The sequence below is a fragment of the Phyllobates terribilis genome, unplaced genomic scaffold (genome assembly GCF_046119375.1).
Source record: "Phyllobates terribilis strain yellow unplaced genomic scaffold, ASM4611937v1 Scaffold_1__5_contigs__length_1240528914, whole genome shotgun sequence".
NCBI classification, from domain to species: Eukaryota; Metazoa; Chordata; class Amphibia; order Anura; family Dendrobatidae; genus Phyllobates; species Phyllobates terribilis.
Genome location: NW_027362761.1, coordinates 714,813,561 through 714,957,739, shown reverse-complemented (window position 1 = coordinate 714,957,739; position 144,179 = coordinate 714,813,561). Strand labels below are relative to the sequence as shown.

At 45.2% G+C, this 144,179-nt stretch overlaps 1 protein-coding gene across 3 annotated transcripts; it reads right to left on the bottom strand.

Moving 5' to 3' along the window:
• Nucleotides 1-41,919: 41,919 nt before the first annotated feature.
• On the bottom strand, nucleotides 41,920-115,129 carry ACSBG2 (acyl-CoA synthetase bubblegum family member 2). Of its 3 annotated transcripts, none has more exons than XM_073686277.1 (15): nucleotides 115,004-115,129; nucleotides 65,539-65,650; nucleotides 59,002-59,114; nucleotides 55,239-55,492; nucleotides 54,918-55,006; nucleotides 51,988-52,108; nucleotides 51,595-51,675; nucleotides 50,450-50,599; nucleotides 49,718-49,894; nucleotides 49,427-49,608; nucleotides 48,985-49,218; nucleotides 46,700-46,917; nucleotides 45,293-45,432; nucleotides 44,204-44,450; nucleotides 41,920-43,541 (listed from the first exon to the last, which is right to left on the bottom strand). In XM_073686277.1, the coding sequence occupies exons 2-15, from the start codon at nucleotides 65,625-65,627 to the stop codon at nucleotides 43,429-43,431; spliced, it is 2,208 nt and encodes a 735-aa protein (XP_073542378.1). In that variant the 5' UTR covers nucleotides 65,628-65,650; nucleotides 115,004-115,129; the 3' UTR covers nucleotides 41,920-43,428. The 3 variants fall into 3 exon arrangements, with proteins under 3 accessions (XP_073542378.1, XP_073542379.1, XP_073542377.1); XM_073686278.1 differs by lacking the exon at nucleotides 115,004-115,129 and adding an exon at nucleotides 114,813-114,937; XM_073686276.1 differs by lacking the exon at nucleotides 115,004-115,129 and adding an exon at nucleotides 68,513-68,705.
• Between the last annotated feature and the right edge of the window lie 29,050 nt (nucleotides 115,130-144,179).

The window sequence follows — 144,179 nt, the reverse complement described above, 5'->3', positions numbered from 1 at the left end:
CTGTGAAAGTCACAAAGCCTATTTTACAAGGTTATCAAGTGGCCCTTACTATTGTTACAGGGCCATCAGCCAACTATGCTTTGTTATTCTCATTATTAAGAAGTGGGTCTTCTATACTGTTATTGTGTATGCAGTGACTGCAAGGGCTGCCAAAAAATAGGATGCATTCCAATACCAATTTGAAGAGATGTAGTGGAGAGCCTCAGTTAAAAATATATTTTCTATTATTAAGGAGGGGTCTCCAATACTGTTATTGCAATGGCTGCCAAAAATTAAGATGCACTCCAATAACCCTTTGATGAGACATAGAAGAGGGTCTCATTAAAAAAAATGTTCCCATTATAAAGGAGTGAGTCTCCTATACTGTTATAGCCTATGCAGCAAGGTCAAGGGCTGCCAAAAATTAGGACTCACTCCAATATCCCTTTGAAGAAACATAAAGGAGGGCCTCATTAAAAAAAATGTACCCATTATTAAAGAGTGGGACTCATATAGTGGTAATGTCCATGCAGTGACTGCAAGAGCTGACAAAATTTGGACACACTCCAATACCTCTTTGAACAGATGTAGAGGAGGGCCTTATTCAAAAAATTGTTCCCATTATTAAGGAGTGGGTCTCCTATAGTGGCAATTGCCATGCAGTGAATCCAAGGGTTGCCAAAAATTTTGACGAACTCCAAAACCCCTTTGAAGAGACGTAGAGGAGGGGCTTATTCAAAAAATTGTTCCCATTATTAAGGAGTGGGTCTCCTATACTGGTAATGCCCATGCAGTGACTGCAAGGGCTGCCAAAAATTTGGATGCACTCTAATACCCCTTTGAAGAGACGTAGAGGAGGTCCTCATAAAAAAAAAATTGTTCCCATTATTAAGGAGTGGGTCTCCTATACTGGTAATGCCCATGCACTAAGTACATAGGCTGAAAATCATTTTCCCCTGGGGGGTATACATGAAAATACTGTATAACATACAGAATGTTAGAGATAGGCCTCTAACAATATTACCTACGGGCATCATAAACACCCTTAAAAAGATTATGTGGGTGTTGCATCAAGGTCACCTTGGTGATATGGTGGTGGAGGATGAGGAGAATAAGAAGGAAGAAGACATCATAAAATAGACGAAATCTTGAAGCGTAAACCCCTGTCTGGGTGTGAAGAGGTGCATGGGAAAAGACCTCCCCAAAAAACCCCACTGGATTTGACTTTATGTTCCGCTGCTATCATCCGGTGGTGTTGAGAAGTCTGGCCCAATCCAGCCCTTGATAATTCTGATAAGAGTCACCATTTCCGGTGACTACCTCTTGAAGCTCATCAAGAGAATGCCAAGAGTGTGCAAAGCAGTCATCAAAGCAAAAGGTGGCTACTTTGAAGAACCTAGAGTATAAGACATATTTTCAGTTGTTTCACACTTTTTTGTTAAGTATATAATTCCACATGTGTTAATTCATAGTTTTGATGCCTTCAGTGTGAATGTACAATTTTCATAGTCATGAAAATACAGAAAAATCTTTAAATGAGTAGGTGTGTCCAAACTTTTGGTCGGTACTGTATATTATATAGAGTCATTACAAACAGTGATCTATTTCAAGTGTTTATTTCTGTTAATGTTGAAGATTATGGATAACAGCCAATGAAAACACTAAAGTCATTATCTCAGCAAATTAAAATAATTAAAAAACACCTGCAAAGGCTTCCTAAGCTTTTAAAAAAAGTCCCTTAGTCTGTTTCAGTAGGCTCCACAATCATGAGGAAGACTGCTGACTTGACAGTCATTGACACACTCCACAAGGTCCCAGAGCTCCAATTTTCATTTGGAAATCAAGGGAGCGTCTTACCTGGGCCAAGGAGAAAAAGACCTGGACTGTTGCTCAGTGGTCCAAGGTGTTGTTTTTAGATGAAAGTAAATTTTGCATTTCATTTGGAAATCAAGGTCCCAGAGTCTGGAGGAAGAGTGGAGAGGCACACAATCCAAGCTGCTTGAGGTCTAGTGTGAAGTTTCCACAATCCGTGATGGTTTGGGGAGCCATGTCATCTGTTGGTGTAGGTCCACTATGTTTTATCAAGACCAAAGTCAGCGCAGCCGTCTACCCGGAAATTTTAGAGCACGTCATGCTTCCCTCTGCCGACAAGCTTTTTGGAGATGGAAATGTCATTCTCCAGCAGGACTTGGCACCTGTCCACACTGCCAAAAGTACCAATACCTGGTTTAAAAACAACAGTATCACTGTGCTTGATTGGCCAGCAAACTCGACTGACCTTAACCCTATAATCTATGGGGTATTGTCAAGAGGAAGATGAGAGACACCAGACACAACAATGCAGACGAGCTGAAGGCTGCTATCAAAGCAACCTGGGCTTCCATAACACCTCAGCAGTGCCACGGGCTGATTGCCTCCATGCCATGCCACAGTGATGCAGTAATTGATGCAAAAGGAGCCCCGACCAAGTATTGAGTGCATTTACTGAACATACTGTACATTTCAGTAGGCCAACATTTCAGATTTTAAAAACATTTTTCAAGCTGGTATAAAGTATTCTAATTTACTGAGATAATGACTTTTGTGTTTTCATTGGTTGTAAACCATAATCATTAACAGAAATAAACACTTGAAATAGATCACTCTGGTTTGTAATGACTCTATATAATATATGAGTTTCACTTTTTGTATTGAAGAACAGAAATGAATTAACTTTTTGGTGATATTCTAATTTAGTGAGATGCACCTGTATCATTTATAGCCAGTCTCTTGGAGTGCGTAATCTTTAATATAATTGGTTAGCTGTAATTATTGCCTTTTATGTTCAGAAGCAGAATATAAAGTAAGTTCCTTAAAAAGTCATATGCCATAGGTGCGGTGCAGGAAACAATCGCCATTGTGAGTATCTTCATATAGTATTGACATCCATAACAGTCTTCCCTTGGAGATATGCAAAATCTATCCTTATAAATGGCCTACCCAACCTCTGTCCACTGGGAAAGGGGAAATGGAGTACTCCACCGGGTTAAGACGAATTCTCCCTTGTGGAGAACCCCCCTTTGTAACCGGACTTATGCTTCAGGAGGCTGGGTTACTGCTTTCTCTTTCCCTAATTGGTGTGTTCAAGTTCAGCATACTCCTCAGGTGGGGGAAACGATCGTTGCAATGTCTTTAGAGGTACATATTGGCTTTCATCATTTGGATCCCCGAAATCTGCATGCATTGTTGGCACGGTATTCTCCACAGTTTGGCTCATCATCTTCTTCACACATGGGACTACGCAACATAAGAGTAAGGCTAGTATGAATAGAACACATAGGATAACCATTACCACTTTAACCAGTGTTCTTTGCCATCCATCCCACCACCCAAACCAGGTATCCCATATACTCTTTACACCTGCGTTCTGGGCAAGTTCCTCTGATAAATCAGTGAGTCCTTTCAAAGCTATAATGATGCTCCCATCAGGGGCTGTGTTGTTGGGTATGTATGTGCAGCAGCTAGTCCCTATCATCTTGCAGACACCTCCTTTCTCTGCCAGGATCTTGTCTAGTGCCATTCTGTTCTGGAAGGCCATAATGAATGTGGGACCTAATTGATCAACAACTCCTTTTAGGGCATCTCTGGTATAGTTCACAAATGTTTGTTGATTATAATACAGGTAGTTTATCCAAGCTACATTCTTGCTGGCTGTAACAATGGGAAAAAAAGATTCTAATGCAGCTGATACTTGGTCTCTAGCTTTGAATTCATCAGGCACTCCATGAGGAACTCCAAGGGAGTCTATGTAAATGTGGGAATCAAAAGACCCTTTTAGTTCTCTCTTTTCTCCGTTTGGCGACTGGTTATCTGTGAGTGATGGCCTTTACTGGGAAAGTAAAAGATGTGAAAGGGCATCATGATTTTACAAAGGGCACACTGACCTGTCCACGTGATTTCCAACCTTGGCCTAATTTTCAAATCACCACATACCCAAAGTATGTCTGCTATTTGTTCAGTGTGATTGGTGGTGATGTTATCAGTGTCTGGACTTAAGAATGTAATGTTTTTACAGTAACCAGGAGGGAAACTTTCCAAAATCCCTTCCTGTGCTATTTCTCTGTATACACTTGCAAGTTCCTGGATATACTACGATGCCAGGATGTAAAGGTGTTGCTTCTTTGAGAATTGGATATTTCTGTTGCCATTTCTCGCACTTCTCATCTTGGTTTGGTGTTTTGGTAAACATAGTCAATAGGCAATTCAGACTCTCAGTATCTACTATCAGTGGTACTGTTCCTAAGTGTGGTCGAGCAGCTGCGCATGTCAGGCAGTCAGATTTACCTGTCTGTTCTGCTGTATATTTTACCCATTCCATCCACACATTAGTTTCTGCATACCCAGTCTCTATTGCCAGTTTATCCTCATATGTGAAGTAAGTGGACTGGTGCATGATTTTCAGGACCTCTTCAAAGGGAGTGTCTTTTCCCAAGTCTGGTCTTTGTGTACTATCTACGAGGTCTAGGCACCCCATGTGTCCAGCTGCTGACCCACTGATCCATCTGCCTAGTACATAACGGCCTAGATCTGTCAACTGTGGGTTTTCTAGAGTGAGTATGAGTGGTGTGCATTCTTTCTTTGTCCATGTGCAACCATTGTATAGACCTTTATTGGTGTGTTTCCCCACCTTTACTAAGTGCATTCCAGACTTGAGACTTTTCCCTTGTGCGTCTTTACTGTTCAGACTCTCAGGTGGTTTATACCCCCAGTCATCCCGTGTTCCATCCCACGTTAGACCATGATGAGCATCGGTCATCTCCTTTCCTTGTGACACATATGTAGTACTCAACTGACTTTGTGAGGTCTACAAACTGAGATCTGTCTCGTTCACACTGGACTACTTGACAGAAATCAAACTTTATGCTGACTACTGGCATGGTCATGTTTATCCAGAATATGGTGGGTGAGCCTTGTTTGTCCATTCCTGCCCCATAGGGTACATTTGCATTTCTTATTACATCTGTCTCTGCCCCTCGGGTCAGGCAAAAGATATACATCAGATAGATGAAGTGTGGCAGCCGCCACTGGCCTCTGGATCTGGCACCTTCTAGTAGTGGGAAGTGTGAATCCATTTGGGTTTTCCTTCAACTTTTGACAGGTGGCTGTTAACAGGACCTTGAATGGAGGCAAAAACTTGAGAATGTATTTTAGTTAGGTGCTTAGCGAACACAATAACAAACTTAGTCAGCGTGTCAGATTACACAGAAAACTGTTGTTTGAAAGTACAATTCTAATATGGGAACACTTTCAGAATTATGATTTGACAGGGGGTTAAGTTTAGTTTAGATCAGGGGTACGTCTGACACTATCACTCTCTATAGACTCTGGGAGTTCATTGGGAAGAGGGTCCTTGGAAGGCACAATTTTCCCTCTTGTAGTATCAGGTGTTTTCCTTCTGGCCTGGCTCCATTCTGGATCCACTTCTTCTTTTCCTTTCTTCGGAAGCTTGCTTCTGTAGGGCTAGTACCATATTCTCCCAAGAGTGTTCATCTGGCTCATCTTCTCCTGCTTCAGGGTCCATTGGAGAAGAACATAGATGAGATGATTCTGTGCCAAGTGATAGTCCTGCTGTTTCAATCCTGCTGCTTCTTTTGCTGCTTGCCCACTTCTTCACTCGAGTTCTCCCAATGTGTGCCTCAACCTTTATCCCCGCAACTCTTCCTGGCCTTCAGAGATTCCATCAGTTCTTGCATGGCCTTATGGTGTCTTCCGGGTGTCCCATTAGCCGTAATGAAGTCTCTTGCCTTTCAGATTGATCCATAATCTTCATAGGCTTCAGTCCAGGCGATCAGTTCTGCCTCCTGTGCAGACAAGGATACAGGCAGTGACTGTGCTGGCAGCACAGTGTCTTCTGCGGCCACTGCTATGGCTGCATGCAAGCGGCCTCCTCGGTCTGCGCCTTCCAAAGGCACATCGGTGACAGAGTCGAATCCGGAGGTTTCTTGCCTCGCTGTTTCAGGCAAACGTGCTGGGCCATTTCAGAGTCGACTACCTCTTCCATTAAAGCGTCAGAGATGGGATCCTCCTCCCCCCTTGGCAGAGGTAGGAGGCTAACTGGGTTAAGGACATCACATCTGGAGATGGTAACATGGTTCTGGAAGCAGAGGTGGGCTTTGCAAACGTAGATGTCGGGCAGCAGATAGGTGTCTTCAGAAGTCTTGTCCAGCAGCAGATGGGTTGTAAGAACAGTTCTCACTCAGGTTGGTGTTCCATGGGTAACTGGGTCTGGTCTTGCAGGGTAGTACCCCAGTGAACATTGTCTTCATGAGCTTGCTGAAGATTCCAGTTGCATGTCTTTGCTTCTTGCATTATAATCAGAATGTTTAAGCTGAAGCTGCTATAGCTTTCTTCATTAATCTTCTTTCTGCATTGGTATCCACCAGAAGGGGTCAAAGAATTTGGTTGCCTGTGATGGAACCAGCTTGTCAATGTCCTATTGTGCTCCTGGATCCTTTGGCTTCTTGGGTGATTGTCCCTGTTGTCCAGGTTCCTTCCTTCGAGGAGCTAACCTGCAGTGTCTTTTAATGTGCTCCACCACAGTGAAAACAGGTGATAGCTTTCTGCTTTTGTGTGTGTGCTGTATCACACAGAAGACACCAGGTGGGACTGTACGAGGGGGTCTAAGCGCTTGATCCATTCCTGCCCATCTTGCCACCTGGAGAATAGCACCCATTTCCAGGCTTCGGTTTTTCGGTATTCTGGTCTCGCACTCTTCACCAGCTTCCGTATGGGCTTTCTGAGACCTTGCACAAAAACTTGTACCAGGATCCAGTGATAGGACTTCTCTTTCTGTTTGAATCCGAGATCAGTGAACATTGAGTTCAGCCGGTCATAGAATCTCTCCACTGTTTCTCTTTTTTCTTGTATTACATCGTGTAGGGATATGGCTTGATCAGCTAGGCGGTCCCTCGCCCAAGTGTAAAGTTTCAATCAGTATTTGATTCCTGAGTTGCTGGTATCGTACCACTTGTCTTCTCTCCCAACATCTGATTCCAAGGCTGGTTGCATCACTGACCAGAAAGAGTCTCCTGCCTTAACCTGAGTGAGTCCATTAAGCTGACGCCATGAGGCAGAATACGTCTCCTGTAAAATGACATGGGATGCGTATCTGGGTACGGCAAGCTTTTCCCTAAAGCAGTGAGTTCTTGGGGGCTCCACTTGGTATAACTGAAGATGTGCAGAGGGCGACACGGTCTAGGAGAGGATGATGTATCCTACAACTGTGACAATTGAAAGTAAAATTTGTATCTCTGGGCTCCATTTCTCAGTGCAGCCGCTTCCTGGCTATGCGGTGGCATACCGCTACAGCTTGGTTCTTCACGGTATCATCCAGATGGGCTGCTGATTCCGTTTGTCCCCGCTCTCCTTCTTCTCCCTCTGTATCAGCTACGGGTATGAGGGCTTCATCAGTTTCTGGGACTGAGATGGCTGCCGGGAAAGGAGTGACTGGGGCTAAAATGGCCGCTGAAGAGGAAGTGACAGTATCACTCCCTAAAATGGCCGCTGGAGTGGAAGTGACAGTATCACTCCCTAAAATGGCCGCTGGAGAGGAATTGATAGTATCACTCCCTAAAATGGCCGCTGGAGAGGACGTGTCAGTACCATTTCCTAAACTGGCTTCTGGGGGTGGGGGAAGGAGAGTGGTATGGCTTAATATGGCCACTGGAGAGGAAGTGGCATAGGGTGTGTGATCTATCCAAAGGACGGGGTGTAGAGGAACATGGTTGGCAGGGTATCGGGAGAAAGGTGTGCTGCAGTCAGAACAAGTGTCACACCAATTTGGATTCAGCGTTTGATAGACACAGCATGTTCAGCCTTCCGGGGGACATGCAGGAGGTACAAATTGTACGGGCGCGGCTGCTGCAGCCTCCTCCATTTCTTCGGGCAATAGTTGGTAAGTAGAACATTCATTTTCATCAACATATCTCACTCTCTCTCTGTCTTCTCACTTCCCTCTTCCTTCTACGCAATGCTTCAGTGTCTTCTGGGGCTTGGTGTTCCCCAGAGCACTCTCTCTCTTCTATTTGCACATTCTTTAATTCCTTCTTATCCAATCTTCTCTCTGGGGCTAATGTCCCGGACATGTCAGGGAGATTTTCACATGCTTTTTTCCTTCTTTCTCCACCACTATCTCTTCTGGGGTGAATTCTACACGTGTTGATTATTTCCAGCATGTTATACTTTTACTTTGAGCACTTCCGCTTTTGCTAGGGCGGTGGCAGCTTCCAGACTGCTATGGTTCTTATGGTACCTAAACGGCGGAGGATATAAGGGATTATGTAATTTCTTGTCCTCTATCTCTTGTAATAATGTTCCAACCTGGTTTGGGGCAGCAATTCTAGCGTGAATGTTTAATTTAAATACTTTTGACTCTTGGAACGTAGGTGAGAAAAAAGGAGTATATCCTGTTTGATGTCTAGAGAAGGGTTTCTCAATTACTCTCAAGGCCTCTGAAATAGTTAGTACGAGGCCTTGCACACAACGAGAACAAGTCATGAAAGATGTTATATCACTATTAACATCTTTTTCCTTCTATCTATCTATCTTTTTTATATACACTGCTCAAAAAAATAAAGGGAACACTCAAATAACACATCCTAGATCTGAATGAATGAAATATTCTCATTGAATACTTTGTTCTGTACAAAGTTGAATGCGCTGACAACAAAATCACACAAAAATCATCAATGGAAATCAAATTTATTAACCAATGGAGGCCTGGATTTGGAGTCACCCCCAAAATTAAAGTGGAAAAACACACTACAGGCTGATCTAACTTTGATGTAATGTCCGTAAAACAAGTCAAAATGAAGCTCAGTATTGTGTGTGGCCTCCACGTGCCTGTATGACCTCCCTACAACGCCTGGGCATGCTCCTGATCAGGTTGCGGATGGTCTCCTGTGGGATCTCCTCCCAGACCTGGACTAAAGCATCCGCCAACTCCTGGACAGTCTGTGGTGCAACGTGACGTTGGTGGATGGAGCGAGACATGATGTCCCAGATGTGCTCAATCGGATTCAGGTCTGGGGAACAGGCGGGCCAGTCCATAGCTTCAATGCCTTCATCTTGCAGGAACTGCTGACACACTCCAGCCACATGAGGTCTGGCATTGTCCTGCATTAGGAGGAACTCAGGGCCAACCGCACCAGCATATGGTCTCACAAGGGTTCTCAGGATCTCATCTCGGTACCTAATGGCAGTCAGGCTACCTCTGGTCCCCACCTGCAGAACCACTCCTTTATTGAGTGTGTCCTAATAATTGCCAATAATTTCCATCTATTGTCTATTCCATTTGCACAACAGCATGTGAAATTGATTGTCAATCAGTGTTGCTTCCTAAGTGGACAGTTTGATTTCACAGAAGTTTGATTACTTGGAGTTATATTCTGTTGTTTAAGTGTTCCGTTTATTTTTTTGAGCAGTGTATATATATATATACATATACATACATATACAGTACAGACCAAAAGTTTGGACACACCTTCTCATTAAAAGATTTTTCTGTATTTTCATGACTATGAAAATTGTACATTCACACTGAAGGCATCAAAACTATGAATTAACACATGTGGAATTATATACTTAACAAAAAAGTGTGAAACAACTGAAAATATGTCTTATATTCTAGGTTCTTCAAAGTAGCCACCTTTTGCTTTGATGACTGCTTTGCACACTCTTGGCATTCTCTTGATGAGCTTCAAGAGGTAGTCACCGGAAATGGTCTTCCAACAATCTTGAAGGAGTTCCCAGAGATGCTTAGCACTTGTTGGCCCTTTTGCCTATACTCTGTGGTCCAGCTCACCCCCCCCCCCACACACACACACACCTGATTTATCACGTGACATGTCACATGATCCCCTGTGATAGATCATGTGATAGTTCACGTGAAATTAATTTGGCACAATATTAATTATAATATTTTTTTTTAGGCTGTGTGCCCACTATGCGTTTTTTAAGCATTTCTGCAGCGGCAATTCCGCTGCAGAAACGCTTAAAAAACGCTTGGTAGAAGGTCTGCCATGTTCCCCAATGATAATCCGCATGTGCTGTGTACATGCTGCGGAAATTTCCGCTGCGGATTATCATTGCGGAAAAATCCGCAGCATTACCAATTATTTTGCGGAAGCGCGGCGTTTTCGCCGCCATTGACTTGCATTAGAACGCATGGAATCCGCATCCCTGCATCTGTAGATGCAGAATCCATGCGTTTCAATGTGCGGATGGTACTCGGGTATGGAGGACAGGAGACTCTCCTCCGGACCCAGGAACCATAGAACCTGTAAAAAAAGAATAAAATAAAAAATAAATATTATACTTACCTTCTGATGGCCCCCGGTGTCTTTATACGATGCGTCCTGGCTTGCCGGCAGCTCGCGATGGTCTGAAAAGGACCTGCCGTGACGTCATTTAGTCATGTGACGGGTCACGCGACCGCTGACGTCGGCAAGCCATCAGAAGGTAAGTATATATTTTTTATTTTTTACCATTCTGGTTGCATGGATTTATATAGTGTAACCAAGTTGTCAAGCACTTTCCAAGTGATGCTAAAATCGCTTGGAAAGAGCTTGTCAACCTGCATGCGGAAATGCAAGTGAAGAACGCTTCACATCCGCATGTCCCTGGCAGGAAAACGCATGTACAATCCGTATGTAAAATCCGCATGTACAATCCGCATGCGGTTTTTCTGCCAGGGAGATGCAGAAACGCTCAAAAAAAATCCAGAACATTTCTGTATTGTGGGCACATAGCCTTACATTAATTGTATGACTCAATATTGAGCACACGTAGCCATCTATACACAGCGGGAGGCTGCACGGTGCCATCTATACACAGCGGGAGGCTGCACGTAGCCATCTATACACAGCGGGAGGTCGCACATAGCCATCTATACACAACGGGAGGCCGCACGTAGCCATCTACACACAGCGGGAGGCCGCACGGCGCCATCTATACACAGCAGGAGGCCGCACGGCGCCATTTATACACAGCGGGAGGCCGCACGGCGCCCCCCCAGAGACAGCAGGAGGCCGCACGGCGCCATCTATACTCAGCAGGAGGCCGCATGTAGCCATCTATACATAGCAGGAGGCCGCACGTAGCCATCTATACACAGCAGGAGGCCGCACGGCGCCATCTATGCACAGCAGGAGGCCGCACAGCACCATCTATACACAGCACCATCTATACACAGCAGGAGGCCGCACGGCGCCATCTATACTCAGCAGGAGGCCGCACGCAGTTACGCATGCAGTCACGCACACACACAAACATATACAGACATATACATACACGCATAAACACATTTGAAACACAAAAATACATATAAACAGACATCACACAATGATATCTGCCTGTACACACACACACACACACACACTCACCATCCCCTGGCTCCATTCCTCCTGCCTGCTCTGACTTCTCCGTTGAAGCAGTGCAGGCCGGGCGCGCACTGCGTGACGTCACAGCTGGGAGACACGGCCGCGCACAGGGCCGTGTCTCCTAGCAGTGACGCGGCCGGGCAGGGAAGTTAACTGCTGCAGTGCTGGCCCGGCCGATGAAGAAGTAGCGGCCGTGCGCCGCTGCTGGGGGAGCGGTCCGGGGCCCCCCCTCCCGCCACTGCTACCGGTATGTGCCGCGGAGGCCAGCACATATAATGAGGGCAATCCGGCATTAGACACCCCGCCCGGAGCCGCGGGCCCCCTGCAGGCTCGGGGCCCCGGGCGGTTGCCCGGATTGCCCTCATTATAATCCGCCTATGGTCGCATTGCCATGGTCTGGTCGCGGACTGTGGGGCCGGAGTGGCGGAGGGTGGTGTTTGGGTCCTATTTCCTTGGGGGTGTCTGTGGCCGGTGGATATGGTTCACTTCATTGTGAATACTATATACACTACTATCTTATTGACTTGCCATATACACACTATGTGAGCATTACATACTAATACTTGATTTATTGGCCAAGCCATCATTAAGTGTCTACCTACATATTTTTCTATTCATATGTGATTGCCCTTTAAGAATGAACACATATCATACGATTGTGAATAGTATACATGATTATTATTTATGTACTGTGAATATTATATATTACCATATATTGACTTGCCATAATGTAACCATATGAGGACTATATATTAGATTTGATGTATTGGTTGGCCATTTCAGGTATCTACACATATCTCAGTATTTTATTCTGATGAGACTGGTCCTCATAGATTATCATGTACTATGTTGATTGAGAACATTGTATTTATTGTTGCCCTATATATTTTTCTATAGTGTTATTTGTGATCATCATGTATTTGACTTATGATTATGCCACCAGTAAGTGTTAATAATGTCTATATATATATATATATATATATATATATATATATATATATATATATATATATATATATATATATATATATATATATATATATATAAAACGGGGCATATTTCATTCATTGGTAATTTGTGAGGCATACAGGACCCGCACGCATGCGCACCACGGCCCTGATGTGCGTCCTGCGACTTTCGGCGTCTCAATGTAAGGACCTGCGTGGTCACATGGGCCCATGTGACCGTCACGTGATCCATTGCATGACACCGACGTCGCGGGTCGACCCGGCAACCGTGACACTACATGCGTCATCACTGGTCCGCTCTCGCATATTTTGATTGGATGACACATTATTTAAATAGACACACCTCTCTACATGATTCACGCCCCCTGAAGAAGGCAGCGCCGAAATGCGCGTTGGGGTGGACGCATGGTCCGCCAATGAGCCCTGGTATCCTGTGTTCCTGTGCCTTGGTATGGAGCTATTCATTTACTTACATACATACAAATGAACGCATTGTTATTTAAGGACTACTAGCATACACCTTGCATCATTATTAGCTGCCATACTTTTGACACACAAACTTTAAAGTTCTTTATCAGTGACCGCAGGGTGCATCTGTTGTGTACTCAGTGTTTAGTACATACGGCTACATAGCCTTATATGGTTCTCACAGAATGGGTCTTGCATGTCCCATATCGTGATGTATTTTTATATATTGTATATCGTTTGCACCATCTGTGCACCAATTATCTGTATTCGAATTTTTACACACGGATCTAATAAAATTATTTTTATGTAGTAAAAAATTTGGGCTTTGGATCGTGGTTGTTTTGTTTGAATAATATTACAAGCTGTACAATACACACACGTCATAAAACAGGGAGATACAAAAGATAAAACAGCAAATCACAGGTCGCTGCAACCACCTGTGACACTAACAGACAATAATTACAATCCCGCGACCAGCAACACCGGACAGAACGTGACTGGAACCGGGTTAGTAGTCCTCTAGTTACTCAGTCTATATGTCAGCTATAAGAGAGAGTAGCACGAACCACCCTCCTGAAGCTGAACCTTCAGACTCCTGAAGCCGAGGGAGCTTTGTACCTACCCTCAAGAACAAGAAACCAGTAAACCACAAAAGAAAATGCAATACAGGAAAATAAGAAAAGCAATACAAGCTGAGGGTGACAACAACCTACCCCCAATCAAAAACACTCAAATACTACCAGCAGCCTTGGCCAGAGGCTGGTCAAACTCAGGAATTGCCACTCTTCCTGCTGTTTGATTCAAGGATTGTGCTATACTATAACACTATGACAGAATATCTCCCAGACTTCTACTTTAACAATTAAACAATTTTTGAGGTTGGTGGGGCCAGCTAAAACAACAACATTTAACGTTCACGTGAACAAACGAATACAAATAACAGAAAAAGCAGGCAATTAAGGCAACTATGACCGGGTTCAAAAAGGGTTTAGGACGTTGTCAATTTCGGTCAATTATGTCCGAGTAATGACAGTCAAAGGGTCTCTATCCCTGGACGGAGATACAAGAGGTAGGCAAGATAAAAATGATTTTCTTATCTCTTTGGAGCTGCAGACTCCTTTGCTCAGGTGATTTCCATCCTGGAACAGAGATGGGTTGCACAACTGCCACTCCTTAGACGGTCCCAGCCCCACGTTGGGCGTCAATTGATTTTATTGCTTTGACCTCGATGGGTACATGCAAATCCTTCTTAATTGCCGCTGCCAAATTAATTATCAAATGTATATGCATGCATAGAGAATAACAGACACTTGAATCTAGCTAGATCAAATGCAGAAGTTGTTCTAATTTATTGAGCAAGGACATATCATTTATAGCAAGTCTCTTGGAGTATTTCCAAGAGTGCGTAACCTTTAATATAACTAGTTAGCTGCAATTATTGCCTTTTATGCTCAGAAGCAGAATATAAAGTAAGTTCCTTAAAAGTCATATGCCATAGGTGCGGTGCAGGAAACCATCACCATTTTGAATATCTTCATATAGTATTGACATCCATAACACGACATAGTGGTGACGGCGGACAGGTGAGATATACGGTTGTATTTTATTTATTTTTTTACAGAAGATTGAGGGCTTCGGGGACAGAGCGTGAAATAATATTTTTTTTTTTAAAACAGTGTGTCAATTTATTTTCTTAAAATACTTTTCTCTGGCAGTGTCTTTTATTGAAAAAAGCAGCGAAAACTTTACTACGCGGTTAGTAATGGGGGCGCCTTATAGACGCCCTTCATTACTAACCTGGGCTTCACATCAGCCGCCAATACAAGGCTGACATGAACCCCAACCCCACTCACACCGCTACAGGGCAGTGGGAAAAGTGGAGGCTAAGCGCCAGATATGGCGCATCTTATGGATGTGCCATTTCTGGGACTGCTGAGGGGTGATATTATTAGCTGCAGAGGGGGCTAGCATCCTTGGCCCCTTCCCTGGCTATTAATATCAGCCCGCAGCTGTCTGTTTAGTCATTTAGTCTTTTCTGGTTAGATTTTACAGGGGGACCTTACATAAATTTTGTTCTGGGGTCCCCCTGTAATCTAGCCAGTAAAGGCTAAGCAAACAGCTGTGGGCGGTTATTAGCTAGGGAACATTTTTGGCTAATGGCCCCTTCCCCGGCTACTAATATCAGCCCCCAGTGGTTGGCTTTCCCTCTGCGGATTATGAAAATTATGTGGGAGCCCACGCCATTTCTTTTTTTTTTTTTTTTTTACGTTTTTTAGGCTATAAGCCCACGATCTGGACGTAACAGCGCTTTGGATACATCATATTTTTGCTGCATCCAAAACGTTGCATTCTATGGAACGCAGTTAAATCCACGTGTTCACTGAACCATGTGGATTTACCGCATTCAATACATTCTAGCAGTCAAATTTCTGTTGCAGAGACTAACGACTCTGCAAGGAAATTTGACATGCTGTGGTCCTGAAAGACGCACCGCATGTCAGTGTCCATGGGTGATCTGCGACCTCAGATGCATGCATAGGGGACATGGGATTTCCAGAAATACCATCCACTATGTTGTAACATCTGCACGCTGCGGGTTTGACGCTGTATAAACACGCAGCGGCTCCTGATCGTGGCCATATACCAAAACTCACCCGCAGCATGCCAATTTCTGTAGTGGACACTTCAGTCTCCGCTGCCGATTTTGACTGGTTGAAGTGTGATTATATGAGGTGGATTCACATTTACCGACATCAAAAGTGCGGCATTATAACATAGAAAAATACGCTGCGTCCAAAGCGCTGCTTGTTGCTGTTCGTGGGGACGTAGCGGCTAACGAAACAGCTGTGAGCTGTTAATAGCCATGGACCATGTTTGACTAATGGGACCTTCCTAGGCTAAAATTAGCAGCTCACAGCTGCCCAAGAAATTACATGAATGGAAATGCTAATGAAGATTGGTTGAATGGGATTAGCTGACACCTAGCTCTTTTGTTTGGTGATGACAAGGTGTCAGACCCTTTCATCAGCAAACCTAATATTAAAGTAAAGAGTTAAATAAACAGAGACAATGAGTAAACACTTTATTTGAAATACAACAGACACATTCTTAAATTAACCAATATACTCATCCCAGTTCTGACGTTAATCCAAAGGTTAAAGCAATGTCCCACGTTCCTTTTTAAATAACTTTATTTATTTAGCGCCAAAAAGCATTCATTGATGTACAAAAACACATTAAAAACGCTTCAAATCGCCATAGGTTTACGGTTATTGCCTACCATGGTGTGTTTGACTTACTGTTAAAAGTGGTATTATCATTTTGAACACTAGGCATTTTCTATGATTTTCTATGTTTCTATATATTATTTTTCATATAATATACTACTTGTTTGTAAAAGGTTTAATAACACAGACTGAACATAAAAAATGCTTCAAAAAATGCGTCAAACATGCAAGTGTGCATCGACAGATGCAGAGCGAGAGGCATCTTCACCTGCGCCATGGACAGGGGGATTGGCGTGAATGCACAACAGCGGAACAGGCATTGGTGTCACCCGCAGACACAGTTTCTGGACCATGGCGTTCGGCCCAACTAGTCGGGTGCTTTGCTGTCATGTGCCTGAGCATGCTGGTGGTGGTCAGGCTGGCAGTTTTGCTGCCCCTGCTGATGCTGGTACGGCAGATGTTGCAAATGGCCTTTTTGGAGTTAATTTGACAGTCTTTACAAAAGAGCCAGACTCTGGCAGACCTAACAGTGGGAAAGGCAACTTCCCTCGTGTTGGTGTTCTGGGGAACAATGCCCACCTTGTGTCTGTGGCTACCCCACTGCTTGTTTGTGCCTGTTGTGGTGCTACGCCTCCCTCCCTTCTCTGTCTTGCTGTCCATATCACCTTGTCAGGTTGGGTCAGTGACTACATCGTCCATCACCTCGTCTTCCACATACGCACCCTGGGTCTCCTCCTGACTTGCTGGCAATTGTGTCTCATCCTCATCCACCTCTTGTGACAGTAATTGCACCTTCCCATCGTCACCTTCGTGTGACCATGGCTGCTCAAATATTTGGACATCGCTACATGCGATCTCCTCTTGCGCCGCTTGAAGTGGGCCAGGCGAGAGGCCCGAATCTATAAATGGAAAAGTGAACAGCTCTTCGGAATGTCCAAATGTGGGATCACTTGTCTCTGGGCACTCGGCATCGTGGGAGGAAGGAGGATCAGTGTGAGAAATATGTGATCCAGACTCACGGCTACTGAGACTGGACCGTCGCGGTGGCAGCAAACTGACTGGAATCATTATCTGCTATCTAACCAACAACCTTTTCATACTGCTCTAGCTTCAATAGTGGTGTTCCTCGGCCCCCTACAAAGTGGGACAGGAAGGTTGGGCTCCATGATGTGGGTGCTTGTTGTGCTCCCTCAGCAGGCACAATTTCAGCTTGTCCACAGCCTCGGCGTGCACCATCACATCCACTTTCCAGTCCCTTGCCACGCGCCTTACCCATTTTAAATGGAGTATAATATTTGGCATGCTCCCAAAATCCTGATTTTGGTAAGAACTTAGCGAAGGAAGGAAGGGAGACACAGATTCTCTACTTCGTGGGTAGGCGGAGCCCCATAGGATAGTCACCTCAGATTGGAAAAAGACGTCCGGCCCCTCCAGTATATAGGCTCCTCCTACTCCCATGTTCATCAGTCCGTACACAAGCTAAGGAAGAGCAGACCAACCAGTAGAACAACATATCCCCTTCTGAAATTTCAGAAATTAGAGAAAACAGGTTATGTAATAGAAACACACAGTCTTAGGCATACCCCATTGGACCTGACAACTGTGTAGAGCTGGCGAAACTGGAAGGAGAGCCGTAGAGCTCTAAACCCAGTCCAGAAGATCGACATCAGGAAGGAGACGCGCTGCATCTAGAAACACAAAAAAACACTTCTGCCCTGGGAGGGTGCTGTGTCTCCCTTCCTTCCTTCGCTGAAAAGGATTTTACAGGTAAGTTCTTACCAAAATCCGGCTTTCAGCAGCAGAAGGGAAGGAAGGGAGACACAGATTCTCTACTTCGTGGGACGTCCTAAAGCAGTACCTACTTAAGGGTGGGAAATAGAGGCAGAAGCTTCCATACCCCAAAACTTAGGCAAGAGCGCAAACCGCGCTTAAATAACGGAAAACTAAGTAAAGGGATAACTTAAATTACCGCCGCCTGCAGGACCCTGCGTCCCAGGGCCGCATCGGCTGAAGCACTTACGTCCACCTTATAAAACTTAGTAAAGGTGTGAACGGAGCGCCAGGTGGCCGCCCGGCAGAGCTGCGCTGCCGAGGCCCCCTGACGAAAAGCCCACGATGAGCTGGTTCTCGTGGAATGAGCTTTAACTTTAACCGGACAAGGCTCGCCCTTGAGCCGGTACGCTTCCAGGATAGCTGAACGGATCCACCGAGCTATCGTGTCTTTGGAAGCACGTTGACCACGCCGACGACCTGCCGGAATTATAAAAAGAGAGTCCGACTTCCGAAAACCTTGGGTGATCGTAAGATAGAACTTCAATGCCCGCACTAAGTCCAACGAGTGCAAGGCCCGCTCCCTTGGATTCTTAGGTCCTGGACAAAGAGAAGGCAACACAATGTCCTGATTAATGTGGAATTGTGACACTACCTTAGGCAAAAAATCTTCACAAGTACGAAGCACCACGCGATCCGGAAAAAATTCCAGAAAAGGAGGTGAGCAAGAAAGTGCTGTCAATTCCGATACCCTTCTCAAAGAGGTGACTGCCACCAAGAAGGCCACCTTCCAAGAAAGTAGTGAAAGTTTAGCAGAATCCATAGGCTCAAAAGGCCTATGCTGAAGGGCTTCCAGGACTAGATTAAGCCGCCATGGAGCCACAACTGCCCTCCGTGGCGGAAACTGACGTGCGACTCCGCGAAAAAAAGAGCGCACATCCCTACGAGAGGCAATAGCCTTCCTAAAAAGTGCGGAAAGAGCAGATACCTGTCCCCGCACCGTACTAACTGCCAAACCCCTGGCCAGACTAGATTGCAGAAAGGCCAAGAAGTTGGGGATGGAAAAAACCCTCGGGTTTCTTGAGGATCCAGAACACCATGAATAGAAAGACTCCCAAGTTCTGTGATAAATCCTGGACGTAGCTGGACTCCGGGCCGCCCGCAAGGTAGCAATGACCTCGGGCGAAAAACCACGACGGGTCAAGATCTCGGTCTCAAGAGCCACGCCGTCAAACGAAGGGACCTCAGGTCCGGATGACGAATGGGCCCCTGAGTGAACAAGTCCGGGCGAAGGGGCAGCGGAAACGGAGGTGCCGCCTGAAGAGACACCAGCGTCGAATACCATGTCCTCCGCGGCCAGTCTGGTGCTATCAGAATTATTGATACCCTTTCGAGTTTGATCCGTCGGATCACCAGAGGTAGTAAGGATATCGGCGGAAACGCATAGATCAGCTTGAACTGACCCCACGGGGCCACTAGAGCATCCACCGCCACCGCCTCCGGGTCCATGTACCTGGACATGAACGTCGGAACCCTGGCGTTCAGCCTGGATGCCATCAAGTCCACCTGAGGAGTCCCCCCAACGGGAACAAAGCAGAGAAAACACTTCTGGATGGAGACTCCATTCCCCAGGGTCCACTTGCTCGCGACTGAGGAAGTCCGCCGAGATATTCAACACCCCTGGAATGTGAATTGCAGAGATTGCTGGAACTTTGGACTCGCGCCAGACCAGGATCCGAGAGACCTCCGACATGAGACTGGAACTCCTCGTCCCGCCTTGGTGGTTGATGTACGCGACAGCCGTAGCGTTGTCCGACTGGATCCGGACCGGTAGACCGCTCAATAAGACCGCCCAATGTTGGAGGCAGAGAAATATTGCTCTCAACTCCAAAATGTTGATCGGGAGAAACGACTCCTTTGGCGACCAGACTCCCTGAATCCAGAGGTTGTTCCAAACTCCCCCCCAGCCTGTCCGGCTGGCATCGGTTGTCACCACCGACCATCTCGGAGGAAGGAAGGATTTCCCCACGGATAGAGTCTCCGGACGTAACCACCATCCAAGAGATTCTCGCACCCTGCGGGAGATAATGACCGAGTGATCCAGAGAAGTTAGCGATCGATCCCAATGGGTCAGAATAAGGCTCTGGAGATCCCGGGAATGAAATTGTGCAAATGGTACTGCTTCCATAGTTGCCACCATTTGACCCAGAAGGCGCATGCATTCCCGAAGGGACATTGACAGCGCCGACCTCATAGCCTGGACCAGAAGACGAAGGTTCGTCTGTTTAACAGGAGGCAGGGACACAACTGCCCGAACAGTATCGAACTGCATCCCCAGGAAAAGAATGGACTGTGCTGGCTCCAATGACGATTTCTTCCAATTGATCAGCCACCCGAAGTCCATCAGGTACTGAAGGGAGAGTTCGCGAGCCGCTATTGCCTCCTCCGCTGTGGGTGACACTATGAACAGGTCGTCCAGGTAGGGGAGGATCGTAACCCCCTGTCTTCGAAGAAGCGCCATGAGATGAGCCAGAATTTTTGTAAAAACCCTGGGAGCTGAGGCCAACCCGAAAGGCAGGGCCACAAACTGGTAATGGGTTTGACCTATAGCGAAACGCAAGAAACGCTGGTGAGCCCTGCCGATAGGGATATGCAAATAGGCGTCGCGCATGTCTATGGACACCAAGAAATCGTACTGCGACAGGGTCGCTATCACCGATCGGAGAGACTCCATGCGGAACTTCCGCGTCCGGACGTAAATATTCAAATCCCTGAGATCCAGCACTGGACGAAACTTGTCCTCCTTTTTGGGGACCACAAAAAGTTGGAATAAAAACCCTTTCCCTGGTCTTCCGGAGGAACCTGAACCACCACACCCTGCTGTAGGAGAGAGTCGACCTCCTGAAACAGTGCGGCAGCCAGTCTTGGCACGGACGGAACGCCCGTCAGACGAAACCTGTCTGGAGGCAGCGAATGAAACTCTATGAAATAGCCTGCCGACATAACCCGTGTTACCCAGGCGTCTGCTATGTGGGATGCCCAGATCGACCCGAATTGTAGCAGACGACCTCCCACCCGAGAGCCCTCGGGGGGATCCCTGGCGTCAGTCAGCCTTAGCGGACTTTTTATCAACCTCCCGTCTGTCCTGACGGGACCGTTGCTTCCAAGGAGTACAAGATTTCTGGGCGGATCTGCCGGAGGATGAGGGACGACCCAATCTCCAAGAAGGCTGACTGAATCGTCCCCTGGCCTGAAAGGACCGAAGACCTCTGCCGGGCCCTGTCCTGCTGGCTGTGGATGCCACTGCCTTTTTCCCAGGCAGAGTAACATCCTTAGCTTTGGCAATTAGTTCCGAAAGATCTGAACCAAAGAGCTGACCGCCCTTATATGCCAGACTAAGCAATCCCTGTTTGGATACTGCATCCCCGGTCCACTGTTTAAGCCACAGAGCTTTTCTAATCGTGACTGCCGAAGCCTGAGCCCTGGACAGAATTGAAGCAGTGTTCAGTACTGCATCTCTGCCATAACACATAGCTTCTTCCATTCGCTGAAAAAGCTTTTCCACTTCTGAACGCGAAGTCCCATCCTGCCACGCCACACGCAGCTGATCCAACCACCGCAGAGAAGCCTCACCGGCCCACATGGTCCCCAAGGCCACTCGGAAACCATGACCCGCGGCTTCATAGATGGATTTCGCCGCTGACTCCGATCTTCTGTCCAAAGGATCCTGAAGATTGGCTCTCCCTTTAACAGGAAGCAGGGAAGACTTGGTCAGCTGAGACAGAGATATATCCACCTCAGGAGAGGGAACCCAATTAGTAACCATTTCCTTGGCACAGGGATATAGGGCATCAAAAAAACGCGTTCCTCTGAAGCGTTTATCCGAACACTGACGCTCCTTCGCCACCACTTCGTTAAGTTCCTCATGCGCAGGTAATGTAGAACGAACACGGCGTGTCTTCTGATACAGACGGCCCGACCTAGACGGTCTTGTCGGCTCTTCAGGCAGCTCTAATACTTCCCGCATGTCCTTAATAAGCCCATCTACGCGACCAGAAAGAGAAACAGAGCGATCCTGTTGATCCTCCTCTTCGGACTCAGAAATTTCATCAACCGAATCTGTTGGTGAATCCGAAGCCTCTGATGCGCTCTGCGAGGGAGACAACGCCACCATAGTCTTGCGGCGCTTTTTACCTCGTGGCATTGGGTGTGATCTAGCTGACACCCACTGTCCCAGGAGACTAGAGAGACTATCAATGGAGCGAGTGAGCGCCTCCACCTTAACATCACTGTGCGTTGAACTTGATGTAGTAGAAGGCCAGAGTGTATCAGAGGCGTGCGACTGAACCTGAAACGGATCAGGAGACCGATCCGCACTCCCAGGCCCCTGATCCGACATGCCACCCACACCAGATGCCAGGATGTACAACAACGATGGCAAAAAAGTGTGAAAGCTGCACAGCCTGTTTTCAAAACTTACTTTTTTTTTTTTTTTTTTATATATATATATATATATTTTTTTTTTTATTTATTTTTAAAAGTCACCCTTAGAAAAGAGCTACCCCAGAGATGCCGAGCAAAAAATCAAAAGGGGGAAACTCCCTTAAACACCATGTGTTTCCCCTAAAGTTCCACTTTTTCAGAAGGGGTTAACATCACAGCAACTAGAATACTACACAGCCTAAAAGGTCAGTGAAGTAAATAGCTTTAGGAGAGAAAGCGGCAGTGCTCCTGAGTAGTGTTGAGCCACCCCCGTAGTGTTCGAGTTCGGTTCGGTTCGTCGAACACCCGTGTGTTCGCCGAACTGTTCGTCGAACTGTTCGTCGAACACCTTCGAACACCGTTAAAACCAATGGCAGGCAAACAAAAACACATAGAAACACATAGAAAACACCTTCAAAGGTGTCCAAAAGCTGACAAACTGCTCAGAAGACACAACTAACACATGGAAAAGTGACAAGTACATATAGTCATGCGAAAAGAAAAGAGGTGGAGGAGTAAAAGTGAGAAGCCGACATGTTCAGTCCGCTTCTGCCCGTGCCACCTCCGTGTCGCCGGGTTTGTGCCAGAGCAGCGGTGAACCCTGACGGCCAGCCCCCCTCTCCCAATACTGGTGCCTGTCCGCTGGTGGGTCGAGCGAGCCCCCCTGTGGTGGAGGCAGCTCTAAGCTTTTTAATTTAAATTGTCTCTCTAATTTGAATGAATACACTTTAAATCCATTTACAAGGATCTATTGGAGGGCAAGTCTCATGCCAGCAGCCGCGTAATTCCAGCTCCAGTAGCGTCCACTAAAGCTGATGCAGTTAAAAAGCTTTTATAAGGATCGAGCTCGGCTGTCCACCGCAAGGCATCCTACTGCCAGTCCCAGCCCCTATGCCTTGGGGTGCCTCCTGATGCTCTTCACTGAGTATCCCGTGGTCCCGAAGCATTTCCTTTGAAAAAATTAAGTGTCCAAACTACAGGTGGTGTAGCTTGCTTAACAGCCGGGATAATCCGCTGACTAGCAGACACTGCTACTAGGCACAAAGTATTTCCTGGGCTAGATGCAGTTAAAAATTTGTAATTAGATACTCTCGTTGGATGCTGAGAAAGCATTCCATAGAGTCTCCTGGCACGCCATATATGATTCTCTTAAAAAGCTTGGGGTAGGGGTCTAGGGGACCCTTTTATAGCCAAAATCACGGCCCTGTATCACAATACGTCACCTAGGCTGAAGATAAATGGAACTGTAGCACCCTGAGGGCTCGGTTGCTACAGAGGTATTGCACCTCACCCAGAGGTGTGATATCTCACTCTCAGGTAAGGATGGAGTGTGGATCAGGACCCGACACCTGCATGCATTACACCACATTGCCGTGGGGCAGGGCGACCAATATGCCTCTGAGATGGGCACGACAGTCCCTGTCCCTGGCTGGAGTGGGGGGAGGGAACACTGAGGAAGGGGAACCCTGTAGTGCAGGAGCAGGGAGGAAGCAGTTCCTGGGTGCATTGAGAAGGGAGTATAAAAGGTGGGCACCATCTTAGTTCAGTGCAGAGAAGTCTGAGCAGAAGTGGCAGGGAGCAGGGGCTCTGCATGAGCTCTGCTCCGGAGGCGGGCCTAGTAACAGAGGCCCAGGCCTGGAAGAGGGAGAAGGAAGGAAGAGGAGCGGAGAAGGCTCCAGGAACGAGGAATGAAGGGATCCCAGGGGTGCGGACGGGCGAGTCGCCACCGCACGCCCGAATCCACCTGCGTGGAGGGGTCAGGCCAAAGGGGGAGACCGGTCCCCGAAACTAGTGGAGGCAGGAAACGACCCTCAGCTAGAAACCGGAGGCTCTGACATTTTATGTGGCGCAGCCCCTCGCTACACCCGCTAGGAAGGCACCACATAGGGTCAGGGAAACTGGCGCCAAGTTTACCAAGAGGAGGCCCGAGGCAGCCGGACAGAAGGGTTGGTAAGAAAGGCCAGACAAAGGACACACAAAGGGGGTCCTGTGAAGCGCTCCAAAGTTATCTGGGAGTTGTCTGAGCCCCTCACCTGGTGAGCACAGTACGACGTGGACAGCCGTTACCTGCAGACGTGGTCTGGATAATAAGAACTGTGAGTAAAGGCCCTGGACTGCATCACTGACTCCGTGTCGTTACTGCTGCTGCCCTGCACCATCACCCCCATCCTCCGCATACACTGCCCTGAGGCTATACTCCTCCCGTGGGGAGTTATGCTACGCTCTGCTGCACCCACAACACCAGCCTCAGCGGTCTGCCCTGCAGCGGCGGTTCACTCTGACCGCAATCCACGGGTGGCGTAGTCGGACATTTAAACATCAAATCCACATAAATAGTTCCGCCACTGGTTTGACCACCCTGAGCCACGGAACCGGGTCGCCGCCACGAAGACTACAACCACCAGCATCCACCAAAAAGGGTCCGGCTCCGGGTGTCCCAAGGCCCAGGGGGTGCATCAGAACATTTTCATCACCTTTCACAATCACCAATGGGACAAGGCAGGGATATCCTCTGTCCCCTCTCTTATACATCCTAGTGACGGAGCACCTGCTCTCATCAATTCGCCATAACCCCAATATTAGGTGGATTGAGGTGGGAGGCACCGAGTACAAGTGCTCTCTATTTGCTGATGATGTCCTAGTATATATCACTCAATCACATATATCCATCCATGCTGTTATGGCTGAAATAGATCACTTTGTTACATGGTCAAATTTTAAAATCAATGCAGCGAAGTCTGAGGCCCTCGATGTCTCCCTCCCCAAATCCATATAGGATTCCATCCAGTCCAACTTTCCCTTTGCCTGGCCCTCACAGGGTATCAAATACTTAGGAATTCCTATTCATAGAGACCTCTCCCATCTATGTTATCTTAATTTTGGGCCCTTTATTGAACAACTCCATACAGACCACGGTTGGCAAGTTAGAACTGTAAGATTCACTATGTGAACCACTGGTGTTTTGTGGAAAAGCACATGTACACTGTGTTCCAAATTATTATGCAAAAAGTGTTTAGGAGTGATAAGGGAAGAATTTGTTTGTTTGTCAGTTAAACTCATTGATGGTGATGTGTGTCAGGGCTCTTTATATCACTGTAAGCAATTGCAGACACCTGTGCTAATTAGTTTGGCAGGTGTGTCCAATGAAAGGCAAGACTACTTAAGAAGGCTCTCTCACATTATTAAGCAGCCTACATTTTCTGCCAAAATGGGAAAGAAAAAGGATGTGTCGGCTGCTGAGAAGCAACAAATTGTGGAGTGTTTAGGTCAAGGCATGACTACAATCAACATTGTGCGATGATCAGGATGAAGTGTCTTGGCAATCAAGAAGTATGTAGCTGATTCACAGTACACACGTGTGCGTGCTGATAAGGGCAAATTGAGGACTCTTTCCTACAGGCAATTACGTCAGGTTAAAAGAGCAGCGGCAAAAAAGCCTTGTCATAGCAGCAGACAAGTTTTTGAAGCTGCTGGTGCCTCCAACGTCCCCCGAACAACAAGATGCAGGGTCCTTCAGAGGTTTGCAGCTGTGCATACGCCATCCTGTCGACCTCCTCTATCCACTTCACACAAGCAGAAACGGCTCCAGTGGGCTAAACATTACATGAAGACTGATTTCAAAACTGTTTTGTTCATGGATGAGTGCCGTGCAGCGCTCGATGGTCCAGATGGATGGAGTGGAGGATGGCTGGTTGATGGACACCCCACGCAAACACGGCTACAGCGCCAACAAGGAGGAGGTGGAGTAATGTTTTGGGCTGGAATCATGGGGAGAGAGATTGTCGGCCCCTTTAGGATCCCTGAAGGCGCTAAAGATGAACTCCATAATGTATGTGGATTTTCTCAAACAGCACTTCCTGCCATGGTTCAAGAAGAAGAACCGTGTATTTCACAGCAAGATCATTTTTTTGCATGATAATGCACCATCTCATGCTGCACATAAAACATCTGCATCTCTGGCTGATATGGGCATAAAAGGGGACAAACTTATGGTGTGACCCCCATGCTCCCCTGACCTCTACCCCATTCAGAACCTCTGGAGCATCATCAAAAGGAGTGTCTATGATGGCGGGAGGCAGTTCACATCTAAGCAACACCTCTGGGAGGGTATTCTGTCCTCATGCAAAACAATTGAAGCAGAAACCATCCAAAACCTGACAAATTCAATGGACGAGAGAGTTCAGAAGCTCCTTTCGAACAAGGGGTCCTATGTGAAAATGTAACATCACCTAAAATAAAGTTTTGAGTTGAAAACTGTTTGATTTCAGTTTCTAATAACCTGCTAATGCTTATAATTTCAAAAATGACCATTTTTTTTGGTCTTTATTAAAATGAAAAGGTTGATCGAAAAGTTTGGGGGATCTAAGAGTGTGGCAACCCAGTAGTCATGATTACTTCGAATTCTGACAGTATGAGGGTCATGTTGCAGGTAGTGCAGCAAGAAGGCACTTATGTGTCTTGCGCATCTCGGAGCCCCAAAATTATTTTCCGGGCTAGATGCAGCTAAAAATTATTATTAATTTTAAATCTGGTGGAGCTTAGTATAGATGGCCTAATAGGATCAGTGCTGCACACTGCTACAAAGCCCAAATTATTTTCCAGCCAAGATACAGATAAACATGATTAGTAATTTTAAATCTGGTGGAGCTTATTATAGATGGCCTAATAGAATCAGTGCTGCACACTGCTACAAAGCCCAAATTATTTTCCAGCCAAGATACAGATAAACATGATTAGTAATTTGAAAGCTTAAAACGGTTGGTAGGGTGATTTTAACCAATCATCAAGCTTTTACTCTCCCCAGGATGACACAGGGGTAGAAAAGTCGTTTCGGATCCATGATTTGTTCATCTTTATGAACGTGAGTCTGTCTACATTATCAGTGGAGAGCCGCGTGCGCTTGTCTGTCAGTACACCACCAGCAGCGCTGAACACACGTTCAGACAGAACGCTGGCTGCGGGGCATGACAAGATCTCCAAGGCGTAAGTGGCTAGCTCCGGCCATTTATCCAGATTGGAAGCCCAAAAAGAGCAAGGGTCCAGTGACACAGTCATGGCTTTAATGTTTACTTGGAGATACTCCTGTACCATCGTCTCTAGGCGTTGACTATGTGTCAGACTTCTTGTCTCCTGTGGCCTTGCAAAGGATGGGCTAAAAAAGTGGTGAAATGATTCCGCAAAATTGATGTTACCAGCAGATACTGTGGTTCTGTTACGGTTTGAGTGCTGAACACTTGACGGTCCCACGGTTGGCAAGTTGGAACTGTGAGATTCACTACGTGCACCACTGGTGTTTTGTGGAAAAGCACATGTAAGATTCTGCAACAGTCTCTGCTGATACTCCTGCATGCGTGCATCCCTTTCTATGGCAGGAATAATTTCGGCAAATTTACTTTTGTACCGGGGATCTAACAGTGTGGCAACCCAGTAGTCAGGATTATTTCTAATTCTCACAATTCGAGGGTCATGTTGCAGGTAGTGCAGCAAGAAGGCACTCATGTGTGTTGCGCATCCAGGAGCACCAAGTCCCTGTTGTGTTGGTGGCGAGGTAACAATCATGCTTCCTTCCTCTGTCCTCTCCCCCCAACCTCGCACAACAGAAATGTGATCAAGGTCTCCCTCATCTGATGAGTCTTCCATCAGTTCGTCCTCCACTTCTTCCTGGGCTCCTGCACCTTCCTCACTAGTTTGGCTGCTACCATGCGCCCTGGTAAAACCATCTCCCCCACCCTCACATGCCTGCCGCCTTGGTGCTGCCGACCGTCTGGACCTTGCAGATGTTAGCCCTTCCGCATACAACTCCTCCTCCTCTACTTCCTCCACCTCCTCTTGTGCCACCACCTGACTCCGAATTCTGTTTAACATGTGCTCCAGCATGTAAATCACCGGAATAGTCATGCTGATAATGGCATCGTCAGCACTAAACATCTTCGTCGCCATTTCAAAACTGTGCAGAAGGGTGCATAGGTCCCTGATCTGAGACCACTCCTCCAGCGTGATTTGCCCCACCTCTGGATCTCGTTGGCCCAGGCTATACGTCAGAACGTATTGCACCAGGGCTTGTCGGTGCTGCCACAGTCGCTGCAACATGTGCAGAGTTGAATTCCACCGGGTAGGCACATCGCATTTTAGCCGGTGAAGTGGCAGGCCCAACGACTTCTGTAGAGATGTAAGTCGCTGAGCTGCGGGATGCGAACGGCGGAAGTGAGCACACAGCGACCGTGCCCTCTGCAGAAGGCCATCTAGTCTGGGATAGTGGGCTAAAAATTGCTGGACAACCAGGTTCAACACGTGAGCCATACAAGGCACGTGTGTGACATTGCCCCGGCGAAGGGCCGCACCCAGGTTTGCAGCATTGTCGCACACGGCCTTCCCTGGTTTCAGGTCCAGTGGAGACAACCATTCATGAAATTGGTTCTCCAGAGCTGACCACAACTCCTCAGCTGTGTGACTCACATTTCCCAGACATTTCAATGTAAAAACCGCCTGATGACGTTGAGCCCTACTGCCAGCATAGTAAGGAGGTGTGCAGGATCCCTTCTGCACAGTTAGAAAGCTTGTGGCATGACCAGACAGGCTTTGGGTGCAGGTGGAAGACCGAGAGGAGGTTGAGGAGGCAGAAGCAGTGGAGGAACTTTGACATAAAGAGGATTGACGCACAACTCGTGGGGACGGCAAGACTTGGACAGCAGCCCCTTGTCCTGCTGTCACCATAGTTACCCAGTGCCCAGTCAGCAACATGTAACGCCCCTGTCCATGCCTACTCGTCCAAGTGTCTGTGGTGAAATGCACCCTGTCACACACAGAGTTTCTCAAAGAAGCGGTGATGTTGTGTGCGACATGCTGGTGGAGCGCAGGCACACCTTTCTTTGAGAAGTAGTGCCGACTGGGCATCTGGTACTGGGGCACTGCGACGGACATAAGGTCTCGAAAATCCTCTGTGTCCACCAGGCGGAAAGGCAGCATTTCTGTAGCCAAGAGCTTGCAGATGGTGAAATTCAACCTCTTAGCTTTCTCATGGCTAGGAGGAAATGGTCTTTTACTTGTCCACATCTGAGGGACCGAGGGCTGGCTATTGTGCTTAGACGGGGTTGATAAGGGTGTCCCCGGCAAACTGCCGGTCTGTGAGGAAGATGCAGGCGGACATGTTAGGTTGCCTTGATCCAAAGGTGGTGCTATCGATGTCGGACAGCGCTCAACACCAGCTGGTGTTACCAACTCCAAAGAAAATGATGACCTGCCAATCACGCTGGCTGTTGCGGGTAAAGAGGTGGCAGGTCTGCGCCCCAAAACAGGTGTGACTGCTGTCCCCCCAGTCACAGAGGATGAAGAGGCCGCGGATGCACAAGATATGGCAGACGGTGGTTGGCCCGGCCGGCTAGGCCGCATTGTAGCACACTGAGCTTCCCACTGCAACTTATGCTTCATGTCCATGTGCCGGTTCATGCATGAAGTACTCAAACTATGTATTTTTTGGCCTCTACTTAGCTTTTGCTGACAAATGTTACAGATAACACGAGTTGGGTCATCTTTATCGATCTGAAAAAATGCCCAGGCTATGCAAGGCTTAGCACCCATGCGACCTGAAGAGCCACCACGACTTGTGGTGAGAGGCAGAGTTGTGTTTGAGGATGCAGTTGTTGACGTGCTTCCAGTACTACGTCTCTGTCCAGGAAGGCGCAACCTGACCTCGTCGTCACTAGCATCTTCCTCCACCTCCTCTGCTGACCTCATCTCTTGGCTGACTGTGGGTTGACAGTAAGTGGGATCTCCAACCTCATCATCATCACCCTGTGCGTTATCACACCCGTCGTCCTCAGAGCCAACCTGTTCCTGCCCTGACAAAAAACTAAAGTTGTCGCTCCAATCAGGTATTTGAGTCTCATCATCGTCTTCCTCATTGTCTCCACCAACAGGAGTTACAGTTTGGGAATGAGGGTCTACATTATGGTCAGAACCTTCTGCGTCTGGTCCTGGATCCGACTCATAAAGATTCTGGGCATCAGTGCAGATCATTTCCTCGTCTGGATTCACAGAAGCGCTGGAGTCGACCTCTGATTCCCAGGCTATAGTATGAGTAAACAGCTCTGCAGACTCAACCATCTGTTCTACCTCATACTCAGACGAGCAGCTGGAGATTTGGGAGCTGTGAGGAAGCAAGTGCGATTGGGGCAACACCTTTGAGGACTGGAGTATTTGTGATGTTGAAGTTGATGTGGAGGAGAGCCCACTTAAAGGAGCACTTGATATCCGTTGAAGCACCTGCTGTTTTTGTGCCTCATCTGGAATTTGTAGCGATTGGCGTGGCCGTAAGAAAGGGATCTTATCACATTGTCCGCTAAAAGAAGTAGACATTTTAGTTTGGCTGGAAGATGGTCTTTCTTCTGCAGATGTTACTGTTGCTTTAACACCTATCCCACAGACACAACCTTTTTTCCCCTTCCCAACACGCCTATTCCCCTTTCCACCAGCAGCAGGCCTTTTTCCACTCATTTTGGTGGTTAACTAATTCACAACTCTGGAGTTGTTTGCACAAAAAATAACAATGGATGGGAACCGAGCAGAGCTGAGTGGCCAAACTGTGGTATTAGGCCAAAACTATTAGCTGGGTTAGATGGAGAAAAAAATTATATTCGATTTGCAACCTGATGGAGGTCAGTATAGATGGACTAATAGAGAAAGTCCCACACACTGCTAGAAGGCCAAATATTTTTTCAGAGCTAGATGCAGAAAAAAATTATATTCAGTTTGCAACCTGATGGAGGTCAGTATAGATGGACTAATAGAGAAAGTCCCACACACTGCTAGAAGGCCAAATATTTTTTCAGAGCTAGATGCAGAAAAAAATTATATTCAGTTTGCAACCTGATGGAGGTCAGTATAGATGGGCTAATAGAATGATGCTATGCCCAAAAGATTTTACTTCACTAGGTGCAGTAAAAAAAATTGGTATTCTATACACAGGTGGTATATCTTGCAACACAGATAGGCTACTCCACTGACTAACACTCTGCAATAGGCCAAAAAGGATTAGCTTTGCTAGATTCAGCCAAATGCTGTGAAAAAAACTTGCACAGCACTGGCACAGACCTGCCTGGCAAAAACTGATAGGAACTGATGTAACCTAGTCCTGAAAAGGACTGCAATTACAATTAGTCTTTACTCCCACAATCTATCTATTTAAGAGCACAGACCTGCCTGATAAAAGTCGTAGGAAATGCTGTAACCTAGTCCTTAAAAGGACTGCAATCACAACTATTCCCTACTCCGAAACTATCTGTAGATTTGTGCGAAAATTGGCTTGAAATTAACAAGGTATAGCGCACACAGCAACAGCGGTGCCGTCTAACATGCAGCTGCAGCAGTGAGAAAATGGTGGCGACGGGGAAAATGGCTTGGTCTTATAGGGCAAGGACATGTGACATACACTGCCAATGACACATGCCCTTGCTTGTGTGAAAAACAGCAGTTCGCTCCGTGTGTGCGCTGCTGATAGGCTGACAGACTGCACCTCCCCACTGCAAATGCGGGAAAGAGAAAAAAAAAATGGAGATCTTCATTATTCCTGCAGAGATCCATCCCCTGCCCCTCCCCCCACCCCGCTGTACACTCAAACTGCGTATTAACATTAATTTTCATCATTACTGAGAAAAAATCCAGTTATGATTTTGGTGCACGAACAGTTATCGAACATAACCTCGAACAGCCGAATTTTTCTCAAATCGTTCGTGTTCGCCGAACGGCTCGAACACCGCCCAAAACAGCTCGAATTTGAGATTGGCGAACAGTTCGAGTAGAACAACGCTCATCTCTACTCCTGAGGACTCCTAATAGGTAGCCTGGAGAGACAGCACTGACAAAGAACCCCTGCCAGAGGCAGAGGGGACTCACCGGTACTGCGGCGACCGCTCCTCCTAAGTGTGTGGATGGACGCAGAGCAGAGAGCAGGAGGCGCCGCTGAACGCCGGAGGGAGAAGCAGGGACCGCCAGCGCACGCTCAACCAAGCACTTCCTGCCTAAGTAATGACGGCAGGAAGCCAGGAGACGCTAAGCCACACCCCCGCTAGGCCACTCTATGAAGGCAGGAAGCAAGTCAATAAAAGCAAGAAAACGCGTGCCAATACAGGGAGCTTCCTGCCTCAATGAAGGCAGGAAGCAAAAACGAAAAAGCATGCGCAAATAAAAAATAAAGTTACTGGCCTCCGTCTCTGCTCCCCAGTCAAGGCAGCGTCTGAAATAGACAAGAAACACACAGGCAGTACACTTGCCGTAGCCGTCAAAGATACTCTTTAGACCAAAGAGCACTTACCCGGCTGAACGCCACAGGGATCCTCAGGGATGTGTGGCGCCATGGCCCTTTGCTCCCCCCCTATGGCGGAGCACGCAGGGACCCTCTCAGATGTGTGGTGTGCGCCTCCGCCAGGGAGCGCCCTGTATCCCCCGGGGCCGGCAGGCATAAGTGGGAACCTCCTCAAGGGGTACACAGAGCTGCCAGGGGAGGGTCAGGGGTCTCAGCAGCGCCGAGACCCCCAGAGACCTCCCTCTAGACCAGGGTTCCCCAACTCCAGTCCTCAAGGCCCACCAACAGGTCATGTTTTCAGGATTTCCTTAGTATTACACAGGTGATAATTGCATCACCTGCACAGGCAATAATTCCATCACCTGTGCAATACTAAGGAAATCCTGAAAACATGACCTGTTGGTGGGCCTTGAGGACTGGAGTTGGGGAACACTGCTCTAGACCACGGGGGTTCCAGGACTCGCTGGATATAAAATAACAACTCTTCTGAGCTGCCGAAGCAGCGACTATCCTCTGAGACCTCAGATAAAAAGACTGATGAACATGGGAGTAGGAGGAGCCTATATACTGGAGGGGCCAATCGTCTTTTTCCAATCTGAGGTGACTATCCTATGGGGCTCCGCCTACCCACGAAGTAGAGAATCTGTGTCTCCCTTCCTTCCCTTCTGCTGCTGAAAATGTCACGATTATTACCGCAGTAATATCAGATCACCTGAGATGATGCACAAGTTTCTGTGCTTCCACAACACAGCAATGCTATAAAAATCAACCAAATTTGGCTCTATGCTGCTAACAAGCAAATGGAGCAGTAAAAACTGTATTATATTGCTTTTCAAGCAAATAATCAGGATTAAAGAGCAAAAAGAATATTAGCCCTGATATCTAGGGCTATGGATATCAGTAACAGCAGCAGACAGAACGTGCAATGGAATTTGCGCAGATTGAGATTTTCGCACTGAGATCTTGTCTCCCAAGATCTCGGGGCCGAGAGCTCAATCTGTGCAAGGCCCTCATCTGGCGGCCATTTTCCCACCACATAAAGAGAATGGTTGTGAACTTTCACAAAATATCGGTGGAGCCCATGCACTGCCGAGGACCATCATACACCCCCCCTCTTACCACCCTGGGACACGCAGCATCGCACTTCCAGGACATCCCCTCCTCCAAGTGCAGGACCCGCAACATCGCCCGACTCTGCCCCCTGCCCCCAGTAAACCACATATGGTCTATAAGATGCACTTGGGGGGGGGGGGGGGGGGGTGCATCTTGTAGTCTGAAAAATACAGTATGTGAATGTGTGTGAGCATAATACCATTTGGGGAGCTGTGTGTGAGATCATACTGTATATATGGGGGGGGGGGGGACACAATGTTTTCAGTGTATAGAGATGTTTAGGATCATACAGTAGGTAGGGGGCTATGAGCATCATACCTTGTTTGAGGGGCTATGAGCACTGTCATACAGTTTGTGAGGAGGGCTGTGGTGACATACTGTCTGTGAGGAGCTGTTGATTAAGGTACAAGTGCTAACAGGAGCATATGATTTACAGGGAATTTGGCAGCAGGTTTTTGCTACCTCATCTGAGAGCAGGATAATGTAGGGATAAAGAAGCTGAATCCAATGAGGCTTCACTTAGAACGGCTGCATCCAGTAAACCGGACACACATCTTTTAGATGTAGAAGGCAGCAGAGCGGAGAAAGCTAACCCTCCCCCCTACACCAGGCTCTCCCTGTACAATGGCTTTTAACAGTGAGCTGCTTAGCACAGGGGGAAACGGTCAGACTAGTGTAATCCGGGCAATGACAGCACAAGGTAATAAATGATACATTGTTCAACTCTATGTCTCAGTCTCTATCTCCTGCTGTCTTCAGATTACATAGCAAATACCTGATGACAAATTACCTTTAATAAAAATCAGTAAAGTACATGGCTTTGATTAGCAGCTCCAGGTTAAGAACACATGTTGTTCCAATAAGCTCTATTGTTACGTGTATTAACAGTAGCAGAAAGTCACCAGACTTAACTCTGCTCAATATTAAATATACAATAGAACATTAATGATAATATTGAGAAGAATTAATTTCAGCCTATTAGCTCAGCCCTCCACAACAGTCACAGACTCTCACGTGGCTCCTCTGGAAAATTGCCCACCCCCGGTAAAGAGCTGGAGAGATAAGAATCGGGCGAATTAATGCCCAAGGTTATGTATGTATCTATGCAGAAATTTCCTGAGCATTTTTTCCTCGCCCTGGCAGAAAAGACATGCGGTTTTACATGCTTTTTTTTTTTAAGTGTTTTTTGAGCATCCTATGAATGATTTTTGGAGCCAAATAAAGTTGGTGGGACATTGCTTAAACACTTTGATTACCCAAGAGTTGGAGTGAGTATATTGGTTAATTTAAATGAATAAAGAATGTCTATTGTATTTCAAATAAAGTGTTTACACTGTGTCTGTGTCGTTTCTTTACTGTGTTTGGTCATGAAGAGGTCTGATTGACACCAAACAAAAGAGCTGAATGTCAGCTAGTCCCACTCACCCAGTCTTCATTCATGTAATTTATGTGACTGCTGGGAAACAGGTTTTTTTTTTTTTAGGCTGGGAATGTGCCACTAGGCAAACATTTCTCTGACCATAATTAACATCTCACAGCTGGTTCGTTAGCAACTACATCCCTCCCACCCGCCGATCAGCACTCAGCAGCGCTTTAGACACAACATATTTATGTTGTATCCAAAACGCAGTGTTTTAATACCGCACTTTTGTTGTCAGTACATGTGTATCCACCGCATATAATCAACATTCAATTGGTCAAAATCTGCAGCGGAGACTAACGTGTCCGCTACAGAAATTGATACACTGCGGGTGAGTTTGAGTACGTGGCCACGATCAGGAGCTGCTGCAGGGTTGACGCTGTGTATATACAGCATCCAAACCGCACCGTCCAGATGTTACGTTATAGTGGATGGGATCTCTAGAAATCCCACGTCCAAGATGCATGCATCAGAGGCTGCGAATCACCCGTAGACACTGACATGCAGTTAGTCTTTCAGGACCGCAGCATGCCAATTTCTCTTGTGGCATTGATAGTGTCCACAACATAAGTTTGACCACTAGAAAAGTATTGAATGCGGTAAATCAGCATGGTTCAGTGAACAGATGTGGATTTACCTGCATTCAATAGAATGCAAAGTTTTGGATGCAGAAAAAAACTTGCACCCAAAGTGGTACTACCTCTGAGTTATGGGCACTAAGATTATTTATATATATTTATTTTTTTATTAGCTTATCTATAGCGCCTGGGCTCCTGTGTCATTTTTATAACCAGCAGAGGGAAAGCCAACTGCTGGGGGCTGATATTAATAGCCATGGAAGGGGCCATTAGCCAACAGTGTTCTATGGTTATTAATATCAGCTTGCAGCTGTTTGTTTAGCCTTTACTGGCTAGATTACAGCTGGACCCCTGAAAAAAAATTGATGTGAGGTCCCCTACAAAATCTAGCCAGCAAAGGCTAAACTAGACAGCTGCGGGCTAACATTAATAGCCATGGAAGGGGCCATGAATACTAGCCCCCTCTGTGGCTATTAATATCACCTCTCAGCGTTCCCAGAAATGGCTCATCCAGAAGACGCCCCAGTTATGGCGCTTAGCCTCACTCTTCCACGCTGCCGTGTAGCAGTTGCAGGGAGTAATGGTGTTGGGGTTCACGTCAGCCTTGAATTGGCGGCTGACGTGAAGCCCAGGTTAGTAATGGAGGTCATCTATAAGACTCCCCCAGTACTAACCGCGAGGTAAAGTGAATGACATTTTTTTTTTTTTTTGAAAGACTGCCAGAATAAACTTTAATGAAATAAGACAGACACGGTTCTACAATTTATTACTCGCCTCTGTGAAGCCCTCAATCGCCTGCAAAAAAAACAACCAACCATATCCCGCACCTGTCCGCCATCAATGATGTAATCCATCAGCGGTGATGTCACAGCTGTAGAATACAGCACTGTATACTGAAGGGTATAAATTCACCCCTATCAGTATACAGTGCTGGAGGGAGGGGGTCACTGGAGTTCATCAGCTGATTAGGTCTGGTGAGCTAGAGAGCGTGGGAAAATTCTTGTAAAATTTTCCCACGCTGAGCATTACAGACTTCAGCAATCAGCTGATGGTCACGTGACCATCAGTGACATCACCACAATTCCTGTAAGCACACTGCGGGGTGCGAGCTCACACCCCGCAGTGTACGCTGGACTCCGAAGGGACATCAGCGCCCAGGAGGACCCCAGAGAGGCGAGTATGAAGATTTTTATTTTATACTTTATTTCTTTAACTAGCACTGGCACGCAGGCTGGAAGAAGCAGGCTGCGGCTTCTCCCATCCATGCTGATCTCACTGCTAGCCAGAGCAGCAGTCAGATGAGAGGAGTAGAAGTCTCTTCTTCCGACCTGGGCACCATCTGCGCATTGAACCGCAGCAAATCCAAATGTATAGATATTATACATGCGGGTTTGCTGCGGTTCAATGCAAGTCAATCGGTGAAATTTTGTCGTGAAATACCGCCGCAGAAACGCATTAAAACTGAATCGTGGGCACACAGCCTAAACCTTTAGCTCTAAAAGAAGGATAAGCAAATCACTTGAGGTGATGGGCAACAGCCATTCCTCTATTGATATCTCAGGAACCCTCAGGAAATCTGAGCATTCCTGTGTATGGGGGAAGCTGGGAGAGAGCTGTTGTCCAAACAAGCCTCTGACCAACACCTTATGTTTATGACCACCTTTGTTCTACAAAAACAAGGAAGCTTCTTAACCCCTTAGTGACTGAGCTAATTATGTTCGTATATTTAGCTCGATTTTTTTTCTTATGTTCACAAATGCAAAACAGAATTTTGAAAAATTTGCAATTTTTAGATCAATTACCCCTTCTTGACCGATGACTTATAAATAAGCCCCGATGCTGAGCCTGCATCTTTCCCTGCACATGACAGCTGAGCGATCCACCCATGGCTGTTACGTTAAATGCCAATCTTTGACAGTAGCGTTCAACACTCGCTGAGTGGAAGCACGTCACAAGACCGGTCCATCGGTGCCACAGTCACATGCTCACGGGGCACCGATGAGTTGTCATGACCCCCGTGCCTGTCATTGTAAATCGCACTTGGAATCTTTATCTTGTTTTCCAGTACACTATAATGGTAAAATCAATGGTGTACTTTTGAATGACAACTTCTCCCGCCAAAAAAAAAAAAAAGCCCTCATATGGCTATAAGGACAGGAGAATAAAAAAATTATGACTTTTGGAAGAGGAAAAAAAAAGGAAAAGAAAAAAAAAATAAATCACCTGGGGTGAGTAGGTGAAACCAGTTATTCATGCTGTTATTTTGTACATTTCTCATAGGTCTATACTTTAAAATTGTTTGAAAAAAGATGCAGATGTATTTTGTTAGGATGTTAGAAGGGATAAAAGTTGAGCAGCAATTTACAAACCTTTTCTTTACGGACCTATTCAGATTTAAATGGACTTTGAGAGGCCCATTTATTGGAAACTCCCCAAAAGTTATACCATCTTAAAAACTGCACCTCTCAAAACTGTTTGAAGAACTGCTTAAGGAATTCATCTAAAAGGTGAGTATTTTGAACCCACAGAATTTTTTAACATTGGGATGTGGTAATATAACATTTTAGTGGTAAAATGTAATTGTTTTATTTGCTGCAAATTTGTCAGTTACACAGTAATAAATAAGTGAAACAGGACCCTACAATTTATTGCGCAATTTTTCCTGAAAGCAGTGATGCCCCATATGTCCTCAAACTACTGTTTGGCCACACATCAGGGCTCAGAAGGAAGGAGCATTATCTGGCTTTTGAATCACAAATTTTTCTAGAATAGTTTGAGGGTGACATTTTTGGATCCCCTAAAGGAGACAGAAAAGCAGAAAAAAAGCCAAAATTATCCTATTGTAGAAATTGCACCACTCAATCTATGCTGGAGTGACTGTTCTGTAGCATACACACCATGCTTTATTCTGAAGAATTGCAAATCTGCCAGTTTAGTGTCCATGCATTGTGCCCCCATGCATTGTGCTTCTGGCAACATCCTGTAATTTGTTAATTGGGCTCTCCCCACTACAGTAATGCCAAACGTTGCCGCTTACTGTGGTTTAGCCACAGTGGGGCTCAGAAGGAGCAGAAGGAGGGTGTGGGGGGAGTAGTTTGCATTTGGGAGTGCAGCTTTCACTGGATTTTATTTCAGGGAGTGGGAGCCATATCGCTTTTCCAGAGTCTGTTCTACCAGTAATGTGAGAACCCCTTTAATTTCCAGTGACAGATGACAGACTTGAGTGGGGGCTGGTTTGTGCAGGATAAACTAGGACTTTTATTGGTAACATTTCAGGATATTGAATTTTTTTTGATCGCTTCCAGAATAAAGCCTGTGACCACATTCTTGTGTTCTACGTGAAAGTAAGTCAGGGGTTTCCATGTACATACCACAAAATGTGATTCAGGTGAAACCCCCTGATGGAACCACAATAGTGTATAGCATCCGACACAAAATGCCAACACTCCGCTCCAGCTCTGCTGCGAGCATGAACCGAGTGTCCGTGCACTGTGCTCCGATTCTCTCTCAGAGAATCAGAGCACAGGTGTGGAGGAGACAAAGTATTTTCTCCATCTCCTCCATTGCATATATCGGACTGCACTGGGATGAATTCCAAGTCTGCAATACACTAATACTGCAATGCAACAGACCAGAGATCAGTCAGTGTCTCACTAAATCAGCCTGTCAGTCAGTGAGACCACCGTACCATCAGTTCATCAGATGACCTCAGGGTACCATGGCAAAAATCAGGGGGTGGTCAATCCTTTTAAAGGGGGTCTTTTAACTACTTAGCAGTATTTAAGTGGTTAAATCTGCCCTGATCAGTTCCAAAACCAGCCAGGGTCGATATCATAGGGTGTCCTCTGCCATCTGGGGAAATTTCGCCCTTGAGGCAGTGACATTTACTTATTCCCAATAACCGTTTTAAAACGCAGATGAGGGAATAAGGCCCCTTAACGACCGCTGATACGCATTAAAAGGGCAGTTTTTAAGACTGGCGTTTTGTACTAGTCTTAAATCTTTAGACCACTGGATTCATGAGTCTCAATAAAAGGTAGATGAATCAAATTTAAAGTTTGTGTATCTTTGGACAGTGTGCACTAGAAAATGAAGTCTACACCCACCACAAGCGGTTATAGATTGTAGGATTTCTGCTACAATCCACACCAGTTTTTAGCTGTACAAAATAAATCTGCTGCGCAATGGTAGATCACATCTCCTTGTGCTACACCCCACTTAGTCAAAAGTGTGTCAGAAATGCAGCTTCCTTCCAAAAATCTGACTTTGCCATCAGTTTTTTTACATAGAGAAACTAAATTCCCCCTTACAGAAATGTGTTTGCTGGCCATATCAAAATTTAAGACCAGTAGCAATCTTATTTATTCAGATAGAAACAGGGCATATGGGAGACTCCTGACAAACATTTCTAGCCAAGCAGACGCCCTTGATAAGATGCGCCAAATTCATTAAGTAGCGTATACGAAAGTCTTCAAGTGAGGACTTCATTAGCAATGATTTCATTGTGTAAAATGCATGTTATGTGCAATCAAGCCTATTGAGTGGTTTTAATAAAAGAGGCTGCAACCTCCAAGCAGCTTACCCATCCATCCTTCTCAAACACTATGCTGCAATCTCAGCATTTTCTCACACACTCGTTTCCACACCACACTAGACCGTAAGGAACATGGGCTCAAAAGACCAGGAACAGAGATCAGAGCAGTGAAATCTCTTGGCAGTTTTAACCAAACATGCAGAATTTACATTAATTTTTGTACAGACAAGCCCTTTGCTACAGGCTTTTTTTTTTTGCACACTGGGCAGCCAGTATTTACCATGATCCGGCAAAGGCCACTGTCTTCTATATACACCAGAAGGAAGTAGTCACCCTTCAAAGAGGCAGTAGGACCCCTGGAAGCTGAGATTAGCAGCCATGGACCAGTGACAAAGCACAGCTTTGTTGCTGCTCTAACTGGTGACTACTTATGGTGTAAGGTTACAGTCCCACCATCAGTATTTGGTCAGTATTTTCCCTCAGTATTTGTAAGCCAAAACCAGGAGTGTCAAAAATGCAGAATTCGTGCACTTGTTTCCATTATACCTTTTCGTTGATTTTCCTCAGTATATACAAGCCAAAACTAGGTGAGGAACAAATACTGATAGTGGGGCCATAGTCTAAGCACAGACAACAGTGATTTGCACTGTGGATCATGGTACATAAGAGGCGGATACATGTGTCTATTCCAATGCATGCTCAGTTATCTTTAACTTCTGCTAGTTCGCTCTCCCGCCTTTCAATGTAATAGGGAATTGTAAGGCAGTGTAAATATATAAATTTCATATTAAAAAGCTGAGACATTTGAGCTACTTTTTTGGCCTTGGACAACCCTTTTAAACAGGATGAGGTAGTGCAGGTTAATACATAATAGTTTACTTTTCTTCCTCTAAGGAATAAATTAAAGTTTATAATGCAAAATGTGTTCATGTAAGCTTATGGCCCTGGAAAGTCTATGAACATTGCATTTCTTTGCACTTGAATTGTTGTAGAGTGAACCTGACCGGTAGTTAAAGGGGCTGTGTCACCATAAAGACTACAGTTAACCAACCAGGATGTAATGGAATAACGCCACAGAGCAGAATTCAAAATAAAAGCTTGGCATCTTTTGAATGAAGCATCATTTTGAATCCCTATAAATTACAAAACTATTTATTTCCACCTTTCCTGGTTGGTTAACTGTATTCTTTATGGTGACAACACCTTTAAAGGGAATCTGTCAGCACTATTTTGCCATGTAATCTGAAGACCGCATGCTGTAGTGGTTAACACAGATTTCGGGGATGCCTCCATTATCAAGCTCAGTGGTTTTGCTTGCAATGATTGTTTTCGCAACAGGAGCTCATCATTGCTTGGCCACAGCAGTGATGTACCTCCTGGTCTGAATCAACCCACTTCTGTCATCAGCAGCACACCATCAACAATGTGTATAGAGAGCCTGGTGTGGGCAGAGTTTGCTTTCAGCTCTGCTTCATGCCAAACCTAAAAATGGTGTCAAAACTGTTGCACCCAGTAAACTAAGTGACCCATAACTGGATTCACGGTCTCTGCCTATATCAGGCTGCTCTCAGATGAGGTAGCAAAACCTTCTGACATGTTTTATTTAACAATGTTAGACAGAATTATCTTCTGGTTTAAAGAGACATAGAATCAGACAGGAGGCTATGGATGTAAAGCAGATCTTTATTCAGTAAATAAGTACAATTAACCAAGCTCCATGGATCAAAACATCAGTATTGCATACCTGTCGTAAGCTGGTCACAGAGCTTCATACTGTGTGACTAGTGCATCAGTTAATAAATATGTAAAAAAACACACACATATTGGAATGGCATCTCCCTCTAAAGGACCTTTTGTTGGATCAGAAGTTTTTCTACAGCTTCATTCTTTGCTAGTGCATACATAGTGCAGACAATGAATCCAACCACCACCAGAACTATTAAAAAGATATTTTATACATTTATGGCATATACACAGGATAAGCAAAACCATCTACTTAGGTCCTCATCACATGCTACTGTCAATTGGGAGTGGCTGAATTTTCAATACAGATGAATGGGAATCCCAACCACTTCTCCAGGGAGACGCGTGTTCTATTGGTGGGACCTGCATCTACAATATAGTAATGTCAGTACCTGTGTGTATTCCATACATGTACAATCCGTGACAACCTTTTTAAACAAGTTGTGCAACCACTTCAGTGTGACAAATATGAAAAGGGAATTATCCTACATGAGTACAAGTATTAAATATAGAAGAAGTGTTATGCATTGAAGATATAACTGCAGATATTCTATTCCATCTGGTTTTAGGGGATAAGTACAATTAACATCCCTTTACTACAGAGTGGACATTAAACTGTCATAAGCCACTAGTCTGTAAAGAGTATTACATTTAAAAAGCAGTGGGCATTTACGTGTCTGCACGCCACAGTGGTCTCCAACCAATGGCTCTCCAGCTGCTGCAAAACCCAGCATATCCTCACAGCAGATAGTGTGCAGAAGCTGGGAAGCCACATGTTTGACACCACTAGCATACAGATTTTAGAAAGGGGGAAAAGGGAAGAGGAGAGAAAAAAAAAAACCACAAGCCACCCATCCACACAACATGCCATGGACAGGACACCTCAGAGCAAACATGAACTTCTATATAAAGATTATGTAATCATTTTGTTTCACAGTCAATAAAATTTACAAAAATATGAGAAAAAGTTAAATAAATTACTTCATTTTATACATCAACCATAATATACTCTGCTTTATGATCCAAAGTTTCCATTCAGCTCCGCACTCCTGGCAAATTTTCCTTCATATTCACAGGCCCTCCAGGTTTTGCAATACGCTGACAAATTATAGTATTTTATGCATACCTGCCACAATTGTGTAAGGCTCTAAAACTGTATGGACATAAAATGCTTACAAATCACTGCGAGACCAGAAGACTAATGTGATTCAGGGAGATATTCAGCAGCACTTGGGAGGCACTTATGCAAAACAGATTACGTCCTTCCAAAAAGAAAAAAAAAAATTTTTTTAATAGTCTCCACTGAATGGTCACCAAGAATGTATAATTCACATGACACCAGACATAGAAAATAACAAAATGTTTTTCTAAACACCTTCTGATGTTCAAAAAAGAAAAAAAATTCTGGTTACACGGAACTGAAAAAGCACTAGTTTGATGAGAGCACGTTATCAGTTGGCGTCACAGCATCCAGATAAAAATTGTCTATTTGGTCTTTGTACATTTTGGAAACTACCGGTCGCTTCAGTTTCATGGTGGGACCTTAAGCATGAAAGAAAATAAAGGTCAGTGCGTGGCTAGCAATAAGTTCTACACCAAAATTTAATAAAGGAAGCACACCCCCATTCCTCTTGTACAAAATTAGCGAACACAGGTACCCTCGGCCAGCAGCCATCCATGATCGTTACAAATCCCTCTGGGGTGGCCTATCTGCCAAAGAACAAGAGCATTGGGCTGCTTGACGTTTGATGTGCAGGCCAAGGTCTCCACAGACTGGTGGCCGATTTTACAACTATTGGTGGGTTTGGCTGACTTTAATGGGCAAGGGGCCCTTTAGGCTGTGAATACACTGCATATGATGCTGCATAGCCACAAGTCGCACTGTAATTAATGTGAATGTGTTTGCACAGCATCTTCAAAGTTCTTTATCACAACACACCTAGATTTTAATATGACCATTCAACAATACTGCGATTTTGGCAGTGCTACTTTGCAATCTTTTGTAGTTCTAGTCGTACAGGACTGGTTTTAAGCCACTTAAAAAAGGAGCAATGTTGAACTGACAGCCTCATCAAAATTCCAATTTTATATTAGGGGATGCTCAGAATTTAATTTCCTTGAAGGGCCTCCAAAAACAGGATTATATAAAAAGGTCAAGAACTACTGATAATTTGAAACAGATTGAGCTTCTACGCAACACTTACCCAGTTCTCCTCCAGCTACAGAAAAGTCCTTGTCAAGTATGATCCACTTCTGAATCTTTTGTGCATTTGATGTGGACTGGTCATTCATTACGTTTACACCTTCCTGAATGGCAGCATACACCAACTTGTCTTTGTGTCCAACTATATCAGAGACTTTGCTAGCTTTACTACCAATTTTCTGGCAAAATTCTAGGGCTTCAGTAGTCAGTTCATCTTCTGGTTCTCCAGTGTCAAAGTTAACATTACACTATTTGAGGGAACAGAAAAACATATCAAAGTTTACCTAGAAAAATGCATACTTATTAGGATTACAAACAACTAAGGATATCTGCAGCCATATAACGTGGCTTTGTTTTATAACAGTCAGTAGGTACCCTCTATAAGTAGATTAATGCCTGGCTGGAGTATCATTTCTGGTAGTGGTGCACAGCAGTTGAAGGGCACCAAATTATTAAGAGCTGCATGCCTCTTCATCAGCTGTGCACTGCAGCAAGATGCACCAAATTCAGTGAATGACATACAAAACTCCAGTCTTGACGAATTGGCCCAATATCTCCACAAAAGAGGGAAAGAAATTAAAAAAAAAAAAAAAAAAAAAAAAAAATGCGAAAGTGGCTGAAGAGCTGAATAAATCAGCTAGGTCATGATAAAGTGGTGACAGATCTTTAAGAAAAAAAACTGAGCAGCCTAGATTGGTGATTTAGTGATTTTAATAAAACACGTCTCAAAAATGCACACAAGTGTTCCTAATACCAGCATGATGGTAGCAAAAGTTGGGTCTCAACTTCCAGGCTGTGTAAACCCAACATGCAGTGTGGGATTCCACAACCCTCACCCCTGCTTTGTGAAAGCCTTATTGGAAGATCTTATGCGAATGCATCCTTTATTAATCAGTGACTACTTAGATCTAGTTTAGTTCAGTCACATTAATTACTAAGAGCGAGCTCTCATGCAGTTAGTGTAGGTGCCAATGGAATCCCACAATCTAGATGTTCAGACCAAGCTTTTGCTAGAACTTGGCATTAGGGACATTAGGGATTTCACAGTAAAAATATTATCCATCACATGTGGCTTTTTTCTTTAAGTTACCTTCAAGGTTAGTAGCATGGAAAGATATTTTCTCTTGTCGCCAATTACCATGACATTACTAATTATTGGTATGCGTTCCTTAATGGCATCCTCAATGGGCACAGGAGGAATATTCTCACCACCTGCGGTAATAATGAGCTCTGAAATAGAACACAAATATCCTTTAACCCCTTAGTGAGAAGCCAATTTTGGCTTTAGTGACATGCCAGATTTTTAAATATGGACTTCGTTATTATGTGGCAAAAACTCTGAAATGCTTTAACATTCCCCACCAAGTCTGTTTGTTTTTCCTTAATACATTGTACTTTAAGTTAGCGGTAAAAGTTGATGTTTTTCTACATATATAGAAAAGAAAAAATTGTTAAAAATTTACCTACTCCTCAGCAGAGTAAGGGTATGTGCACACGATGCAGAAATGCTCAGAATTTTTTCCTGAGCGTTTCTGCATCTCTCTGGCAGGAAAAAACGCATGCGGATTGTACATGCGGTTTCCTGCCAGGGACATGCGGAAATGAAGCGGTCTTCACTTTCATTTCCGCATGCGGGTTGACAAGCGCTTCCCAAGCGATTTTAGCATCACTTGGAAAGTGCTTGTCAACTTCACACTATATAAATCCATGCAGCCGGCATGGATTTATATAGTGTGAATGTCAAAAAATAAAAAATAAATATATACTTTACCCTCTGATGGCCCCCGGAGTCCTGCTTCGCTCGGTCCCGGCTGCCGGCAGTGAAGACTTTAGGACCTTCCGACGTCAGCGTCACGTGATCCGTCACATGACTCTGACGTCAGAGAAGGTCCTTCTTCATTCAACCGCGAAGTGCGGGGAATCAAGCAGGAGCGCTGCGCAGGCCATCAGAAGGTGAGAATATATATATTTTTTATTTTATTCTTTTTTTTTTTAATGGTACCTGGGTCTGGATGAGAGTCCTCTCCTCCACACCCGGGTACCATCCGCACATTAGACCGCATGAAAAGCGCATCAACATATACAGTGATGCGGATTCCATGCGGTCTAATGCAAGTCAATGGCGGCAAAAGAGCAGCGTTTCCGCAAAATTAATTGACATGCTGCGGAATTTGACCGCAGCGTAAAGGAAAAATCCGCATCATGGGCACAGCACATGCGGATTTCAATTGGGGAACATTGCTGCCCTTCTACCATGCGTTTCCGCGGCGTTTACGCAACTGCAAAAACGCCGCGGAAACGCATGAATAACGCATCGTGTGAACTCAGCCTAAAAGGGGTATTTGTAGTTAAAGGTGTTAATGTGAGTTATACATAATGTACAATCTGCACCTTATATGTAACAGAAACTGTTTACACAATAGATTTTTAAATAATTTTCCTTTAAAAAAACAATTATGCCCACAAAAAGGTTAAAACAATTAAAATCTAAAATTACCTTTAATTCTACCGGTAATGAACAAAAATCCTTTGTCATCATGTTTTCCAATGTCTCCAGAATGCAGCCAGCCCTTCTCATCTATGGACTCCTTTGTTTTGTCCTCCATATTTAGGTAACCCATAAAGACATGTCGACCCCAGAATAATATTTCTCCACTTCCATCACCATCTGGCTGGTAGATATTTGTTTTGCAACCAGATATCACTTTTCCACAACTATAAAAAAAAAACAAAGTTTACTACTTGTGTTAAGATAATTTTAAAATTAAAATAGATGTTTGTCCACCTTTGGTGACAATTTTAATGCTTATTCAAATTGGATATATTTCCACCTAAAAATACACTGCTCAAAAGAATTAAGGAAACACTCAAACACCACATCCTAGATCTGAATGAATGAAATATTCTTATTGAATACTTTGTTCTGTACAAAGTTGAATGTGCTGACAAAATCACACAAAAATCATCAATGAAAATCAAATTTATTAACCAATGGAGGCCTGGATTTGGAGTCACCCCCAAAATGAAAGTGGAAAAACACACTACAGGCTGATCCAACTTTGATGTAATGTCCTTAAAACAAGTCAAAATGAGGCACAGTATTGTGTGTGGCCTCCACGTGCCTGTATGACCTCCTTACAATGCCTGGGCATGCTCCTGATGAGGTTGCGGATGCTCTCCTGTGGGATCTCCTCCCAGACCTGGACTAAAGCATCCGCCAACTCCTGGACAGTCTGTGGTGCAACGTGACATTGGTGGATGGAGCAAGACATGTCCCAGATGTGCTCAAATCGGATTCAGGTCTGGGGAACCTGCGGGCCAGTCCATAGCTTCAATGCATTCATCTTGCAGGAACTGCTGACACTCCAGCCACATGAGGTCTGGCATTGTCCTGCATTAGGAGGAACCCAGGGCCAACCGCACCAGCATATGGTCTCACAAGGGGTCTGAGGATCGCATCTCGGTACCTAATAGCAGTCAGGCTACCTCTGGCAAGCACATGCAGGGCTGTGCCGCCCTCCAAAGAAATGCCGCCCCACACCATTACTGACCCACTGCCAAACCAGTCATGCTGAAGGATGTTGCAGGCAGCAGATTGCTCTCCATCACGTCTCTAGATTGTCACATGTGCTCAGTGTGAACCTGCTTTCATCTGAAGAGCACAGGGCGCCAGTGGCGACTTTGCCAATCCTGGTGTTCAGTGGCAAATGCCAAGCGTCCTGCACAGTGTTGGGCTGTGAGCACAACCCCCATCTGTGGACGTCGGGCCCTCATACCACCCTCATGGAGTCTGTTTCTAACAGTTTTTACAGAAACATGCACATTTGTGGCCTGCTGGAGGTCATTTTGCAGGGCTCTGACAGTGCTCCTCCTGTTCCTCCTTGCACAAAGGCAGAGGTAGCTGTCCTGCTGCTGGGTTGTTGCCCTCCTATGGCCCCCTCCATCAGGGACATCATGTCTCACTCCATCCACCAACGTCACGTTGCACCACAGACTGTCCAGGAGTTGGCGGATGCTTTAGTCCAGGTCTGGGAGCAGATCCCACAGGAGACCATCCGCAACCTCATCAGGAGCATGCCCAGGCATTGTAGGGAGGTCATACAAGCACGTGGAGGCCACGCACAATACTGAGCCTCATTTTGACTTGTTTTAAGGACATTACATCAAAGTTGGATCAGTCTGTAGTGTGTTTTTCCACTTTAATTTTGGGGGTGACTCCAAATCCAGGCCTCCATTGGTTAATAAATTTGATTTCCATTGATTATTTTTGTGTGATTTTGTTGTCAGCACATTCAACTTTGTACAGAACAAAGTATTCAATGAGAATATTTCATTCATTCAGATCTAGGATGTGTTATTTGAGTGTTCCCTTTATTTTTTTGAGCAGTGTATATTTTTTGCAATGGTGTTTAAAAAATTTTTGCAGCTTGCCTCCTATAGCCTCTTGCACTGTATATTACTGGGAAATGAGTTAACTAGGAAGCTGTCAGTCAGCCTGCGATGATGGTCTTACATAGTTTGTATTTGTCTTTCTGAGCTAGTCTCAGCTGACATATGACCACATGAAAGTTGAATGTGCAGGGACAGTAAAAACAATTTTTCATTACACCTTATTACAAAGAGGTTCAGCCTTAAACACGTGCATTTAAGAAAAAAATGCTACCACAAGTTTCACAAAGTCATATCTTGTAAAGATGATTTCTAATAAATAGTTCCAAGACAACAGAATGCAGTCAAAGTATTTGTTACCAGAGGACCTATGGCCGCACAAATAGAGCATACCTGGTAATTTTGAAGGCATCTGGAAGAGAAACTGTGTGTGGGCCAGAGCTTTCACTCATTCCATAGAGCTCATACACAGGAATATTCAGGCTGAGGAAAAATTCTAGAGTATCTTTTGTAATGGGAGCAGCTCCAGTATAACATTTTGTACAGCGGTCCAAGCCAAGAGCTTTGCGTACTTTCTTAAACACCAATTTTTTAGCCACATGATACTTCATTGGTTGGGGGGAGGATCTGTAGAAGCAAATACAAGTTAGTGATCAATCCCTGTTAAATCATTTATCTCTTGAGGTATTTCAAAACATTTTCTCGGCTGCAAGAAGAATACCAAGTCCTAAGACACTTCGTAAAAGAATCACCCCTAGATATTGGGAATAGGTTAATCTAGCTTTTTTTAACTAGAGAATGTACCAGAATTTTTTTTTTTTTTTTAAAGTCTTACCCATTCATTCTCTTCAAATTTGTTTCTAAGCCTACACCTTTTGCCCAAGAAGCCACCTTGCGTTTGATTGATGAAGATTTAGCTCCAACAGACTTCATTTTCTCTTGCATTTTTTCCCACACCCTTGGGACACCCATAAACGCAGTTGGTCTGACTTCTTTTAAGGTGTTTCCTAATGATCCCTGAGAAACAGAAAAAAACATGTTTAAAATTAATAGATTATCCATATAGTTTTTTCTTCTGTAATTCTGTGAAATTATGTGATTCAGTAAATAGTATAGGAAGAGTTACCTTCAAAGCATCGGGTTGAGCAAAATAAGTGGCTCCACCATACTTCATAGTCAACCAGATGTCTATCATCTGCGCTGCAATGTGGCTAAGTGGCAAATAACTGACCACTACCTCTTGTTGGTCAGTAGCCTCTTGGAGAGAGACTGTCCTTCCAGCTGCTGTGGCCGTCCAAGTGATCTGGAATTAAAGAATCTCATTAATTTCAAACAGAATAATTAGGGTTGGGTCTATACAGGACAACCCATCTATATGCTTTATTAAAGCATACATCCACTTAAAAGGGAATCTGCCACCAGGGCTTTGATATCCCAGAGCAGCATGATGTAAAGGACAGATCGCAATTAGCACGACATATCCTACTGGGAGCTACAATTCTGATAGTTTTTTTTTGTTCGGCTGCAGATCTAGCAGTTCTCTGAATGCGGTGCTTTGTATAACCCAGCCAACACCACTTATTGGCAGCTTTCTGCTTATGCACAGTGAACACAGAAAACTGGTGGTGGTGGGCTTATACAGAACTCAGGAATATAAAGGACTACATGGCAGCAGGTTTACTTAGTCTTCTATTGATAAATTACTGTTATGCGCAGATTATTAAAACTACAACAAGCAGCCTAGTAAGCTACTTTGCTGGACTCGGGGTGTCCATCTCTACACGATACTGCTCTCAGATTATGTGGCTAAAACCTGGTGACAGATTCCCTTTAATGTAATCACAACAAGCATACTTACATTGTCATGGCTCAACATAACTCCCTTCGGCTGCCCTGTGGTTCCTGATGTGTAAATCAGTGTGCAGCACTGGTTAGGCTTCTGGGAAGAAATTATTTGGTCCAGCTGAACATCTGGGACACACTTTCCCAGCTCCATGAATTCTGCCCACTGCAGAGATAAAAGACATTGAGCATCTTGGCCACTGCCCTTCCATATAAATGGAGAGAGGAGGAGAAGAAAAAAACAAAACAAAAACACAACACCCCCAATGACCCTTCACTAGTATTAAATCAAAATAAAAGATGGGACAATATTGCAGGAAAGGTTGTTTTTTTTCCATTTTTCAAAAGTGTAGGTAGGGATATGGGTGGCATCAAGAGTCTTCTCAGCTTTAACTTTGTGAGACTAAATTTATTTTTTTCCCCCACTTTTAAAGATATGGTCATGGAACCCCCATGAATTGGAAGAGGTTGGGAGACTATCCCCCATTGCTAAGACTGGGCTTTTAAAGGGTTACTCCATTCTTCTAATGCCCATGCACTTTAAAACTATAAAGATATAGTGTTTCCCATCCTCAGTCAGTGCATTTCAGTGTGACGCTGGAGCTGCTCCCCTCCCTTCTGAGATGTCATGTCAAACATCAGGGGTGTGGCCTGCTCCCAGATGCCACCCCCCTAATAACTCTGCTTCCGTTTAGTCCGAGAGCAGGGTGAGGAGCCTCCTTACAAATTAGAAACTATCAGCTAATTCAAGAAACAAAAATTTTCATTAACTGAAGGATCATTTTATGCTGAATAGATCAGGCTGTCCTTGTGCCGAGGATCAAGTTAGTATAGTCCTTGAACAAATTTAGTCTTACATGGGAAAGCCTGAATGATCAGACAGAACAACTGCATCCTGGGTCACTTACAAAATATGGAAGAGAAATGTACAAAGTAGTATACACAAATATAATATAGTAATAAATTGATCACGCTGCAGTGATGAATCAATGATTGTGTCTCCATTTGACCTCATCAGTTGCGACTAAAGCAGCCATTGAATATTTTGCAGTATAAACCTCCACTATCAAACAGCTAATGTGCACAGATTTGAACAATAACTTATATGTAGATCAAGGTTGAGCACTGTCCTTATATCACAAGTAAGGTTTGCACACATACCGTGTATAGGTTTGGTCTCTTCTCCTTTAGCTCATCTTTGTACTGTATAATGGCTTTCAAATGTGGCAACTGGTCCTGAACCTGAAAGTCACAACAACTTGTAAGATGCAACTTTTGTGCATTCGTTACATGGCAAATTGCAGAATGGGCACTTCAATTTTTAGTACTAAAATTGTAAGGTTAGCCAGGTTCCTTGGATGAAGAATAAAGTATTTCTATTGCTACAGCGGCATATACTGAGCTAAAACTATTTTAAAATGTGTAATGGAATCCAAGAAACTCTTACCAGCTGATGCCGCTGTCCAAGTTATCTGAATGTAAAGCACATCGATATTCAGAAAGCTATATAGTCTCTACATACAGCAGCAATTGGAGACTCCAGTCACAACTTACCTGTAATATTTTTTGCAGTTGCTTATGATTTTCTACCACCAGTATGTTAGCCTCACAGTTTTCTGCCACATAATGGCAGGCTTCTGCAGAATTCGTGGTGTAGATGCCCACAGCAAATCCTCTAGAACCAAAGGATGCAATAAACTGATCAGTACCAAAAGCACTAGTTTTACCAGCAACCCCATAGCTTTTCAAACATATACAGCACCGAGAATCCATCAAAATATGGGATAATCCCCCTTAGTCTGGCCTTGAGATAAGGAAAAATAAAGTACTTCTAGCTTATTGTTGCCATTTATAAATTGAAGTATACATGGAGTAAACCATGTGACATTAAGGGTAGAGTTATGCAAACATGGACAAGAATTAACTTCTATCAACTGAACAAGGGAAACAAATATTATATTTTCACTTCTACCCATGGTCACTTCAGATGAACAATAAAGTCTAAATATAGCCAAAGCATAATGTTTATCTGTGTGGTATACTTTATGTACACATTATTGAATACATTGACTGCTCCTTGGACTGTGGGAAACCTTATCAAAGTCATGACCAAAAGAAGAGTTTGTCCATTAAAGTCTGGACACAACAGCATACTGCATACATGGCGATCCACTGAGCAAATGCTGTGAATAATCCACCAACATAAACCCCAAGCTGCGTGACAAGTTATCCAACACTGCGGACTTTACATTCGCTGAATGTGAATTTACCACTTAGCCTTTACTGCAGCATGTGGAAACGTTTTTGAAATCTCATCCACAATATTGGCATTGTAAAACCACAGACAGGAATTTCTGCTGCAATTAGATCCCATGTGAACAAGCCTTTGAAGCAATATCTTACACTGGGTCCACAATTATCACAGGTCTAATAGCACGGGTCTTTTCTTATAGGTCAAATAGAGCTTTTGGACCCCCTAGACTTCATGGGCTAGGTGCAAATACCATCACTAAAGTTACACATTTCACAAGAGCTCATACTTACAACAAAACTAAAGTAGTTGCCAATTGGTATCATTACAGCACCAAATCAAGAGTTTTGTTTATTACATTGTTTGCACCATTGCAGTGCTGCAAGATACCTGCACCCAATAGTATAGTCACCCACGGTCTTAAACTCTTCTCAGCGCCTCACAGGTCCCACGCTGCCATCTTGTCACTGCAACTTCTGACTGATTGGAAGTCAGAGATAGAGGTCACTAGCTCTCAGTACAAGGCTTTCATAGACTTCCATTGAAAAATGACCTCCGGCTCGCCAAGCAAACACTGGAGCAGCCAGCAGGTCAAACCGCTGGAGACCAACCAGAGGAACGTGGATAAAAGCAGAAGGCGGTGGATGGCAAGTACAAGTTAAATAATGCAAGTGCAGGGGCTTACATTAGTGGCACCACTCCAGTACTGCAATATTTAAAATAGAGTTTTCGCCTTTCTTTCATAACATTTTTTTGGTCCTCAGACATAGGAGTATTTTTTTTTTTTTGCAGGAAGAGTTCTACTTTTGAATGACACCATTCATTCTACCACAGTTTAATAAAAAAAACAGAATTTTTCTTCAAAAAAAAAAAAAAGTTTCTTCTTCTGGGTATGAGCCTACTTCAGACTTGCGCTGTACACGAATAGCAAGTGTCGTGAAGGGGTTAAGTATTTGCAGCAGAAATTTCTGCAAACACTGCTGTTTACAGTATTAGCAAAATGAATGAGATTTGTGAAATCAAGCACATACTGCTTATTGTTTCCTAGCAGATTTGAAGCAGTTTACAAAAAACACACACACAAAAAAAAAAAGTTACATTTCAAGTGTCAGTTTTTCTCCCATTCAAAACAATGGTGAAAAAAATTCATTAGAAACCCATGTATGCAAAAAAAAAAAAAAAGGTCCAAAACCAAGTTTATTTTACACAGTCTCTTCCTGTCTAGAGGCTCATTTGGTTCAGAAGTTTCTGCTGCAAATACTAGTGGGCACATACCTTTTACAGATCGGCAAATAATACACCTGTGCTAGTGTAGTTCAAAGTGAGATATTGTTATAACAAGCTAGATCTCACTTTCAGTGGAGTGGGCTGTGGAGTCTAGTGAGAATCCACAACACAAGTTTAGCCTGACATTAGGGAGTGTTATGGGCAAGGTATGCAGGTAGGTATGCAGGGTTGTCCACTACTAGGACAACCTCTTAAAATGTTTGGCCCCGATAAAGCCTATACTCCCTCTCGTGCCAGCGGTGCAGGCACTTACGCCTGGCACCCAATCAGCACTGGAGTCACTGTCCCTGCCTTCGGATGTTTTGAAGAGCAAGTCATATCAGCTGCAGGCAGGACTTCCTCTTCATGTTCAATTTGTACAAAGGTGGGGACAGGAAACCAGAACTGATTGGGCACCAGGCTCACGTGTCACAACAACCTCACGAGAGCCTCGAGACGGGAGTATAGGCTTTATATTATCAGGCCAAACATTTAGATCAAGGAGTTGTCCTAGTAGCGGACAACTCTTAAGTTTTTATTTAAGGCTCAAGTCAGGCAAGCAATTTTTTTTTCTTGCAACCAGCAGTGGTGTATCAGTTTTATCTTTAGGCTTTTCTTCTTTTAGATATACTTAGTCTTAGCAAAAAAAAAAAAAAAACGTTTCCACCTTTTTCACTGTAAAATATAAAGAAAAATTCATACCTGAAGGGGTATTCCTAGCTCAAAGATCCTATCTCAATATGTAGTAACAAATACCATACCTCCAATTAAAAATTTAGTGTAGTTCTTCCGAGTCAGTGTTGCTTACTCCATGTGCAGTGCATTGCAGTAGCTTAGATATCCATGGTTACAACCAAACAGTATCTGAGGGGTCGTAACCATGGATACTTAAGCTACTGCTTTCAATACTACATATTGGGCTAGGATCTTGGAGATTGGCATACCATAAATTAGCATCTGAACTTACCCAGCAAGTATAGCTCCTATATCCGCTATGAACCACTCCGCAGAGTTGAATCCCAGAATGCCAACTCCATGGTATTGCTCCAAACCCAACTAGAAAAAAAAAGGGGGGAAAAAAAATAAAAAATAGAAGCTCTGAACAACTTAACACTAAGGATTTAAGGACACAGACTTGGCCTTGTGGACACATTACAGAGTGACATGTCGGTTTTAAGAAAAAAAAAAAAAAAAAAAAGCATCTAGTGAATAAACACCCACAACTGGTGCTAGCGTCGATAATGCTCTGCTGCAACGGCAGTTATCTGTAAAACATTTTGCTACTTACCTTAATGAAGCCTTTAGCAGCTAGCCTGCACTGCTCGTAATATTGCTTATATGTGAGTTTAGTCCATTGTTCTCCCTCCTTGGATGCGAGGGCAACATAATCACCATATTTTTGAACTGTTTCTTCAAACAACTGGTGAACTGTTATTGGGGTCAGACTGGCCACACCAGATTCTTCCACACGCAGCTGCACAGCACTGTCCCTTAGTGTTGTCCACAGCTTCAGGTCTGAAGTGGAAGTATTCGAAGAGCCACCTTTACATATAAAAGAAAAAAAAAATTACAATTTAAAATTAGTCATCCAATTGTTTTGGAAAGCTATGGATTCATGCTGCTCAGGGTAACAAAATGTGTTCAGCTACCGGGAGGAAGTTAAATTTATTCCTCCAGGCAGCCTACAGCTTCTTTGCCAGAGGTGAACATGCACAGCTTCAGTCACTGCTCAGTACACAACTAGCTATGGCTAACTACGCCCCTGGCAGTGACCGACAGCTGGCTCTACAGTGCATCAGTGCTGGGGCACAGTTAGAGCCGCCGATCTTTATGTAGTGATTTGACTTTTTTTCACTTTTCCACTTTTTACTTCAGTCCCCGGGAGACTTGAAACCACGATCATCTGATCACCTGTGCTACACATAGCAGTGCTTTAGGGCTGCTATGTGTAGCGCCCCGAGGGTTCGGCCGCTACAGGGGTATTGCACCTCTGCCAGAGGTGTGATATCCCACTCCCGGGTAAGGATGGAGTATGGACCAGGGCTCAGTTAGCTGCATACAGCACACACACCCCATTTCCGAGGGACAGCTCAACGGTGCTCCCACTAGACAGAAGTGCAGGCACGACCGACTGTCCCTGTCTGGAGTGGGGAGGGGGGGGTTGAACACCCAGTGCTGTAGGGGCAGATAGGGGTTGGTTCCTGAGCGTAGGTAGGAGCCCATTGGTTGCTGGTCACCTGGGCTCATATTTCTAGAGGGAGGTATAAAAGGTGGGCACCATCTTAGTTCTGGGTCAGTTCAAGCAGGAGGAGAGAGAGGAGTTCGGCCAGAGAGGGCTGACAGGGAGCTGTGGCTCAGTCTGGGCCCAGCTCCATGAGGCAGGCCTGAGGAGTGGGCCAGGAACAGAAAGGAACAAGAACAGAAAGGAACAGAAACAGAAAGGAACAGCAAAGAAAGAGGAAGAAACAGAAGGGCTCAGGAACAAGAAGGTGGAAGGGACCCTAAGAACCCACGAGAATCCAGGGTGCAGGGTCAGGCAGATTAAGGGTACCGGATCCAAGTTGGTGGAGGAGAAACAACCCTCAGCCAAAGACCGGAGGTCGTGATAATTTATTGGTGCGACACCTCATCAAACCTGCTAGGAAGGCACCATATAGGACAGCGGAGGACGGGGCCCACGTTCAACCGCACAAGTCCGCGGCAGCTGGACAAAAGTGGGTCACTGGTGAGGCAGGCCAGAGAAAGGACAAAAGGGGGTCTTGAGCCATACTCCTGAGCTGTCTGGGAGTTGACCGAGCCCCTCACCTGGTGGACGCAGCACGGCTCGGGCGGTCATTCCCTGCAGAAGTGACTTTGATATTAACCATGAGTAAAGACCCTGGACTGTAGTACGTTGTCTGTGTGCTTTTTCGCTCCTCCGGCACTACCGGTACTGGGACTCTCACCACCATCACACCCACCATCCACTACACTGCTCTGGGGACGCACTCTTCCCGTAGGGAGTCACACCATCCCAGCTGCACACATCGGCCCCAGCGGTCTGCCCTGCAGCGGCGGTTCCTAATAACCGCAATCCACAGGTGGCGTAGTCGGACATTATCTAAAACATCTAAAAGACTGCCACCGGTCTGACCACCCTGAGCCACGGGACCGGGTCGCCACTACTACCCCCATCGTCTCCCTATTGCCCGGTTCTGTGTGCCCCATGGCTCAGGGGGCGAGTCATATGTATAGCAGAAATCAATCTATAAATACCGGCCATGAACCAGTGTTCCCAGGAGTATTGCAATGATAGACACCGGGGTCTTCTGCAAACCCCTGGCTTTCATGACAACCCACGATCGTGTGACAGAGGCATTGATGGGTGGAATTTATAACACGATTCCGACCAGCACATGTTACAATGTTACATGCCACTGTCAAATTGACAGTGGGATTTAACTGGTTAACAGCCGTGGGTGGGTGGAGCTCCAATCCACTCACAGCTGTTCGGAAAGATGTGGGCTCAGTGTGTGAGCCGCATTAAAGGCAGGGACATGACATATGACGTAAATATACGTCATATGACACGAAGGTGTTAAAAGACTAGATCACTAAAAACACTTCAGCAGCAGAGACACATGGAAGTTAACTTCTGCATTTAAAGTAAGGGAATGTTCCTACAGAAGACAAATGTAGCATACATATGCCCTGCAGAAAAAAAAAAAAAAAAAAAAAAGATCCTCATATACAAACTTCTACATAGAGCCTATATATATCAAATCATAAATCATTTTGGGTTGCAGAGATTTGCCAAAGTGCATAATGCCACACAATTTACAATGCCTTTGTCCACCTCCCTTGGAACTGGCATGGCATCAACCTCACCTAGTCCCCAGGCAATCTCCTGTGAGGACTTCCTGTTCAGTTTCTTATGCGGCCGCTGTAGTCATCGCATTATTGCAAGAGGCTGGGTTGTACAGAGACCAGGAGGGACCCAGTCTAGTGTTACAGGAAAGGGGTCCTCTACCCTCACCTGAATTGCATCACTTCAAATTAAGAAACTCAGGAATAGGGTTTGAGAGTTGCTTTTAGCAAATCAGTGAATGGACAAAACTAATCAGTTTGCTTAATTCTGGGCAGATTTGTGCAAAAAACTCCATAATGGCATTAAGTTGTATAGAATTGTTGGGACCCACCTCAGTTAACTCCCCCAGATATGCAAAAAAACAAACATTAGGATAGCACTCTTCTATTAAACACTCGTTTGAGTGAGCCCTACTGAGAGTAATCCACTTTTGCAAATTAACTCCACGCCTCTATATTTAACACACATTAAAGTAAACAAATTCAGTTTGTGTAGTCCTCTTTAAAAGGGATCCTGGCAGAAACCTAACCTCGCCCCTTCTAGACAAACTATTAATATGACAAGTTTGCATAAAAAGGTGCAGATATATTTAATCTTTTGGCTTGCATCAATTAAGGGGATTTTCAGGGACAGAAAGGCTGCAGTGACTTTGGGTCACACTTTGCAGTGTGCCATGTACATATCTCCTCAAGAACAGTGAAAGAGACAGAATCTAGTAAGCCTGTGACCATATGCAAACTGAATAGCTGTGGTCATGCATACAACAACCCACTCAGGGAATTGAGAGTGCCTTGCAGTGTGTTAAGTCTGGGGACTGCTGAATCTTATCAGCCTTAACTACCCCTTTAATAGATGTGGCTTTTTGCTCTTGAATGCCTGTTATAGCTTAAAAAGAACCTGTCGACAGGTCAAACGTAACTAGTTTTTGCTCTCATTTTATTATCATTGCTGAATAATCTTTTTTGTTGTTTTAGTGCTCCATATGGTTCCACAGATATGGGTCTTTTATTTAGGACTACATTTTCATTGTCTTTATTAAGGAGGCATGGCTCACAGGATTCTCTGAGGTCATGACTTTAGGTTGTTCTGTATTATTGCCCAGTGAATCACATTTTTTTAAAGATCAGAAATTTGCACAAAATAAAAGTCGTCCCACTTCTGTGGAACAAAAAAAAAGTCAAAATAAGAACATAGGGGTGCATACCATCGCACTGAGCAGTTTCTGCTTTAATCTGTGTTTCATCTCCAAGTCGATCCATTTTGTTGACATCAGAAGGTTCAGGATTAATTTTGGTGTGTTCCTGCACAATTTCTTTGCTGTTATTTTAAAGACAAAAAATATTACACATTGTACAGGTTTTGACGCACCATCCTACCCAAGGCAGCCATGAAAGAATTCAAGCCAGGCAGGAAACCCAACTGCACTGTTGTAAATGTGCTAAAGCCTTTCTGTATTGTCGCATATACTGCAACTAACTAGTGCATGAACAAAGTGATTATCACTATATACTAGAGTATGTATTTTATTTTAAATCAACTTTACTGAAAAGATTACTGGAAAGGACGTGATCAGTATAAAGTACATACATTTTTGAGTAACAAGTAGACACCTCCATTGTTCTCTAGATACTAAATGAGATGAGAATCTTGCCTCACACAGCAGTCAGAGCTGTGAGCCCTAATCAGGTTGAGATGCTGTTCTGCAAAACTGTTACAGTGAGGAGGAATGATTACAGCCATTCTCACTGTGTGGCAAGCAGAGACTAACCCTTCTCTGCACAGCCACAATGACTGGAAGAAAGTGGCTACAAGGAAGACAAATTCAACTTCTTCCTGTACCCTCTGTTCCAGTAAGGCAGGATTGTAATGTTAGTTACCTGCCGAGTAACTATTTGAAGGTAATTTTTTTTTGAAGGGGTGGACAGGACAGGTTTTCTTTAACTACTTACTCTTCGTAGTCAAAATTACTTGACTTCCTATTTGGGTCCTTGCTCTCAGATAAATGCGCTTCTTCAAACATTTGCCATCGCAACTCAAGAGACATGGCGCTTACTCTCAACTGTTTGGGTACAGAAGTGTTGCCAAATTCTGATTATTCTGTCTCCTCCCACTTTCTACTTTGTGTTTTAAATGCATGCTAACGCACAAGAACATTTATGGATTAACCGGGAATTCTATACAGAAAGGACTAGCGACTCAAAGATCTGAATTTCTAGTCTCAAGACGCCCCAGTTCTTGTAGTTCGCTTTGAGGAGGAGGAGATACAGGTGCTTCTCACAAAATTACAGTGTTTTTCAGACCATAAGACGCACTTTTTTCCTCCAAAATTTTGGTGGAAAATGGGGGGTGCGTCTTATGGTCCAAATGTTGGGGAGGGGGTGTATATTTATGTGTGGTGGGGGGGTGGGGAGCAGTATGGGTGGAGGAGCGGGGCACAGGAGGCAGCAGCCGCCTGCTGCAGCCTACACTGTCCCCGCTGCTAAAGAAAATGAATATTATGGGGCGTGGGGAGCACTGAATATTCATGCTCCTTAATATCGGTATAAAGTGTAGCCGCGCTGCGACGACTGCTGCTGCCGGCTATCTCCGGTGCCCGCTGTTAAAGGGCATGAATATTCAACCTCTCTCCACTCCCATGTGCGTGGGGAGGGGGTGAATATTCATGCCCTTTAATGAGCGGGCACAGGAGATAGCAGCAGCAGCGCGGCTCCACTGTGTGCCGGCTATGAAGGAGAGTGAAGTCACTGCTCCCCGCACACACAGACCCGGCGTGGGGAGCAGTGACTTCCGGCAGCTGATCTCTCCTTGTGAGCCGTGCATGGCAGTGACATCATGCGCGGCTCACATGGAGAGATCAGTGCAGGCAGACCGGACGCAGCGCTGGAGGAGAGAAGAAAGGTGAGTAGCAGTGTATTTTTTTTAATGTGCAGCCGGACGGGGATGAGGGGTGCCATGCATGCCAGGACGGGGATGAGGGGTGCCATGCATGCCAGGACGGGGATGAGGGGTGCCATGCATGCCAGGACAGGGATGAGGGGTGCCATGCATGCCAGGACGGGGATGAGGGGTGCCATGCATGCCAGGACGGGGATGAGGGGTGCCATGCATGCCAGGACGGGGATGAGGGGTGCCATGCATGCCAGGACGGGGATGAGGGGTGCCATGCATGCCAGGACGGGGATGAGGGGTGCCATGCATGCCAGGACGGGGATGAGGGGTGCCATGCATGCCAGGACGGGGATGAGGGGTGCCATGCATGCCAGGACAGGGATGAGGGGTGCCATGCATGCCAGGACAGGGACCACGGGTGCCATGCATGCCAGGATAGGGACCACGTATAAAAGAAAGGGGGGCGGCAATAATATACCAGGATGGGGGATATTTTCAGAATTGGGGGACATTACCCCTATACCAGTGTCAGCAGAAGACCCCCTCCCCCTTAAAAGTGCATCATGACCACATTTTTTGCTTACATTTTTATTTTTTTATTTTCCTCCTCTAAAACCTAGGTGCATCTTATGGTCCGAAAAATACGGTAGATCAAAAAGTTAATTTCAGTTCTTCAATACAAAAAGTGAAACTCATATAGTCATTACAAACAGTGATCTATTTCAAGTGTTTATTTCTGTTAATGTTGATTATGGCTTTCAGCCAATGAAAACACAAAAGTCATTATCTCAGTAAATTATAATTAACAAAAAAAAAACACCTGCAAAGACTTCCTAAGCGTTTAAAGGTCCCTTAGTCTGTTTCAGCAGGTTCCTCAATCATGGGGAAGACTGCTGACTTGACAGATGTCCAGAAGGCAGTTATTGGCACACTCCACAAGGAGGGCAAGCCTCAAAAAGTCATTGCTTAAGAAGCTGGCTGTTCACAGAGTGCTGTATCCAAGCATATTAATGGAAAGTTGAGTGAAAGGAAAGTGGTAGAAAAAAGGTGTACAAGCAACAGGCATAACCGCAGCCTTGAAAAGGATTGTTAAGAAAAGGCCATTCAAAAATTTGGGGGAGATTCACAATTAGTGGACTGCTGCTGAAGTCATTGCTTGAAGAGCCACCACAAAGACGTATCGAGGACAGGCTACAAGTGTTGCATTCCTTGTGGTCATGAGTGGCTTGACAAACACCAGAAGCGTCTTACCTGGTCCAAGGAGAAAGACCTGGACTGTTGTTCAGTGGTCCAAGGTGTTTTTAGATGAAAGTAAATTTTGCATTTCATTTGGGAATCAAGGTCCCAGAGTCTGGAGGAAGAGTGGAGAGACACACAATCCAAGCTGCTTGAGGTCTAGTGTGAAGTTTCCACAATCAGTGATGGTGTGGGGAGCCATGTCATCTGCTGGTGTAGGTCCACTGTGTTTCATCAACACCAAAGTCAGCACAGCCGTCTACCAGGAAATTTTAGAGCACTTCATGCTTCCCTCTGCCAACAAGCTTTTTAGAGATGGAAATTTCATTCTCCATCAGGACTTGGCACCTGTCCACACTGCCAAAAGTACCAATACCTGGTTTAAAAACAGTATCACTGTGCTTGATTGGCCTGCAAACTCGACTGAACTTAACCCCATAATCTATGGGGAATCATCAAGAGGAAGGCAAGACACCAGACCCAACAATGCAGACAAGTTGAAGGCTGCTATCAAAGCAACCTTTGCTCCCATAGCACTTCAGCTATGCCACAGGCTAATCGCCTCCATGCCGCGCCTCATTGATGCAGTAATTGATGCAAAAGGAGCCCTGACTAAGTATTGAGGGCATTTACTGAACATATATTTCAGTAGGCCAACATTTCAGATTTTAAAAACATTTTTCAAGCTGCTGTTATGAAGTATTCTAATTTACTGAGATAATGACTTGTATTTTCGTTGGCTGTAAGCCATAATCATCAACATTAACAGAAATAAACACTTGAAATAGATCACTGTTTGTAATGACTATATAATGAGTTTCACTTTGTATTGAACTGAAATTACCTTTGATATTCTACTTTTGTGAGAAGCACCTGTATGAGTGGGAGACACTACATGTGCAGTTGGAAAGGTATGAGGAGATTTAGAAGAAGGCAAGGGAAGAGGACTTGTAGTAAGAGGGACTGGTTGACTGCATAGAAGACAGAGGACAGCTTTAGAAGGATGAGGAGTATTGAGAATTGTCTGTTAGCTTTAACTTTAACAAGTCACTCAAACTTGCTAGTGAGCCCAAAAAAAAACACAAAAAAAAACACCCACACAGCGGTAAGGTGAACATAGGACAGACATCTAGACCAGTGAGGAAGCGCCAGAATGAACATCAGCTATCACAGTGATTAAGACACTAAGGATAAAAGTGGAAACATCAGAAAGATATAGCTTAATCGGCAGAGATAGAAAGTGAAAGGCAATTTTGTGACAACCCTGTAATCAAATTATTTTTTTGGCAAGTAAACATCAGGTCTTTAAGTTACGGTGGCAAATAATGGAGAAAGCGTATTTATCTGCTTTAATGCAAATTTAAAAAAACAAAACATTTTTTCTTTTAGAAATCAGTTTTGCCGTTTTAGAGAAATCCATAGTTGAAATGGTATGCAGTGAGTGGTCAGTGCAGCGGTGACCTGTCAGTCACTGACAAGAGGCAGGGAAAGGGAGAGCTGTGAGTGCAATGTCTCACCCTGCTGCATTTGTAATTAATTAGCATATAGATTTGTACAAGAAAGGTAATGATTTAATCAGTATTAATACCCCTTTACATACATGTCATCAGGATTTTATACCCCAAACCGATGGCAGGATCCTTTATAAGTGGTTATGCAATTGGAGGAAAAACATTAAAGTAACATTTGGAAATATTTGTTAACAGTTTTGGAAATTGCCATTTAAGCAGTTGATGATAAAAATAAAATACAGCCTTAAAGTGTGCCTGGGACTGCACAATGTTACTTAACAGATTTTATATTCTGAACAGTGTGTATTGTTTAGGAAGCCACCATTTAAGCTGTTATGCGAGCAATATATGGGAGGGCTACATAATTTATAAGAGCAGCCTGTGCCCTTGCCATCACACTTATGGAGGGGGGCATATACCCCCAAAATGGTGTGCGTCACCCTGGCCTGGATGCCACAAAATGTAATAAAGCTGTGTCTGAGAGCAAGGGGGAGGTGCTCTAGTCAGGGGAACATTAGCATGCAGTACCTCCTGTCTCAGGCCAGTAGGGGGAGCAGGCTGCCCCTATAAAAGCTGGTGCTGGGGGCAGGGTTAGAGAGAGCTGGACGACCTGTCTCAGGATTCAGGTCCCAGAGCAGAGAGGGACAGTTGTATTGCACCCTAAGAGGAAGTGTGGCAGGAGGAGAGCCACAAGCCAGAGACAAGAGGCGAAGTGAGCCTGTCTTGGCAGATAGAGGACTTAATCTACCAGACTTTGGTGTCTGAGGCTGGGAGGATTCCACATTCTCCAGCAGATAACCAGTCCACAGGGGACTGTATGTTCCTTGGCCTAAGAAACCTGGAGGCTCTGCCACAACAGAAGGGACCAGCAGAGCCGTACAAGGCTGGGAGCAGAAAGGAACCCACGTCGCAGGCCATACAGGCGAGAGTACACAGAAAGCTCGGAAATGTGGGCTGTTACCCTATAAGGAGGAGATAGCCAGAAGGAGCACAGAAAGCACGGTAGGCCTACACCCTCACCCTGACCAGGGCCAATTTCCCCATTGCTCTCAGACATCCAGGTCCCCTCCTAGCCGGGACTGTTTGTGGGTCAGTTTACCTGTTCTAGTAAAGACCCTGGACTGCAACCTGTTGTCTGCGTGCTCCTTGCTCCTCCAGCACTATCAGCACTGGGACTCTCACCACCATCACTCCCACCATCCACTACACTGCCCTGGGGCCGCACTCATCCCGTGGGGAGTCACACCATCCCAGCTGCATACATCAGCCCCAGCGGTCTGCCTTGCAGTGGCGGTTCCTAAGGACCGCAAATCCACGGGTGGCGTAGTCGGACAATCAACAGCACATAACGGACTACCACTGGCCTAACCACCCTGAGCCACGGAACCGGGTTGCCACTACTACTCCCATCGTTCCCCTACTGCCCGGATCAGAGTGCCCCACGGCCCAGGGGGCGAGTCAGGTGCAGCACATCAGTGATACCACTGTTTTATAGTCATCGGCTATAAAAGGAAAATAAATGGAGGAAAAAGTCCAGTAATTTGACGACCAAGAGCAAGTAGTTAAAGGGGTATTCCAATCTCCAAGATCCTATCCCAATATGTAGTAGGTGTAATAAAATTAGCAAATATCTACAATTAGAAATTTAGTCTAGTATTTTTAATTCGCTAGGTCTTTCCTCATGTGCAGGCATTGCAGGACCTTAGGTATCCATGGTTACGACCACTGATTAAGTGATAGTTAGCTAGATGTTAGTGGTCGTAACCGTGGATACCTAAGGTCCTGCGATGCCTGCACATGAGGTAAGTGGCATAGTGAATCAAAAATACTAGACTACATTTCTAATTGTTTTCATTTATTATTGTTTTTATTATTATTCCTACTACATATTGGGATAGGCTCTTGGAGATGGGAATAGCCCTTTAATATTCCGGATGCCTAAACTGTTTTGTGGAGGACTATGTACACAATTACATGTAGTTGTTGAAAATACAATTATGTTACAGGAAAATACCAAGTTGTGTAATGACAGCATCTCCACCCAATTGCTGCAGATTGACAATGAAACAAAAATGCACTACACCTTACTTTAAGAAGGAACTTACTTTTGTGAGGAAGTTACAAATATATCATTCAAGCACACATCTTGTTCTGTGGTCTCATGTGGCTTTACACGTACTTCCATAGCAGACATGTCCGAATCACACTCCAGTGTCACTAAAAAGACGGGGAAAAAAACAAACCCAAAACATTATTAGTCTAAGTATAATACATATGATGACATCCCCATACACTCAAGTATTCAAAATATTTAAATATACGACTTAAGTATCCTACTATAGTCCAGCACCAGTCAGCTTTCCTAGCTTGAGCTCTACAGACTGAGTAATCACAGGACAACCCTGGTATCTGTCACTGCCAAAACCTTATACATCACGAATCATCTGTGTACGAGGAATTACATGTGGTTCCTTAAAGGGGTTGTCCAGTTAATATAACCTATCCACAGGTGATACTTACTGATCAGTGGAAGGCTGATGAACTCACATCAACTTGTAGCACAGGGAATTTTGATCCCTAAAGGGAAACTTATTCCAGTCACAAAATGGAGCGGCAGGTCAGATATCTGACCGCAGATCCATTCACTCTTTACAGGGCTGTTAGGAAGTAGAGTACAGTGCTCAGCAAACTCATATGGAATGAACGGTGGCATTTGAGAATGTGTTGTGTTTCCATTCTACCATGGATAGAAGTGCCCAGTTCTGCCGATTGGTGAGTATCCCAGTGGTCAGACCCCCACCAAAACAAGTTATCCACCGAAAACGTTAAAACACATCAGTGTCTTCAGTTGTTACACATTTAATTTAAAAAAACTAAGCAAACAGACAAATTACAGATTGTTGCATGTGCATCCAGGATTAACAAACATGCATATGGAGAAACTACCCAAATGTCCACAATCTGCACTTAAGAGCAGAGTTTGGACTGATCAGTGGGGAAGGGGGGTGGGTTTCCAACCTGTACTTAACCAATCAGCAATATGCAAGGTCTGTAATTTATATAAATCTTTAACAAAGTTACACAAATAAGTTAGCCCATGAGCAACACATTGCCTAGACATAAGATAAGTGACATGTATGAATAGTTGTTAGGTCTGAACGATCTCATGTCACATGTGCACTACCTCTACATTGGATGAGACCGCAAAGTGTTGCACAGATTTACAAAAACAGGTGACAGGGCACTTCAGTTTTCGAGATCAATGCGGTCTGGAAGGGATGTAGCCAAGTCACCTCCAGTAACCAGATATTTATAATCTATCCTGAGATTAGATTAGAAAACTTTGTAGGACTAACCACCAAGTGTTTACTGGGTAAGTCCGTAATTGCAAGGCATCATGAATGCAGGACTAAACAAAATTCTACAGTATTTTAAGTGTACACTGCAACATTGGTTTCATTTCCTGAATGCATGAATGACCATTATCATCACTAATTAGAGAAATGTATGACAGTTTTTCCATGGGAAAGACATTTGATAACCTGTTAAGACAGAATGTTGTACATGTACACACAAAGTCCTGAGTGGGTTCTAGCACATCAAGTATGGTATTCTGAGACAGGAGCCCAAGAACAAAACAATTTGCCTTCTCTATTGTAGGTCACAATTTTAAAATGGAACCCCTAAAGGGAACCATGGGCAGCACGAACTGGACACCCCCTGCATTATTGCAGCAGTGTTGATCCTACTGTGACATGCTGCAGCGTTTCAGAGAACACCTTGAAAAACCATCCGGGTACAATGCATCTCAGATGAGCTGTCCAAGGCTGGTCCCTGGCAGCTACTCTTCACCCTGATCCCCAGGATGTACAAATCTCTCTATGCATACATATTGAGATACCCATCAGCCATGCACAGCAGGGATGGGAGCAGAAGCCAAGGACTAGGCATCTGAGACATTTCCTGGCCAGCATTTCAAATTATGCCTACTCTGAAATGCATCAGAGTAAAACCTACTCTGCTACAACACAACAGGGAGTGTCTCATTCATTCTCCACATGGCTCAGGCAGCATGAATCTTCTGTCAGGTTCCCTTTATCTTAATTAATCGCTAGGAGCCTTCTCCATCAATGCACAGATGCGCAATTCCAGTAGACACCGTATAAAAAAAAAAAAATGTAACTACAACTATGTAAAAGGAACCTGTCACCAGGTTTTTGCTACATCAGCATAATGTAGCTAAAGACCCTGATCCAGTGAAGTATCACTCAGTTTACTGGATGCAGTAGTTGTGATACAAATCAGTTTTTAGATGCAGCAGAGCCCAGAAAGCCAACCATGCCCACACCCCTGATTAGCAGCTTTATGTACATTGTCAACAAGCTTCTAATCAGTGACAAGGGCAGAGTAGGACCAGGTTACATGCCAGCAGCTAGTCCTGTAGTTGATGATCTCCTGCTGACAAAACACCCATTGTACTGAAACAGCACACAGCCTACTAAGCGAAACATCCCCAAAATCAGTGTCTCAACTGTTAAGTCACGCTGCCCTCAGATTAAATAGCAAAAACCTGCAGATTCCTTTAAGTATCTCAAAACTATCAACACAACTGCGTTACCATAACCCAGATCGTGCGTTTTTTGGATCAGATTTTTGGTGATTTGGTCTAGTATTGGATAAATGAAATTCTCTCGAAATTATAGAATTCATTTTATTATTTTTTTTTTTTTTATAAAGAATGTGACAAAAAATTTTAAAAAAAATCCCATGTATAAAATTGCTAAACGTTATCTGGTCAATACAGACCAAAGCACTCTGTTCTTTAAAAGGGGTAAACAAAATCACCCATAGGTATAAAATGGATGGTGATTGCATACGATTCTTTATTTCAAATATAGATTTCATTAAAATAAATGATATATTTTACACACAATAGTACTATACTAAATGACATCTAGTTACTGCAAGATACATGAACGATGAGAAAGCTATTAACTACTGGTTTGCGTGTTCTGCTTAATTTCATATATGAATAAAGCACCTATTTAGTAGCAGTTTGGGTGTGTTCACAATACTTACATAGCATTTTGCCAGCCAAATGTTCCCTGCTGCAATGTGTACTGGTCAACCGTGCATCCACCTTGCTCCACGCTAGTAGATCTGACTGTTAAAAGCAAAATGCCTAGTAGTGGTGTGACATCACCCGGCTGCCTCTCTGTAATTGGAAGGCAACCATCAGCCCACAACACCATCTGCTAGTATGGCTACACGTCAGGGATGTGCAGATAGCCCTCCCCCAGCACTACGACACTGTGCTGCATCACAAGTTTCCCTGAGGATGTGCAGATCATTTCCTTTTCTACTAGTACACAGCTGAGGTTACTCTCGGTCAGATGAGAATAGAGATATAGAAATAAAAACGCCCAGCTGAAAGAAATGGCACAGGTGGCTGGAACAAGCTGGTAGCTAAAGCAGGATATTCTTATCAGGATAAAGAATAAACCCGACAAAACAAAGGACTTAAGCTAAACAAAAAACACATGACATTCAATACAAAATGCACACTTTTCATGACTGCAACTAATTACGTGTTAAAGCAGATCACCATAACTAGTTAGCCTACCTAAGGGGTTGCTTACTTTCAGAAAATACCATAAAATAACTAAAAACAAAGTCAGTAGGTGCTCATCCTTCCTGGGTCCAGCGCTGTCTCCCTGACACTGCTCCAGTCTACAGCAGTGGATTCACGTCAACAGTACACATCTCCGCTGTAGTCAGTCCCCAAGCTCTGTGACATGCTGGCTATGGCAGTAACACATGCTGTTGACAGGACACCACCACTGTAGTCTCACTTACCAAAGCAGCAGTGGGGAGCTTTTACTGTCATTTACAGTTTGAGGCACACTTTCCTGAAAGTGGACAACCCCTTTAAGGATTTATACAGTAGATTAAAAGATGGCTTATCCTTAAGATGGGCTTCAACTTGTGGCACCAACAGATCAGCTATTCAAGGGGTCTATTGCACTAGTCCAGCTCATTATTTTAGCAGCAGCTGTGTCAAATGTAGTTGCACTTGTCCCATTCAAGTAAACCAGCATTGAATTTTATTACCAGACAACCAATACTTTACCTATAACATCTGTGCCTTGTGATTAACAAAAGGAGATTTTGTTTCAGTGTTGCAAGCCCTTTAGGGTATGTGCCCACGGTCCAATGCGGCGGAATAGCCGCGCAGCTTCCGCATAATAAAAATAAATAAATATCTCCCACATGCGGAGCTTCCTCAGATGTTTAGTGTATGGGGAAAGTCCACATGTAGACCCGCAAGAGAAATAGACATGCTGAAGGTCTGAAAGACGCGCCGCATATCAATTTCTATGGGTGAGCTGCAGGTGCACAGAGACGCACAGTGAACATGGGATTTCCAGAAATCCCATCCACTATGCTGTTACATTTGGCCGCTGTGGGTTTGACACTGCAACACGCAGTGGCTTCTGATCATGTGCACACTCTTAAAAGGGACTCTAAACAGTCATTCTGCGCAGACAAATTAAGGCCTGCTGCTCAGTGCTTCACAGCGGGGCCAATGATTTAAAAACACCTTCTCACCCGCTTGTTTTCTCTCAATCTCCCCCCTCTGACAGCCATGGCTTCACAGGGCCAGAGAAGGGTGGAGATAGATTAACAACAAGCAGATGTGAAGGAGTATGTAAAAGACTGACTGTTTCGACCAAGTACAGGCGCTCTGCATCACGGCGGGGCCATTCTGTGCCAACAGTCCCTTTAAAGGACTTGCAACACCCTGGAACAAAATCTCCTTTAAACACCTTATTGACAGGGTTAATGCGAATTTGAGTGTAACGGATCTAGATCCAACACAGCTGTAGTCAAATCACAGTTCACTGGCTTGTGCCATCTACATTAGCAGCAGCCACTGAGCTCAGAGTGGCTGAAGCCGTGATGTGACATCAGTGCTGCAGGGAGATTACTACTACTACCTGGCTTTATCATTTTACATTACTGGAATAATATGGCATCAACTTATTCATGTGGCTTATAAAGTGCCTATATATTCTGATTTGCTTTACAGACATTTCCATCCCTATCCACATTGTGACTAGCAATCTGCATTCCCTGCATTCAAATAAGTCTTTAGAGTGTAGCAGGAAACCAGAGGTTACCCTGAGGAAATTCAAGCAGACATTGGGAGGAAAACATACAGGACCCGATTCACTCCTCTTAAATGAATCAGAAGAAGTGTCTGACCAGTGGTGGTGCGCCTCGCCACAAATCTTTTGCCAAAGACTTGAGGTATGTGTACACGGTGAGCAAACACTGCAGAATTGATGCAGCACAGTTGCGTGCAATCCACAGCGGCCAGATGTTACAGCATAGTGGACAGGATTTATACAAATCCCATGCCCACTATGCGTCTCCGTGCTTCTGCTGATCACCCACGGACACAGACAAGCGGTGCGTCTTTACAGACCGCAGCATATCAGAATTTCTCTTGTGGAGTCGCTGGTCTCCGCAAGAGAAATTCTATCAGTGAGATGTATAGGATGCGGTGAATCCGCATGCTTCAATGAACACATGCGGATTCACCTGCGTGCAGCGCTTTGGACGCAGCATTAAGTATGCTGCGCTCAAAGAGATGCCAATACCGACCGTGTGCACATAACCCCTTTACAACCCAAGGTGGTTGGCACGTTAATGACCAGGCCAATTTTTACAATTCTGACCACTGTCACTTTGAGGTAATTACTCTGGAACACTTCAACGATCCCCCTGATTCTGAGATTGGTAACATTTCATCGATATCACTTGCATTTGTGAAAAAAAACGGAAATTTGGCAAAAATTTTGAATTTTCAAAATTTGAATTTTTATGCCCTTAAATCAGAGATGTCACAAAATAGTTCATAAATAACATTTCCCACATGTCTACTTTACATCAGCACAATTTTGGAACCAAAATTTTTTTGTTAGGGAGCTATAAGGGTTAAAAGTTGACCAGCGATCTCATTTTTCCAACAAAATTTACAAAACCATTTTTTTTTAGGGACCACATCACATTTGAAGTCACTTTGAGGGGGTCTTTATGACAGAAAATACCCAAAAGTGATACCATTCTAAAAACTGCACCCCTCAAGGTGCTCAAAACCACATTCAAGAACTTTATTAACCCTTCAGGTGCTTCACAGGAATTTTTGTAATGTGGAAGAAAAAAAATGAACATTTAACTTTCACAAAAATTTTACTTTAGACCCAATTTTTTTTATTTTTTCGCAGGGGTAACAGGAAAAAATGGACCCCAAAATTTGTTGTGCAATTTCCCCTGGGCACGCAGATACCCCATATGTGGGGAAAAAACACTGGGCGCACGGCAGGGTTCGAAAGGGAAGGAGCGCCATTTGACTTTTTAAACGTAAAATTTGCTTGAGTAATTAGCGGACGCCATGTTGCATTTGGGGAGCCCCTGATGTGCCTAAACAGTGGAAACCCCCCACAAGTGACACCATTTTGGAAACTATACCCCTCAGGGAACTTATCTAGATGTGTGGTGAGCACCTTGAACCCCCAAGTCCTTTACAGAAGTTTATAATATGGAGCCGTGAAAACAAAAATGATGTTTTAGCCCCAATTTTTTTTATTTTCACAAGGGTAAGATGAGAAAATGGACCCCAAAAATTTTTGTGCAATTTCTCCTGAGTACACCAATACCCCATATGTGGGGAAAATACAGTGTTTGGGCGACGGCAGAGTTCAGAAGGGAAGGAGCATTGTGTGACTTTTTGAACGCAAAAGCGTCTGGAATCGAGAGCGGACGCCATGTCGCGTTTGGAGAGCCCCTGATGTGACTAAATAGTGGAAACCCCCCACAAGTGACCCCATTTTGGAAACTACACCCCTCTAGGATTTTATCAAGGGGTATAGTGAACATTTTGAACCCAGAGGCACGACACAGAATTTGATAACATTAGGTCATCATATTGAATAAGTTGTCATTCGTCTTAAGCGCAAGTGCTCACTACTTGAGTTTGCATCGGTACTCCGGTATGCACCATGTACCACGGGTGCTCAAGTGAAATACTCGAGTCCCCGCCTGCATGTTTCACGGTTATTAGACACCCCCAAAAAAAACATGCATGGATCGCTCGTGCATGGCAGGCAATCCCCGCGAGGTTTTTTTGCCCACAAAGCGTATGGGGCGGAGACTCGGGCACCCGCAATACTCCATGCATACCCGAGCACCCGATGAACGCAAGTGCTTGCTATTTGAGTTTGCAACACTAGTTGCCATATTTTTTTCTTCAAAAGTAAAAAAATAAACAAAAACCCTAACACCAACCCCAACCCTAACATTAGCACAACCCTAACGTTTATTTTTTACGCCGTTCCTAGTGCGGTATAAGTGATTAGACGACCTTATTCTTCGGGTCGGAGCGGCTACAGAGATACCAGAATCATATATGGGTTTTTATGATTGACAGCTGTCACACACTAAAAGACATTTTGTAAAGTCTAGTTTTTGCATCGTCATATTTTGAGAGCTATAATTTTTCCATATTTTGGCAGACAGTCATGTGACTGCTTGTTTTTTTGCAGGATGAGTTGACGTTTTTATTGGTGCCATTTTCAGGCATGTGACATTTTTTGATCGCTTTCTATTGCAGCTTTTTGGAGGCAGAATAAACAAACCAACAGTTCAGGAATGGTTTCTTTTTTACATTTTTTTATTCTACTCCGCGTGTGGTAAAATTGATAAGGTAGCTTTATTCTTCGGGTCAGTACATTTACAGCGTTACCACATTTATATCGTTTTTCTATGTTTTGGCGCTTTTACACAAAAGCTATTTTATAGAAAAAAATTTGCATCGCTTTATTCTGAGCTATAACTTTTTGATTTTTCAGATGATGGAGCTGTATGGTGGCTTGTTTTTTTGCGCGACAAGATGACGTTTTCAGCGGTATCATTTTTATTTATATTAGTCTTTTTGATCGCATGTTATTCCATTTTTTGTTTGGCGGTATGATAAAGCATTGTTTTTTGCTTCTTTTTTTTTTACCGTGTTCACTGAAGGGGTTAACTAGTGGGACAATTTTATAGGTAAGGTCATTCTGGACGCGGCGATACCAAATGTGTACTTTGTTTTTTTTTCATAATATTTATTGATTGGTACATTATATTTTTATTTTTGGTGGATTTTTTTTTATTTAATATTTTTACAATTTTTTTTTAAAAATGTTTTCACAGTTTTTTATTTGTTTACTTTGTCCCACTATGGGACTTTCACTTTTTTTATTCTGATCACCTGCATAGCATAGGGATGGAGCACCATCCCTGTGCCATGCAGGCTGTCAGCGCTGCACAGGGAATAGATTGTTTGGTCATGTACTGCACATGACCAAAAAAATCTTCCTGCTGTCTGGTGACCCGGATGTTGTCATGACGACATCGGGTCATCATGGCAACATCCGGGAAGCCGCGGCAGACCGCGCTGGAGGCCGGAAGAGGTGGTGAGTATCCCGATCACCTCCCCTTAGACACCGCAATGCTGCGATAGACTTCGATCGCAGCATTGCGGGGGTTAATGTGCTGGGAGCGGTGCAGGACTGCTCCCTGCACATAGTACCGGGTGTCAGCTGTGACAATCAGCTGACACCCGGCAGTGATCGCGCCCGCACAGCCTGTGTGCGCGCGCAATCACCATGACGTACTAATACGGGTCAGGCTCTTAAAGCCAGGGCACTGACGCGTATTAGTACATCATAGGCTTTAAAGGGGTTAAGGGTTTCCCGCGAACAAAAGTTCATTTTTATTATTAATCGCTGTGTTGACTGTATGGAACATGGTCTGATCATACCACATCTCCTGGGCAGGGAGGAAGTAAGAGTATACAGACATTACAACACAGGATAACAGCTGATTCTTTTTGGGAGGTAAAACATTTGCCTGCCTGTTTTTAAACAATGTTTTACTTCAAAGAATCAGCTGCGATCCTGTGCTGTAATGTCTGTATACTCTTACTTCCTCCCTGCCCAGGAGCTGTGGTATGATCAGACCATGTTCCTGCATGGTCTGACAGTCATTGATTAAAATTAACTTTTGTTCATGGGAAACCGTTGTGGTGTAAGGAACAACAGTCATGAATTTGAGGAGTGAAGGTTACAATCTGTCCACTTTATCAGAGCTGGGTGAAAATGGCATAACAAGTCAAATTTTAGCACAGCTTCGCATGGTGCCAAAATTTTGCAACTTTCCACTAAAATTCTGGCGTTAATCTTTTTTTTTTAACTAGGCCCACAAACTTCAAGAAGTGTAAACCTTTTCTAAAGCAACAGGTCTGCTGTACTTTAGAAGAGTTGAACACTCATGTGTTTGTAAAGCTTTCCATTTAAACTACAAAGCAGTAATCCTCACAGTAACTGCTGACAGTCATGTGACAAGACCAGTTCATCAACTCCAATAGAAAAGAAGCTTTCCTGTGAGTTTTACAACTGGATGAGGCTGAATGACTGGTCTGGTCACATGACCCTCCAGTTATTGACAAAAGCTGCACTAACAAAAGTAGCCAACATCTTAGGGTATACCACCAAGTTGAGGATTCCTGTCAGAGCTACTTCAAGGGCAGAGGAATAGTAAGGATCTAGTCAAACATTGGCGTGAAAACACTGCCACAAAGCATTCACAATCTGCAATGATTTTGTAGGTTACAGCAAATCATGGCAATCATAGCACATGACTAAATCCTAAAACAACAATGTCACCATTAGACATCTTCACCAATGGAGTTGAGGTACTTGCTCATGCAGTAACGTTAACCTCTTTGGATTCTATTCCAAATCTTAAGGGTGCACAATGTTAAAGGGCTGTCCAGAATTAGAAAAACATGGCTACTTCATCCAGAAGCAGCGCCACTCCTTAAGGTGTTCTCAGAGATGTAATACAATACTTATATTTAATGTGTTTATTATATTATACACACATTATATTATATATTACACACGGTGGTCCAAAAGCAGGTGGACAGAAAACATTTATTTTGATTTATATATAAAGTTATATTTACTAACACAAACATAACATTGACCATTAAATTTTATTCTGAATAATACAAAAGCCCTTAAATTTTATCAACACAGTTGCTCAAACTGTTTTCCATTACAATTTGCACAGCTTTGAAGTCTGCCTCTTACGCTTCGACAAACTTTTTTGCACAAGTCTCTTTGGGTATTAATTTCTTGAAATGCATCTCTTATGTAATTTTTCAAATCACTGACACTTTTTGGTTTTCGACTATAAGCTTTGTCCTTGAGTACTCCCCAAAAGAAAAAATCCATTGGGGTCAAGTCTGGTGAAAGTGCCGGCCAATCAAGTGGGCCTCTTCGGGCCAATCCATTTATTAGGAAATGTTTCATCAAGATACTCACGGACTACTCTTGAATAATGTGGAGGGGCCCCATCTTGTTGGAAATAAAGGTCATTTGAATTAGGCTGTTGCTGTAACTGGGGAACAATTTGATTCATTAGAATTTCGAGATACTTATCTCCTGTGACTGTTCCATCAGAAAATATTGGTCCTAAAACACCAAAACTAGAAATACCACCCCAAACATTGACACCAGGCTCATTTAGTTGTTGCTCTAATGTTAAATGCATGTTCTCATTATACCAGTAAATACAATTAGGTCTTATTATGGCCGGATAATTTGAAAGAAGCTTCAATCACTCCACATAATGTTATCTAAAATTACTGGATTTTCTTCAATTTCGTTAAGCATAATCTCACTAAATTGCAGCCGCCTGTCTGGATCATCCTCCAATAAACCATGAATTAGATGTGGACGATAAACTTTCCACCCAATAGATTTCAGGATTCGCATGATAGAAGCTCGTGAAATTCCCAATTCCAAAGAGGCTCTTCTGGTGGACTTTTTTGGACTCTGAACAAATGTTTCAGAAACAAGTTGTTTATTATCTTCCGTACAGACTGTTTTGGGTCGACCAGTTTTTGGAGCATTAAGGATTGAGCCAGTGGCATTGAATTTGTCACGAATGCGGTAAATGGTTTGTCTCTTTGGGGCTTGAGTACCAAATGTTTCAACCCAATTTGCTCTAACGGTTTCAGCATTTTGAGGTTTTTAATTATTTGCCATTATGTGTTATCTGAATTATCTGAAAAGAAAACAGATTTGGGGGAGATCCATCTGTGAAAACTAGATCTGTGAAACTGGCTCAGTTGCCCTTCGCAACCAGATTAAACCTTTCATTTTCCAAAGAGTATGTGAGGAATGAAAAGTGGAATCTGATTGGGTGCTAAGGGCAACAGCCAGTTTCACTTTACACCATGTTTGATAAATCTCCCCCTTCATAACCTTATTACACTTTGTCCACCTACTGTTGGACTACACACACTTGTTTTCTCTTTTAAAGCAAAAAATGTATGCTTTATGTAGGGCACTGTCAGAATTTTAAAGATGGCAGCTTTCATCTAGCCATTTTAGTGCATGGAGGACTTACTCCATGCACAAACTGTCAGGCTGAGAGAAATGGATGTTTTCTCTGTCAGCTTTTATCTTCTCCTTTAGTCCCGCTCCGCTCATTCCTCTGTTCAGTCAACCTGACAGGACAGTGTTCATGATGCTGACCTGACATCTGTCTTCAGCAGATGTTCTTTATGCAGCCTAGTCCACTGAGGATAGTCAAGATTTTAAAAGATGACAGCTGGCTAAAAATCGGTGCGCATCGGTCCTAGAATTCTGACAGTTCACAAGATACTTAGTGGTAATTGGATTTTCCTGATCCACAATGGCCCCATGGAGAGAGAAGATCCACCCCCAAGGACAGTACACCTATAGAATTAAAAAGGTAGAGCCTCTATAGGCTTCAGTGGTTTACAGAAAATGAGAGGTACTCCATTTAGTTAAATAGACACTAGCGATGAGCATGCTCATATATAGTGTTATCCGAGTATGCTCGGGGGTTATCTGAGCATCTTGGGCATGCTCGAGTCCCCACAACTGCATGTTTCATGGCTGTTACAAAGCTGCAAACGGGACTCAAACATATTACTTGAGCATGCACGGATAACACTATCGAAGCATACTCGCTCATCACTAACCAAATATATACATGTTCGGTAATATCGATATATTCGTAAAAAAATATATAATCCCCAACCCCCTTTTTTGTAACACCACCACAGAAGAAAAAAAAAGGAAGAGTAAGAAGGTAAGGGAAGATTAAACTGGTGCCATCGTTTGTTGGAAAATCCAATTACCAGTAAATAATCATTTTTCCCTTTCACACGACAGCACCATGGAAAAGTTAGTGAAATCCCTTAGGGAGGGACCACTGCTTGCAGGACTTTCCTCCCTAAAGAAAAGTCATTAGAGCCCAAGTCCAACCTACAGTACGAAAAAAGGTGGAAGGTGAAGATCACATAGCTGCCTTAAAAATCTGCTCGTGAGGGACATTAGCCTTCACTGCCCAAGATGTGGATACAGCCCAGGTGGACTGTGTTTTCAAAGTTTGTAGGGGGGGCGGGGGGGATCCAGACCCCCTGATGTGCATGCCAGTGAAATATCCGTTTTGACCCATCTGGCTAAACTCTTGACGCCACCTGGCCCCTGAAAGAGTAAAAAGGGAGGCTGAATTCCTGAAACTTCCCGTTGATGCTATATATTGTAGAAGCCACCCAACATCCAGAGAGTGAAGTTTATTTTCCTTTTCATTCTTGGGGTTATTGCAGAATTAAGGTAGTACCTTGTTTTGGGTCCTATGAAATACTGAGGCCACTTTAGGGAGGAAGGCCGGGTCAGGTCCAAGTATGACTAACTGCAAGGAAACTAGTAAACTGTTGGTTTGCCAACAGCCTGCAATTCTGCAATCCTTCTGGCTGATGATATAAGGGCCACTAAAAAGGACAGTCTTAGTATCCTAATTGTTTGAATGGGGGCTCTGGCTTTCAGGAATAGGTAGCGATTGCAAGTCATTCTGTGCTAGAAAGGTGCAATTAGCATTACATCCACCTTATCTGTCTGAATCTTCCTCAGCACTGTTGGCCACTTTTGAAGGAGGTTATCTGACATGAATGCCTGTTGTCCAGCAACACTTATGAGGTGGCCCCTTAATCCCAGCAGAGCTTGTAATAGAGCAAGTTTAATGGCCCTAGATCTTTCAGGTTTGATGAATTTTCCTAATTTGGCAACCACTTCCCTCAGAGAACCTTACCCTCTGTGTAGGCCCCCATCCAAAAGAGCTTGCATATGTAGCAATGATTTGTTTATTTATTTTATTTATTTCTATTTCCCCCAGAAGTTCTTTTTGTAGAGCCATCAGCTTAGGGATTTGTGTGTGTATGTCGAGATGGCAATTCTTCCATCCAGGTTCCCTTTGATTTCTTCTCCCTTTAAGTCAATAGCTTCCATGTTCAAATTTTTCCATTAAAAATGTATTCAAATTTTTTAGCTTTATAACCGTCTTGAATGATGGGTCTGGTTTCCTTCTTAAAAAGCAGACTAAAAACCCTTTTCCTATGTCTACTTCTGGGACCAAGGGGAGTATTCCCTTCCCTATTACCACCAAGACTTCCCATTCTAGGGCCTGTATCTTTGAGCGCTGGTCTTCCGGGACCATGAATCCTTCTGGGTAAAGGGTACCAACCTCTAGTTTTAACCCTTCGCTTATTGTGTCCAAGACCAACCGACTTATAAAGTAATTCCTCCTGCCTGGGAAAATATACTGCTCAAAAAAAATAAAGGGAACAAACAGAATATAACACAAAGTAAGTCAAACTTTTGTGAAATCAAACTGTCCACTTAGGAAGCAACACTGATTGACAGTCAATTTCACATGCTGTTGTGCAAATGGAATAGACAATAGATGGAAATTATTGGCAATTATCAAGACACCCTCAATAAAGGAGTGGTTCTGCAGGTGGGGACCACAGACTACATCTCAGTACCAATGCTTTCTGGCTGATGTTTTGGTCACTTGAATGTTGGTTGTGCTTTCACACTCGTGGTAGTGCAGCTCATCCAGGATGGCAGGATTGCGAGCTGTGGCAACAAGGTTTGCTGTGTCTCAGCGTAGTGTCCAGAGGCGCTACCAGGAGACAGGCCAGTACACCAGGAGACGTGGAGGGGGCCGTAGGAGGGTAACAACCCAGCAGCAGGACCGCTACCTCTGCCTTTGTGCAAGGAGGAACAGGAGGAACACTGCCAGAGCCCTGCAAAATGACCTCCAGTAGGCCACAAATGTGCATGTGTCTGCACAAAAGGTTAGAAACCGACTCCATGAGGGTGGTAGGAGGGCCCGACGTCCAGATGGGGGTTGTACTCACTGCCCAACACCGTGCAGGACGCTTGGCATTTGCCACAGAACACCAGGATTGGCAAAGTCACCACTGGCACCCTGTGCTCTTCACAGATGAAAGCAGGTTCACACTGAGCACATGTGACAGACGTGACAGTCTGGAGACGTCGTGGAGAGCGATCTGCTGCCTGCAACATCCTTCAGCATGACCGGTTTGGTAGTGGGTCAGGAATGGTGTGGGGTGGCATATCTTTGGAGGGCCACACAGCCCTCCATGTGCTCACCAGAGGTAGCCTGACTGCCATTAGGTACAGAGATGAGATCCTCAGACCCCTTGTGAGACCATATGCTGGTGCGGTTGGCCCTGGGTTCATTCTAATGCAGTACAATGCCAGACCTCATGTGGCTGGAGTGTCAGCAGTTCCTGCAAGGTGAAGGCATTGAAGCTATGGACTGGCGCGCCCGTTCCCCAGACCTAAATCCAATTGAGCACATCTGGGACATCATGTCTCGCGCCATCCACCAACGTCACGTTGCACCACAGACTGTCCAGGAGTTGGCGGCTGCTTTAGTCCAGGTCTGGGAGGAGATCCCACAGGAGACTATCCGCAACCTCATCAGGAGCATGCCCAGGCATTGTAGGGAGGTCATACAGGCACGTTGAGGCCACACACAATACTGAGCCTCATTTTGACTTGTTTTAAGGACATTACATCAAAGTTGGATCAGCCTGTAGTGTTTTTTTTCAAGTTTAATTTGGGGGGGGGGGGGGGGGGTGACTCCAAACCCAGGCCTCCATTGGTTAATAAATTTGATTTCCATAGATTTTTGTGTGATTTTGTGGTCAGCACATTCAACTTTGTACAGAACAAAGTATTCAATGAGAATATTTCATTCATTCATTCATTCAGATCTAGGGTGTGTTATTTGAGTGTTCCCTTTATTTTTTTGAGCAGTGTATATTTTTCTTCCACCTACCTGGGTTCTGGCATCATTGTCTCCTGGAACAAACAAACAAACAAACAAACAAACAAACAAACAAACAAACAAACAAACAAACAAACAAACAAACAAACAAACAAACATAGTTGGTGGCCCTTGAGGACTGGAGTTGTTGCACCCCTGCCCTATTGAGTTCTTACCTCTTTCTGGACTCCTTCCATTTTGGGTCCATTTGTCTCGGGGACATGACTTATCTGTTCTCGCTCGATGGCTGAAGGGTTTTTTTTTGAACTTTGGAATGCTGGTTAGTGCTAACCCATTTTTTTGAAGTCTTGTCCAAGATTTCATCCAGGGTTGAATCAAAGAGGAACGCGTCCTCACATGGTATCCAGAGTCTGGATTTAGAATGAAAATCCCCCATCCAGTTCTTAAGCCAAAGAGCCCTTCTGGCAGAGTTCAAAAATGAGCATTTGCAAGCCATAAGCTTAACAGCGTCCACAGACGTGTCTACCAGGAAATCCGTTGCCTTCACAATAGTTGGGAGGCTTGCAAGTAATTTGTCCCTCGGACACTTATTCCTAATTTGGGATTGCAGTTGATTAAAGGGGTTGTGCGGTACTTTATATTACCCCCATGTATCCCCCCAGGTCCCCAAGACTTTGTAAATACCTTCTGCTGTTGATAATGCCTGTGAGCGGCGCTATCGGTGGCCGCTCACAGGCATCACGTGACCCCCGGGGTTATCCAGTACTTTATATCACACCCCCCCAATGTATCCTCCCAGGGCCCCTAAGAATTTTTGTTATTACCTTACGTTGCAGATACTGCCTGTGAGCGGCGCTATCACTGGCCACTCACAGGCATCATGTGACCCCTGGCTGCAGCCGGCTCTGACATCCGCTGATGTCACGACAAGTGCTGGCAGCAGCCAGGGGGGGGGGGGGGGGGGGGCACGATCTTCCTGGTTCCAGGTGGATGCCAGGCTGTGGCTGGGGTTACACCCCCCCCACACCCACAGAAAGTGTGCAGTGGATGCAGGGTGTGACGCGGGGCAAGCCCACCCACAACCCACCGCAGGGACCCCAGCACTGAGTAACACCTCACTTGTCATGACATCAGCGCGCAGTCACCGATAGCGCCGCTCACAGGCATTATCAACAGCAGAAGGTATTTACAAAAGCCTTAGGGACCTGGGGGAATACATGGGAGGGGGGGGGGGGGGCGGGGGAGTAATCTAAAGTAGTGCACAACCCCTTTAAGCCACACACACAGTAAGATATTGCTGTGAAAGTGGCCACTATGTTGAGTTTAAAGGCTGCTGCCCGAGCCCCTGATTCCCAGGCCTTCTTTAGAAAACTTCCTGCTTTCCTATCTAATGGGTCCTTCAACAAACCTGCATCATGTAATAATTTTACTGTATGCAGATAACATTTTCTTTTTACATAGTGCACATTCCTTATGTTTTGGCCTCTGCCTTCATACGCCTGTCCTATAATACATACAAGTAAAAATACAGGCATTTGGATGATCTGTGCAGGAGAGCCCCTAGAGACGCACAAACCTGATGCGGGAACTACCAATGTCGGCAGTGGTGGTTCTTCCATAGGCTCTCCTGGCTGGTTGCTGTTATGCATTTTGGAATAGTCCTCCAGCTAGGATGATTTTGCCATGAGGAGTTTAATTTCTTCTCCTGCCAAAATTAAGTCACCTTGACCCCGGAAGTGATCTCCACACTTCTTGTCCCAGCTTTTCATAAAGGGCTGCAGGGAGCGCCACCACATGTCAGGCTTCCCCCACTGGTTGGCCACCAGGGATATTACTCCCCCGGAGAGACACTGCCCCAAACCAGGCCATGATCCCCTTACTGGGGCAAAGTTGCAATGTCAGAACAACTCATAGTTGGGTGTAGTGCCAGTTATGAAAGAAAGTCCAATTCTGATCAACCCCTGTAATATTTGGCTTTGTGCAATATTTAGTTTACACATTTCACTGGCAATAGGAATTTGTCTAGCCAGGCTAAGTTGAGCACAACCAGAGACCATACCATTTCACAACTGAGGGCAATTGAGACACTTTGTCCTTCTGAACTTTGACATGCAGACAATTCAAATTTAGAAATATGCTGACTTTACATTACTACTTCACTTGCAGACAAAAAGTAAACAGCGAAACAGTAATTAACAAAAGGTTAAAGTTAATTTCCACTGACTTTAAAGATTAGGCTATTACACAAAAATAAAAATGACAATTCTTATGTCCATTCAGTGTCAGAATAGGGTGCCAGGAGCCAACAAATAACATGGATACTGAGGGCCCAGAGTAAAGCTACATGCAAAATCTGATTATTATATAAATGCATAGGTGAATTTGTGAACAAACTGGGTAGTTTATTAAATGAATGATGAGATGCTGCTGCATGTTTAACTACTGCATTAAAAGAAGTTGTTGACTACTGAGGGCATCAATGCTTGATCGGCCAGGGGCCTGCAACCGGCACCACCAAGCAGCTGTTATCGGAGTCGGGGGTACCCGCCGGCCGCAAGTACTTACTTACGGTGCTTAGCCGTCAAGCTGTAGTGGCCGCTGTAGGTACTGCACAGCCACGTCCCAAAGAATTGAATAGGAGGTGGATGTGCAGTACCCTGCGGTGGTCACTACAGCTAGACGGCCAAGCACAAGTAATCCTGGCCGGCGGCCGCCGTCATGGATAACAGCTAATCAGCGGGGGTGCCGGGTGTGGGAACCCAGCCGATCAAACACTGGGCATCAATGAAATAAAGAAGTTGTACACCAAGTGTACTGTGCCAAGCAGAGTCTGGAGGGGCAGGGTATGCCCAAGGGCACAGTGATTGCTGTTGCAGAGGGTACGACCGGACTAATACATTTTCAGCTGGATGTGAGTCTGAGGATGCACATTCAGCTTAAATGCATTGTGGTGCAGAGATCCACCCTAATCCCAGCATCGCATTACACATCAGCCAGAGGCCAGCAGCTGATTTCTGCGTGAAAGTTACTGGCAGCACATGGAAGTGACGTCATGAGCTGCCCATCATTTGCAGTATGAAGTCAGCTGCTGGCTACAGAAGAGGAAGGTCCGGTGAGTAGAATTTAAAATTTTTGGATACATTAAATAGCAGCAGAACAGGGGACAATGAAACACGCATGTCCTTGTAGGGTTTAGAACACAAGGGCCCATATATCAAGCCAACATGCTTTGGCAGGTCCAAATATTGCATCAGGGTCCATAAGACTAGTTACTTCACTGGGTATGCCCAACTCCTGCACAGGCACCCAAAGGGGGATTCACCTATTCCCCTATGGGCCAGTCTAAGTGAGAAAAAAAAAAAGGAGCCGACTCCTAGCTCACTGAAGGGTTCAGAGGCCAATTGAGTATTATAGGAGGGTCTGCTACCTTCATTTTCAAAATATCACCTGTAAATTACTAAAGTAAAACTGACTGCAACAACTCAGAAGACAGCTTGCTAATTGAAATATTTGATACTACTACAATGACTTATGAATTAATCTATAAAGGCTGTATGATACAGAAAGGAATTTGAGGGGAAAAAAACAAAAAAAAAAAACTAAGAAAATGTTACTTTGCAGTAACTAGCTAGAGTTGCACTCTAACAATAATTACCATAGACCACAATCTAGCAGAGAGCCACCTCTTTCAATAAGTGGTGTCATTGTTTTAACTTGTTGAATAGGGACTAGCAGACCACATTTTTACCAGAGCGGTAAACATACTATAAAAACAGGTGCAGAATATTTAGAAAGTTTAACATCCATGGTTTTTACAAATCAGCTAAAGGGCCTAGACAAACAGCAGATCCAATATATAAACCTATAAAAGATAACACTTAAAGTGGAATCAATCCCAAATTCAATAGAATAACGAGAGGAAAAAGATTCTCTGTTACATGTACCTCAGCTAGTATATAAAGATATATTATTGTAGCATTTTATTGGAGGCAAACAGAAGATAAAAAAAAAACTGGGGGAGCAGTTTTATGAAAGAGTAATAAATTTTATTCAATATCATAAAAACACATGAGACAAAAAGGATCATATAAAAGGTAGGGTGAGAAACACTGCAAGGACACTATGGTAAAAGATGTAAAAGTCTACCATAGTGAAGGAAAAGGGGAGACAAGGTCCCAAGCAATTTGCAAGTTTATGGAGTATCCTAGTAGTTACACTAAACAATAGAGTGCATTCACCAGTGTTTATTGGTCTGTATTGAGACGGCTAAATATATACCGAATCCATCATTGAATGGGTGCAAACTAGTCCTATCTAGGACTCAAATCCGCAATAAAATTTTTTTGAATTACCTTGTGACATGTTTTTCAAAATGAAGCGGAATACGGTTTGGGACTGGGCAATAAACAAACAGCAGATCCAATATTCTTCTCCATTTAAAAAGGAATCTGTCAGTTCATTTTTAATGGACCCTACAAATAGTATCCTGAAATAGGCAGCCCTTTCAGAACATGTAACTGATTGCTATACGTTGCCCTGTTATGGTTATTGAATTTTCCACAACTTGCTAGTTGCGCGCTGGCTAGTCAAGTGTATGTAAATGTAAAGTGAATATTCATGCCCACCCCTCTCTGTGCCAGCATCAGTGATTGGGTGCAGTCAGACTGCTGTATTACTTGTTGCTGGAGATGAGTGACAGGTCTCTCCCCATGTACAAGTGAGTGAAAGATCTGGCAATAAACTAGTCGCTCTGAAGAGTCAGCAGGCAGCAGAGCCAGACTAGTCTCTGGTCCTGGATTTTTAAAGTATTTTCTCGATAATGCTCGGGCATTTCAGAGATCACAGTATATCTGGATTCATGCTGGCTGCATGATTGTAGTGCCTCTTGACAAGTTCTTTTTTAGGGCAGCAGATCATAACAGGTCTGCTAAACTACATCATGGGACAGCACCGCGATCTTGAGTATGAGTTTGATTGCAAAGAAAGTCTTTACTTACCGGTAATGGGATTTTTCAGAGACCATGACAGCACCACGAGAGAGGGGATCCACCCACCAAGACAGGAAACCTACAGGCTTAAAAGGGGTAGCCCTCTCTTCTCACCTCAGTTTGTATTACAGAGCATTGAGAGGACCACCAGATTAATAGACATAGCAAAACAGTTCTATAAGGCTATGTGCCCACGATGCAGAAATGCTCAGGATTTTTCCTGAGCGTTTCTGCATCTCCCTGGCAGAAAAAACACATGCGGATTGTACATGCGTTTACCTGCCAGGGACATGCAGATGTGAAGCGTTCTTCACATGCATTTCCGCATGCGGGTTGACAAGCGCTTTCCAAGCGATTTTAGCATCATTTGGAAAGTGCTTGTCAACTTGGTCACACTAAATAAATCCATGCAAACGGCATGGATTTATATAGTGTGACCCCAGAGAATGTAAAAAAATAAAAAATAAATCTATACTTGCCTTCCGACGGCCCCCGGTGTCTTGCTTCACTCTGTGCTGACTGCCGGCAGATCACGGTACACTGCACTGAAGGACCTGCCGACGTCAGCGTCGCGTGACCCGTCACATGACTATGACGTCAGCGCAGGTCCTTCAGTCCATCACGATTTGCCATTATGAGGGGAGGAGTGCACCGGGGGCCGCCAGAAGGCAAGTCATTTATTTTTTATTTTATTCTTTTTTTCACAGTTTCTATGGTACCTGGGTCTGGATGAGAGTCTCCTCTAGACCCAGGTACCATCCGCACATTGGAACGCGTGGATTGCGCATCTACATATACAGTGATGCGTAATCCATGCGTTCTAATGCAAGTCAATGGCGGCGAAAACACAGCACTTACGCAAAATTGGTAGTGCTGCGTTTTTCCCGCAATGATAATCCGCAATGGAAATTTCAACAGCATGTGCACAGCACATACGGATTATCATTGGGGAACATGGCAGGCCTTCTACCATGTGTTTAAGAGTTTCTGCAGCAAAGCTTAAAAAAAAAACACATCGTGGTCACACAGCCTTAGTCACCAACTTAAGAGTGAAAATTAATAAACAAGGAGTGCTCCCACCAATGTGAAGGGAGGTAATACAAGGGTGCTGCCATGGTCTCCGAAAAATCCTGTTACCGGTAAGTAACTTATGACTATCGGTCGACCATGACAGTACCACGAGAGAACAGATGAAGACGTTTAGGGAGAGACTACAGCTTGGAGCACCCTTCTCCCGAAAGGGAGATCAGACAAGACACCCGAATGCAGTATATAGTGCCTATAGAAGGTAGACAGAAGACCAGGTAGCAGCCTTACATATGTCTATCGAGACACCAGTCTTCTCCGCCCAGGAGGTAGTCACTGCCCGGGTGGAGTGAGCCTTCAATTCTTGTGGCATTTCCTCACCGCTGGATGTATAAGCTAGGGAAATAGCCTCCCTGATCCATCTAGCTATGGTGGACTTTGTGACCTTAAAGCCTTTCCTAATACCTTGGTAGGATATAAATAAACTGTCTTCTCTAAACTCTTTGGTGACCAAGAGGTACCCAATTACACATCTCCTTAAGTCTAGTGTATGAAACGCTTTCCAGTTACCTGGATTAGGGCAGAAGGAGGGTATGAGTACTTCTTGGAGTCTAAAAACAGGTAGCTACTTTAGGGAGATAGGCGGGATCAGGTTTAAGAATAATTTTATCATCCAGGATCTGGGTGAAAGGCAAGGCTGAAGACAGGGCATGAAAATCAATAACTCTCCTAGCAGATGTTTAAGCTATCAGAAGCGCTGTTTTAAGGGAGAGGGACTTAAGAGTGGCTAACTATTGGCTCAAAGGGTGGACCAGTTAAGGCTTTAAGAACCAAATTTAGATCCCAGGGTACCAATTTGCTTTTGACAATGGGCCTGGACCTAAAGGCAGCTTTAATGAAACGAGTAATTATTGGATTTCTCACCAGATCACAGCTATGTAAGGCGCCTAAGGCAGACACCTGAACCTTCAGGGTGCTAGTGGCTAGCCCCAACTCAAGACCTTTTTGCAAAAATTCTAGAATTTTACTTATTGGAGCCTCTACACAGACTCTGGAACTGGAAAAAGAAAAACTTCTTCCAGGTTCTCTCATAAATTCAGGATGTAATAGTGACAACCTTAATGCGTAGCCTTAAGCCTAAGCCTTGGGAGAATCCCTTTTTTTCTTAATAGCTCCCCTTCAAGTTCCATACCGTCAAGTGGAGGCCATTAACCTAGATTTATTTAAATTGAGGACCCAGCCCAGATTTTCTAAGATGGAGATCACCATTTTTAGATGCTTACTACTTTTGAAGGGCCGAGTTACCAACTATCAGGAAATCATTTAGATAGAGAGCATGACATAACATGAGCCATTACCTCTGCCACGATTTTGGTACATACCCAGGGGGCTATGGCTAAACCGAACGGCAGGGCCTTATATTGAAAGTGCTTGATGACCCCATCTATAACCACGGCCACTCTCTGGTAATCTGACTAGATAGAAGTCTTTCAAATCCAAAACTACCACGTAATCTGGAAACAGCAATTTTATTGTTAACCTTATCGATTCCATTTTGAAGGTTGGGATTATCAGGAATTTATTCAAGGCTTTTAAGTTTATAATACACCTGAAAGAACCATCCGGCTTAGAGACCAGAAAGAGGGGAGTAAAATTCCAACCCCCCTTTCAGACGCTGGGACCTCCACCATGACTACTTTTTGAACAAGGTCCAGTACTTCTTCCTGAAGAGTAAGTTGTTCTGATATAGAGGAATGGACAGAGGTCAATATAAACCTTCCACGAGGAACTGGAATCTCAGACCCGAACCTGGGCTACGAGTCATTTGACTCGATTTCCAGGGCTCCGGAGTAGAAGACTACGTACTGAACAGAAGACCTCTTGGTTTACGGTCTTCCCATTTATCGTGGTCTCTGTGGCATTTTACACACAAATCTTATCCTGCAAAAAGACCGCTTCTAGGCAGGCATGGACAGGCTAGGGAAACCTTTCTTCGTGTCGCTTGCTTTGTCTAGGATTTCATCCAGGACTGGACCGAAGAGATGTTCCCCTTCGCAAGGTATAGCACAGAGTCTAGTTCTAGCCTGGATGTCACCCGGCCAAAACTTGAGCCACAGAGCCCTGCGGGCTGCATTAGGCATGGCGGCCGATCTAGCAGCTAACTTAACAGTCTGAGGAAGCATCCGCTAAGAAAGCTGCTGCCCCCTGAATGAGAGGGATACTAGACAAGATCTCTTTCCTGGATGTGTTTTCTAAATGAGATTCCAGCTGATCTAGCCATACATCAAAGCTAGCTATTGCTAGGTTTTAAAGCCCCAGCAGTTGTCTCCCAGGTGCCTTTGAGAAGCACATCTGCTTTTCTGTCCAGAGGATCTTTAATGGCCCCCATATCAAAAGGAGAGATGACTTTTTAGAAGCTTTAGCTATGGCTGCGTCTAGTTTGGGAGCCTTCCCCCAGGAGGAGGAGGCCGAGTCCACAAAGGGGTACTTTCTTTTAAAGAATGGGGGGGGGGGGGGGGTTTCGGCTTTTGCCACTCTATGGATTAGACCCTGAAGTTTATCATTAACCCTCAACTGGTGAGGTGGGGTTTCCTATACCCCAGTGTTTAGAAATCTTATTTTTACAGAAAATGCAAAGATCACATTTGTTTTAATTGTTTTCTTATTGGCGATTGATTACACATGAGTATAACAAATTTTTGACACCCACAAATGGATGGAAGCTAGTGAGACGTATCTTCATACCAGCATTTTTCAATGAATGGCAGCCGAACAAAAATTCCCTGGGGTGTGGCAAACCCCACCTCACCAGTTGAGGGTTAAAAGGGGAAACATTTTCTCTCTTTCTCTGCCCCAGTCCTCTGAACATGACGTTTTGCACCGACTTCTCTGGTCTGAGGTCCGTAATGCCCATGGTTGAGCGGACCGCTTTAACCAACCCATCAACTTCATTTAATGGAAAGCAGTGCTGGCCTGAACCACTATCAGAGGATGAGGAATTGTCAGAGTCCACCTCCTCGGCTGATAGGGAATAATCAGGAGTTGGGGAGACTTCATGGTTAGCTTCCTTCCTCAGACATTTTAGAGAGGAGTTTGCTCGCCTCGGATTTAACTAGGGTTTTTAAGCCTGAGGCAAAACTAGGCGTCTCATCTGCCAAAGTTTGGTTTATGCAGGACTGGCACAGTCTTTTGGAATACGAGTCCGCTAATAGGGCCTTGCATAACGCACATTGCTTGTGTTTGGTTTTGGAGGTACACTTCTTCCGCTAAACCGATAAGACAGGACACCTTATTACCTAAGTGAACTTTCTCAAAGATCACTTACCCAGAGCTCAAATAGCTGGTACCGGTTTAGCTGGAGGACCTCTCAGCCGGGGGATCGTCCATAGGGGCTGCAGATTCGTCCGTCTTGTTAGAGTCACGATGTCTGGACCAGGTTAGTCTACCTGCAGTCCAAGAATTGCTGGTGACTCGAGGGGGTCATGTCTCCTGGGGCTACCCAGGCGACCGCTGAGATGGAGAAAGCAGAGCCACTAGATTTGCTGCTGCTGCTAGTCTTCAGAATACATTAAAAATAGAGTTCTGAAGTAGCTGGGAAGCCTAAAGCAGCGATATCTGGACACTTAAATAGGAACATCTACTTCCCTTTAATTTCCCCTCTTTTTATTACATCGCCATCTGCTGGTTGGAGGGGAGAATGCAGCGCTCACGCGGCATCTGCATGCACGTGGACAGGACTTCCTGTCTGGTCACATGACCGCCCAGCATCAGGCCCCGCCCCCAGCCTAGTAAAAGAGCGGAAGCATGCGGCCTTGGTCATAGAGGCAAAGCTTCTGTATTCGGCACTTTCTCCCTCCAGCTGCCTGCTCCAGCTAGCGTTCACCTGCTGCTACCTACCCCGGCCGGAGTGCCGCTCCCCCAGCGTCTTGCGCGCAGGTCTGGGGCTGCCAACCCCAGACAGGGGCGCAGCCCCCCGATGCTGTGCCCGCCTAAAGTTGGGGCTGCCATCCCCAGATAGGGGCGCAGCTCCCACAGCCCAGGACGGTACTGGAGCTGTGGTGCATTTCTCCAGTAATAAAAATATACAATACACACACACACACCTGGACTGTGGAGTCTGTAAGACAAGTCTCCAACTACTCAATTTCCATGATACTGACTCCCTCATACATGGCTCATGTTTAAGTGATACATTTACTGTAGCACAGATTCATCTCCGCTAAAAGTCTAGACCCTTAGATCAGGAATAGGACAGACATTTATAGGACATTTCATAACTTTCCCAAATTCTTATGAAAAAATATTCCCCACAAACTGCATAGAACTACTGTACCCAATTTATTATATACAGATGCTTTCACTAAATTAGAATATCAAAAAGTTAATTTCACTTTAATACAAAAAGTGAAACTCATTATATAGGGTCTAGTGATGAGCGAGTATGTTCTGTTAACCCTTTCGGCAAGTATGCTCGGGCTGAGCACCAAGTAGTTACAGCTTTAGTACATGTAAGGAATGTCTATTTCTTACACATTCCTCACATGTATTAAAGTTGTCAAACAGTCGCAAATCATGCACACGGGAGCGATTCAAACATAACACCGAGCAGCTGTAACTACTCTGCTCGGCCCGAGCATACTCGCCGAAAGGGTTAACAGAACATACTCGCTCATCACTAATCGGGTCATTACAAACAGATCTATTTCAAGTGTTTATTTCTGTTAATGTTGATGATTATGGCTTACAGCCAATGAAAACAAGTCATTGTCTCAGTAAATTAGAATACTTTATAACAGCTTGAAAAATGATTTTAAAATCCAAAAAGTTGGCCTACTGAAATGTTTGTTCAATAAATGCATTCAATACTTGTCGGGGCTCCTTTTGCATCAATTACTGCATCAATGGGGCGTGGCATTGAGGCGACCAACCTGTGGTACTGCTGAGGTGTTATGGAAGCCCAGGTTGCTTTGATAGCCTTCAGCTCATCTGCATTGTTGGGTCTGGAGTCTCATCTTCCTCTTGACAATACCCCATAGATTCTCTATGGGATTAAGGTCAGTCGAGTTTGCAGGCCAATCAAGCACAGTGATACTGTTTTTAAACCAGGTATTGTTACTTTTGGCAGTGTGGACAGGTGCCAAGTCCTGCTGGAGAATGAAATTTCCATCTCCAAAAAGCTTGTCGGCAGAGGGAAGGATTAAGTGCTCTAAAACTTCCTGGTATAGACGGCTGCGCTGACTTTGGTGTTGATGAAACACAATGGACCTACACCAGCAAATTACATTGCTCCCCAAACAATCACTGATTGTGGAAACTTCACACTAGACCTCAAGCAGCTTGGATTGTGTGCCTCTGCACTCTCCCCCAAGTTTTTGAATGGCCTTTTAATCCTTTCAAGGCTGTGGTTATCCTGGTAGCTTGTGCACTTTTTTCTACCACACTTTCCTTTCACTCAACTTTGAATTAATATGCTTGGATACAGTTCTCTGAACAGCCAGCTTCTTTAGCAATGACTTTTTGAGGCTTACCCTCCTTGTGGAGTGTGCCAATGACTGCCTTCTGGACATCGGTCAAGTCAGCAGTCTTCCCCATGATTGAGGAACCTACTGAAACAGACTAAGGGACATTTTTAAACACTTCGGAAGCCTTTGCAGGTGTTTGATAATTATTCTAATTTACTGAAATAATGACTTGTATTTTCGTTGGCTGTAAGCCATAATCATCAACATTAACAGAAAAACACTTGAAATAGATCAATGTTTGTAATGACTATATAATGAGCTTCACTTTTTGTATTGAAAAACTGAAATTACCTTTTTGATGATAGTCTAATTTTGTGAGAAGCACCTGTATTTTAGGAGTTAGTCCATTTTATACCGACTCAGATTCCACCAAAACAGACACAGACAGTCTCAACAGCCCTTCTATTTAAATCATGGCATGATTTCTGTATGCTATAGTTGGTCATTCTCAAAGTTTCTTTATTAACCACTTCGCGCCAGAGCCTGTTTTTGCCTTCGTGACCGGGCCAATTTTTTCAATTCTGACCACTGTCACTTTATGAAGTAATTACTCTGGAACGCTTCAACGGATTCCCCTGATTCTGAGATTGTTTATTTGTGACATATTGTACTTCATGATAGTGGTAAAATTTCTTCGATATCACTTGCATTTATTTGTGAAAAAATCGGAAATTTGGCAAAAATTTTGAAAATTTAGCAATTTTCATACTTTGAATTTTCATGCCCTTTAATCAGAGAGATATGTCACACAAATAGTTAATAAATAACATTTCCCACATGTCTACTTCACATCAGCACAATTTTGGAACCAAAATTTTTTTTTTTGTTAGGAAGCTATAAGGGTTAAAAGTTGACCAGCGATTTCTCATTTTTACAACAAAAACATTTTTTTAGGGACCACATCTTCGTAACATAGTTTGTAAAGCCGAATAAAGACTTGCGTCCATCAAGTTCGACCTGTTAGTTCTGTAATTGCTAAAGTTGATCCAGAGGAGGGCAAAAACCCCAAATGATTTAGCCAATCTTCACCTGAGGAAAAATTCCCTCCCGACTCTGAAACCAGCAGTCAGAATAAATCCCTGTATCAACCTACTATTTTATTTTATTTTTAAGTATACGCTTATTTGAAGTGACTGAGGAGCCTTTATGACAGAAAATACCCAAAAGTGATACCATTCTAAAAACTGCACCCCTCAAGGTGCTCAAAACCACATTCAAGAAGTTTATTAACCCTTCAGGTGCTTCACAGGAATTTTTGGAATGAGGAAGAAAACAATGAACATTTAACTTTTTTTTCACAAAACTGCTACTTTAACCTCAAATTTTTAATTTTCACAAGGGCAGCCAGAAAAAAAAATGGACCCCAAAATGTGTTGTGCAATTTCTCCTGAGCACGCTGATACCCCATATGTGGTGCAAAACCACTGTTTGGGCGCATGGCATGGCTCGGAAGGTAAGGAGCGCCATTTGACTTTTGGAATGGAAATTTGACTGGAATCGATAGCGGACGCCATGTTGCATTTGGAGAGCCCCTGAGGTGCCTAAACAGAGGAAACCTCCAACAAGTCTCCCCATTTTGGAAACTAGACCCCTCAAGGAACTTATCTAGATGTGTGGTGAGCACCTTGAACCCCCCCCCCCCAGGGGCTTCACAGAATTTTATAATGTTGGTGTGAAAATAAAAAAACACATTTTTAACACAAAACTGCTACTTTAGCCTCAAATTTTTAATTTTCACAAGGGCAGCCAGAAAAAAAATAGACCCCAAAATGTGTTGTGCAATTTCTCCTGAGCACGCTGATACCCCATATGTGGTGCAAAACCACTGTTTGGGCGCACGGCATGGCTCGGAAGGTAAGGAGCGCCATTTGACTTTTGGAATGGAAATTTGACTGGAATGGATAGCGGACGCCATGTTGCATTTGGAGAGCCCCTGAGGTGCCTAAACAGAGGAAACCTCCAACAAGTGACCGAATTTTACAATCTACTCCTCTGTATAAATTAATCTAGTGATGGGAAAATAAGTAGATAGGTAAATGGTCACTAAACCCATAGATGAATTCCCACAGAGGTGTCATTTCCATAATGGGGTCACTTCAGGGGGGATTATGCTGTTCTGGCACTTTTCAGAGTACCAGAGCTAAAGAATCCCCCCTGAAGTGACCCCATTTTGGAAATGACACCCCTCTGGGAATTCATCTATGGGTTTAGTGACCATTTTAACTCAATGGATGATTTCCAGAAACAAGCACGCAATGGAAGGTTTAGATTCTGGAGAACCCCCCCGTGGAAATTAAGTGAGCTCTACTCGAATGTGTCAGTCACTAAATTAACCAAATGTTTGAATGACAAATTGGGATACATTTTTACAGTTTAAAAACGTGGTTCTGTGTGGAAGATTTTAAAGCAGTCAGTGACCCATAAGGCTGGCAATGATGGGCATTGTGGGCAATAGTAGCGGGTATCACGCCTCATTCCTCTCTTAGTACATACACGACATCTTTTCTGGGGGTTCCTTCTTGTTTCCGTTGCTGGAATAAGTGCAATAAAATGTCGCTCAGTGAGTCTTTTCACATCCTCAGATTCTAATGGATGAGCGGGGCTAACACTATGAAAAACAAGATTTTCAATTACCTTTTCTTAATAATCAAGAAAAGGATCTGAATTTCCTGCTTTTTTGTACAACACAAAAGAATTGTATGTGGCCACCTGAAACAAATAAATAACCAACTTTTTATACCAGGTATAGGACTTTCTTGATACCTGGTATGGCTGTAGAACCTGGTCTGCAAGGTCCACCCCCCCCATGTGTTTGTTGTAGTCAATGACTGACACAGGTTTTTGCTTCGGAGTGGTGGATCCTAGTTCTACAGTGGCCCTTGTGGCATCTGTGTGGATCGAGCTGAGGACAAAAATATCCCTCTTATCCCTATATTTCAGGGCAAGCAGCTCTCCATTGCTTACAGCCCCTGACTGCCCCTTTTGGTTGACCAATGGTTGTGGAAACCCCTGACTGTTTTTACGGATGGTCCCATAAGCCCCGATGTTGTGTTCAACCAGACTTTTAAATAGGGGTATGCTGGTGTAATAATTGTCCACATATAGATTGTAGCCTTTTTGAAAAAATGGACTTATCAGCTCCCAAACAATTTTTCCAGATGTCCCCAGATAAGTAGGGCATCCTGGTGGGTTTAGTTGGCTATCTTTCCCCTCATATATGCAAAAAGCAGATGTGTATCCGGTTGAACTTTTGCACATTTTATAGAGCTTTATTCCAAACCTTGCCCTTTTAGATGGGATAAATTGCTTGAGGTGCAGTCTTCCTTTGAATTTTACAAGGGACTCATCTATAGAAATATTTTGTGTTGGGGTGTAGAGGCTTAAGAATTTTTCTGACAAATTTTCAATGATGGGTCTAATTTTATATATCAAAATACAGCAGCGGGGATTTTAGAAATAACTACACGAAAATAAATGTAGATGCAAGCAGGTGTAGTGTTGTAGAAACTTAAAACTTAACATTTATTACCATAAGATAAAATATGTGCAAAAATACAAGGACATAAAAACACACAGATGAACTGTCTGTGATATACAATAGCCAAAGAACTTCCATATATTGTTGCTTCCAAAGATAAAGATATATGTCATATAAGCATATTATATCTCTGACACAACCAAGGGAAAAATGGCAATAAGAGAAAATGGAGCCTACGGTACACTATACCAACTGGTTATGCCTTAAATGTGTGAGAACATGGAAACGTTAGCCCTATCAATGGTGACCATTTAACCTTACTATATATAGAAATGGAACATCCTCACCAGTTTTGATATCCGTTCACACTCTCAGACTTCAGAGTAGCTCACAGCCGGCATCTGCGTTCCACATACCGGATGTCAGTTGACCGGAACCGGAAGTGACACGATCGCGAACATAGCGCGACCAGGATTTAAAAGAGGACTTATCAAAGTGTCGGATGGCGCTGTCTGATGAATGAGCTGCGCGATTTTGGGCAGCGTGCATACCGCATGTCTTCTCTCCTTTTCCCCTGATGACGAGCTAAGGCTAAGAAATGCGTCGGGAGCGGTATTTTGTGATGGGCTGGTGAACTTATGAGTTTTGGTCTGCCCCCATCATATGGAGCTACTCTGAAGTCTGAGAGTGTGAACGGATATCAAATGTAAGTCCTAAAAAATTTTTTTTTATTTCCGGGACATTAGTTGGTGTCCATAAATTTGCCCTAGCATAGTAAGATCAGGGATTCTGGCTTAGGAATTGGGATGCATATAAATTTGTTTGCACGACAATATGCTCTAAGCAAGCTGTCTGTAAAAAACAAATTAAAAAAATAAATTGGTCCAAAATCTTCCACCTCCACATTTATACCAGGAATTGTGTTGAAATCAAGGCTGAATGGAGCAGCCGAATCCGAAGCCTCCCATCTGGGAAATGCTAGATCATGTGGCAACGCCCCTTGTACACTCGCGTGCGCCAATTCACTAGTAGCAGGGACAGCGCTTGTACTGGGCAGTGTTCCCTGATTTGGAGACGTTTCTCCAGTAGCGCTATTTGCCCCTATTGCTGTACTGGTCCTTGGGCTTGAGGATGGAACAGAATTACTGCTCATTTCTGAGCTCTCAGTGTCGCCGCTAAAGCCCTCAAAATCCATATCGCCATCTGAGATTGCACTGTCATCAGTGTCAGAACATAGCAGGGCATACACCTCTTCTGCGGTATAAGTCTGACGGGCCATTTTATTTTTATATTTTTTGACCCGACAGGACTGACCCGACGGGACTGACCCACCCTAACTCTTACTTTCTTTTTTTATTTTTTATTTTTTTCACTTTTACTGTGGCAAGGCTGACAGCTCTTGTCACAGTGTTTCTCCTCTGCTCTCTCACTGAGATCAGAGGAGAAACAATGTATTTATCAGGCAGATCACCCGGGAAAGTTTGTTGCTAAAACAAACTTCCCTGGTGATCTCTCTGATTGGCTGGTGTGACGCTGACATCGAGACCTGAGCCAATCAGGTCTCGATGTCAGAGGTCACAGCACCGGGATCCCCACCGCTGGCAGGTATGTGGGGGGTCCCGATCGTCGACCACCGGCTGTCACTATCTTTTAAATGCCGCGATCGCTATGGATCGCGGCATCTAGAAGATAGGAACAGGTTAACATCATGGGGACCTGATCCAATCAGGTCCTCATGATGCCACATGTCAGAGCTATCGCTCTGAACCGGTACCACAGCGCTAGCAGGACCCTGGGGGTCCTGAGCGCTGCGGGACCACCCACCGTTTTTAAACGTCGGCGCTGCACAGAGCCCAGGCAGCGCCGACGTTTATGTACAGTGGGCGGTCGGGAACCAGTTAATAAATTTAAAAAATTAAGAACCAATATTTTATTATATATAGCATGTGTGTCGTTTTAACCAGAGATCAAATCTCTCAGGTAGTTTTGTCCAATTTGAAATGTAGTATAGTTTTTCTGACTCGCTAGGTCTTTCCTCATGAGCAGGCATTGTTGGACCTTAGGTATCCATGGTTATGATCACTGATATAGTGAAAGCTAGTTGCTACTGGTCGTAACCATGGAGGCACAAGGTCCTGCACATGAGAAAAGACATAGCAAAATCAGAAGAACTATACTACATTTCTAATTGGAGGCATTTGCTAATATTACCCCTTTAAGCCTACATGTTTCAAATAGATATTAGTAAATGGTTTTTAGCCATGGCTAAAAATAATGGCAATATGCCTACTGAAACGCCAAACCTTTCCTGTGGTGTCACTCTGTGGGACATATCCTCCATCTGCTCAGGAAGTCTGCCATCTGATTCTGAGCCCCTGCTAAGTGTACAGCTGTAATAGATAGGGCTATTCTTTCTATCCAAAGAAACATCTTTGTAGAAAGGCTCTGCAGTAAGTCTTGGGCCTCCCTGATGCTGCAGAAAAGCCACTGCTGTTGTGTTGTCTGACAAGACTTTTACATGTCTTCCCAGAAATAATGGTCTGGTCTGGCGGAGAGCTTCACACGGCTCGTAACTCCCGATAATTTGAGGATCTTGCACGAATTTCTGGGGACCAGGTTCCCTGAAAGAGCTTCCCTTCTACATGGGCGCCCCACCCTGACAGGAGTCGGAGGTAATTACTATGGCTGGAGAGGGGATCAAGCTACTCCCACCTGGAGGTTTTTTGGAAGCATCCACCATACTAGGGACCTTCTTACCACTCTGGAAAGGGGCATTACTTTGTCCAAGGATATCTGATGCCTGTCCCAAGCCGATAGAACGGCTCTTTGTAGATGTCAGGCATGAAACTGGCTCCATCTGACACATGGAATGCAGTCCAAGGATCCTCATTGCACTTCTGATGGAGCAATGATTCCTTGGAAACTGAACACTCTTCTCAGTGACATCTGCTTTTCTACAGGTAGAAATGAGGTTCTTAGGCAAGAATCCAGAGTAACTCCCAGAAAGTTTTTTCTTTCCCCAGGATCTAGGTCTGATTTGTCCCAATTTATCAGCCAACCCAATTCTGGAAGGGTGGAAATGGATATCCTTACATGGCCTAGAAGCTCCTGAAGACCCCCCCCCCCCACCACCACCAGAAGGAAATAGTCGAGGTAAGAGACTGATAATTAACATCTTAATGGGCTACTACTTCTGTTACCAGTTTTGTAAACACCCGGAGGGGCTGAGGCCAGACTAAAGGGGAGACCTCTGAATTGAAAGTGGTGGATCTGATTTCCCACTTTTCTAGCAAATCTCAAAAATTTCTTATCGATGGGATGGATGGGGACATGGTAGTACGCTTTTTGAGGGTCTAAGGTACACATCACAGCCCCTCTATCAGGGGAATAGTAGACCGAACTGACTCCATCTTGAATCGTTCGTATCTCACCCAGTGGTTTAACGGTTTTAGGTTTATTATTATACACGTCTCCCGAGGGTTTCCTGATGGAAGAGAGTCTTGAGTAGTGTCCCTGGAACCGCTCTACCTGGGGAACCAGACTTAAGGCCCCAATTTTTAAGAGCTTCTGTACTCCTAACCACTGGCTGGGGATTGGTGAGAATAAACCTCTCCCGAGGGTAACTGGGCAAATTCGATTATGTATCCTGAGAATACTGTCTTTAGAATCCAAGGATTCTGTGATTTTGTGCCAGCCTCTGAAGAATGACATTAGACATCCCCCAACGCGTATGGCATCATTGCTTCCTCGAGCCGGATGCTGAACTAAAGGGGGGCCCTCTGCCCTTGTTCCCCTTGGGTAACTCCACCTGCCAGACTTTCCTTTACCCTTATAATATGGCTTATGCGAGGGGCGGGATCTCCGAAAGGGCTGGTATCTATGAGGCTTATCCTCGGGAAACCCTTTGTTTTATCAGACGCTTTTTCTAAGATGTCGTCTAATACTTGCCCAAATACCCTATCCCCCGAAAAAGGAATGGAGCATAATTTATTCTTTGACTGGTTATCCCCAGACCAGGTTTTCAACCAGATAGCCCATCTGGTTGCATTAGATAAGGCACTGTTTCTGGCTGCAAATTAACGGACTCTGCCGAAGCGTCAGCCATGAAACCTGTAGAATAGCTTCTCTAGGAGCTTTTGATGTTAACTGCTCCTCCAGATCTTCTACCCACAAACACATTGATCTGGCTACAGAGGTGGCAGCAATATTAGTTTTTATGATAGACGCAGACGTCTCCCAGGCCCTTTTTAGAAGGCCAACCACCTTTCTGTCCATAGGATCCTTCAGGCTGGAAGAGTCCTCAAAGGGGATTGATGCTTTCTTGACCACCTTTGCAATGGGAACGTCGATCCTGGGAATCTCTTCCCAGGGCTTAATGTCCTCTGGCTCAAAGGGAAGGCGCAATCTAAAGTCTCATGGAATTACAAGTCTTTTCTCTGCATCCTCCCATTCTTCCAAGATCATGGAACAGATGTGGTTATTTACAGGGAAAACTCTGTCTCTGGGATCTTATCCCTCCGAACATCTTATCCTGCACTGCATGCGATGGCTGGGTGTTTTCCACTCGCATAGTGTCTGACCACTTTTAGCAGTTAGTCTGTGTCCGCAGCTGAGAAAAGATCTTTCCCTCCTCCGGTGGATCTGAAGCTATATCTTCATCCTCATCCTCAGAAGCAAAGGGCTGTAACTCTTCCTCTGAGGATAGCTCCATTTCCCACCTCAGTCTTTTTGCCCAGGGTCCCAGCTGAGACATCTGGGGGAAACTAGACCCGAAATGGAGGCCCGAACCTCTTCTCTGATTGACCTCATATCCGAAAGGATGGTTTGTTGTTCATCCTTCACAATTTTAGCAGTGCAACCTTCGCATAACTGTTTAAGCCATGCTTCAGGCAACCTGCAATTACATATGGGGCATCTCCATCTTCCCCCCCGACTTTTTACATAGTAACAGTCTTCCTTCAACATTAAAAACCAAGTCCATCTAGTTCAACCCATAGCCTAACATGTTGATCCAGAGGAAGGCAAAAAAAAAACTCATGTGGCAAACACTAAGCTCCACATTGAGGAAAAAAATTCCTTCCCAACTCCATATGACAATCAGACTAGTTCACTGGATCAACACCCTATCAAGGAATCTAGTATATATAACCTGTAATATTATACTTTTCAAGAAAGGCATCCATGCCCTTCTTAAATGTTAGTAGTGAATCACTCATTACAACATCATGCGGCAGAGAGTTCCATAGTCTCACTGCTCTTACAGTAAAGAATCCCCGTCTGTGATTAGGATTAAACCTTCTTTCCTCCAGATGTAGAAGATGCCCCCTTGTCCCAGTCTCTGGCCTCAGAGTAAAAAGATCAGTAGAAAGGTCTTTGTACTGTCCCCTCATACTTGTACATAGTAATAAGATCACACCTAAGCCTTCATTTTTCCACAGTAAATAACCCCAAGTGTAATAACCTGTATTGGTATTGCAAACCCCCCAGTCCTCTAATAACCTTGGTCGCTCTTCTCTGCACCCTCTAGTTCAGCTATGTCTTTCTTATCCTTCTTTACAGTCGTTGGTGGGTTAGCGGAGCCTTTATCTTATGATAGGGGAACAGCACTGTGGAATTTAGGAGGTGACCTTTTGACCAATACTGGTGGGTTACCCCCCCCCCCCCACTCACATGTATCATTGGTGTTTCAGATGGGGTCTCTGGCTTTCCCAAAACCTCCATCATGCAGTCTCCAGCACAGCAGGGAAGCCAGACACAGGCAAGCGCTTTTCTACTTGCCTGTCTGATGTCTTGCCTGCCTTTTGCGTTCCATCCTGGAACGAACGCCGATTGTTGCTTTAACTTTCAAATGTCACGCTCTGCCTCGCGCACTCCTGTGACATTACCGGAAGTGTGCACACATGTCCAGAACCAGGTGCGGAGGCAGGCGGCGGAGCAGAGAGCCCTCGCCGGAGGGAAGCGGCTCCTGGGTCAGGAGCAGCTCTTCACTGACCAGGCTGAGGAACCTCAGTTTGGGGGGGGGGGGGGGGTCAGCCGCAGGCTGCTTCCCAGGAGGAAGGGGAAATTCTGAGCCGCCTGATCCCGAGCCGCATACAGGTATGCTCTTCTGCGCACTACACCTCTCTGTTCCTATCCTCATAGGGACAGGAAAAACACTGAGGGGTGGAGGGCTTTTAACCTCTGTTTCCTGTTCCTGTAAGGATAAGAAGGATGTCCTCCATGGTGCTGTCAGGGGGATGTCCTGGAAACATGCCTTTTTTGGTTTCTAGGGTTTTGACAAAGATGGTAGGACTACTTCTTGGTTTACATTTTTTGTAGATACAACTTTGGGTAAAAAAAAACAGATCAAACCGAAGTACTATCCTATCCTCGTAAATCTTTAAGTATGGCTCTATCGTGGACAATGCCTGAGACTCTCCCACCCTTTTAGCAGTTATAATTGCCACCAGGAAGGCCGATTTAAAAGGTGAGCCAGCCAATGCTCAATTCTTTGGCTGGTTTGTTTGGGTGTGCTTGCATAGTACATCAAGAACAAGGTTAAGGTCCCATGGCAGAATAGATTTCTTTACCCAAGGTTTAATCTTTAAACCGCCCTGGAAAATCTAGCTATCCAGGGATTAGCTGCCAAGTGAGCATCAAAGAATGCGTTTAGGGCAAAAATTTGGACTCCGGATACTCCGTCTTAACCCCTTGTTAAATCCTGCTTGTAAGAAGTCAAAGATTTTAGGAATATAAGAGTTTGAGATATCTAAAGATGCATTCCCACATTCCGAGCAGAACATCTTAAAGATCTTTCTATATATGGCCGAGGTAACTGGTTTCCGACTCGCCTGCAAGGTAGTATTCACTTGGTCTGAAAGCCTCCGGGACCATAGGATCTGCCTCTCAGGATCCACGGCAAGAGATGTAATCTGTTCACGTTCTGATAGAAAATGGGACCCTGATGGAGTTCCTTTCTCAAAGGAAGCAGGATGGGCTCCAACGCCATCTTGGCCAATAGAGGAAACCAGATCCTCTTTGGCCAAAAGAGAACTATTAGTATTATTCTTGCCTGATCTTCTTACAACCTTCCTTAGCACTCTTGTAATCAAGGCTAGCAGTGGAAATGCATACAACAGGTCCTTGCCTTATAGTTGGGATGCAGAATCTATCCCTTCTGGATTGTCCTGGGGATTCAGGGAATAGGATTTCCTAACTTTTGCATTTACCCTTGTGGCAAAAAGGTCTATGTCCAGAGTACCCCAATGGCAGACTAAACAGAAAAATCTTCCCGTTTAGTTCCTATTCCATGGGACAGATCTTCCACCTGTATAAGAAGTCTGCTACCTGATTTTGGGCTCCTAGATGGACAGCAGAGATTGAGGAGTCTTTTCCACCCAAAGAAATTATTTTGTAGCGAGACCCTGAAGTAGAGAAACGACACCGTCGTGTTGTCTGACAGGACCTTCACATTATTTAAAAAAATAAATAATCAGGGAACGGTTCCGACTCAGGGGTTCAAATTACTGGGAGCTTTGGGTGGTATGGGAAGATTTTGCACGAATCTCTGGAAACCAGAACCCATGGAAAAACATCCCTTCTACGTGAACACCCCAACCTGACTAATGGTAATTACTACACACGGGGAAGAGGTCCAAGCTACCCCCACCTGAAGATTTTTTTGGAAGAGTCCACCATACCATGGATCTTCTTACTACACTTGAAAGGATCATCGCATTGTCTAGGGATATCAGACGCCTGTCCCAGGCCAACAGGACAGCTTTTTATAGCTTTTTGGCATGCAACTGAATCCACCTAACACATGGAATGCAGGCAGTCAATCCAAGGATCCTCAATACACTTCTGAGAGCAACGACGCCTTGAAAACTAATCTATATAGACTCATTGACTTCTGCATTATTACGGGTATAAATGAGGTTCTTAACCACTTTACAGCCTGGGGCGTATTAGTATGCACCAGGCTGTCACCGCCTGTTCAGCGTGGGCTCTGGCGCTGAGCCCACACTGAACTGGGCAATGTCAGCTGTGAGAATCAGCTGACATGTGCCCACAACAGCCACGGGTGGAATCACAATCCACCCGCAGCTGTTAACATGTTAAGTGCCGCTGTCAATCTCTGACAGCGGCATTCAACATCGCCGCGTGGGAAGCGCGTCACTTACCCCGCCCATCGGTGACCCTGTAACATGATCGCGGGTCACTAATGGGTGGGCATAACCCTGGGTCTGCAGCAGACCCCAGTGGTTGTCATGTGCTGATTGCTATGAGCACCACCTAGTGGTCGGTGCTCATAGCACAGGAGCATTTCTGCTACATAGAGGTGATCTGCTCATCACCTCTATGTAGCAGAGGCGATCAGACAAGTGCTGCTTCTAGTATCCTATGGAGACTATAGAAGCATGCAAAAAGTGAAGAAAAAAAAAAGTTTCAAAATATTAAAATACATAAAAAAAAAGTTTAAAATCACCCCCTTTTCGCCCCATTCAAAATAAAATAAAAATACCCACATACACATTTGATATCGCTGCGTTCAGAATCGCCCGATCAATATAAAAAAAAATTAATCCGATCGGTAAACGGCGTAACAAGAAAAAAAAATCTAAACGCCAGAATTATGTTTTTTTGGTCGCCGCAGCATTGCAATAAAATGCATTAACGGGCGACCAAAACATTGGATCTACCCAAAAATGGTGTCAATAAAATCTTCAGCTCGGCGCGCAAAAAATAAGCCCTTACCCGGCCCCAGATCCCGAAAAATGGTGCTTTTTTTTTTAAGCAAACTTTGGAATTTTTCCATCACTTAAATAAAAAAAGGACCTACACATGTTTGGTGTTTATACTCTTAATGACCTGACGAATAATGGCAGTGAACATTGTGTTAAAAAAAAAAAAAAACATCTGTGGTGTTGCACTTTTTTGGCAATTTCTTTCCTGTTTTCCTGTACACTATATGGTAAAACCAGTAATGTTGTTCAAAAGTACAACTCATCCCACAAAAAATAAGCCCTCACACGGCAGTATTGACCAAAAAATCAAAACACTATGGCTCTGGGAACAAGGAGCAAAAAACAAAAGTGCAAAAACAGAAAATCCCAAGGCTGTGAAGGGGTTAAACTCTAAGTAACCTCCAAAACACACTTTCTTGGTCCTGGGAATTAGATCTGATTTCCCCCAACTAGCCAATCTAGCCTCTGAAGGGTGGAAACTGAAACTTATGTGATCTAGATGCTCCTGATGAGAACCCGCCACCAGTAGGAAATCGAGGCAAGGAATCAGTGTAGCCCATTTAAGACAGGGATTAATTTCTGCTAACAGTTATGTAAAAACCCAGAGAGATCAGGCTAGACACCGAAACGGGAAATTATGGATTCGATCTCAGATTTTTATTGCAAACCTTAGATATTTTTGATCACAGCGATAGATGGGGACACAGTAGTAAGACTTCCTGAGATCTAGAGTACACAGCACCTCGGTCTATCAGGGGAATGGTCAACCGAATTTACTCCATTGTCAACAGTTTGTTGAAACTTACCCAATGATTTAACGGGTATGGCTCCCATTTTTAGCAGATCCTGTACTTCCGCCCACATGGGAGAGGTATCGGCCGTGCTGGAAATTTGTCACAATAAATCTTTCTGGCAGTAACAGTGAAAACTATCCTGTATCCCAAAGATACACTTCTTAGAACCCACAGATCCTGCATGATCTCCAGCCAGCCCCTGATGAACGACTTCAGACCCCCCCCCCCCAAGCATGCGGTGTCATTGTCTTCCTGACCCAGAGCCAAAGGACACCCCCCCCCCTCTACTTTTGCCTTCCTTGGGGTAGCTCCATCTACTGCACTTTAAATTTTCCCTTATAATCTGGCTTATGGGAGGGACTAGCTCTACGAAAGGGCTGCTATTTGAGGCTTATCCTCCAGAAACCCTTTCTCAGCCAATGCTTGCTCAAGAATATCATCAAACATCGGCCCGAACACCCTAGCTCCTGAGGAGGGAATGGAACAGTTTATTCTTTGACTGGCTGTCCCCAGACCATGTTTTAGCCAGATTGCTCACCTAGTTGCATTTGACAGAGCACTATTCTTGGCTGCAAATCTTACAGATTCCGCCGATGCGTCTGCCATGAAGCCCATTGCCATTTTAAGAAGGGGAAAGGCCCTGAGAATTGATTCCCTAGGAGCCTTTGACCTGAATTGTTCAAGATCCTAAACCCGCAGATGCTTCCACCTCGGTTGCCAGGTCCATGCAATGTTTGTTTTTATAACGGTTGCAGATCTCTCCCAAGTCCTTTTAAGAAGGCTATCCACCTTCCCGTTCATGGGGGTCTTTCAGGCTGGACGAGCATTCAAACGGGATTGAAGTCTTCTTGGCCACCTTAGCAATGGAAACGTCCATTTTGAGAACCTCCTCCCAGGGCGTAATGTCCTCCGGTTCAAAGGGCAAACAGCCTAAAGTCCCATGGAATCACCAGTCTTTTCTTGGCATCCTTCCACTCTTCAAGGATCATGGCACAGATGTGGTTGCTAACAAGAAAAACCTTATGCCTCTGGAATCTTTGACCCCCGAACATCTCATCCTGTATGTTCTGAGATTTCTGGGCCTCCTCCACCTGCATGATGTTCCTAATCGAGCTCAAGAGTTCATCTGTATCCGCTGATGAAGAGATATCTTTTCCCCTCCTCCAGTGGATCCAATGGTACATCCTCCTCGTCATCCTCAGATCCAAAGAACTGCATGTCTTCTGAGAAAAGCTCCATTTCCCACCTTGGTCTTTTTGCCCAGGGTCCTGGCTGAGACGTCTTGGGGGGAAAATAGACCAAAGATGGAAGTCCGAACGTCTTCCCGAATCACAGATCTCATAGCCATAAGGACAGCTGCTCATCCCCGATGATACTGGGAGGTGCAGCCCTAGCAACTCTTTCCCCCACGCTTCAGGTAGCCTGCAGTAACATATGGGGCAACTGTTCACCCCCCCCCCCACCGATTTTTATTATCCTTTTTAATAATCATTGGTGGGTTAGTGAGGCCCCTGTCCTACAAAACAGAGGGACAGAATTGCCATATTTTAGGGGGGCTTTTCCAACCAGCATTGTTAGATTGCTCCGCTCCGCTACCCCCCTCCATCAGGATGCCAACCACCCTCCCCAGTGACATGCACCATGGATGGTTCAGATGGGGTCTCTGACTTTCCAAGAGCCTTCATCTCAAGCAGTCTCCAGCACATCAGGGAAGTCAGACACAGGTAAAGCTTTTATACTTCCCTGCCCGATGTCTTCCCCACCTCCTGTATTTCACCGTGGAAGGCATGCAGCCAGTCGCTTTAAATTTTTCAAATAGCATGCCCTGCCTTGTGCGCACTCCCCTGACACCACCGGAAGAACCCGTGCAGGAGGCAGGCGCCAGAGCATAGAGCCCTCACCAGAGGGAAACCGCTCCCAAGCCAGGAGCAGCACTACACTGGCTGGGCTGAGGTGGGGCAGCCACAGACCTCTTGACTGGGAGAAAGGGATGCTGAGCTGCCTGATCCCCTGAGCCTGCTAGCAGGTGTGATTCTCCTGCACTCCTCTTCCTCTCTGTTCCTATCCTCACAAAGACAGGACAAACACTGAGGTGTGGATGGAGGGAAGGGTTTAACCCTTCGGTGTTTCCTGACCCTGAAAGGATAAGCAGGACGTCCTCCATGGTGCTGTCAGGGGGATATCCTGGAAAAACAAATACACTAAAACAAAAAAAAGTCAATATATATTAAAAATTGTCCACTACTTTTTATAATTGCCTTAATGTATTTAACCTGTGCAGATAGGTATTTACAAAAACACTTAGGCTGTGTGCCCACAAAGCGTTTTTTAAGCGTTTCCGCAGGGGCAAAAACGCATGGTAGAAGGCCTGCCATGTCCCCCAATGATAATCCGCATGTGCTGTGCACATGCTGCAGAAATTTCCGCTGAGGAAAAAAACGCAGCAATACGAATTATTTTACAGAAGTGCTGCGTTTTTGCCGCCATTGACTTGCATTAGAACGCGCCAATTCCGCAAGACTGCATCTGTACTTGCGTAATTGGGGCGTTCTAATGTGCGGATGGTACCTGGGTGTAGGAGAGGAGAGAGTCTCTTCCACACCCAGGTACCATTAAAAAAGCTGTAAAACAAGAAATAAAAAAAAAAAAAAAAAAAAAATGTATACTTACCTTCTGGCGGCCCATGCTGTGCTCCTCCTTGCTTCCCGACACTTCGCGATGGAATGAAGGACCTGCGCTGACGTCAGTCATATGACGGGTCACGCGACGCTGACAGGTCCTTCACTCTACCGCTGCCAGGACCGAGCAAAGCAAGACACCGGGGGCCATCGGAGGGCAAGTATATAATTAATTATTTCTTTATTTTTTGGCATTCTCTCGGGTCACACTATATAAATCCATGCTGTTTGCATGGATTTATATAGTGTGACCAAGTTGACAAGCACTTTCCAAATGATGCTAAAATCGCTTGGAAAGCGCTTGTCAACCCGCATGCAGAAATGCAAGTGAATAACGCTTCACATCTGCATGTCCCTGGCAGGAAAAACGCATGTACAATCCGCATGATTTTTTTCTGCCAGGTAGATGCAGAAACGCTCAGGAAAAAATCCTGAGCATTTCAGCATCGTGGGCACATAGCCTTATAGTTGTCTTTATTGCCTGTGAGCAGAGTTATCGCTGGCCACCCACAGGCATCACGTGACTCCCCCGGTGGCATGCGGCTCTTGCTTCTGCTGATGACACGTCAAGTGAGGCGTGACTCAGTTATGAGCTCCCCGCGGTGGATGCTGGGCTGTAGGCGGGGTTCCCCTCCGCGTGTCACAGCCCAGCCTCCACCACACACTTTCCCTCTCCTGCATTCATTGGGAAAGCACACAGTGAATGCTGAGCTGTGACACGCTGAGAAACCCCACCCACAGACCATCACTCACCAGGGAGCGCAGAACTGAGTCACACCCAGGACGTGACATCAGCGGATGTCAGAGCCAGCTGCAGCCGGGGGTTATGTGTTGCCTGTGAGCAGCCAGCAATAGCGCTGCTCACAGGCAATAAAGACAACTAAAGATATTTAAAAAAACACTTATCGGCACAAGTTAAATACATTGGGGGCATGCTCTATAGTAGTGGACAACCCCTTCAATTCAGCCCAGAGTTTAGAAGAACAAACTCAGGGCTGAATTCATGAAAGCTGTCAAGCAAGAATTCTGTTTAAAAAGCTTTGAGTTGCACCTACATTTGCAACTTTTGGCATTCCTCACCAGTTTCTGCCTGCTCCAACATAGTGGGCTGAGCTGAGGCAGAATGCTACAGCTTGTCCAATTCAAGATGAGCTGTGGGGTACAGGTACACTTTACGTCCGAATTTCCCCTGCAGTATCTGAATGGAGTGAGATTTCTGGTGTAGCGCATGGAGACACAAGCCCCTTGTCAGATGCTACAGATTCATGAAGAGGAATGCATCCCTTCAAAAATCAGGTGTTTAACTCCAGCAACCACCATCTTCAAAACCAGGGTGTACAAAGCCGGTCTTCATTAATCGGGCCCTCAGAATCTTGCCCACAATGGATGTTGCTCCAACATATGGTAAGGAAAAAAAAATGCCTAGGAACCACATTTTATGTAGTTCATACCACTCTGTCGGTGAGATAAGTCAGGAGTATTTATCAGTGATATCTAAAATTCAGCAGAAAAACCACAGAAGCAGTGATTATGTTTAAACTGACTGCTGTATACATTTCTAAGCATCTTACAATGTTTGGAGAACATAAAGGGTAAGGAAATACTGAAATTTGAGAGTCTGCAGAAAGAAAACTTACCACATCCTGACAATAGCCTGCTTAATAACCATAACAATCTATTCAGACTTTAGTTTAACAAGGCCATGACAACTGTGCCTATGACAACTAAACTAACCCACAGGGAATATACTCAGACAGAACCTGAAGTCATTTCATTTTTATAAATGAAAACCCTGTAGGTGTGATAATTTGCACAGGCCGGTGTCATACGGAATCTTCTCAACTTCCAGTCATGAGCAGTGCACCTCTAAAGCTGGGAAACGTACACCTGGCTACAGAGGCACAGCGACGCTGGTGAAATGAGGGCCACGCTTTTGCAAGATTTGCATGAGCTAGCAATGACACTGACTCGTGTAAACTATTATCACGCCTACAGGGGCATGATAACATTGAAAGAACTGACTAAACTGGGGAAAACTAACACCCCATCGACTAGTCAAAGCCCTAATTAGCATAGGAAAAGAGGACCTTATAAATGATTTTTTTTTAAACTCAACAAAATTATACTGGGCTGGTTAGGCAGGGAATTTAGTAATACATCAGAGAATGCTGCTGGGTTGGAGGGCATGAGGGACCTGACAGCTTCCCTTTAAAAGTGACTAAGGCTGTGTGCCCACTATGCGTTTAAGAGTTTCCACAGCGGCAATTCATCTGCAGAAACGCTTAAACGCTTGGTAGAAGGTCTGCCATGTTCCCCAATGATAATCCGCATGTGCTTTGCACATGCTGCGGAAATTTCCGCTGCGGATCATCATTGTGGAAAATCCACAGCACTTCCAATTATTTTGCGGAAGCGCGGCGTTTTCGCCGCCATTGACTTGCATTGCAACGCATGGAATCCACATCACTGCATCTGCAGAATCCATGCGTTTCAATGTGCAGATGGTACCCGGGTTTGGAGAAGGGGAGACTCTCCTCCGGACCTGGGTAAAATAGAACCTGTAAAAAAAATAAAAATAAATATTATACTTACCTTCTGATGGCCCCCGGCGTCCTTGTCTCGGCTTGCTGGCAGCTAATGGTGGACACCAGGACCTGCGGTGACGTCATTTAGTCATGTGATGGTCCCGCGACCGCTGACGTCGGCAGGTCCTTTAGTCTACCGCGAGCTGCCGGCAAGCCAGGACGCATCAGATAAGACACCAGGGGCTATCAGAAGGTAAGTATATATTTATTTTTTACCATTCTTTTATGGTCACACTATATAAATCCATGCCGGTTGCATGGATTTATATAGTGTGACCAAGTTGTTAAGTACTTTTCCAAGTGATGCTAAAATCGCTTGGAAAGCGCTTGTCAACCCGCATGCAGAAATGCATGTGAAGAACGCTTCACATCCGCTTATCCCTGGCATGAAAAACATGTACAATCTGCATGCGTTTTTTCTACCAGGGAGATGCAGAAACGCTCAGGAAAAAATCCAGAGCATTTCTGCATCGTGGGCATCATTTCACATGTGAAGTGTGCCCTAGAATAACATTCTGACTAGTGGCTGCCCATGTGCATTCAGCTGCTTTCACAATTTCCATAGAAATGATCCATGAAACCCTACTCTAGAGAAGTATTACAGTGTGAAGCATTTATTGTCCATCAGAATAAGTACTAGATAGTTGAGAGTTTGACTACAGGGATCCTAACGGACCAGAACAGTAGACCACAAACCCACAGCTGGATGAGCAGAGCACAGTGTGCTATAGTGCCTCCTTTATTAATCACTGGATTAGGCGATAAGTACCATCTCGTTGGAATATTCCTTTAAACAGCTAATCTCCCAGCATACCCATTAACATGCATGCACAGCTGAGCACATGTGCCTACTCCAAGGGAAGAGAGCTCTGCCACTGGTTGAGCTTTTATTTTGCATGTTAATTTTTTTTGCCCTTTAGTTTTTTCCACTTCGTTTCCAAGAGCCATAACTTTAGGTTTTGTTAACCTAGTCATACGAGGTCTAGCTTTTCGCAAGTTGAGTTGTAGTTTTGAATGACACCATTCATTACCACACAAACTAAAAAATGAGTATTAAAGGATTTTAATGCAATAACTGCCACATAAATGTATCCTAAAACTAAGTCTTCTGGTGCATCACAGAACCCACTGGAATATTTGTTTCCACAGCTCCAGGTTATGGTGCTGTTGTGACTACTCATTTCCATGGATAGCCATTTAACATTAAGGCAATAGACCTGGATTTATAGAAATAAACTATATTCTATCCCCACATGCACCCTTTACTAGCAGGTAATGTGATAAAGCCAAATCACATCCAGCTGCCTAAACTAGCAGAGGTGGCTGGACATGCATAGTATTTACAAGCCTTTTCCCATTTAGCTTGTAAGCACTGCTCTGAGGCTAGTCAGGTTGGCTGCAGTATATTATTAGCTGCCAATCACAGCCTGCTTCCGTTTCACTGTGCTTCTTATGCAGCAGAGGCAAGGCTGCTTTATATAGCTCCATCGGGATTGCACAATTTGGGCCAGTAGCAAAACAATACCAATGGTCCTGTCAAACAGTAAATAGGAAGGCTAATCAATGCGCACCTCAATATGTGAAGATGAAGCAAAGTTTTCAAACTACACTGCAGGGATGTGCCAAATGTGCATGTGACCAGGGCTGTGGAGTCAGAGTCTGTATAAAATGGACTGACTCCAACTACTAAAATATATAATAAATTGGGTACAGTAATTCAATGCAGTTTGTGGGGAATATTTTTTTCATAAGAATTTGGGAAAGTTATGAAATTTCCTATAAGTATCTGTCCTATTCCTGATCTAAGGGTCTAGACTTTTAGCTGAGATGAGCCTGTGCTACAGTAAATTTATCACTTAAAGAGAATCTGTCACCCCCCTGGGCGATAACAGACCTCTACTATGGGCATACAGGGTACAGAAAAGTAAATCTATACATACCTGTATGGCCCATAGCAGAGGTCTGATTGCAGAGAAAAGCACTTTAATCAATTATTTTTTCCACAGGCTTTGCGTCCGGAGGACACCAAGCAATCCCCACCTATCTGCTTATTATGCCCCTAAATTCCCGCCTCTGCTTAATAATTATCCCCCTCCACCACACATCACAGGGCCCTGTGACGTGCACTGTGCTCCCTGACTGCCAGGCACGTGCAAAGCTCCGCTCACAGAGCGCGCTTTGCTTCATCCCGGCCCCGTCTGCCTGTGAACTGCGCCGCAGGTTTATATTGCGCAGGCACCGGGAAGTGACAGTGACCCCCCACCAGCACCTGCGCAATAGAACCCTGTGGCGCAGAGCACAGGTAGACGGGGCGGGGATGAAGCAAAGCACGCTCTATGTGAGCAGCGCTTTGCGCATGCCCAGGAGTCAGGGAGCACAGTGCACATCACAGGGTCTGTCACAGGACCCTGTGAAGTGCAGGGGAGGGGGAATATGATAAATAAGCATATAGGCGGGGATCTGGGGGAATAATAAGCACATAGGCGGGGATTGCTTGGTGTCCCCCGGACGCCAAGTCTAGAAAAAAAGATTTGATTAAGGTGCTTTTCTCTGCAATCAGACCTCTGCTATGGCCATACAAGTATGTATAGATTTACTTTTGTATACCCTGTATGGCCATAGTAGAGGTCTGATATTGCCCAGGGAGGGGGTGACAGATTCCCTTTAAACATGAGTCATGTATGAGGGAGTCGTAGTCATGGAAATTGAGGAGTCGGAGGTTTGGCTTGCCGACTCCACAGCCCTGCATGTGACAGCTACAAGCAATCAATGACTTCCGCAGTGACCCCCAAGGATGGTACAAAATGGTTGGCACATAATCACTTCAGGACAGTTCACAAAAGATACAGGAAAATTTAGTGATTGGGGACTGTATAAGTTTTACTTTACCACATTCCCTGCTTTGAGCCTTTTACCTTAAATCCTGGATGAACGCCTTTAAAGGGATTGTCCAGTCCAAACTAGTAAGGCTGTGTGCCGACGATGTGTCTTTTAAGCGTTTCTGCAGCGGCAAAAAAGCTGCAGAAACGCTTAAAAAAAACATGGTAGAAGGCCTGCCATGTTCCCCAATGATAAACCGCATGTGCTATGCACATGCTGCAGAAATTTCCGCTGCAGATTATCATTGCGGAAAAAAACACAGCACTACCAATTATTTTGCGGAAGTGCTGCGTTTTCGCCGCCATTGACTTGCATTAGATCGAATGGATTACGCATCACTGTATATGTAGATGCACATTCCATGCGTTCCAATGTGCAGATGGTACCCAGGTCTAGAGGAGAGGAGACTCTCCTCCGGACCCGGGTTCCATAGAAACTGTTAAAAAAAAAAAAAATAAAAAAAAAATAAAAAAAAAAAATGAATAAAAAATAAACATACTTGCCTTCTGGCGGCCTGCGGTGCACTCCTCCTCGCATGCCGGCAGTTCGCGATGGACTGAAGGATCTGCACTGACGTCAGTCATGTGATGGGTCACGCGACGCTGACGTCGGCAGGTCCTTCAGTGTACTGCTGCCGGCAAGGGAGAACGGAGGGAAGCAAGACACAGGGGGCCATTGGAAGGTAAGTATAGATTTATTTTTTTATTTTTTGACATTCTCTCGGGTCACACTATATAAATCCATGCTGTTTGCATGGATTTATATAGTGTGACCAAGTTGTCAAGCACTTTCCAAGTTGTCAACCCGCAATAGGAAATGCAAGTGAAGAACGCTGAGGGGTGAAAAGGCCTGATATTATCCTTTTCCAGCCACAGCAGCCCCCCCAGCAAGAAATAAATTGTATGTAGCCCAAATATTTAAAAAATAAATAAACTCCTAACAAATGCTCAGTTTCCCCAATTGACAGAAAAATAGTTTCAGAAAAGAGTAACAGTTTAGAAAAACAAGACATTGCATTGATGTGACCTTACTGCCCCGGAGAGTCAATAATAAGGCACAATCCACACCATAAATACAAAACCCAGCGGACAGAGGAGACACAGAGCTCTCGCCCCACTCCCACCACCGCTTCCCAGTATATTTTATTGGAAGATTAATGGTATGATTCAAAACAAACAAATCCCACAAAAAAAAAAGTCCTCATACATTTATGTTACTGGGGAAAAGAAAGCCAGCCGCAAGTTAGTCTATCCTAAACTGTGCAAACGACACCGCATCTTTGGGGTCAGGGGAACTACCTGAGGACTTCTTTGGCAAGGCTTTCCTGTGGGAGGTGTACAATGAGCAGAGTAACCCCCAGCCATGCACCAAGTACAGAGCCGGGCGAGGAGGCTGCTCCTACCCCGGGCATGGCTCCATGGGAGGAAGAAGAGCACTGCACTCCCGCACACTCACCGGTCAGCAGACACCACTGAGCCCTTGCTCTCCGCGCCCCCAATTTGAAGTGGCGGGAGCGGCGGTGACTGAGGAGGGCGGGGTGCACAGCAGAGAAGTTGATAAGCCAGCAGGATGCAGCAGCTGCCCACTAAGTAACACGGGAGCGGAGAGTTTGTGTGGTAAGGAGAGCAGTCACGGCAGAGAATTACCTGGAAGAAAAGAGCGGGAAACCCGTGCGCCACCGAAGCTCCGAGATTCTGCTGTAACTAGACGTCTACTGACCGAGAGTCGTGACGTCAGCCACTTACCTCCTCTGCACCGCAGGCCGGTCACGTGAGGCAGCAGGTGTTCTAGCAGAGAAATGGCGTCACCAGACGTAACCTTGCTCTACAGCTAGTGCGCTGATTATCTCCCACACTCCCTGATAAGCCACATGGCATCTCTTACTGATAAGAGCCGGCCTTTAGTCAGCCCAGGCTCCATAACTAGTGCTCCCACTCCAAAGATTATATGGGGGGGTAAAGCCGCAGTAAATGATGCTCACTGAGCAATCTGTATGGAATGGACGCGCCACAGCATTCCGTGACTGAAACCGGAACGCTGAAGGGAGGAATAAAGTTGATTTCCTCCCGGCATCGGGGGTCAAAGTGTGGGAACCGGGCAGATTAATAGTGTTTTTTTCCGCATGACAGGTTCCCCTTAACTATTTTGTGTCTAAGGCCACAGCCCCACTATCAGTATTCGGTCAGTATTTTCTCTCAGGAGTAGGAGCCAAAACCAGGTGAGGAGCAATCAGAGAAAAGGTATAATAGAAACAAGTCACCAATTCTGCATTTATCACCCACTTCTGAGAAAAAATACTGACCGAATACTGACCAAATACTGATAGTGGGGCCGTGGCCTAAAAAGAATGCGCATATGAACAGCAAGTTACATAGAAATGTATATGTTCATTTTTTTTAACATTAAAATGTAAGAAACATTAAAGGAGTTGTTCAGTACTTTTTACGATTGCCCCAATGTATTTATTCTGCTATAAGGGTTTTTGTAACTACCTTCTGCTGTTCTTGCCTGTGAGTGGCGCGATCGCCGGCCGTTCACAGGAATCATGTGACCCCCCCCCCACTGCAGCCGGCTCTGACATCCGCTGATGTCACGTCAAGTTCCAGCTGTCACAGGCAATAAAGACTACCAAAGATAATTACAAAAACCCTTACGCTGCGTGCCCACTATGCGTTTTTCAAGCGTTTTTGCCGCAGAATTTCAGCAGTGAAAACGCTTAAAAAACGCTTGGTAATACATGCCCCATGTTCCCCAATGATAATCTGTGCTGTGCACATGCTGCGGAAATTTCCGCTGCGGATTATCATTGCGGAAAAACACGCAGCATGTCCATTAATTTTGCGGACACGCAGCATAATTGCCGCCATTGACTTGCATTGAAAAGCATATTATCCGTGTCAGCACATTTGTACACACGGATATTATGCGTTTCTATGTGCGGATGGTACCTGGGTCTGGAGAAGATGAGACTCTCATCCAGACCTGGGTACCATAGAACCTGTTAAAAAAGAATTTAAAATAAAAAATTAAAGATTATACTTACCTTCCGATGTTCTCCCGGTGTTTTCTCCCCTCCGTCTACTCTACTCTGCTCTATGGGTTGCGGTGGTGTGAAGGACCTGCCATGACGTCATGTGACCTGACACATGACTTAATGACGTCACCGCAGGTCCTTCACACCACCTCGAGCCGCCCAACACACCGCACGCAGCGGAGAAAACGCCGGGAGGACATCGGAAGGTAAGTATCTTTATTTTTTACCATTCTTATTCTTTTTTTTTTTAACTAACTTGGTCACACTACTATAAATTCATGCCGGTTGCATGGATTTACATAGTGTGACCAAGTTGTTAAGCACTTTCCAAGTGATGCTAAAATCGCTTGGAAAGCGCTTGATAACCCGCATGCGGAAATGCATGTGAAGAACGCTTCATTTCCGCATGTCCCTGGCAGGAAAAACGCATGTACAATCCGCATTTTTCCTGCCAGCGAGAAGCGGAAAAAATATGCAGCATTTCTGCATCGTGGGCACTTAGCCTTATCACAGGGTAAATACATTGGGGCAATCGTAAAAAGTAGTGGACAAATTCTTTAAGATATGTAGTATCACCATGTCTGTAAAATTCCGATCTATCAAAATGTAAAATGAATCAACCTGATTGGTAAATGCCATAAAAAGAAATAAAAAATCGATACAGGAGAACTGATTTTTTTTTTTTGCTGTTACCGCAACTCCTGCTAAAAGAATGCCGTTACGGCTATGTTCACACGGTCAGTATTTTACATCAGTATTTGTAAGCCAAAATCAGGAATGAGTGGTTTTAATAAATGAGCTGCAACGTCCAAGCAGCTTACCCATCCGTCCTTCACTAACCTTTTGACCTACCCATAACCATCTCCCATTATTATTCCACCTCAGCGGTTTTTCCAAGCAGAAATGGGCCAAAAACACTCCGAAATCCTTGTGCCAGCTAATGCAATGACAATCCTGAAGTGCTGTGCACATGATCAGGAATTTTCCTGTCAGGATTGTCATTGCATTTAAATATGCAGCATGTCAATTCTTTGTGCGTTTTTGACCCATTGACTTTAATTGAGTTAGTCAAATTCGCAGCAAAAACAGAGGTATAAAAATATTTGCGGATTTGACTGACTCAAATGAAGTCAATGGGTCAGAAACGCAGAATTGACCGTGCGTCACAGGCGTTGGCTGATGACAGACTACTCCTCCCATCAGCCTACGTTTAACGCCGCAGAGAGAGCAAGCGCCACTGATGGAAGCTGTCATCAGCCAGCATCTATGCTCACAGTGTAAAAAAAAAAAGTTAAAATAAATATTAAAATAAAAACCATACATACATCATATACTCAACTATCCACCGTAATTCCGAGTGTCGCACGGCGATCGGATCACCCGGCAGTACTCTATACACTGACAGGAGCGTGATTGCTTTCGGCAGCGTATAGAGCTGAGCTGCAGTGAGAGAGGTCTCCGGAGTTCAATCAGCTGATGAGCTCCAGTGACCTCACTTACTGCACCGACGCTGCGTGAGAAAAGGTGAGTATTTTTGTTTATTATTTTCTGTTTTTTACAAGGGACAATGGCTTCAGCAGATTAGGTATTAGGTGAGTATACAGTGTTTTTTATTTTTAAATAAATGATTAAAACCGTGTGGACTTTTATTTCAATGAAAGGATTTTTTTCAGGCCATGTGTTTATTTCAAAACCTTTACTATGCGGTTAGTAATGGGGCGTCTTATAGATGCCTCTCCATTACTAATCCCTAGGCTTCATGTCAGCTGACAATACAAGGCTGACATGAACCCAAACCCTATTACCCCACTTGCCACCGCACCAGGACAAGTGGGAAGAGTAAGGCTAAGCGCCAAATTTGGCGCATCTTATGGATGCGCTATTTCTGGGGCTGCTAAGGGATGATATTAGCCTTGGAGGGGGCCAGGATCCATAGCCCCTTCCCTGGCTATTAATATTAACTCACATCTGTCTGTTTAACCTTTGCTGGTTAGATTTTATAGGGTCCCCCTGTAATCTAGCCAGTGAACGCTAAGCAAACAGCGAAAATATGCTGCGTCCAAAGCGCTGCTGGTTCCTGATCGTGGGGACGTACCCTAAAGGCTAACCAAAGAGCTTTGAACTGTTATTAATAGCCAGGGAACATGTTGGCCTAATGACCCCTTCTTAGGCTAAAAATAGCAGCCCCAGATATGGCACTTTATATTTGAATCTGACAACAAGCCATAGTAGTGAAGAGCTGTCAGGCAGACACCCTCATTACTAAACCTGTAAGTAAACAGTTAAATAAACACACACACCGAGAATAAAACACTTTATTTGAAAGAAAACAGACATTCTTTAATCATTTAAATTAACCAATATACTGTCTCCAGGTCCAATGGTAATCCAGGGGTTAAAGCGATGTCCCACTTTTCTTTTTTCAAATATCTTTATTTACCTCCAAAAAGCCTTCTTTGTTGTACAAAAACGCTTAAAAAAATGCACGTTTTTTTTCTACAGCGTTTTTGCTGCCAAGAGATGCAGAAACCTTGCAGAAATTTTTGCAATCAAATACTCAACATGCGTACATAGCCTTAAAGTGATCAAAACACTGTATCTTCCCCAAAATGCTATAATTAAAAACACCAGTTTGCCATGCAAGAAATAAGCCCTCCAACAGTTCCAACTACTGAAAAGTGAAAACGCTACAGGTCTCGGAAAATGGCGAAATAAATGAACATTGTTGTTTTTTTTTTCACTTACCAAAAATGTTTTTTTCTTTAATCACTGTAATCATACTGACCTGACAAAGTGGAACTGTGTTTTTTTTTGCCCAATTTCATTGAACGTGGAATTTTTTTCATGTCTTCAGGTACATTGAATGGTAAAACGAATGGTGTCATTCAAAACAGGAACTTGTCCTGCAAAAATCAAGCCTTCATATGGCTATGTAGACGGAGAAATGAAAAAGTTATGGTTCTTGGAAGAAGGGGAGGAAAAAACGAAAGCACAAAAATAGAAAATTGCCATGTTGGGATGGGATTAAAGAGGTACTCACAAGTCTCTTGAGCAGTTTAGAGCAATGCGATCTCCTTCATGGTCTATAGCAGGGAATGCTCTCCTCTTTGAGTGACTGCTCTGGTGAATTGTAATACTGTAATATTAGGCTATGTTCACATGTCCAGTCATCACACTTTAGAAAGGATCCAGTAGCAATCAATTGACAAAAAAGTTGTGTAGACACAACATTTTTGCCCACCTGGAACACTGATTTCAACTGGATCCTTTTTTTTTAACATTGAAGTCTTACTGGATCCAGTAAGCAAAAAACGGATCCATTAGAAATGAAAGAAAAACGGATGGCCGATTAATGGATCAGTTGAAATCTGTTTTTTTTCCCGGTGGACAAACTGGATATGTTCTAAAGGATGATTACTGGAAATGTGAACTTAGCCTTAGTAGAACAATGAAGCTCAGCACAAGTTCTGCTAGAACACATTCAGCTATCATTGGTTTGTTCTGGAGTGCACATCGCTATCACTATATTTACACATAGGGATAGCAAGGCATTTGAACAAGCACAAATCTATGGACAGTGATAGCAGAGTGCTGTGATAAGGAGGCCTGCTCTGAAAACAGTGGGGCTGGTGATTTATAACTGTGTCTCTTCAGAAGATGACAGGGAGGGAGGTGAACAGCTAACTGCTATATAGAAATCAATGGGAATGAGAGATCTGACTGAGATGTTAAGAGTTAACCTCTCTCCTGGACTGTTACTACTGCCTGGCACTAGAGGCTGGGCTCCATGGAAACTAGCTGTACAGTATAAAAGATAAAAGCTCTCATTGCAAGAGAATGACAGCAGAGAGAAAAAAATCAGCTTCAAACTTGCTTTTTTTTAATGCTGCGTAACTAATTAAATCAATTTAAGAACACCCCTTTAAAGCTTTTCAGTAACATTTTTTAACATGTCTTTTTGCTTAAGTGATAGGCTAGGGGCACACTGCATCTGTGCACTTAAAGAGGCCCCTTTACCAAATTTTTCATGTTGAACGTGACACATAATTTAATAATGGCTGCAGAGCGGAATAATACCATTTTTTTTTCTATTTTGCCTCTCCATTCTGGAGATTTAAGCAATCAAAATATTTGACACCTCATGAATTAACTTTAGTTTAGTCTAAGGGTATGTGCATACGATCCGGACAGGCAGCGCTTTGGACGCAGTATACATTATGCTACATCCAAAGCGCTGCGTTATATGAACGCAGGTGAATCCGCATGTGTTCATTGAACCATGTGGATTAACTGCATCCTATACATTGTATTGATCTAATTTCTCTTGCGGAGACTAGCGACTCCACAAGAGAAATTGACATGCTGCGGTCTGGAAAGAAGCGCCGCATGTCAGTTTCCGCGGGTGATCCGCAGGAGCACGGAGACACAGGGGACATGGGATTTCTACAAATCCCATCCACTATGCTGTAACATCTGGCACTGCAGGTTTGATGTTACATAACACGCAGCATCAAACCCCCAGCGGCTCTTAACCATAGGCACATACCCTCAGTGGATGTTATTAGAGACTTTTCACTGGGGCATACTTCTACCTCCTGTATGAGTTAACTCATTATAATTAGGTGCCAAATAATTTGATAGCCAATATTTCCTCAACGGAGAGGCGAAATAAAAAAAAAAACTATTCTGCTCTGTGGCTACTATTAGATTGTGTGTCCAGTTCAACATGAAAAATTTGGTTAAATGTCATCTTTAACCTACAGAATATCTTGGGAGCCTTTCCCGCAATACTGTAATATTGCCTTTCCTATGCAAAGTGCCACTGCAAAGAAACAAATGCCATGTGGTATATGTTTCTTTACAATGTTTATTTATGGGGGACAGATGATTCGGTATCCATCCTGACAGTGACCACAATAGGAGCATTCCTCTTGAATGTAAGCGCCCGCCAGTGGGCACAGTTGCATTCTGAACCCAGCCCTGCCTGTACACCAGTGGTGTTTAAGTTGCCCCAAAAAATTACTGCTACACCATTCTCCACAGCATAGGTGAAAATGTTAGGTGTCTGAGGACCCTCTACAATCACTAGCATTAGTGTCCCAAGTCCACCGCTTCTCAGCTATTTCGACAACTGTGAAATTTGTGTTGAGCAGTAGTGGGCATGTACAACTGTTAAAGGGGCTGTGATTTAAGTGTAAGCGCATACACAGCAGCTGAAAACTGATAAGTATTGGACACAGTTTTCAGATTGAAAGTTACTAGCTGCACAATTTTGCAGCTATTTCATGTGACCGTGAACATAATTTAACAGTTGCACGAATAATAAAACAGTTAAGTTACTGACAAAATCAGTCCGTTGTCTAACTGTGCAATATCTCAACAGCTTGACATGTCTAAATTCCATTAAGGGTTCTATTCTTTCAAATAAAAAGTGTTTTTTTTTCCTAAAAGGGAATCTGTCGCAAGGTTTTTGCCACTTAATCTGAGAGGAGCATAATGTAGGGGCAAAGAGCCTGATTCCAGTGATGTCACTTACTGAGTTGTTAGTGTACTTTTGATAAAATCAGTGTTTTATCAGCAGGACATTTTCACTAGAGGACTAGTAAACCTGCTTCCATGTAATCCTCCATATTCTTGAGCTTTTTATAACCCCGCACCTGTCAGGCAAAATGTATTTTTGTCCTAGTTTTAAAAATGAGAGATGTCTTAAAATCTCCACCCCTTGCTCATTTGTAAGAGTGCTACATAGAACTTCTCTGCTCCCCCATCCCTAACAGGAATTTTTATGAGCGCCATAAAGCCTCAGCCCAGAGCAAGCCTTCTGGTAAACTGGAAATTCCCTCCAAAATTCTATTGTCTATCTGTACAAACGTTTAATGTCGATTTTAATAATGCACATGACGGTCACAAACACAGGGACCACATTTTGGGAATGCTCACCTTTTTCCAATTATAATAGTATATCGTGCATAACTGAGAAACCACCGGAAGCCCGGGAAATGGGTTCTGAGCTTCTGAGCGTCATAGAGATATCATATTTAATATCCATCTTCATGAATATTGGTGACGGCAAACATGATGTCTCCATCTTGGATGTGGGACCCCCTCACACCAAGATATGAAATCTGAAGGATTTCTATGTCTTATGCAGCTGGGTGGGTTCACAAAACCGTGCCCCCGTGTGAGGTAAACACCATGGGTGTCTCCTAAGCTTTTGGCCCCTTACTAAAAGCCAAAATGGACATTTTTTAAGTCATTCTTGCCCCGGGATGTCAGACGCATGCTCCTCGCTGCGTGGAAGAATCACATCTAATTTCTGGGGAGCCGTCCCCCCCACAGAATCTGAGACCATCACCTCGTGGCGCAGGTTTTGCTATTACTTATCCCTTTTATTTTAATAACTGTTTATGCATATATGTACATTGTATCTTTTATAATATCTTGTATATCTTTTGTAAACACTGCCCACTTTTGGGAGTAAATCATTATTATTTACCAGCTTCGTTCTTCTTGTCCTATGTCGAGCAAACACGTTCCTCACCCGCTAATTCACGTTACCTAACGGGTACCCGATCCACCTGTTAAGCGATCGGTGGTGGCAGTATACCAGTATTTATGTGATATTGTGGTTTGAGGGTGGCTGGTCGGAGGTATATATACGTTCCTGGAAGGAACTGGTGGTATATATACGTCCTGTCACATCACGTGCCACAATAGTCGACATAAATTAGAGCAGCTGCGCCCGTGCTTATCCTCGGTCAATACCGTGTTTGACCAGCAGGATAAGGGGGCGCCAGAGAGCTGCAAGGTCTGACCAAGTGTTTTCCCTGACACCCACCACTGATTGTCAGCTTCCTGACTATTCACAGTGTACACAGAAAACTGTCAATCAGCGGTTTGTGTGTGTGGGGGGACTGGTTATACAGAGCTCAACATTCTGAGACCTGCTAGATCTACATCATATAAAACTGTGATTTTATCAAAATGACAACAAGCAGCCCCGTAAGTGACACATTGTTGGGATCAGGTTTTTTCCTCTAGATTATGCTTCTTTCAGATGGGGTAGGAAAAACCTGACAACAGATTCCCTTTAAATGTCAGACAGCACATCAGCCGATTTTATGGTCTTTAGTGATTGCTGATTAACACAATCTATCCCTTTATCTTTATAGCATATATTCTGAATTATCACAAAGTTTATATGTTGTCTAAGGCCATTTGTAATCTTTAGATAACTGCAATCAGGAATGCCAAACATATATAGACCACACCTTGCGGTCAAAGAAATTGTTTTTAAAGTGGCAGAAATCTCATCCACAAGCTGTAGGGGATTATCTGCTACGGAAATTTATCAGCATGCATGGCAGATTTGGAATTCAAGTAGGTCAATTTATGCTGCATATTTTTACCAAGTAAAGGGTGAAGTCTGCAGTAATTTTGAAGCATTTCCGCAAAACAGAACCTGGAAAAAAATCAGCAGAATGCGGAAGTCTCATGTGGAAGTACCTAAATGGAGAAATCTCTTCATCATTGCATTAGTTTACACCATGTTGCTGTTTTTAGACTTCGTGACATTTCACATTCAACCTATGCCAGAGATGTATCTGGGGGGGCAGTCAAAGCATGTGCCTCGGGCAGCCTAATATGCGGCGGTCCGAAGTGTCTCCCCCGGCGGCTGCATTCTGCTGCCCCCCGGACTGTGAGCAGGCAGTTCTCTGAGCCAGCTGCCAAACTGACAGCCGGCTCAGAGAAGCTGCAGCGCGCCGACTCTGTGATAAATTGTACTCGCCAATTGAAGCTCTGACCATCGGGTCAGAGCAACGTCGGCAGCATGATCAGGTCAGAGGTGTGCCAAGAACACCGGTGGTTAGTGCTCCTGTGGCTGTGAAGCTGAAGACACCGAAGATGGGGGGGGGCAATTTCATGTAACAAGGCTGGGGGGTATTTACTGCCGGGGTGGTGTATTTACTGTGTCTAGGGGTATTTACTGTGTGGGGGTGGTGTGTTTACTGTGTGTGGGGGGGGGTGTATTTACTGTGTGTGGGGGGGATTTACTGTAATGGGGCTGGGGAAGATTTAGTGTAACGGGGACGATGATTTGAGGGCACAAGTTTGGGTAGCAAAGAAGGGACAGGTGCAGACACAATATGGGGAGCGGGAGAAATTTGAAGACAATATGAGGAGCAAGGGATGAGATGGGGGGCATTTTTGGGGGGTATGGGTGCAGACACAGTATGAGGAGCGAGGGGAAAATGTATGTGCACACAGTATGGCTAGCGAGGGTGATAGGATGTGTGCAGACACAGTATGGGGAAAAGACAGTATGGGGGGAGAAAAGTGTGAGTGGGCACAGTATAAAGACTGAGTAGTGTGAGGGGGTGGTATGGGGGAACAGTGTAAGGGCACAGCCAGGAGGGGACAGTAAGCCAATGAGGGGGAGTGTAATGAGGGGGCATAGTATAGAGACTGGGCCCTATAGGGGGGACCCAGTGTGATAGGACAATGTGAAGAGAGGGCCTAGTATGGAAAGGAGAGAGCAGTGTGGAGAGCATGTACCATAAGGGTATATGCACATGATCAGTAAACGCTGCGGATTGGACGCAGCACACTTGCGCTGGGTGCAAACCGCAGCGGCCAGATGTTACAGCATAGTGGATGGGATTTCAAGAAATCCCATGCCCACTATGCTTTTTTTTTAGACGCTGTGTAAACTTACCCGCCGTGCAGGTTTAGGATCCGCAGCATGTTAATTTTGTTTGCGGATATGCTCAGTCTCCGCAGTCAAATTTTCCCATAGATTTTAATTAGATGCGGTAAATCCGCAATCACAAAGTAAATACATGCGTTGTAAAGTGCGTTTACCACCAGTGTGTGGGTCATATTTTGTGCAGGGTATGTAGTGAGGGGCAATTATTTATTCAGGGGCTCAGCATAGGGCAGATATTTTTATTCAGGAGCATTACAATGGCACTGCTATTTTTAAGGGTATCATGTGGGGATGTGCTGCAGAAGACCGGAGAAGATAGAAGTCTGTGAAGATGGGCTGTAGATGAGAAAACTCATCATGGCGTCTGGACAAAATGAAGCTGTCTCCGGAGTCGTTATTTTTCTTCTTCATCTATCAGGTACCTGGATGTAAATTTTTTTTGTTATACTGACTAATTCTCATATTTTTATGTTAGGAGCATTAAAGGGGTGGTCCAAGTTTGCGATGAGTCTGCAGTCATTCTTGTGACTGCAGCCTTCTTAATTCTCACAGTGCGCACTGCACACTGTCAGGATTCTCTGGTGATGGCGATTTGCATAATTGCTGTCATGTTACGACTAGACATGCGTGGTCTCACTCAATGAGAATTAATTAAGTGAAGCCAGACACGTGTAGTCGACATGTGGCCAGAAGTATACAATTCGCATACTTGTGCAAGGGAGAATCCTAAAAGTGTGCAGTGCATGCGCTGTGAGAATTCAGAAGCCTGCTGTCATATAGAATGACTGCAGACTTTCACATCAAACCTGGACGAGCCCTTTAATTATAAAATGAAGCCCTGCAGCATGTCAATCCCAACAGCGTGTAATATACTCACTGTCAGGATTCAGCTATGCTTGCTGGTTCCAGCAGTCATCACATGGCCACTTCACTCATATGCTATTTTAATAATTACGTTCACGTGACAACAAGCTTTTCTTCCTGCTTCTCTGTTTTTCACTGAACATTGAGAGAATTAGGGAGAGCAGCTCGTCGGCACGTGACTGTAAGTGTGGAAGTAACATTTTGGGGTGCCAAACTGAATTCCTGCCCCTGGTGAAACCTAGATACACTTCTGACCTCTGTAAATGTACTCCAGGTCCCCCTCCATTCAGCCGCCGTAATGGAAATCTTTAACATGCAGTAGAGAAGTTCATGCCACTGTGCATGCACAGGTTGTATCTGCTTGTCAGAGAAGATTCTGATGATGCTGCATATTTCTCTATCAAGACATTTATGAGAAGAAAACGGTGATCAAAGAGTCCTCATGAACATATATCATATAAAAATAGACTCTTTATTATAATATTAAAAATATCACATAAAAAAATATAGGGAGCTGGTGGCAACGAAGAATATGTGCAAATGAAACCAGGACCTGCGGTACACCCAGAGAGCACAAACAATGTGAGATGAATAAATCATTAGAATACCAGTGGGTAGTTGAGATCAACTAATCCACTCCCTTATAGTCTATATCCATGCATTACAGTACAGACTCTAAATAACAATCATACAAATGCTATTGCCACAATGTGTAATTAGTATGTAGCGTCAGTATATACCTTAAATAGGGAGGCCGCAGGGTAACAGAGCTCACTGGGTGGGCGCACGTCCACCCCAACGTGCGTTTAGGTAAACCTTCGTCAGGAGAAGTGCAATAATGTGAAAGACAGCTATTCAAGTGTGAATCTGACTCGCCCCCTGGGCCGTGGGGCACTCGAGACCGGTCTTCAGGGCAATGCTGGGAGTAGTAGTGGCGACCCGGTCCCGTGGCTCAGGGTGGTCAGACCAGTGGTAGTCAATGATGTGTTTTAGGTAATGTCCGACTACGCCACCCGTGGGTTGCGGTCAGGGAGGACCCCCTACTGGCCTGGGACAGGAGGTGCGGCATGCAAATGGTCCATGACCAGAGAACCTCCCTCCTGCTCTCAGACACAGCCTTACAAGTTTGTGGCATCCAGGCCTGGGGTGACACATTCCCCCCTAGGAAAGCTTAGTACTCCGGGACTAAACGAGAAACACGATACAGGGTAGAAATTATAACATAAACATAACAGAGAAGAAATAACAAACAACACCACATATTGAGTTCTTTAGGTCACAGTATGGCCTGTGACCGGGTGTCCATATCACCAACAAAAGAAGAGGGTCACAGTATGATCCGTGACCGGGTGTCCATTTCACCAACACAACGGGAGCCTTAACCAGGTGGCGGTCTGTCCTTGCCCCGAGTCCTTGACAGTCTTTATTCTTTCCTTTGGTTAGGCTCCGAACATATTTACAAGCAGGTCCCGGTTACTCAAAGTTCATAACCTTTTAGTCCATTTGTCACTATGAAAAACTGGAAAACAGTATTAATAACCAGAGTACAAACATAACACATTAAATATATACATTTTACATTTAGATCTTCCAGCGAGCTGGCATTTGACCCCTAGTACTCCTGGTTGACCTCCTTAACCCACTGTCTGGTGGTGGACCAACCTGGCTTTCCCCACTATCATTGAGGGTACAGCTACTAGCTGGATGTACAGGCAGGGCAGGTAGCTGTCTGCGGGTCCTTTGGCTTACCGCAGGCATGGCAGGCTCACTGTCAGCAGAGGGTTGACTCTCCTGGGCTGCTGGCGTGGGTTCTTCCGCCTCTGGGGCCGCTTGCTCTTCTTGTTCTTCCTGTCCTCCTGTAGGCTCCTGCTGGGTAGGCTGAAGGAAGTGTAGGACTGGTACCACTATTGCGCCATTTATCTGAGTCCAGGTCCGGGGGAACTCTCCGAGAACTGTGCTGATCATCTCTTCCTTGTCCTCTGTGGGTTCATGGTCATCTTGATCTTCACTTGGACTCTGTAGTTGATCGGGGCACCGTTTTAGATGGTCTCTGGAGATGGTGCTAGTGGTTTCTCCTCCATCCTTGGTAATCACACATTCCTTCGGGTTGTCATGGTCAGACTGCAGCATTGTGTACGGGTCTCTCTCCCACTGGTCATCCAGCTTGTGAAGCCTTCTCTTCCACTTCAGGACCTGCTCACCAGGTTCCAGGGGACCAGCAGGGGTGTGTTGGTTGAAGAGCCTCTCTTGCTTTTCTCTCGCTTGAGCCAGACTCCTCTCCACACTCTCCTGTACCTTCTTGTACTGTAGCCGCCGTTCCGTATCCCAGTCCGCGTCTGGGGAGGTGTCCTCAGGTGTCAGGACTCCCATCTCCAGGTCGACCGGCAGCTTACCTGGTCTTGCTCGCATCAGGTAAGCCGGGGTGCAATTTGTAGCATTCACCGGGATGTGGTTGTACAAGTCAATCAGATCTGGCAGCTTCTCCGGCCACCGGCTGCGTTCTTCCAGGGGTAACATCTTGCGGAGATCGATGACGATATTGTTCATTTTCTCACACAGCCCGTTGGTTTGCGGGTGGTAAGGCGTTGTCCGAATCTTCCTACAGCCGTAAAGGTTGCAGAACTCCTGGAATACTTCAGCCTCAAACGCTGGACCTTGATCTGTCAAGACCTGTTCCGGATACCCATGTGGACTGCAGAAGTTTTGCTGGAAGGCTCTGGCCGCAGTTTGGGCTGTCAGGTCTTTAACAGGAACCACTACCAGAAACCGGGAGTAATGGTCCACAATTGTCAGGGCATAGACGTAGCCCGACCGGCTTGGAGCCAATTTCACATGGTCCAGAGCTACCAGCTCAAGAGGCTGCCTGGTGACGATGGGCCTCAAGGGTGTCTGCTGGCTGGTACGGTCCTTCCTTCTGAGGTGACATGGGCCGCAGTCCCTGCTCCACTTCTCGATGGCCCTTCTCATGCCGACCCAGTAGAACCGCTCTCTCAGTAGGAACTCCAGTTTCTTCCACCCGAAGTGTCCCGCTCTGTCATGGTAGGCCTCCAGGACCATTGCTGCATCTCGCCTTGGGACCACTATCTGCCAGGTCAGCTCGTGCGTCCGGTGGTTGACAAGCCTTCTGCACAGCTTACCCTCGTAGAGAAATAGCCTGCTTTTCTCCTTCCATATCTGCTTGGCTTCCTCTGGAGCGTCCGGGCCAGGGCTAGCGTCTTCCTGGGTTAACATGTCTTCCACCAGGCGTATTGCAGGGTCGCTATCTTGCGTTTCAGCCCAGCCGTGGTGGGGTAAGGGATTGAACATGACGGTGGTTAAGTCCTTGTCTCTTACCCGGTGAGAAAGCTGAGTGGCCCCATACCGGTGGAAAGCAGGGAGCTCTATTTCCTCCAGCTCTTCCGAGTCATCTTCTCCTTCAGGTAGGTGGGGCATTCTGGATAGGGCGTCTGCGTTGGCGTTGGTTCTGCCTGCCCGGTATTTGATTGTGAAGTCATAATTGGATAGCCGGGCCATCCACCGCTGTTCTAGGGCACCTAATCTTGCATTGTCCAGATGTGTCAATGGGTTGTTGTCCGTGTACACGGTGAACTTTGCGGAGGCCAGGTAATGCTTAAACCGTTCTGTGACGGCCCACACCACTGCCAAGAATTCTAGCTTTAAGTAGCTGTAGTTCTCCGGGTTTCTTTCAGTGGGCCTCAGCTTCCGGCTGGCATACGCGATCACCCTTTCTCTGCCCTGTTGGTTCTGTGACAGTACGGCTCCCAGCCCCACATTACTGGCATCTGTGTGGAGGATAAAAGGCTGACCATAATCGGGGTAGGCCAGGATCTCATCCCCCGTGAGGGCCATCTTCAACTGGGGAAAGGACTCCTCTTCCGGCTTGTTCCACTTGAAGGGTGGCTTGTGACTTCTGGATTTAGATTGCCCTATCAGGAGGTCCTGCATAGGGGCTGCCATCTTAGTGAACCCGGGGATGAACCTTCGGTAGTAGCCTACCAACCCGAGGAATTGCCTCACTTCCTTGATGTTAGAGGGGCTTGGCCAGCTCTTGATGGCTGTAACTTTGTCGGGGTCGGGGGCTACTCCCTCTGCACTCACCACGTGTCCTAGGTACTGGACCTTCGGTTTTAACAGGTGGCACTTTGAAGGCTTCACTTTCAGGCCATAGCCTGCCAGGGCTTCGAACACCTCGGCCAGGTGCTTTAGATGGTCCTTGTAAGTCTTCGAATAGACGATCACGTCGTCCAGGTAAAGGAGGACCGTCTCGAAGTTTCGGTGACCTAGACAGCATTCCATCAGCCTCTGGAAGGTCCCTGGTGCGTTGCAGAGCCCGAAGGGCATACAGTTGAACTCGCTCAATCCCATCGGGGTGGTGAAGGCGGTCTTCTCCTTGTCAGCCTCTGCCACAGGAACCTGCCAGTACACGCTAGTAAGGTCCAAAGTAGAGAAGAAATTAGCTGATTTTAGAGCTGCTAAAGACTCCTCTATCCTAGGTAGCGGATACGCATCTTTATGGGTGATACGATTGATTTGCCTATAGTCCACGCACATTCTCATGGTACCGTCTTTCTTTTCCACCAAAACTAAGGGAGCTGCCCAGGGGCTACAGCTATCTCTAATGACCCCAGCTTCTTTCATTTCTCTCAGCATACCCTTAGCGTTCTGATAATGTGCAGGGGGTACAGGCCTGTGTCTCTCTTTTATTGGTGGGTGGCTCCCCGTGGGGATATGGTGTTCTATCCCTTTTACTCTGCCGAAGTCTAGCGGGTGCTTACTAAAAATTCTCTCGTACTCCTGAACCACCCGGTAGACTCCTTGTTTTTGGTGCAGGGGAGTGGAGTCAGCACCCACATGGAGTTTCTGGCACCAGTCCTCCTTTTGTTTCTGGGAGCCATTACCCTCCGCCTGTGGAGATGGAGGCAACGGTTCCACGGCCCTGATAGCTTTGTGCTCAACAGCGAACAGTTTGGCAAGTGTAGCGTACCTGGGTAAGTGTACCTCCCTCTCCCCAATATTGAGAATGCGAACTGGCACCCTCCCATGACGGACATCAACCACCCCCGGGCTGTCAAAATGGTGGGCCTGCTGTCTGAGTACACGGGTTCTACCATGGCTTGGTAGTCTCTGCCTCTCAACCCGATTGCAGTCCGACACCAGATCATCATTTCACTTTTGGGAGGCATGGAAATGGGGAATGGGTCACTCATTCTTGCGCTACCGATCTCACCACCACACAGTTCTACCTGCTGCCGTCTCATCAGGGCTCTTATCTCTTTCTGGAGGACCCTCTTTTGGCTGGAGCTCGCATTCATCGCCACCTGCTGTATAATCACAATTACTTTTGAAAGACAGTTTTCAATTACATTAGTACCCACAGTTATTTTAGGGTGACTTTCACGACGGTCAATGTCCACAATGATCACTCCCTGTGCCGGCAGTTCCACCTTACCAATATTGATGGTCATCTCTCTGAACCCCACCTGCGGCACGAGTTGGCCATTGCTGGCAATGATGCTTAAGTCATCGTCTGGGTAGCGGGTTATGTCAGCGTCACTCCAGTACCGCTTGAAAAGTACGTAGGGGATGGTAGTCACTTGAGACCCGGTGTCCAGCAGTGCACTCATGGGGATACCGTCCAGCACTACGGGTAAGACCGGACGTCCTCCCACGTACTTATCACACCAATAAGACGGGCCTGATGACCTTTTGCCTGGGGGTTGGCCCTCTGCCCCAGGTCGGACCCATTTAAAGTACAGTGCTGACTGCAACGGCGGCAAATCGGCTGTCCATCCTCAGCGTAGCGTTCGGCGGGCCTCCCTCTGAACGGCGGGATCCTCCTCTGTCGACGCCACGGGACATCCTCCGGACTGGAAGCCAGCTCGATTGGTCTTGACGGTTCCACCTGCAACGACTGTACGGTCCTGGTTAATGCAGCCAGACTCTTTGTTAGCTCCTGGACCTGATGGTGCAGGTCTACAGGCTGGGATGGATTTAGGGCCTGTGCATCAGCCCCAACAAGGTCTGCGGGGTAGGGCGCTGCCCCCTGGTGGTAAGTGATGGCAGGACGCCGGGAAGCTACAGCGCCACCTGCTGCGGGTTCTCTGAGCACTCGGATGGCCCGATCCTTGAACTGCGCAAAAGTCAAATCGGGGTTCTGTAGGGCCATGAGGCGCAGCTAGGTTCTGTGGGAGCTGGACCGCAGACCTTCTATGAACTGGTCAGTCAACAGTCTATCAGAGTCCTGCACGCTACCAGGGTCAGCTTGTTTGATAGCTCTCAGGGCTTCTTGCAGGTTCAAGGCATAGTCTCTGATACTATCCTGGGCCTGCTGCTTACAGCCATAGAACCGCATTTTGATTTCTGCTGAGGTACGGGTGTCAAAGGTACTCCGCAGCCGGGTCAGAATGTCCTTTACTGTCCTTTTCTCCTCATCTGACCATGATTTCACTTCCCGCTGGGCTGTACCGGTGAGCTGCCCCGTCAGAATGCTCACTTTCTGTTCTTCTGTCAGGGGATAAACTGTGAATAAACTGTGCAGTCTTTCCCTAAAGTCAGTTAAGGTATGGGGGTCCCCTGAGTATTGGGGTAGCCAGGCTGCTCCGGGGATGTAGGGCATAGAGAACGGCATCACCGCTGCTGCAGCCCCGCCGGTTGTAGAGGGCCCCTCCGCGTCCGTCATCCCCCCCCCCCCTAGTTAAGCGTGGCCTACCTTCCGACGATCCTCTTCTGTAGGCTGCGGCTCCGCTGGTGCTGCTCCGTGTGAGGACCTTGCGTCGCGTCCTGGTGACGTCAGCGTCGCTCTCTCTCCCTTCCAGGACCTTGCGCAGCGTCGGTGCGTAGGGCGGGGCTTCAAGTCTTGCGCGCTTTGGACGTCCACGCCCCTCTTCTTCCCACGCGGCGTCCTGAAGATGGCGTCCAATGGCGGGAAAAACGGCTGAAGATGGCGGGAAACTGCTGAAGATGGCGGGAGACGGCTGAAAACGGCGGGAAACGGCTCCGGATGGCGGGAAACTTCTTTTTAAGGTACGTGTACAGTCTTTTTCAGGCACGCAATACCCGTTTGTGGTGGGTTGGTCACAATCCTGCCGACTACGCCAAAGCTGACTCGCCCCCTGGGCCGTGGGGCACTCGAGACCGGTCTTCAGGGCAATGCTGGGAGTAGTAGTGGCGACCCGGTCCCGTGGCTCAGGGTGGTCAGACCAGTGGTAGTCAATGATGTGTTTTAGGTAATGTCCGACTACGCCACCCGTGGGTTGTGGTCAGGGAGGACCGCCGCTGCAAGGCAGACCGCTGAGGCTGGTGTTGGGGATGCAGCAGGGAATAGTACAACTCCCCACGGGAGGAGTGTAGCCTCAGGGCAGTGTGATAGGATGCTGGGGGTGATGGTGCAGGCGCAGTAGTAACCACACAGAGTCCAATAATGCAGTCCAGGGTATTTTACGGATCTTATCATAGACCCAACAGGAGTACAGGGTAGGAATGGACCTGGGTGTCTGAGGGCATTCGGGCAAGCTCCGCTGGTCAGGGTGAGTGGGTAGGCCTACCGTTCTCTTTCTGCCCTTGCTGAATATCTCCCCCTTTAGTGGTATGATAGCCCACGTCCCTGAGCTTGCCGTGTACTATGCCTGTATGGCTTGTGACTCGGGCCTTAGGTACCTGTAGCTTCTCCGTGCTGTACTGGTCCCTCTGTGTGGCGGAACCTCCAGGCTTCTTGGCCAAGGGACCTGAAATCCCTTGCGGGTTGATGATCTACTGCAGGACTTGCAATCCTGACAGCCTCGGACCCCAGTGTCCGGTATGTAGTTTCTCTCTGCCAGGACTGGCTCTCGTCGCCTCTGTCCCTGGCTTTCTGCTCCTCCTTTGCCTCCTGGACTCCTCAGCTGCGGCTGACCTGTCCCTCTGCTTCTGGGAACCCTTCTGGATACTTCAGAAGTGGGTCCTGGTCTCTCTAACCCTGCCCTCAGTACCAGTTTTTATAGTGGCAGCCTGCTCCCCCTACTGGCCTGGGACAGGAGGTGCGGCATGCAAATGGTCCATGACCAGAGAACCTCCCTCCTGCTCTCAGACACAGCCTTACAAGTTTGTGGCATCCAGGCCTGGGGTGACACAAATCCACTAATCACAACTGCTGAGGACTATTGTGATGCATGCCGTGTCATCATAATCTGGGCGATCCGCGGCGTCAGTGTGGCGCCCCTGAGGGTTCGGTCGCCACAGAGTTATTGCATCTCATCCAGAGGTGTGGTACCTCACTCTCAGGTAAGGAAGGAGTATGGCTCAGGACCCGAACACCTGCATTCACTACACCACATTTCCGGGGGACAGGGCGAGATTGCTCCTATGGGAGAGCACAGTCCCTGGTCCCTGGCTGGAGTGGGGGAACCACCTAGAGAGGGGGAACCATGTAGTGGATGGGGTGGAGGAAGTAGATCCTGGGAGCACTTGAAAGGAAGCTGTATAAAACAGGACACCATCTTAGATGGGGGAGTCGTCGTCGAGTTCAGACAGTCAGAGGAGGAGAAGTGGAAGGAGCAGAGGCTCTGCATGAGCTCTGCTCCAGAGGCGGGCGTAGTCAGGAGGCCTGAGCCTGGAAGGAGAAGAGAGGAGTGGGAGCAGGAAGGCTCCAGGAACCGAAGGGACCCTAGGGGTACGGACCGTGCAGAAGGCCACCCGTACACCCGCTGCTACCAGGAGGTAGAGGGGTCAGGCCAGATAAGGGGAACCGGTCCCTCGACTAGCGGAGAAACAGCAAGGCTCAACTAGAAACTGGAGGCTGCAGCATTTCATGTACTGTAAGCCAAAGTCCACACCAGTCTCACTAAGAAGGTGGCCACATAGGACCCAGGGGACGGAACACATGTCGCCCGCCAAGGCCCGAGGGTACCGGATAGAAGTGTCACTGGGTGTGAGGTGCAGGGAGAAGGCCAGAGAAAGGACACACAGAAGGGGGTCCTGCTAAATACTCCGGAGTTACCTGGGGGTCGGCTGAACCCCTCACTGAGTGAGCACAGAACGACGAGAGCCGTTACATGGGTCCCTGTAACCAGAACTGCAACAACTGTGAGTAAAGATCTTGGGACTGCAACACACGGACTCTGTGTTCATTGCTGACTCCCTGCACTACAACCACCATCATCCACCCACACTGCCCTGAAGCTACACTCTTCCTGTGGGGAGTAATAATACCCTTGCTGCAATACCACCAGCTTCAGAGGACTGTTCCGCAGCGGCGGCCTCATTGGCCGCACTCCACAGGTGGCGTAGTCGGACATTATAAAACCCCTATACACAGATACTACCCTTGGATTGACCGCCCTGAGTCACGGACCGGGTCACCGCCACGGTGACTACAACCCCCAGCGTCTACAGGCCCGGCTCCGGGTACCCCACGGCCTAGGGGGCGCGTCATCAGCTTCAAGTGAGTCCGGCGTCAGAGTCACGTGGGAATACATGACCCCCCACACCCCCGCAGATCCTCACAGATAGATGCCAAAAGACGGGGAACATACATAGAACATGACACACATGAGTGCAGGTCCTCAGAGAGCCATCGTGGGATCATAGCAGCGAATAGGTTTGGAGTATACATCTAACATGCATAGTGATAGGACCACAGTACATCCATTATCACATTAAACCTAAATAGAATATGACCTATAAATTAATGGTCTACAGCCCTAGAGAACGGTGCATAACATAGAATAAGACAAATGTCTTATATATAATAATAGTCACAGGACTTCAACAGGGATTAAAGGAGTTGTACACTACTTTTTATTATCCCACCAATGTATTCAGCGGGTGCCCATAAGGGTTTTTGTAATTACCTTCTGCTGTCCTTGTTGCCTGTGAGTGGCGCTATCACTGGCCGCTCAAAGCTATCATGTGACCCCCGGCTGCAGTCGGCTCTGACATCTGCTTATGTCACGTCAAGTTTCGGCTGCAGCTGGGCGTGACTCAGTTCTGCATTCCACGGTGGATGCTGGGCTGTGGGCGGTGTTACCCCGCACGTCACACCCAGCATCAACCGTGCGCTTTCCCTCTCCTAATTCCGCTTTACTAATGTCACGGCTCACTTGACATGACATTAGCGGGGGTCATGTGATGCCTGTGAGCGGCCCGCGGTAGCGCCGCTCACAGGCAAAAAGAACAACTAAAGGTAATTACAAAAACCTTTATGGGCACCGGCTGATTACATTGGGGGGATAATAAAACAGTTTTGGACAACTTCTTTAAATATTAGGTATCAACCAGTCACATAATGACCTTTACGGTGGACTATAAAGTGTCAAAACAAATTGTATAATCAAAAACGTTATAAAAACGTAGACCATCATGTATAAAAATAAGGTATACCACAAAAGGACAATTAGCACATGAAAGTATCTTAATTACATGATATCTAGTGTGGTAACAATCACAATATATACATTTCAATAAACCAATGTATCCATAGATGGGCAAAATATGGTCATTGGTGGATCACAGAACAGTATATGTTGCCAATCACATATGATCACATGCTCCAAATCCTTAAGGAATGTAGTAGGGTGGCCAAATCTATGTAGATGACAACGCCACTGAAGAATCACTCAGGGAAGACAATGAGGAGTTAGATGGCAAACATTGAGTGCGTGAAGTCTGGATGAATGGTAGACTGAATTGGAGTTGAAATCTTTTTGGTCTCTCAACATCTTATTGGATTGAGTCTCTTGGATTTTTTGACTCACAAATCGAGATTTTTTTCAATTTGAGAATCAAAGATTTGAAGCCAATCGGTGGGGCTCTCAAGGTAAGTTGTGCCTCATGAATAGATTTATCAAGATGGATGATAGCCTTGATGTTGTGATCAACAAGCAGCTGCATGAACGTTAAAGAGCATTTACTGCACGCCTCCTCCCATTTTGAAATAAAGTCCACATCATCTACCACAAATGTGGGAATTACACGTACCCGTAACCCTCTAGGGATTAATTTCCCTGGAATATATTTTTGTAGGAATGCACGATTCCACCAGAGCTTCGTACGTTTAGTGAGCATCTGTTGGATATAATTTACTTGATTGTTCCATTTTAGATCGCCTGTCGGCTGAACATCCGTACCACCAGCTCCAAATACTTTGTCAATCTGATCGAGCCAAGTCTGTTTGTCCCTTAAGTCCATTTCTGTGGAGAAAAGAAGATCTGTTCCGAACACAGCAACAAGAATAAATAATATATTCAATCAGTGAACAAGCATAATAGTGTATATACAAAGATGGAAATCGCCTGATAGGATGCAATGTGGACTATATATGGAGGGGGAACAAATCACTAACAAGCATGACAGTTATGAGAGGAAAATGGTGATTAAAGAGTCCTCATGAACATATATCATATAAAGATGGAATCTTTATTATAATATTAAAAATGTCACATAAAAATACAGTTGAAACCAGAAGTTTCCATACACTATATAAAAAGACACATATGCATGTTTTTCTAAATATCTGACATGAAATCAGAATAAACCTTTCCCGTTTTAGGTCAATTAGGATTACCATAACTTTTAATATTTGACAAATGCCAGAATAATGAGAGAGAAAATGTTTTAAGGCATTTTTATTACTTACTACAAAGTCAAAAGTTTACATAGATTTCATTAGTATTTGGTACCATTGCCCTTAAACTGAATGACTTGGGTCAAACGTTTGGGATATCCTTCCACAAGCTTCTCACAATAGTTGGTCAGAATTTGGGCCCATTCCTCCTGATAATACTGGTGTAACTAATCCAGGTTTGTAGGTCGCCTTGCTCGCACCAGCCTTTTCAGCTTTGCCCATAAATTTTCAATAGGATTGAAATCAGGGCTTTGTGATGGTCACTCCAAAACATTGACTTTGTTATCCTTAAGCTATTTTGTTACCATTTTGGCAGTATGTTTAGGGTCATTGTCCATTTGGAAGACCCATTTCCGCCCAAGCTTTAACTGCCTGGCTGATGGCTTGAGATGTTGCTTCAGTATTGCTACATAATCTTCTTTTCTGATGATGCCGTTTTGTGAAGTGCACCAGTCCCTCCTGCAGCAAAAAAAAAAAACACAACATGATGCTGCCACCCTCGTGTTTCACATTTGGGATGGTGTCCTTAGGCTTCCAAGCTTCTCCCTTTTTCCTCCAAACGTAACAATGGTCATTATGCCCAAAAAGTTAAATTTTAGTTTCATCAGACCACAGGACATGTCTCCAAAGATTAAGGTCTTTGTTCCTGTGTGCATTTGCAAACATTAATCTGCCTTTTTTATGTTTCTTTTGGAGTAATGGCTTCTTCCTGGCAGTGTGGCCTTTCAGCCCATGTTGATACAGTACTCATTTCACTGTGGATATTGACTCAATCTTACCAGCTTCTGCCATCATCTTCACAAGGTCTTTTGCTTTTGTCTTTGCGTTGATATGCACATGTCGGGCCAAAGCACGTTCACCCTGAGCGGTATGATGGCTGGACATTCCCATCTTGTTGGTACTTGCGTATAACTGTTTGTACAGATGAACAAGGCACCTTCAGTTATCTTGAAATTGTACCCAAGGATGAGTCAGACTTGTGCAAGTCCACAATTCTCTTCCTGATATCTTGGCTGATTTCTTTAGACTTTCCCATGATTCTACACAAAGAAGCAGTGTGTTTCAGGTGTGCATTAAAATACATCCACAGGTGTATCTCTAATTAACTCAGATGTTGCCAACAAACCTATCAGAAGCTTCCAAACACATGACATCATCGTATGGTCAGTCCATAATTGTTTAAAGGCATATAATAATAATAATTGATAATAATTTTTATTTATATAACGCCAACATATTCCGCAGCACTTTACAATTAAGTAGGTACATATACAGACAATATAAACAATACATTGTATCATATTTCAACAGTTACAGGAAGATTAAGGGCCCTGCTCGCAAGCTTACAATCTATATGGAAATGGGTTGGGGGACACAATAGGAAGAACATGGTCATCAGCTGGTATCCGTGTAAGGGCAGTTACCGTGTGGTATTTGGTGCATGGCGGATGTGGAGACAGATGAATACGCAGGGACAGATTAAGATTAATATTTAGGAGGGAACAGGGGAGAGTTAGGTTGGTGAGTTGAGGTGGTAGGCTTGTCTAAACAGATGTGTCTTTAAAGCACGTTTGAAGACATGGGGGCTAGATATAAGTCGGATCGTTTGAGGTAGTGCATTCCAGAAAACTGGCGTGGCATGAGAGAAGTCTTGGAGCCGGAGGTGTAAGGTTCGGATTAAGGAGGATGCCAGTCTTAGATCAGTTGCAGAACGGAGGGCACGGGAGGGGTGATAGACAGAAATGAGGGATGAGATATAAGGCGGTGCAGAACTGTGGAGAGCTTTGTGGATGAGAGAGATGAGTTTGTATTGTATTCTGTGCTGAATGGTTAACCAGTGCAATGACTGGCACAGGGTGGAGGCGTCAGTGAAGCGGCTCGATAGAAATACGACCCTGGCTGCCTCATTCAGAATGGATTGGAGAGGAGAGAGTTTGTTCAGAGGGAGACCGATCAGAAGAGAGTTGCAGTAGTCCAAACGAGAGTGAATAAGAGCGACAGTAAGATGAATCTTAGTGTATGTAAACATTTTGACTTGGCACCAAGTAATAAAAATGCCTTAAAACAGTCTCTCTCTCATTATTCTTGCATTTGGCAAATATAAAAAATTATGGTAATTCTAATTGGCCTAAAATGGGAAAGGTTTTTCTGATTTCATGTCAGATATTGAGAAAAACATGCATATGTGTCTTTTTATATAGTGCATGTAAACTTCTGGTTTCAACTGTATATGGAATGTTCCCCAGTTCCATTAGACCATGATCAAAGTAATTTCCCCTGTTTACATCCTGTGCAAGTATAAAACTATTTGTACAAGTGGTGACAAATGATTTTCTGCGCATCTCGTGTCACATTGGGGGGGTAATATAAAGTACTCGACAACTTCTTTAAATACAAATGACATGAACATTCATATAACATATCAGTGCGATATAAAAATATGATAAATTTCATTGATGTCACTATTAGGAGGGATAGTAACAACTTCCTGCAAACTGATATTTATAGGAATAGTTCAGCCACTAATATTTTACTGCACACTTCCTCTTCCCACCCAAAACATATGGTGCAGTCGGTACCAATAGGCCAGTTTCTCCACCTTTGGGGAATTTGCTCCAATGATTCTGATTTCGAAAAACAGGCGGAAGAACTTGGGAGTAGATTTTATGAAAGGGGTTACAGTAGGCGCATGGTCAAGCGAGCCTACCATCGGGCTAAGCATTCCACACGCCACGACCTCCTATATAAAAAGAGAGAAGAGAAATCCAATGAGAAGGTCAGGTTCATTACATATTACCATGCACAATTTTCACGCATGAAGGAATGCCTGGTAAGAGCGTGGCCCATACTTCAGACTGACCCTACAATCTCTAAGTTCCTACCAGAATTGCCTAGTGTTACAGTTAGGCAATCTAGGAATTTGCGCGACCATTTGGTACATAGCCACTATCGGGGTGAACCACAAACCACCTGCTTGGATGGCCTTGGTCCTGGGCCTGGATGCATGCCCTGTGGTCGGTGTGTAGCCTGTCCAAATGTGGAGCGTATTAATACCTTTAGTAATTCCTCTGGTTCCAAGGTATAGGATATTCGGAGATACATCACATGTACATCAACATGTGTCATTTACTATGCAACATGTCCATGCGGCCTTATTTATGTTAGCTTAACGACTCACCAACTAAAAGTGAGAATCAGAGAACATGTACTTGGAATATTGGCTGCCACCGACCACTCAGACGCATCCACACTCAGGACCATACCTCACCATTTCAAGACATTTCACAATTGTGATAGTACCCAACTGGGGCAGAGGAGAAGGCTTGCTTTAAGGAAAGGAAGGCCTCCTCAGCTTCGGGCGGCCATACCTTGTGATTTGTTCCCTTAGGGGTGAGCGCAGAGATGGGAGCAGTCCGGTACGGTAAGAGAAGTGCGGGATGAAGAGACGGTAGTAGTTGGCGAAGCCCAGGAATCGCTGAATCGCCTTCAACCCCTCCGGACGGGGCCACTTTAAGACGGCAGAGAGCTTCTCGGGGTCCATGCGTAGACCTGTCTGGGAGATAATATAGCCCAGGAACGGAAGGGAGGTCTGCTCGAAGAGGCACTTCTCAAATTTGGCATAGAGGTGATTCTGCCTGAGCCTAAGCAGGACCTGACGAACATTCCTCCGGTGTGTCGAAAGGTCCGGAGAGAAGACCAAGATGTCGTCCAGGTACACCACCACGCAGGAATATAGAAGGTCACGGAAGATGTCATTGGCTAATTCTTGGAAGACGGCGGGAGCATTGCAGAGACCGAAGGGCATCACACAGTATTCATAGTGACCGTCCCGGGTATTGAATGCCGTCTTCCACTCGTCTCCTTGACTGATCCAGACCAGGTTATACGCCCCACGTAGATCCAGCTTGGAAAAGATCCTGGTGCCCTTAAGACGGTCAAACAACTCAGAGATGAGCGGCAGGGGGTATTTGTTTTTGACCGTGATTTGATTGAGTCCTCTATATTCAATACAGGGGCGTAGCGAGACATCCTTCTTCTTGACGAACAAGAATCCGGCTCCAGCCGGGGAGGTAGATTTCCAGATGAATCCCCTAGCCAGATTTTCCTCAATGTATTCCGACATGGCCCGGGTTTCGGCCGACGACAACGGGTAAATACGCCCATGGTGTGGAGTGGCTCCGGGTACCAGGTCGATCGGGCAATCATATGGCCTATGAAGTGGCAGTGTCTCTGTTTCCTTTTTGTCAAAGACATCTGCATAGGACCAGTAAGGTGCCGGTAAACCGGGTAGATTAGCCGGGGTGGGTGGAGGACGAACCGGGCGGACCGGGACCAGGCAGGTCTTATGGCAATCCTGCCCCCAACGGTGAACTTCACCGAATTGCCAATTCAGCGCAGGTTCATGTTTCTGAAGCCAGGGTAGACCTAGCAATAGGGAGTGAGAGAGACCGGAAAGCTCATGGAAGGAGATCCTCTCAGAGTGCAGCATTCCCACCTGCAGGGTTATAGGTTCTGTGACGAGCAGGATGGTCACTGGAAGAAGTCTTCCATCCACGGAGGCGACTGCCAATGTTTCAGCCAGAGGTTTGGTGGGAATGTGATATTTCTCTACCAGGGACTGGGAAATGAGGTTCCCAGAAGCTCCGTAATCCAGGTGTGCAATTTCAAAGTAGCGGTTCTCTCCCCAGGAGATGGAGACAGACAAAGTCAGGGAAGGAGAGGGTTTTGCCTAGGATGACCTCTCCGAGCGGTCCTAGACACTGGCGTTTCCCGGCTTCACTGGGCAGGAACGGATGTAGTGCTCCTTACTGCCACAGTAGAAACAGCTCCCCTCTGCTCGGCGTGACTCTTGCCGAGATTTGACCATCTTGGTCTGGTCGACCTGCATGGGTTCGGGCGAGCGTGCCCGGGGAGTTGCTAATTGAGAGGCAGGTCTCTGGAAAGTAGGAGCAAGACGAGGAAATCTTCGCTCCCGGGTAGTCTCTTTAGCACATTCCAGGAAACGGATGTCAATCCGGGTAGCTAGCGACACCAGGTCATCCGGGGTGGTAGGAATGTCCAGGCCAGCTAACTCGTCCTTAACCCGACTGGAAAGGCCCTCCCAGAAGATGGACACCAGGGCCTTGTTGTCCCAGGCAAGCTCAGAAGCGAGGGTATGGAACCGTATGGCATATTGGCCCACGGTGAGACTCCCTTGGCGGATACGAAGCAGAGAGGAGGCAGTAGAGGATTTTCGTCCAGGTTCATTGAAGACTTTCCGGAAAGCAATGAGGAAAGACGATAGATCGGACACCAGGGGATCCCCTCTCTCCCACAGGGGATTTAGCCATGCCAGTGCTTCTCCAGTGAGGTGAGGCATGATGAACGCCACCTTGGCCCGGTCAGAAGGAAACTGATGTGCCAAAAGTTCAAAGTGCAGGGTGCACTGGTTTATGAAACCCCGAGCTAGAGAGGGGTCGCCTCCAAAACGAGGAGGTGCAGAAAGCCGGGAACCTGGGTTGGATGCCATGGTATTGGTGGGCAGCGGCGCTGCCGGAGCGGGGGTCGGACGACTCGAGGCGGACACAGGTGGAACAGTCAATGTGTCCAGGTGGGAGTTGACACTCCACAGGAAGTTCAGGATGGTTTCCTGTTGGGATCTCTGACGAGAAACCTCCTGGTACAGGTCAGAGAGCGAAGGAGCTTGGGGACCACCGGGTTCCATGGCCTGAGCAAACTGTTACGGATCCGGGTGGTGGAACCTCTGTGCTGCGGTGCAAGGAGGGACCCAGAGGGGTGTAACTAAGTATCAACTCGGACCGACCTAGGTCGTACGGCGGCTAACGACTCCGTGACCAGGGAGGGACTGAGCAGAGGGACCAGGTGCTACTCTGGGGACGACCTTGTAAGAGAGCAGGGGACTCCCACGGGTCAGATGGCTGGGACTGACTGATACTGCAGATGGGCACAGCAGGCAGGCTGACGAGAGATCCGGGTAGATGAACTGGCAGGGACAGCAGGCGACAGGCGGGAGCCTCTAGGTAGGCTGTCAGGTGGTCACGGAAAGTGACAAGCGGGAGCCTCTAGGTAGGCTGTCAGGTGGTCACGGCAAGTGACGGGCAGGAGCCTCCAGGTAGGCAGACAGGTGGTCACGGCAAGTGACGGGCAGGAGCCTCCAGGTAGGCAGACAGGTGGTCACGGCAAGTGACGGGCAGGAGCCTCCAGGTAGGCAGACAGGTGGTCACGGCAAGTGACAGGCGGGAACCTCCAGGTAGGCTGACAGGTAACAGGCAGGTGCTTCCAGTTAAGCAGGCGGGCAAAGCCCATAGACAGACTGGCGGACTGAACGGAAGGTTGGGCTGGAGAGTAGTCAGGCTGGCGGACTGGATTGATAATCAGGCTGGTGGGCTGGACTGATAGTCAGGCTGGCGGGCAGGACTAGTAGTCAGGCTAGCAGCAGGACCTGAGGGCTGAAGCAGAGGTAAGTACACTGTGCAACAACTATTGCTCGGGCACCTCCATATTGGAGGAGGTGCTTTATATATGGGAGGACCTCCGGCAATTGGCCGGGGACCCCTTAGGGCGGCGCGCCGGCCCCCTTAAGAGTGAGGGAGCGCGCGCACGCCCTAAGCACAGTGC

Excerpts from the sequence above, each read along its gene's own strand:
- ACSBG2 (XM_073686276.1), bottom strand. Across the intron at positions 55,007-55,238 it reads CTGCTAAAGGCTTCATTAAG|TTGGGTTTGGAGCAATACCA; the intron begins GTAAGTAGCAAA and ends TTTTTTTTCTAG. Across the intron at positions 49,609-49,717 it reads CTCAACCCGATGCTTTGAAG|GGATCATTAGGAAACACCTT; the intron begins GTAACTCTTCCT and ends TCTGTTTCTCAG.